The sequence below is a fragment of the Equus asinus genome, chromosome 10 (assembly GCF_041296235.1).
Source record: "Equus asinus isolate D_3611 breed Donkey chromosome 10, EquAss-T2T_v2, whole genome shotgun sequence".
Lineage (NCBI taxonomy): Eukaryota > Metazoa > Chordata > Mammalia > Perissodactyla > Equidae > Equus > Equus asinus.
This window is the reverse complement of record NC_091799.1, coordinates 24,740,425-24,872,268: the sequence shown is the minus strand read 5'-3', so window position 1 is coordinate 24,872,268 and position 131,844 is coordinate 24,740,425. Positions and strand designations below refer to the sequence as shown.

The following is a 131,844-nucleotide window of genomic DNA, read 5'->3' as shown; positions in this document are numbered from 1 at the left end:
AAGCTGGGGTGTCAGGATTCCAGCCCTGGTTCTGCCCCTGACTCTGTGTGATCGCTGGCAGATCACTCCTCCTCTCTGGGCCTCAGTTTCCACATGTGTGAGATAAGAGGGTTGGATTGGTTGGATGTCTCAGGACCTCACAGCTCTGGAGCTGATTTCTTTGTGTTTATTTCAAAGCTACTCACGCACAACCAACTCTATTCTGGTGAAGGAGACAGTTATAAATTCATGACGTCCCAGATGAAGGAACTCACTTTCATTCCGGCAGATGACAGCTCTTCAGAAAGGAAACTGGGAGGAGGACTTGCACATTTTGAGCATCTCTTATGTGCCACTTGTGCCAGGCATGTGGCATGCACCGCCACGTTTACCCCTCACAACAGCTCTCCCCAGTAGGTGCTACTGTTGTCCCCATTTTACTTCCAGATGAGGAGACTGGGGCTGAAAGAGGTGAAAATAACGTACTCAAGGTCTCACTGTTGGTAAGTGGCAGAGCTGGGATTTGAGCCCAGGTCCCTCCGAAAGCCTACACCCTAGTTGTTTCAGGCAGCCTGTCTTCTCTATTTGTTCTTCTCCACTTGAGAATTTAGGATTAAGAGGTGAGGTCTACATCCAGACAACAGTGTTTCAGGGATGTGTCCACCAGACTCTACTCCTTGGGCAACTGCTACACGGTGGCCGTAAGGTGAATGGCGGTGTGGACAGTATGATTGCAGGGCTGGAAGTCTGGGCACCTGGATTCTGACTCTGGAAAGTCCTCCAACTTATCCTGTGGCCTGAGGTCCCTTCCCCTCGCTCTTCCTTGGTTTTCCCATGTGTAAAATGGGACAGACAATGCTGAGCTCACGCAGCTGCATCATCTAGATACTTTGGGAACTGTAAAGAAGAGCGAGCCTACAGGGAATTCTCCTTGTGATAAATCCGTTGCCTTATTCCATATATGATCATGTTCCAGGATTGTGTGCTAAACCCTTTCATGAGCCTGGAAACTTTAAATAGCACAAATTGCACAAAGGATAGGCTACTTGGGAAGTTGTTTTTCCTGTTTGCATGGTCAGGGACGAAGCCCTTTGCCCCGTCTCTGTCTCGCCATGGCCTTTCTTTCTGCCAAGCCTGGAGGTGACGTCACTACCACCAGCTGTTTGGGCTATCTGGCGCCATCTCCTTGACAACAGCCACCCAACCACAAAGCTGGCATTATTATTTCTCCGGCAAGGTCATATCAAATGGCTGGGGGGAAGTAGCTAGCAGCCAGATGTTTCTCATTAGGGTAGAACCCTCCCGAAGTTTTAGCAGCTCAGGACACATGAGCTGCCATTATTAACAGCAAGACTAACTTATAGCATCAATACATACACATCGCTGCTTTGCACTGTTCCGTTGTATCTTCAATACACCGTGAAGTAGATTAGGATGATTGTCCTGCTCTACAGTTGAGGAAATGAAGGCTCAGAGAGGGAAAGACGTTTGCCAAAGGCCACGCTTCTTCCTTTCTTTCTTAGCTTTCCATTTAGAAATAATTTCTGACTTAGAAAAAAGTTACAAAAATAATGTAAATAATTCCCCATGCAGCCTTCACTCAGCTTGCTAAAATATTAACATCTTGCATAACTATAGCACAATTGTCAAAAATAAGAAATTATATTGATGCAATACTATTCACTACAAATCTTATTCAAATCTAACCGGTTTTTCAGTGAATGCCCTTTCTCTGACCAGGATCCCATGCAGGATTCCACATTGCATTTAGCTGTTTATGTTTTCTTACTCCCCTCCAATCTGTGATGGCTCCTCTGTCTGTGTCTTTCATGACACTGACACTTTCTAAAAGTTCTTGCCAGTTATTTGATAGAATGTTCCTCAATTTGGGTTCACGTGGTGTTTCCTCATGAATAAATTGAGGTTATGCACTTGGGCAAGAATCCCACAAAAGTGATGCTGTGCCTTTCTCAGGGTATCAGGAGGCAGAAGATGTTAATACGTCTCATTAATTGGTGAATTTAACTCTGATCTCTTGGCTGACTCTTGGTATCTGCCAAGATTCTCCATGGTACAATTACTGTTTTTTATAATTAATAAGGATCTTGGGGGGGTGATATTTGAGGCTATGTAAATATCCTGGTTTTCATCAAAGTTTCACCCACTAAGTTTAGCATCCGTTGATCATTCTTACCCAAAACAATTATTACAGTGGTATTTGCCAATTGGTGATTTCCTATTCTCATCATTTCATCTATATTTATTAATTGGAATTCTACTGTAAGGAAGAGCTTTCTCTTCTTCCCTATTTATTCGGTTGTTTATTTAAATCAATATGGATTTGTGGATGTGTGCTTTGTTTTATGAGCTGTAATGTGTTACTATCATGATTTATTTTGCTATGCAAATTATCCTGGATTTGGCTAGTCGCCCTTCCGATACATAGGTGTGCCAAGACTCAAACCCAGGTCTGTCTGATCCCAAGGTCAGCAGTGTTTCTAGCACATCCTTTGTGCTAGAATCCCTTTCTCTACCCTGGCCCCTTGCTCTCAAGAATTCTTCCTAGCCAACCCTCACTATCAGCAGTCCTTAACCGGTTCCCAATTACCACCCACTGTCTGCTCCATGGTATGTTGGGTTCCCAAGCCACTGATGCCTTCTAAGCCCAACATCTAGATCTAGGCTGAGCACATGGTAGGTGCACAAGGGCAGTCTGTCAAATTCACTCCAAGTTCTGACTTTTTCTCGAGATGGGAAGAGGAATGAGAAATACTCCACCTCAAGGGAACAGCATGTAGATTATTGCGCTCGAGAGGGCAACACACATCAGCGTGAGATGACCTTGGACCAAATCAACTTTCCAGGCTTACTTTCTTATCTGTCAACTTGATGTGTTAGACTACACATAGACAGAGGCCCCCTTCAGCTCTGACGTTCCACAAATAACTGATATTATCTACCATGTATTGTGCTCGTTCTATGTGCCAGGCACTGTGTTAAAACCTTTACATTCAATCCTCACAATAACTGGATGAAACAGGGACTGATGACGAAACTGAGGCTCGAGGAGGAGATGGATTTGCCTGGCCACACAGAAGCTAAGTGGTGGGGCTGGGAGTTGAGCCCAGAGTTCAATCTAAAGTCCACGCTCTTCATCGCTAAGCTATAGAGCCTTTCACTGAATGACTGGTATCCCTGCCTTCAAGAAGCTGGTTAAAATTTATAAATAATTATAAATCAAAGTAAACATCTTAAATATTTTTTTGGTATAAGAAAAATAACAGTAAGATTCTAGGAGCATGAAGAGAAGAGATTAAGTGATTCTGGTTGAGGGACTGGGGAAAGATGTTTTCCAAGCAAGATCTATGCCCTGCCAAAAAGCAGGATAGAAACCTGCACGTCCCATATGTGTACTAGCTCCTCACTTTTTAGGGCCAGCAGAAGTAAAAGTATTGGATGCAACACCATTTGCAGAGCTCATGTCACATTCTTCATGCCCCAGTGCTCTCTCACAATTCAGAGACGAGTTTGCTGTCCTTTATGGAGGAGGAAATTGAGGCTCAAGAGACGTGAACTGATTTTCCCAAGGTTGTCCAGCCTTCTAGTGACAGAGAAAGGGGTCTGGACCTCAATTTCCTAACTCCTGAGAGCTATGCTCTTGAACTCTTTGAACTTGCAGAAGGCCCAGAGGCATCCCAAATCAAGATCTCCCTGCCTGAATTGATCATCCTCAGGACCACGGCCAGATCCCCATGCGGCTAAATCCAGACGATGGATGTAGGAGAGTCAAAGGCTATTGGGAATACTACCCTAAAGTGCCGGGGAGAGCTTTGGAGCCCGCTTCCCAGCTGCACATTTGAATACGTAAAACAGCAATAGCTGTAGGCAAAGAAGGATGACTGAATTAATCAATTGTCTGGACAATTTGTGGGGGGGGGGGGGGCGGGGACAATAAACTTTCCCTCTTCCCTAAGTGCAGTGAATTCCTATTGAGAGGGTAGGTCAGGACCAGGGAAGGAGAACCACGAGTAGATGGCTGCAGCACCTACTTCCCCAAAGGGATGGATGGAAGTCCCTTTGTCTTTGCGTATGCCTTCCCCTCTGTCTGGCAAGCCACCAGGTACACCACACATGTTGTGCCCTGCCCTGCATGAGGACACCCAGCCACGAGATGGGTGGAGGCTGAAATCCAGCCCATGGTCTGCTTGCCAAGCTGTGGGCTCTGCTTCCCAAGCTAAGTCCACTCCAAGGAAGGAACTCTTTGTTCTGGTGGTTCTCACAGTCTAGAATGCCTTTCCTTCCCCTTCTCTGCATAATTCCCACAGTTTCCCTCACCGAGGTTTAAGAGAAAGTTCTGGGACCCAGTCTGGATAGCTGCCCCACCTCTGAACTTCCAGAACACCCTGGGCTCGTCTCATTTATGGCACGTACACAGCTCCATAATTGTCTGCTAACTGGGCTGTCTCCTCTATTCCACTGTGAGCTTCCTGAGATCAGGACTTTATTTTAAACCAGCTTTATTGAGATGTGATTTGCTTACAGTAAAATGCACTCCCTTTAACTTTACATTCTGATGCATTTGGGCAAGCTTATACACCCATGTAACCATCACCACAGTCAAGGTATAGAATAGTGCTCTCCAAAAGAACTTTCTAGGATGATGGAAATGTTCTAAATCTGCCCTTTCCAATAGAGTAGCCACTAGCCATATGTTCAACCTAGTGGCCATATATTGAAACCTGGAAGTGTGGTTATGTGAATGAGAAACTGAATTTTTAAAAATTTTATCTTAATTAGGGGCTGGCCCCGTGGCCGAGTGGTTAAGTTCGCGGGCTCCGCTGCAGGCGGCCCAGTGTTTCGTCAGTTCGAATCCTGGGCGCGGACATGGCACTGCTCATCAGACCACGCTGAGGCAGCGTCCCACATGCCACAACTAGAAGAACCCACAATGAAGAATACACACAACTATGTACCAGGGGGCTTTGGGGAGAAAAAGGGGAAAAAATAAAATCTTTAAAAAAAAAAATTTTATCTTAATTAAATGTAAATAGCCACATGAGGCTAGTGGCTGTTGTATTGGCATAGATATAAAATATTTCTATCACCCTAAAAAGTTCCCTTGTAAATGCAAATCAAAACTACACTAAGATATCACCTTACACCCATTAGAATGGCAAAAATAACCAAAACAAAAAGTAACAAATGTTGGAGAGGTTGTGGAGAAAAAGGAACCCTCATACACCGCTGGTGGGAATGCAAACTGGTGCAGCCACTATGGAAAACAGTATGGCGATTTCTCAAAAAATTAAAAATAGAAATACCATATGACCCAGCCATCCCACTACTGGTTGTCTATCCAAAGAACTTGAAATCAGCAATTCCAAAAGTCCCATGAACCACTATGTTCATTGCAGCATTATTTACAATGGCCAAGACGTGGATGCAAGCTAAGTGCCCATCAACTGATGATTGGATAAAGAAGATGTGGTATATATATACAATGGAATACTACTCAGCCATAAAAAAGGATAAAATCGTCCCATTCACAACAACATGGATGGACCTTGAGGGTATTATGTTAAGTGAAATAAGCCAGATAGAGAAAGACAATTTCTGTATGACTCTGTGTCATATGTGGAAGTTAAACATGTAATCAAAGAGAACAGATTAGTGGCTACCAGGAGAAAGGGGGGTGGAGGGTGGGCACAAAGGGTGAAGTGGTGCACCTACAACACGACTGACAGACAGTAATGTACACTGAAATTTCACAAGGTTTTAAACTATCACAATCTCAATAAAAAGTTAAAAAAAAAAAAAAGTTCCCTTGTGATCCAGTCCCAATCAATCTCCCTTCCCCCTCAGGAAACCACTGATCTACTTTCTATCATAAAAGATGTGTCTTTTCCAGAGTTTCATATTCCTGGAATCATGTGATATGTACTCTTTTGTGTCTGGCTTCTTTTGAGAGCAGGGATTTTAAATTCTGTATCCTAGGGTCTACTATAGTACCTGGCAGATAATAGGTTTTTCATAAATGTGAGAAAGAACGAATTAATAAATCTTAATCAGAATTAATGATCTTATCTCAAACAGTCTTTTCTCCCCACCTAATAGAACACAAGAGCGAATAAGGCCCTCACGGAGAACACTTAACTGAATCTCTTGGATGTATTGATGGAAAATTGAGACCCAGATGGGTTCAGTGGTCTGTCCCAGTTCACTCTGTAAATTTAAAACAGAGCATGGATTACAACCTAAATTGTGCAGACTCCCAGGCAGGTACTCTCTCCACTTCACAATCCCACTTCCCCCCCATTTCTCCTGGGCAAACATGGCAACTCTTGTGAATCCCTGTGGGACCACAGAGATGCCCACAAGATACCATGCTGCCTGCTTCAGCCTCCCATGGATGACATCCTGGCCCCAGACCACCTACTGAAAACACAGAAACAGCAGGAATTCAACGTAGAAAAGGATCTCATTTCATTTCAAATATACCTAAAACCCAGGAGCAGCCTTACTCCAATACTGGACAGTGGATTGGTTTTCTACTCAGAAAACAAGCCACCTGGTACCTGATCTGATGCTCCACTCAATGGAGAAAGAATAACAGTGCATTTTCTGGTAAAGCTGTTATTGAAGACTTCTTCTATAAAAGGGAGAGAGGAAAGGACCTATCGTTCATTGTAGACATGGCATGTGCTGGAGCGCTTCACACGTAAGATTTCATTTAACCTCCATGCAACTCTAAAAGGTCAGCATCATTATTCTTTTCATAGGTAAGGACCAAGAGCCATCTATTAACTTGCCAAGGTTCTACGGTTGTGAAGCCTGCCCTGGCATCCGTATCTCTCTGCTTTCAAAGTTGATGCTCTTTGTCCTGCAAATCACTGTCTTTTAGAACTCAGTTAAAGAGATTTTCTGTTGATGCTCCAGTGTGCATCCTTTAATGAGATAGTAACAGCTAAGTAATCTATGCTGGTTGCTGGCAGACTCAGCTAAGTTGGGTGTCAGTTGCTAACGTAGCTTTTAGCCCAGGTTTGCTGGTATATTTCTACCTCCCCTTTGGTATACTTAACTGATGGTTTAACCCTTAATTTAACAGTTTAATGATCTCTGTCTTTTGATACAGAAAGGTGAGGTACAGATTATAAGTAAACGAAGTTAATTCTTTACCCAGGACTAATACCTGTTAACATTGCTACCTTTTCATTTTAACCGCAGAAAATTCAAAATATAACTGTTGCCAAACTCCGATCCTTGCTCCAGAATATAAAGGCCTCTCCATCTCAGACAATTCCTTTGGGGATTAATGGCCCATTGGAGTCTATACAATTTGCTTAATTACCCCCAAATTATCATCTCAACTAAAACAGAATCTTAATAGACAACGATTAATGTCTTTATCCTTGTCTGGAAGAACCTCATCTCTTGCAAAAATACCTTCTTCAAATAAAGCTGGATAATCCCTTAGCCACGGTGATTAAAGATAACAACGGCTCCTTTAGAAAACGTCCTGGGGAAATGAAAAGGCTGAGGTAGAGCTCGTTGGTTCTGCAAGCTGCTGAAAATAAAGGCAGGAAGGGGAGGGCACGAAAAGCATCCATATATCGGACTAAGTTTGCTTCCTACCCAGTCAGCACATGCCACGATGTCTGAGGATATGCAATCCAGTCCGCGGGCGAGCTGGCTCTCCGCACTGAAGGAATGGGCTTCATCAGCACCATTCCACTGAAGGAAAGTTTGTGCTGTTAGTTCCGAGGGTCACTCAAAAACAGTCCTACTTACAAGTGACTTGGTTGCTGCCCAAAATAACAGTCTACTTGGTTCTGAGTTTAGGCTCGGCCTACAAACTGCATTGTACGTACATGTCTTTTCCATACAGTATTTCCTAGTGTGAGACCCACAATGTAGCTGATTCACTCACTCATTCATTCACTAACATCTATTGAGCTCTTTTTGGTACCAAGGCCTGTACTTGGCAATGGGATTAAAAGATGAGGATGGTCCCAGCCCTCAAATTGAACAGATAGTAGAGAGTATCATCATTATCTTTATGATCAATGAATTTTGGATTTTGTCAAATGCTTTTTCCGCATCTTTTGGGTTAATCACCGTGATTTTTTTTTTCTCCCCAAAGCCCTAGTACATGGCTGTATATCCTAGTTGTAAGTCCTTCTAGTTCTTCTATGTGGGACGCCACCACAGCATGGCTTGATGAGCAGTGTGCATGTCCATGCCCAGGATCCGAACCAGTGAACTCCAGGCTGCCAAAGTGGAACGCGCAAACTTAACCACTACGCCACTGGGCTGGCTCCCATGATTTTTGTATGTGTGAATCATGTTAATTGATTTTCAAACATTAAACCAACCTTGCATTCACAGGATAAACCCCAGTTGGTCATGAACCACTATCTTTTTAATATGCTGTTGTATTTAATTTGCTTAAATTTTCTTTTTTTTAACTTTTTTTCCTGTGACAAGAACTTTTATTCCTTTTTTTTTTTCCTTTTTCTCCCCAAAGTCCCCCAGTACATAGTTGTGTATTTTCAGTTGTGGGTCCCTCCAGTTGCAGCATGTGGGAAGCCGCCTCGGCATGGCTTGATGAGCAGTGCCATGTCTGCACCCAGGATTCGAACCAGGGAAACACTGGGCCACCGAAGCGGAGCGTGAGAACTTAACCATTCGGCCACAGGGCTAGCCCTCAAATTTTCTTAGAAATATTTATGTCTGTGTTCATGAGGGATATCAGTCTGTAGTTTTCTTTTCTTGTGATGTCTTTGTCTGGTTTCCATGTGAGGGTAATGCTAGTCTCATAGAATGGGTTGGGAAATATTGTCTCCTTTCTAATTTTTCTGGAAGAGTTTGTGTAGAATTGGTATTATTTCTTCTTTAAATGTTTCATCGAATTCACCAGTGGAGTTATCTGGATGTGGAGTTTTCTTTATGGGAGATTGTTAAATACAAATTCAATTTCTTTAATACATATAGGGCTATTTAGGTTATCTATTTCTTTTTTAGTGTCTTTCAAGGAACCTGTACATTTCACTTAAGTCATCAAATTTATTGGGATAAACTTCTCTTATTATCCTTTTTGTATCTGTAGTATCTATAGTGATTTCCCTTCTCTCATCCCTGATGTCGGTTTTTGTGTCTTCTGTCTTTTTTAAATTTTCCTGATCATTCTGGCTGGAAGTTTATTAATTTTATTCAGTTTCTCAAAGAACCAACTTTTAATTCCATTGATTTTCTCTCGTTTTCTTTTGTATTTATTTTTGCCCCTATCTTTATTATTTCTTATTTTTTGCTTATTTTGGGTCCATTTTGCTCTTCCTTTTCTAGTTTTTTAAGATAGAAGCCACTAAATCATTGATTTGACATCATTCCTCTTTTCTTTTTTTCCAGTTAGTTTATTAAAATCATAAAGGTTTATACCATTGTATAATTTTGGGTGTACATTATTATTTATCAGTTTCTGTATAGACTGCATCGTGCTCACCACCAGTAGTCTAATTTTTATCTGTCACGATACATATGTGCCCCTTTTCCCTTTCGCCCACCCCCCAGTTCCCTTCCCCTCTGGTAACCACTAATCTGTTCTCTTTATCTATGTGTTTGTTTATCTTCCACATATGAGTGAAATCACACAGTATTTGTCTTTCTCTGCCTGGCTTATTTCACTTAACATCATACCCTCAAGGTCCATCCATGTTGTTGTAAATGGGATGATTTTGTCTTTCTTTATGGCTGAGTAGTATCCATTGTATATATATGAAGAAGATGTGGTATATATATATCTTCTTTATCCAATCATCCATTGCAGGGCACTTGGGTTGCTTCCATGTCTTGGAATAATGCTGCAATGAACAAAGGGGTGCGTAAATCTCTTTGGATTGCTGATTTCAAGATGTTTGGATAAATACCCAGTAGTGGGATAGCTGGATCGTATGGTATTTCTATTTTTAATTTTTTGATAAATCTCCATACCATTTTAATTTTTGTGTATGGAGAAAGATAATGGTCTACTTTAATTTTAGGTATGTGGCTCTCTAGTTTTCCCAACACCATTTATTGAAGAGACTTTCCTTTCTCTGTTGTATGTTCTTAGCTCCTTTGTTGATTAGCTCTCCATAGGTGTGTGGTTTTATTTCTGGGCTTTCAATTCTGTCCCACCGATCTGTGTGTCTGTTTTTCTGCCAGTATCATGCTGCTTTGATTACTATAGCTTTGTAGTACATTTTGAAGTCAGGGATTGTGATGCCTCCAGCTTTGTTCTCTTTTCTCAGGATTGCTTTGGCTATTCGGGGTCTTTTGTTGTTCCACATAAATTTTAGGATTCTTTGTTCTATTTTCATGAAGAATGTCGTAGGGATTCTGATTTGGATTGCACTGAATCTGTGGATTGCTTTAGATAATATGGACATTTTAACTCTGTTTATTCTTCCAGTCTACGAACATGGAATGTCTTTCCATTTCTTTATATCTTCTTCAATTTCTTTCAATAATGCCTTATAGTTTTCAGTGCATAGGTCTTTCCTCTCTTTGGTTATATTTATTCTCAGATATTTTATTCTTTTTGTTGTGACTGTAAATGGGATTGTAGTCTTGATTTCTCTTTCTGCTGGTTCGTTGTTAGTCAATAGAAATGCAACTGATTTTTGTAAGGTGATTTTGTACCTGGCAACTTTGTTGTAGTTGATCATTATTTCTAATAGTTTTCTGTTGGATTCTTTAGGGTTTTCTATATATAGAATCATGTCATCTGCAAACAGCAAGAGTTTCATTTCTTCCTTCCCAATTTGGATACCTTTCATTTCTATTTCTTGCCTGATTGCTCTTACCAAAACCTCCAGTACTATAGTGAATAAGAGTGGCAAGAGTGGGCACCCTTATCTTTTTCCTCTTCTCAGTGGGATGGCTTTTAGCTTTTCCCCATTAAGTATGATGTTGGCTGTGAGTTTGTCATAGATGGCCTTTATTATGTTGAGGTACTTTCCTTCTATACCCATTTTATTGAGTTTTCATCATAAGTGGATGTTGGATCTTGTCAATGCTTTCTCTGCATCTATTGAGACAATCATGTGGTTTTTATTCATTTTGTTCATGTGGTGTATCACATTGATTGATTTGCAGATGTTGAACCATCCCTGTGTCCCTGGAATAAATCCCACTTGATCATAGTATATGATCCTTTTAATGTATTGCTGTATTCGGTTTGCCAACATTTTGTTGGGGATTTTTGCATCAATGTTCATCAGTGATATTGGCCTGTAATTTTCCTTCTTTGTGCTGTCCTTGCCTGGTTTTGGTATCAGGGTAATGTTGGCCCCATAGAATGAGTTAGGAAGTGTTCCATCGTTTTCAATTTTTTGGAATAGTTTGAGAAGGATAGGTAGTAAATCTTCTTTGAATGTTTGGTGGAATTCTCCAGAGAAGCCACCTGGTCCTGGACTTTAGTTTTTGGGGAGGATTTTGATTATTGTTTCAATCTCTTTACTTGTGATTGGTCTATTCAGAGTCTCTATTTCTTCTAGATTCAGTTTTGGGAGGTTGTATGAGTCTAAGAATTTATCCATTTCTTCTAAATTTATCCAACTTATGGGCATATAATTTTTCATAGTATTCTCTTATAATCTTATGTATTTCTGTGGTACCTGTTGTAATTTCTCCTCTTTCATTTCTAATTTTATTTATTTGAGGCTTCTCTCTTTTTTTCTTAGTGAGTCTGGCTAAGGGTTTGTCAGTTTTGTTTATCTTCTCAAAGAACCAGCTCTTAGTTTCATCGATCCTTTCTACTGTTTTTTTCAGTCTCTATTTCATTTATTTCTGCTCTCATTTTTAGTATTTCCCTCCTTCTGCTGATTTTGGACTTCATTTGTTCTTCTTTTTCTACTTCTGTTAGGTGTAATTTAAGATTACTTATTTGATATTTTTCTTGTTTGTTGAGGCAGGCCTGTATAGTTGTGAATTTCCCTCTTATAACCAATTTTGCTATGTTCCACAAGAGTTGATATGTTGTATTTTCATTTTCCTTTGTCTCCAGGTGTTTTTTAATTTCTCCTTTGATTTCTTCATTGATCCAATGGTTGTTCAGTAGCATGTTGTTTACTCTCCACATATTTGTGACTTTCCCAGCTTTTTTCTTGTAGCTGACTTCTAGTTTCATAGCATTAGGGTCAGAAAAGGTGCTTGATAAGATTTCAATCTTTTTAAATTTATTGAGGCTTGCCTTGTTTCCCAACATAGGGTCTATCCTTGAGAATATCCCATGTGCACTTGAGAAGAAGGTGTATACTGCTGGTTTTGGATGGAGTGTTCTATATATGTCTGTTAAGTCCAACTGTTCTAGCTTTTCATTTAATTCCACTGTTTCCTTATTGATTTTCTGTCTGAATGGTCTATCCATTGATGTGAGTGGAGTGTTGAGGTCCCCTACTATTATTGTGTTATTATTAATGTCTACTTTTAGGCTTGTTAATAGTTGCTTTATGAACTTTGGTGCTCCTGTGTTGGGTGAATAGACATTTATAAGTGTTATATCTTCTTGGTGGAGTGTCCCTTGAATCATTATATACTGCCCTCTTTGTCTCTCTTTACCTGTCTTATCTTGAAGTCTACCTTGTCTGATATACACATTGCAATGCCTGCTTTCTTTTCTTTGCCGTGAGCTTGGAGTATCATCTTCCATCCCTTCACTCTGAGCCTGTGTTTGTCATTGGAGCTGAGATGTGCTTCCTGGAGGCAGCGTATTGTTGGGTCTTGTTCTTTAATCCACCTCACCACTCTGTGTCTTTTTATTGGAAAATTCAATCCGTTTACATTTACAGTGGTTGTCAATAGATGAGAGCTTAATGCTGCCATTTTATCACTCATTTTAGAGTTCTCCTGCATTTCTTTTGTTTCTCGTCCTGTATATTTAGGTCTACCAATCGAGTTATGTAGTTTTTTATGTTGTGTTTCTTTGTTTTCTCCTTATTTGTTATTTGTGTCTCTGTTCTGCTTTTTTGTTTAGTGGTTACCATGAGGTTTGTATTCAAAATCTCATGGATGAGATAGTCTCTTTTCTGATGGTCTCTAATTTCCTTAAACTAAACCAATTCAGTCCCTTTCCTCTTCTCCTCTTAAGTTGTTTTTCACACATTTCATTCCATCTTGTGTTATGAGTTTGTGGTTAAAATGACAAGAATATCTTTGTTTTTGGTGTTTTCCTTCCCTTTGTCTTTAATGCTATACTTGAGTATTTGCTATCCTGCTCTAATTCTGTCTACCTGTTTATCTCCTTACTCTGTGCTTTGCAACCCCTTTCTCCCTTTTTTCTTTCAGGTATGAGGGCCTTCTTAAGGATTTCTTGTCGGGGGAGGGGGGGTCATGTGACTATGAACTCCCTTAGCTTATGTTTGTCTTGGAAAGTTTTTATTTCTCCATTGTATCTGAAGGATATTTTCCCTGGATAGAGTATTCTTGGCTGAAAGTTTTGTCCTTCAATGATTTGAATATGTCTTTCCAGTCTCTTCTAGCCGGTAAGGTTTCTGCAGAGAAATCCACTGAAAACCTGATGGGGGTTCCTTTATAGGTTATTTCCTTCTGCCTTGCTGCCCTGAGTATTCTTTCTTTGTCATTCAGTTTTGCCAGTTTCACTACTGTATGCCTTGCAGTAGGTCTTTTCACATTGACATATTTATGAGATCTGGCAGGCTCTTCCACATGGACTTCCTTCCCTAGGTTTGGGAAGTTCTCTGCTATTATTTCTCTGAACAAGCTTTCTACTCTGTTCTTTTTCCCTTCTCCTTCTTGAATACCTATAATTCTTATGTTGCGTTTCCCAACTGAGTTCGACATTTCTTGAAGACTTTCTTCATTACTTTTTAGTCTTAGTTCTCTCCCCTCCTCTATCTAGCACATTTCAACATGACTATCTTCGATTACGCTTATACACTCCTCTATGGTGTCGGCTCGAGCATTCAGGGAATCCATCTTTTGTTCTATTTCTTCCATTGTGTCTTTCATCTCTAATATTTCTGATTGATTCTTCTTTATAGTTTCAATCTCTTTTGTGAAGTAGCTCCTGAACTCGTTGAATTATTTCTCTACATTCTCTTTTACCTTGTTAAGTTTTTTGATGACAGTTGTTTCAAATTGTCATTTAGATTACATATTTTTGCACACCCAGAAGTGGGTTTCTTGAATGAAGGTGGTGCCAATTTGTGTTCAGTGGGAGAGTTTTTATTGCTTAAAGATACAAAGTAGGGGCCTGCCTGGTGGCGCAGTGGTTAAGTGCACAAGTTCTGCTTTGGCGGCCTGGGGTTCGCCAGTTTGGATCCCGGGTGCAGACATGGCACTGCTTGGCAAGCCATGCTGTGGTAAGCATCCCACATATAAAGTGGAGGAAGATGGGCATGGATGTTAGCTCAGGGCCAGTCTTCCTCAGCAAAAAGAGAAGGACTGGCAGCAGATGTTAGCTCAGCGCTAATCTTCCTCAAAAAAAAAAAAGATGCAAAGTAACCCCCGTCCAAGTAGCTGTCAATCCTTTTGGGATAGCAGATCCTTTGGAGACTATGATTAAGCGTATGGACGTTTTCTCCAGAAAACACACACACACAAATTGTCTGTATTCACAAATAGAGCAGCATTCGATTTCAAGAGCTTCTCAGACCCTCTGAAGCCCATAGGCTGACACCTCTATTAAATAATAAATATTGTCCTACCCACTGAATATACGATTTCTTATAACACTTCACCAAATAAGTTCACATCTCAACTCTTGTATCTGTCAAGTAGTTTTTGTTTTCAACCACCCATTTACTGAGCACCCACAACATGCTGGCACTAAGCCAGACACTAGGGATACAAGAATGAATGTTCCTGGCTTCAAGGAATACAGAGTCTACTGGGAAAGACATAAAATAACAAGTATTTACAATAAAATATGTGCAATAAGAGAGGTATTCATTAGGCAAAATGGAGACAAATTACGGATTGATCAACTTTGTTTTATCAAGGCGTTGCGAAGAATGAATAAACATTCTCAAGGATGTTAGAGAGAAAAGAAACAGTACCAGCAAAGGGAGAAGGACATCATATAACCCGGCATATGTAGAAAATTATACATGAGTTTCATATGGTTGGGTCAGAATGGTAGTGAACACGAGGGAGGGCTAAGACTCTTCCTTATTTGGGGCAGAGGTTAAGAAAAACAATAGTGACATTTAAGACTTTAGCAGGTGGTCTGACAACACAGAGGAAACCACACAAGAAGATTTCCTCCCAAACACTTCCTCTATTACCCAAACCTACTCCTATTACATACAAAGAAAATAGTTTGCCTGTTTTTTCTGCAACTGTCTAAAGTTCAGTGTTCAATATGCAAGGTTTAAAACCTCCTTATTAATAAAAACAGGCAACACATTTCACTTATTTTTTTATTTTTTATTTTATTTTTTAAGGATTGGCACCTGAGCTAACAACTGTTGCCAATCTTTTTTTTTTGCTTCTTCTTCTCCCCCAAAGGCCCCGGTACATAGTTGTATATTTTTAGTTGTGCATCCTTCTAGTTGTGGCATATGGGACGCCGCCTCAGCATGGCCTGATGAGTGGTGTCATGCCCGCGCCCAGGATCCGAACCAACGAAACCCTGGGCTGCTGAATTGGAGCACGTGAACTGAACCACTCGGCCATGGGGCCGGCCCCCAGGCAACACATTTTAAATTTAACGTTGACTGACGGCTTCCATTTTGTAAGCGGCAGTATTAGGAAGACTGTACAATACTTACAGCAATAATTTCTTCATAGAATTGCCTTGAAAAATTTACTTTTAAATAATACTATGATTTTTTTAACATTCACACAGAATGTTGCTTTCAGCCTGTCAGCTAACACTCCTAATACTGTCATCTCATGAAAAACATTCTGCTGTTTTGACTTTAACTTAATTAATTATTTCTTGAGGAAGATTAGCCCTGAGCTGACTACTGCCAGTCCTTCTCTTTTTGCTGAGGAAGACTGGCCCTGGGCTAATATCCATGCCCATCTTCCTCCACTTTTTTTTTTTAATGCGTGGGATGCCTACCACAGCATGGCTTTTGCCAAGCGGTGTCATGTCCACACCCGGGATCTGAACCGGGGAACCCCAGGCCGCCGAGAAGCAGAATGTGCGCACTTAACCACTGCACCACTGGGCCGGCCCCTAGCTTAACTTTTTTAACGTAACTAAGCACAATTGTGACTTTGAAGTTATTGAGATTTAATTACAATGGAGCATGTGGAATTTTTAAAACATATGCATCTTATACTCCTATGGAAAAGGAATACAACTAATTTTGATAATGCAATTTAGTAAATTACTTGATAAACTTTCATCGAAAGTATGACTACTATAAAAGTAATGTTTTTGACAAGTTTCTTTTGCCGTGATAAGTTTGTATATATACTTACTTTCTCTTGAATTTTAATTTGTTTAGATTTCTGTCACTCTCATTGTTTCCTTAAAATAATACTCAATTCATATACATCATAGAACGACATGTATAGAACCATATATATAAGTAAGGTGGGATTATAAATAATAAAACTTTCCTCGTGTCACTAGAAAATAAAGGAAAAACAGGGTTTGAAAGTTTAAATATCAACCACTGAAGTTGAATAAACCAATGAAGCACAAAAAAAAGAGGCCTGACATTTCTTCTTCTTTTTCCAAGTCCTCCTTGGATCTCTGGATGGCAATCCCATGAAAGACCACAGAGCTTTGTCAAAAAAGTGGATCTTTAAGGGCACCTCAAAATGATCAAGGAGGAGCTCTCATTACAGGTTATCTAATAAACGCGTAGAACACAGCCCCCTCAGATCTATACTAGAGAAAGGAAACGTTTCTATATGTATGAAAAAGAAATCCGAAAGGAGCAAGTTTTTTCTATAACATTTTCCTGGACATCTCAGTGGATTTCCAATGGGGACAAGCAAAAGCACAGACGAGAATATATGTTAATATATGCTTTCTTCTCAGGGTGTTTTATTTTGTTTTGTTCTAATAGGGGGAATCTTCTTCATGCGGCATTTGTTTTTCCTAAGTGGAAAACTTTCTTTAAAGGAACTTCTTAAAGTGAAAAGCACAGTCAATAAATGAAGGGGTCAAAGATTTTGATGAAGTGGTTTGAAAATAAATGATCTGTGACATATATTAAAAGGCTTCCAACAACTCTGACCACATAAAAAAGTAAAACAACAAATCTACAATAGGTACAAATTATATACATTTATTTTTAATAATTTTAAATAACACTCTTGTATAAATTCTTTCATATATTCAAATCATACACAAATTTAGAAATGCATCAGGAAGCCTAGTACAGCATATGTATGAGACACGGTTTTAAAATTTGTGTTAGAATTTTAGTGACATAAATATAAGTCTAATGTTTCAGAAACATTTCCTAATTGCTTGGGCTGAAATTTAACGTATTACAGAGTGCTTGTGCCTAGTATTAAAACTTAACTTTAAATCATTTAGCTTTTGGACTGAGATCTGAAGCCCTGGCTGACATTCCAGGGCTGCTGTCACAGTTACCATGTACGCATAAGGAACAAGTAAGAAAGATTCCCACCTGCCTTTGAAAAAGCATCATTCAACCACTGACATTTTAATGATCCATAACCTTTAGTCCATTTGCTATTGACTTCTTTAGATGAATCAGTGTATCCTTCCTGCTCTTCCCCTTGGCATAGTCACTGGCTCAGGGTTAAAGAGAAAACTTGCATTAACTTTCCATTTCTCCCCTGCACACACCAAACTCATTTTAGCTCCCAAACTCCTTACTGTCAAGAAGATCATAACAGACCAAAAGGTTCATCATGGATGAGGCCAGAAATGCTTTCCCTGCTCTAACAGCTTACGTTGGGTTGCTTTTTACTTCTCTAAACTTTCGTCAGAGAGCTTTCCTTGAGATGTGTAAATTCAACTGCTATCCACATACCTCAAACATAAGAACCAGGGAATGTTCATGATAAGTGGTGTGATGTTCACCACGTGTCCTACAAAAAACAGAGGACCAGAGGGAAAGGTCTAACGCTCCAGGCCCAGCAGAGGCTGTCAGGAGGAAGGACGGATGCTGTAGCTCTCTGCCTCCAAAGCAGCAGAGGAGGGCCAAAGACCCTGAAGGCGCTCAGCTGACCAAAACGAACTAGCAGGTCAGTGAGCATTGCTTTAAAGGCCAATTTTCCCAGGCATATTGGAGCTAGAGAGTAGCCACGTAATTCGACTCTTCTACAAATCCTCTCCCAAAAATCTCTCGTCCCATCCCACGTCAGCTCTGTTCTCCTCTCTTAAAATTCAGGTATCCTTAAGAGTGACACACTAAGTCCACAGGATCTTAGTATAAATGATGGCTAGTTTTCATTGTCATTTTTCTCTATAACTGGAGAAATTCCACTAATAGGAGACTGCTGGGAGCTGGAAGGTGGAAGGAGGAAGGGAGGGGAAGCAAGGGAGGACAGACAGACTTAACACAACCTAGAGCATGTGCATGTCAGAAGTGTATAAGGGCTTATTAATGAAGACAAGCGTATCACTTAATAGCAGTGTCTGTCATTTATCCATAAGATTCACACTCATCCTATCTTACTGGAAAATAAACAAACTTATAATCCTTAGACAAAAACTCTTCCAATATCAGTCTTTCTGAAGGACTGATGGGCTCCTGGGGCAGAACGCCGTGGCATGGGGATGAGGCCTTAGAGGAATGAGTGGCGTGTAATGTACCCCACACTAGTCTCCTGGTCTGATTTAGGTGGTACATCACTTCATGATTGATTTATCTTTTAAAGCAAAATTACTTTCACCAACAGAAAGGAGGGGATGCTAAAGAACATTATTTAAAACAAATATTAAGACTTTGATTTTTTTTCCATTGGGAAAAATTAAAAACATAAGCAAGGAACTGTTCATAAGTATTGAAAGGTAAACGTTCTTTGTGATTCAATTTTTGCAATACCTTTTAAGGTCTGCTTCAAGGAATCACTACATGGCCAGAATCCGGACCATTTGGCTTTGGCTCTCAGACGCCAACAAACACGCCTTCTTTCTCTATTGAGTTCACTTCTGTTTAACAAATGTTTATTTCTCACCCTCTCAACCCCTGGCTTTGAGGAGCTGGTAGTCTGGGAGAAAGGCAGGTATGCCACTTTGCAGAATTCCTTGGAATTATGCAGTGCAAAGTCTGTACACACATACGTGGCAGCTGCTGGGGACGAGGTTTGCCCTCCCTGCTTGGAAGGATTAGTTCACTTTAATGAAGCACAAACTGGTATTTTATTTGCTTATCACCAGTCGTGGCTTCAGAGAGTACTCCTCCTGTGTTCTTTCCACAAAGCCCTTCACAGGCATGTGGCCCCAGACTGCACCTTGCACTTAGAAAAGTCAGAAACACCCACAGACAGGACTGGCCCTCGCAGGCTTCTTGAGTCCACGGCTATTGGCCTGTAGTTGGCAGGACATTAGGAATCCTGATTCCAAGCCCAATGATGACATATTGCATAGCCTTGAACAAGGCATTTAACCTCATCTATAAAATGGGGACAACAATTACTTCCTCAGGCGGCTATGGTGAGGAACAAAGGACACACATATGGGAAGATGCTTTGCAAACTGTAAAAGGTTATAGAAATATTAATTAATTCTAATATAATGAATGTAAATACCAACTCTCATGAGCAATGGCCAAATATTCAGAGCACTTCAGGTTACCACAAGTAGATTATCTGCCTGCACATCCTCCAGAGCATCATCTCCAAACCCTGAGAGCAACTTAGTGGTCTCCTACACAGGGATGACCAAATTCCAGGTTTTTCTCTGGGGAAGTTAGGAAGAGTTGTGAACTTGGATTTCCTAGGTCTAATTGAATAGGTCTTTGCCTTTTTTCTAACCACTTGAAAGTTTGCTGTTCCTCCTAATCAAGATGTATATGTGACTTCTAGCTGCTTTTCCTGGCTTGCTTAGTCCACAATCTGTCAATATCCTAACAGATGAGAACAACAGTAAATGGCCCCTAGGAAAAAACTGTGTCTCTAAGCAAGGACTACCTCTCCTTACTCAACCACAGAGCACCCTCCAGCCAGACGAGCAGAAACAGGAGAACTGTAGCACTGCACAGAGATGGTACACACCTCGCGGCGCATGAGTGAGGGGCGATGTCACAGGTAGGAAGCATTTCTTAGGAGGGAGAGGGAGGATATAAATATTTCACAGGCATGAAAGGGGATCCCAAGTGATATGATGGGTTTTCTTTTGGAACTAAAATATTTCTAATTCCTTTGGAAGACTATCTTTTACATTTAAAAAAACCACTTTTTAATGAGGATATGTTCTACATTAATCTATGTAAAATGTATAGAGTGGCTAATGTCTAATTAGGTGAGTAGTTTGGAAAGCACAGCCTGTGTCCCAGCTTAACGATCGTTGACTTCAAAATCTATTGCTTGAATCTATAGTAAGTCAAAGAACATATCACTCTACTTTTACATTGAGAAACGGAAAGAAAGATTAGAAACATTCAACCCCTTATAAATTTCAACAACGTCCAAAGAGGGACTAAAAATGACGGATGCTCACCAGAGTCCCAGCTCTAGCAATATTGTCATCTATTTTACAGGATTTTAACCAATCCCCATATTCTCTTTTTACAATGCCATTAACTGCTGTACAAATAATTCTAGATGATAAAATATGACATGATTTTTTTTTACAAATAGATACAAATACAATGTTGACCAGATATGCTACATTAACTATATACACCTTATTTCTCTAGAGGCAGGAAAATTTCCTGTTTTTAGACAATTTATCATTTACACTGAGACCCTAAGGAGGACCACCAGCTTCCTGCTTCCAAATGTTGCCCTCTTCTCTTTACCATTAGAAGCTTATCCTGTGCTTTAATCCCATATTGAGTAAGAATTCTGGAAGGAAAAATCAAATCCTTCTAAAGATCTTCTTAGAACCTTTCTGTCCTTATTCTAGAAACACTAAAGATTATTTATTGTGATACAGCCCAGACATCAGCTTCTCCTCAATGATGTCTTTTAGTAGAGTAAAATGAATATCATGCCTGACCCTTTAAAAAAATGTGTTTCAGGAATGGAGATGAAGTCTTCTGGCAGTCCTTTCCCCCTCCACATCCATCATCCTGTTTCCACTGGTTTGGTGAACACTTCCCCAGGAGTCTAACCCGAGGTCAAGTGGATTTGGGCTGCACTATGGGGTTGAGCCTTTCTATACTCCCATGTGGTTTGGTACAAAAATATACTTTACTTCAAGTCCTTATTGACAGTGACTACTTCAGATCTTCATGGGAAAACTAAGAGTAATAGGCTAAGTGCATTACACATTTGTACCTGAAATTTCAGATGCACTATACGCCTTTGCTTTCTCAGCAAATGCTACCCAGGCTTTTTTTGGCCCAGGGGCTGTTGCTGTCTTAGTAAGCGCTGTGGTCTAACAATCCAGGAGAAGAGTTCTAGCTCCTTAGGCTTTGTAGTTATGCATGGGTGTCGTCAGGGTCAGTTGCCCATTGGGAGCCACTTCGTTGCCATCATCTTCCAACAATCCTGACACATCTGCATTGGGAATGCTGTCATGGTAGCTGCTGAAACTGATATTGTCTTCCTTCAGCTCGATGGTCCAAAAGGGAGCATTGAGTTTCCGGTTTTGGTACTCCCGGTACATATATACAGCTCCCACAAATCCCATCAGCAGCACCACCACAATGATGATGACTGTCAAAATGATGATGTTAAATTGGGTCCATGATACATCAGCTAAAGCTGACGTGCTGTTTTCAGCAGAGCTTACTGAAAAGATAGTCTGCAGGGTTGTAGGGGTAAATGTACTATTTATAACAGGGGTGGGCACTGATGTGGTCAAAGAGGCATTGGAAACCAAAATGGTAGAACCTTCAGGTGTTGGAACAATAACTTCTGAAAATAAAAACAGAGAATGAAATGTAAAAGACAAAATTATCTAGTTTTAAGAAACAATAAAAGAAATACACATGGGAGTGGAAGTTGATATGGGATGTTGACATGATAGTCTGCTTTACGGTAATGCAAGTTAAAAATAATTTTTAAAGAAATATAGTGAAAAGAATCAGGGTCTAGAAAGCTAGATTATTACATCCATGGCTGTTCTCCAAAATATATACAGCTATACTAAAATCTTTGGGAGAATTCTAATGTTGGAGTTTTCCATCCTTTTTTACTCCTGGATAGATTCATACAAATTCCTGCAAAGGCAGTAAATATGTCACTACTGAATTCTAAATCACTCGGTTAAAAGTGACAGGGATAGATGACAATCATTTGAACTAAAATAAGTTCAGTATGTCTGATGACATTTCATAAAATTCTCTTCAAAGGAGGCAAAAACAAAATAGGAAAAATCGCATTCATAGTTACTTCTGAAAAACACAATTTAAACGTTGAAAGTTGATTCAGCCAAGAGGGAAAACAGCTTCCTTTAATTGCATGTGTAGTAATTCTTGTTTTGTGTACTAGTTATTTTATAACTAAGATACTATACTTTGTATCTCTAATGTAGCATAGCTCAGTGGAAATACCAAAGGCTTGGAATCTAGTAGAACTGTGTAGCTATAGAAAAGTAAGTCAATCTTTTTCAAACTGAGGTTCCTCATCTGTAAAATGGGAATAATAATGTCTAGTTTGCAGAGTTCTTGGGAAGGATTAAATGAGATAATGTATGATACAACATTATCATATTTAATGTTTACAGTGCTTGACACATGGTAGGCACTCAATAAAATGATTACTATTATCATTATAATTCATCACCACAGTCAGCCACATCAATCTATCCTAAAAAGAGGAATGTCTTACATTACCTAATAACTAATCAGAAAAATCATCACAGTCCTGTCAGCTAAGGATGGACAAGGTATGCCTGCAAACGGGAAAGAGAAGTGAGTGACAGGCTCTCCAGGCTAGTGAGAGGGTTCAGTCTGAGTCTTCTAGCCTTGATCACAACAGAACAAGGATATTAAGAAAACGGCAGAAGGATGACACTTGCCACAGACTCAGCGTCCATCAGCCCAGTACTCAGCATCTGTCAGAATATCGGAGTGGTTTGCAGAAGAGCATGGTCTAATCTGCCCGTGATCTAATAAGGCCCGAATATCCCTAACTCATGCTGAATTTCTAATCACTAACTTTTATCTAAACCCTTACTCAACATCCCTTTAAGAAACACTTTGCCATAGGAATAACTTTTTCTTTTAAAAATCAAAGGAAGATTATTACTATTTCCTCCATCACACATGGGAAAACCTAGCCCCAAAGTTAGGACAGATGCTAGAATGAACTCTTGTTTCTCATTTGGGACTTCTAACCAGATTATGGGTCCCTACTTAAAAAGACCTGTGATGATCACTGGAAGTGATGAGAATACAGGAAGCAAAGGATAAAAGAAATGATAGGACTTTTAAATTATTAACATAAAAATAAAAATAAATCAAGAGAAAACATGAGAACACTGCAATGACTTTGTCTCGGTCCTCAAATTTCTGGAGTTGACTGGAGTATCAGGAGAGCAGCAGGAACGGAGGGAAATTTCTTTAGGCAAACATCTATCAGAATCTATTTCCAGAAAACTCCTCTGGTGGGATTGGAAGGTTTTATAGAGCTAAAGGTAGGTGTCCTGAAATTTTCACTGCTAGGCTTAGACACTAATTTACAACCTTAGGTGAAGTTTTACCTTTCTTGATGCAATTTCCCTCGCGGTCTCGAACATAACCTTCTAGGCAGTTCTCACACCAAAACCCAGTGGTGTTATGGAGGCAGTTGATGCACTCACCACTCTCGGGTTTGCAAATCTTTGGAGTTTTAATTGGGTCCACATGGCCATGACACTGGCACTTTGTACAGATGCTGTCAGAATTGTAATAGCCGTTTTCACATTTATTGCAGTTCTGGCCTGTGTAACCATCTTTGCATTGGACACATGTAGGTTCCAATTCACCCGAGTCTAAAAGAGAGAGAACGCCAATATAATTCAGTACAGTCTGAAGCTGCAATGAAAAATGCAAAACAACTGCTAGTCCTCAAAAAGATTTACAAACCCTCCCTAGTATCTCCTCCCAAACTTAGGAGACATATGGAATCAAAGTAATAATCTATACCTCAGTCATTAACTGTCCCATTTATTGTGAGAATGAGGGGGGCCATCTGAGAACCAATTCAGGGAGAGAACAAAAGAAATATGCCCACATAAGGAATCTGAATAATTGTGACGGAGAGACACTCAAAAATTTTTTATTCCTTCCTCTGTAGTCATGAGAGAGGGAACAAAATAGGACTTGAACAAAATCTTCCTCATCCCTCTCTCAAGTCTCATTTCGCATACACATTTGGATTTGATTGCAAATTCCTAGAAAGAAAAACCTTTGCTGCTTTTATAAGTTCCTTTCACCTACAGCATCTAGAATTTTATTTATCAACACACCTTATACCCATTGATAACTGATTCACTGATTTTTCCTCTAAAAATGAAGATTTAGAGAGAGGCCTTACTTATGATACAACTGCCCGTAGATGTCACTGCTGAACAAGGGCAGCGAAGACAGCCTTTAGTGACATCAGGACTCTGATAAAATCCTTCTTTGCATTCTTCACAGTGATCCCCTTTGCTATTTTCCTGGCAGTTTAAACAAGCACCTAAAAGAAGCAAATTATTTTAAGAAGTTAAAGATTTACTCTGAAAGCACAGTAACTTTAAATAAATCATACCTGCAACCGAAAGATCTTACGAGGTAACCAGAAAGAGTTATCCAATAGGGATTGGACAGAATTCAGTTTCTACCCTGTCATATTTCTACACTGGCCAGGGGGCACACGAGTAGAGTTGCAATAAGCCCTGTTGATTGACTGACTGCATACTGAAAGCACTTTGCAAAGAAAAAATAAAAACAATCTAAAGATCTATTAAAAGAATAGAAAAACTGTGCTATTTTCATAGTTAGGATACTATAGTTAAATAAGTGAATTAGACCTGTATAAACACATACAAATCTTAAAAGCAACATTGGTTGAAAAAGTAAATTGTAGAATGATACACATAGAGAGAGTGCTTACTTTGCAAAATTTAAAAAACCGCACTACACAATACTAAGAAAATAGATACATAATATACTATGCAGATGGATACATACATATGTAGCAAAAATTAAATGTGGACTGAGAGGGTATAGGTGCATTTTATGCTCTGCTTGTCTCTGTGGAGGGAGGGAGAAATATGAAACTAGGGAAGAAAAAAGAGAGAACTCCAACTTTATTTGAAATTTTCTACTTCAAATATATAACTATATACACATATGTACAAATATTAAGCAAAATATCAAAATGTTAATATTTATTCATTCTAGCTGTGGGTACATGGGTATTTCTTATATTATTCTTCATATATTTTACATTTAAAAGTTCAAAGTAAAAATGAAAACAATTAATTAATAAAGAAAATGAAAAGAAAGGAGGCAAGCAAAGTTACGTATTTTGTGGTAATACTCCTTTGGTACCCTATTAGTAAGGATATTCTGCAGGCACTGAAGCAGCATAACGTCTGAAAACAGGAAAGGAAAAGTGCAGTGTACTTTATATTCCTTCTTTGGGGGGCACAGAGATTGAAAGGGACACTCAGAACTATTACCACAAAAATAAGGGAGTAAACTCCATATAGAAATCTAGGAAGACAATGAAATTTTACATGATAAACTAAATACAGTTCAGTGCTGAAACTATTAGTAAACAGTTTCATTTGATTTCTTTTCCTTACTAGTAAAATATTTTCAAAAAGGGGGAGAGAGAATGAGGCTGTAAAATAAAATGTTCCGACAACTGGAGCAAGATTTGAAAAGCCGAAGAATGGAAATTATGTTAACATACATGTCAAATCTCAATTCTTCAGTGATTACAGCAGAATTCCCCAAAACTTCATGACCTTATTGGGAAAGACATCTTCAAAAGTACATCTGAACACTTCGAATTCAATCAAACTTGCATGTAAATATCATCACTTCTAATCATATAATTTGGTAAGGCCTGATAGTGTTCATGATATCTTTCACATATATATCACAAAGTAGGATATGATCATACAGTGATGAACACTTTAGGTACTGATTTCTTTCCAGGTCTTCTTATATCTTCATCCCTCTTTAGCTATGTATCTTTGTGACAATAAAAGCAGATAAAAAATACATGCTAAGAAACTGTAGATTTTGGCTCTAAAAATAAAATAATCTTAAATGTTAAAGTGTTCTGCAGGTTGGAAAGGTCAAAACCTACATTGTGTATAATATCTATCTGCTCTCCCCCTATTAAAAATGTCCAATGGAAATAATTTTTAAGAAAAAAGTTCTCATAAAGTTCTAAACTTTAATACAAAAATACCTCAAAAAAGTTACTAGTTCTGTAACAGAATATGGTTGTTTAGGGCAAGAGGCATGCCAATAACACACCATTTGCAATGTGGCAAGAAAAGGTCATGTTGCTACTCTTATTAAAAAATGGGGTGTTGGGGCCAGCCCCATGGCCAAGTGGTTAGGTTCACGCACTCCACTTCGGTGGCCCAGGGTTTCACTGGTTCGGATCCTGGCCGCTCATCAAGCCATGCTGAGGCGGTGTCCCTCATGCCACAAATAGAAGGACCCACAACTAAAAATATACAACTATGTACCTGGGGGGCTTTGGGGAGAAAAAGGAAAAATAAAATCTTTAAAAAAGGAAATGGGGTGTGCATGTGTGTGTGTGTATATATATTATACATTTTTAATACTTTGCCCCTACCATGCTACTAGGCCTACATGCTGATTATTTTGGGGCTTTTCATTATTCTAGATAAGACCTTAAGCCTTTGCTTTGTGCTTATCACAAGACAATTTTACTCTCTTAAACCATTTATATTAGAATATTTAACATTTTTTTTGAGAAGGATTTATTACTTCTGTTTGTTTTATGCCATACTCTGCAATGAGGAGTCAATGAGAAAAAATAACCCTACGTGGTAAATATGTCATCTCAAAAGTAAAGATAAGTATGACAATAAAACTCATCAGTTCTTAAAAACTCATCACTCTACATTGCTTTAAAAATAGCACTCACCTGGAACACAGCTATGGAGAAAGAAAATGAATAAATTAAAGACAGAGCAGACAAACACACCAGAACGCTGGCAATAGTTGTGAGGGGCTACAGTCCTTTCAGTGTTTTTCATCCCTCTAATTTTCAAATTGTCTCTCGTATGGTGTGCATGTATCACTTTTATTTTTATTATCGTGATTTTTTTCTGATTGAAAAATGGATACATTATAAAATATATCACCATGCACGCTTTAAAATATTTCAAGAACTCAAGCAATTTTAAAACATTTCATGTAGAAACCTGAAGACTGATTTTTATAATAAAAATAAGGATCATAACCTTTAAAATCTATATACTATAGGAACTAATAATGTGAATTTACTTTTCTAACAGCTTATAGCTCCTCTCTGGGAGGCAACACAGCATAAGGAAAATGTAGGGTATTTAAGGCCAGATCTGAGTTCCATTCCCCAGTGAACCTCTTACCAGCTATGCGACCTTCAGGAAATAGTTTCTCTGAGTTTCACTTTTCTAATCTGTAAAATGGGATAACCATGCCTTGGCTAATAATTTAAGGTAATGTAAACATTTCAAAGGGTGAAAGACTATTCCATAGAATATAACATTTTCTCTTTATGCTTTAGTTTCCTCATCTATAAATTAAGAAAGCTGAACTAGATGAGACCTAGGTTCCCTTTAAAATCTAAAATTTCAGGATCTTTCTTTTATGAGAAATTATATACATAAATTAGCTGGAGTCTGACTTGGTTCATTATGCTCTGCCTGGAACCACCCAAATATAACAATACTGCCTTAAAATTCACATTCTCTTTGCTGAAAGGTAGCCAAAGGAGTGGATCCAACAAAAAGGAATGAGTGTTTCCTGAAGATGATCTCATGCTTCTTGGCTAAGCATCAAAAAAATCTGGTAGGGGTAACCAAGAAAATAACTGGTCAAAGAAAAGAATGTAGGGCTCCTTTCCAACCAAATTCAGTGACAAAGCTTTGAAACATAAATTGCCACCTGTAAAAAGCCTTTTCCTTGTTTATTTTGCCATTTCACAGTTTATATATAAACCTGTCAGAAATACAGCAAGATACTTTGTTGTAGGAAGAAATGCCTGGTCCTCTCTACAGGGCAGAAGGCAAACTTTAACCTGTCAAACAGAAAGAGAGCCAGCCTAAGTGAACAAGGGAGACAATAACAGGAAATAAGGTCAGAGAGAAAGGCAAGGGGCAAAAATGTAAAGTCATGTAGGCCATAGAAAGAGGTCTGAATTTTATTCCAAGAGGAACGGGAAGCCATTGGAGGGTTTAAGCATAGGAATGACACGATCAGGTTTTTAAAAACATCCCTCTGTTTATTATGTGGAGATTGGACTGTGGTGGGGTGGGGGTTGGAGGATGAGAGCACGAGAGAACAGGCAGAGAGACCAGATGAGAGAGTGTATAAGTGGCTCAGAGAGATGACAGTGGCTTAGACAAGGAGGACAGCAAGAAGATCATGAAGAGTGGTCAGATTTAGGGTGTATGTTGAATGTCAGGCTGACAGAACTTGCTGATGGATTAGATACTTGCAGTAAGGAAAAGAAAGGAATCAAATATGACTCCTAAGCTACTGGGTTAGGCAACTGGGTGAATGGCGCCAGTTACTGAAATGAACACTAGGAGTAAAGCAGTCTTGGCTTATAGGGTAAAATAAAGAGCTGTTTTGGATGTGTGACATCATCAAAAGAAGATGTCAAGGGCGCTGTTGGATCTTTGAGTGTGAAGATCAAGGGAGAAATGTAAATCTGGTAATCAGCACATGTATAGCTGGCATTTAAATTAAATTCAGGGAACAGAGTGAGATCACTTAGAGAGAGTATAAATGGAGAAGACAAACATGTCAAGGACTGAGCTCTGAGGCACTCCAGTGCTTACAGTTGAACAGAGGAAGATCTAGCAGAGCTGACTGAGGAAAAAAAAGGAAAAAAACCAAACCAACCAGGAAAGTATGTGACATCCTAAAGTGAAGAAAGTCATCGAGGAGTGAAAGAGTGGTCAACTCAGTCAAGCAGCTGAGGTTGTTACTCACCATGCGACATTACTCACCTGATGAATACAAGAAGGTGCCTAGAATTCTTAGAAAGAAGTACACTATATGAACATAAAGTTCTAGTTTAAAAAATAACAGTCCCCCTTACCTCCACTTTAAGGGAAATACGTGTTCAATAAAGAAAATCTAGAAAAATACAGGAGTAGAAAGAAAGAAAAAAAATCACCCTAAGAAATCTGTCACTGAGATTTTGAATACTTTTCCTCGAAATCTTTCCTTATATGTAGAGGTTTGGGTTTTGCTTTTCAAATAGTCTAAACATATGGCACATGTCATTTTATATCCTGCTTCTTTCACTTTCTCATGTTGGGATATATTATTCTTTAAAATATTTTAACGACAACATAATAATAGTTGCCAATTATTGATTGCTTATAACGAGCCAGGCACTGCATTAAGCACTTTATAAATATATTGCATTAAATCTTCACAACCCATCAGGCAGTTACTATTATTATCCCAAATTTCTAGGAGAAAAGCAAGATAAGTAACTTGCACAAGGTAAAGTCAAAATTTCACTTTCTGTCTCTTAAACATGTATTGCCTAGAGAACATAATTTGCTTCATTCTCTGGTGTTAGAAATAGTGTTGTCTAATTTTTTAGAATTATAACCACCACCTTGGTGAGCATCCTTGAAAATAAAGCTTTTTATGAATTTAGAATTATTTCCTCAGAATAGATTCCTGGAAACAGAATTATTGGATCAAGGAAGTATTTTTAAGACTTCCGATACACAGCATCAAATTGCTTTCCAAAGTGTTTTTTCCTAACATATTTTATCACAAAAAGGTTACTTTAAAAATCTACTTCAATCTAAAACACAGGTAAAGACTAGAGGTGAGAAAAAAATGACTGCGAAAACATTGTTAAGTGGCCACCAGAGGGCACCGTATCACAGCACTGTTGAAAAAATCTCATTTGAGACAGAAGGAAAGATTGATTTTACGTGAAGCCTGCAGTTTTAAATCAAGTATTTGCAATCCGTCACGTTGGATTCCACTTTCATTATGTTTCCAGAAAGAGAAACTGTGTATTTCTCTTATTACTGGCTGCTTTTAGAAGTTGTAATCGTGAAAAGGGTTTCTTTTGCCTTAAATTATCCCCAGAGCAGGACAGGTTGGGATTTACTTCACGTTAATGAGAGCTCCCTTACCGCTGCAAGGAAAATCAGAAGTGAGAACCAGCACTGTAGACTGCTGTCTGGTACCATAAAAGATCTAGAGAGCAATTTAAATCAACTCAGTATGATGAAGCATTCCTGTCATTACCCAAGATTGAAATTCACCTTCCTTCTGTATGTTTTTCCATTCATTTGTTCATTTACTCAACAAACATTTAATGAGTACTTACTACGTTGCCAAGCTCCATGCTAGAGAGTGTGTACCATGGTGAAGAAAACTGATATTGCTCCTGTCCTCATGGAACTTACAATGTGGTGAGTAAGCCATATGACTCAATCACAAGTAAATCTATAATTACAAGCTGCGATGAGTGCTATGAAAAAAATACACGTGTATAGGAGAGTGTATAACTGGGAATCATCATTTAGCCTGGAGCATCAGGAACTGTGTTCTAATGAAGTAACCTTTAATTGAAGGCCTGCAGGAAGAATACGATCTAATAAAGGAAAGGGGCCAGGCATAGGGGTAGAGGTGTACTAGAAAACATTCTAGGCAGAGGAAAGACCATGTATGAGAACCTTGATACAAGGGAACATAGCTTGTTTGGAGGAATAGAAGCCAGTACGACCGGATCATAGACAGCTAAAAAAAAAAAAAAAAAAAAAACCAAGAGAATAACACAAGACAGAACTGGTAGGTAGGCAGGTAACAGATCACATAATAGAAAAAAAATTCTTCTAAATCAGTTTGTTTCACCATAGAGCAGAGGAGTAGAACGAAGAATAAGTTTTCAATAAAGATTTTTCCAGGGTACTTTAAATTTCAAATTGCTACCCTGTCCTCATAAAAACACTTATACTTGTCAGATTAATGTGTCCTGATTTTTTTGTTGGGAAAAAAAATTTCCAAGAAAGTACCTGTAATCCTTACATTTAGGAAAACTGAAGAACAGAAAAGTTAATTGTCTTTCGTTTTCAGTAGTTTGCCTAGATGTGTCTTCCTTTGTTTTTATAATGCCCAGGGTTTGCCGAACTTTCTAAATCTGTGGGTTGATGTCTTTCATCAATTTGGAAAATTCTTGGCCATTATCTCTTCAGATATTGCTTCTGCCTCCACATCTCTCTCCTTTCTTTCTGAGTTTCCAATTACATTTATGTTAGACCTTTTGGCTGTGTCCCATATGCGTTTCCTGCTCTGTTCTTCCCATTGCATTTTTTTCTCTGTGCCTCAGTTTGGATATTTTTAACTGAGCTGTATTCAAGTCTACTAACTTTGTCTTCAGTATGTACAATCTGCTGTTAAACCCATGCAATGAGTTATTAATTTCAGATGTTGTATTTTTCAGTTCCAGATTATCCTTTTGATTTTTTTATAGATTCCAATTCTCTTGAAATTTTGCCTCTTTTCACGTATTGTCTAGTTTTTCTCTATTTTCTTAAAATATTAATATTAGTTATTTTAAAGGCATTGTTTGCTAACTCTAACATCTGGATTATCTCTGGGTCTGCTTCTATTGTTTACTTTTCCTCTTTATTAATGGTCACATTTTCCTACCTCAGCATTGTCTAGTATTTTTGATTGTATGCCAGACACAATGTATAAAAGAACCACAGAGGACTTCCCTTTCTCCTGCTAGGCAGCTATGATGAGAGGATCATTAAATGCAGTTAGAAATTGAGATGGGTTGAGGACGGACTGCAGTTTTAGTACAGTCAGCTCACCTATGGCTCGTCTCTGTCTCTTGGTTGTGGCGCTCTAGGCTTTTGACTGAGAGCCTAGCAGGCCCGCATCTCCTCAGCCCTGAAAGACTGCAACAGATTCAGTACTGCCCTTTGGTGGCTTGAGCCTAGGTGCCACTCCGCGTACCTTCAGAACCTGGCAATGTCTCCAGAGAGAGATGGTCATATGTTGTAGCAGCCCTTCTCTAAAGAGATTTTGTCTTCCCAGCACCACAAGACTGAGAGATTTCTTCATAGCTTTTGGGCTAGCCTCCCACCTCCTGCACAGTCAGCTAATGTTCTATGGGAAAACTGGTCTTGTGTTTAGGGCTCCCCCAGTTTCCAGTCCTTCATGCAAGCCCCAAACGACTGACAAAATCTCTTTCTGTGTCTCTTTCCTCAAGAAGAATTCCTTTGCTTGGGCCAAGCCTGCTCCTAACCTGTGCCCAGAATCTGGAAAGAAAATAGCTGGTGATCATCAGCTTACTTAGGAAGAGCTCTATTCTTTCTGGAATTTTAGTTCATTTAGTTCAACATGATTTTTGAACTTTACGTATTTTTTCTCAAGTTGTTGTAGCAGGAGTTTGGCTTGCTATATAACCTATTATGCCCTACTTAGAAGAGAAAGACCCCTACAAACTATTTGGGAAGAATCAACCTCAAGATGAAGGACTTCAAAATGAAAAGAACAATGGACTAATTACATAACAAAGTTAAGGAAAGTGTGTACCTGTGAGGGCATCACAACTGGCAGACCGATTATTGCACTGGCAGGGCAAGCAGCCATTCTTACTAAAGTCATAATATCCATCTTGGCATCGATCACAGGTAGAGCCGGTGACACCCAATTTACACTGGCATTTCCCAGAACTGCAAATAAAAGCAAAGACAATGAACAAAAGTAAATCAGCTTAAAATTTTGTTGCCTAACATTCCATCATACATGATCTTAATGTAGAAACAGTTTTACCTAGATTCTGGTAACTAGAATTATTGAAGGATCTTTGTTTTTAATTGGAAGTTGAACAACTTTACAACTACATAAATTCAATTAACATGGTACTAACATTAATCATTTGTGGCAATTTAATCCTCTGCACTTGGGTAGTTTAAAATAAACGATAAAGGAGCCTTGGAGAATGTAAGTTCCCAGTGCTTACAAATCTTTGTTTACTAAGCACTGGGGCACGGAACTGGTACCACTTCTACATCTCATTCCTGGATCATTCCACAGTTCCATCAGCAGCCACCCTGCCCAATCTGGGGAAGAGAAGAAGCACCACCTAGCCTTCATCCAACCTAGCTTCCGGCTGAAGAATATGAATACTAAGATCTTAATGAATGTGAAAGCTAATATCCATTTAGATGCTGCAAACTTGATACAATTTTCTACTTTAGGTCCAGGCTCTTTTGAAATAATATTTCTGGTAATTAAACTAGAATTTACAATTAAGTAAATATGACTATAGTGGAGACCTCTGTTGCTTTCTGGATTAAATTCATATAAAAATTCTAGATTGTCGACTCAAAAAGACTAAAAATCTAAAGTAAGAAAAATATTTTGTTTAGTAACCCAACTCTTCCTGTTAATCTATTTTCTTTTCTTAGATGTCCATTACATCAACAATACCCTCTCTCTCCAATCAGTAAACGTAAACCTTTGCTGTGATTTTCAACTCCTCTACCTCTACTCCATGCTCTTACAGTCACTGATTCATATCCAATATATCACCAATTTCTGTCAATTTTCCTTTCAAAATATCTCTTAGTGTTATTATTCCTTCTACAATCCTCCCTCTTAGAATGGCCTTCCTCCTCTTCACCTGTCAAAAATTCTCCTGCTTTCAGGCTCATCTTTTTCCATCAAACTTTTCCCTGACTGGTCTGAAGAGATCTCTTAGCTTCTTGACTTCACATCTATACCATACATTTTAATCTTAATTATGATCTGTTCTGTATTCTTCCATATATGCAAGCCTTGCTTCTCTAACTAGACTGTTAAAGATCTGAGGAAGGCCAAATGTTGTGGGTTTTTTTTATTGTCCTCAAGACCTAGCACAAGCTTAGGGATAATGTACTATAACTATTTTCATTTCATACATCTTACTTGGTGAGTTTCCTGAATCCAGGGACCACATCTTAGCCATCTTGGTATCCTCAGACTCTAGCATAGTACCAGTTTGTTGTAAGCACTTAATATATGCTTGATAAATAAATGCTCAATAAATACATAAACTGAATTTTAGAGTTAAGCACTGGGAGGGAAAAAGAAAAATGAAAGGCTACACTAATCACTAGGGTTCTCAGAACACCTAAAGTACTTTCCCTTTTTTCAAACAATGTGACTCTTCTTTAGTTGCTCATACTGAACCTCAAATTTTTAGACTTCATCTGAGTAGCTTTTGGCACAGTCATATTGGATGTGAGACAATATAAGATAGAACTTCTCTTCAATTATTATTATTATTTTTTAGAGATTCAGCTCCCAATAATGAGCCCCTATGGGGTTGTTGATTTTAGTTCAGGAGCCCAAGCTAAAATTGTTAATACTTACACAGCTCTTACACATATCAGTTAAAGTAATTCCTTACTACTTCCCATATTCCTATTTCTGTAATAAAAATAGAAGCTCTAAATTTGAGAGTTATTGGAACTCTGGGTTGAACTTTGCAGAATGGAAGTAAAGGAACTTTCAACCATGTGTATTCTACTTGTGGTATACAAACCTAAGGATTATTTGAGATGTGCTTCTCTGTTCACCAGCATCCCCTGGGCTAAATAATGAGGCTTTTGCCCTCTACTCCTAAAAACTATTTTGAGTAACTAGAGTTAAAGTTTACTTCTCTCTGCCACTTAAGATTCTCTGCACTATCCAAGGGTATGCCAGAAAGGAGTAGAAAATTAGAAAAACAGTTCCACATGGGATATTTTTAGGGCTTTACTCAAACAAAGCCAGTCTAGAGGGGAAAAAAAGCCAGGCTTATGTAAATAATCTATACTGTACATATCTCAAAGCCTTGTATCCTGAGAAGTCACCTATCAAACTCTGTATTCCTATCTTAAAGCTGTCTAGTGTATTAGTTTAAGCAATTTCTTGACTAACAAACAATTACACAGAAAATGTAAATTGGAGGTATCTGAAAGCAGAAGTGATGATGACGATGATAAAAACAATGAGCCATCATTTATTGAGGGCCTATGTCAATAAATATATATTCTCTCTAATCCTTAAAATAAGCCTGTTAGGTGGAAGTCATAATCCTCATTTTACTATTGTGGGAATTCAGAGATGTTAAAGGTATTGCCCACACCTAGCAAGTCAGGTTTCTTTATACAAAGCCACACTACAACCTCTGTACCATGCTACGTACCTCTCCCTAAGTTTGACTCTAAATTTGTACAAGAAATTTGCCTGCCAAATAATTTGAGATCTACTTGGGTATCTAGCTTCATTCTACAGAGTCGATAGATTCTTCATTCTATAGATCCAGCTTCATTTTAAAGACACCACAATTCACCATTTATTTAGGTTCTGACCCCACTGAACTGTTTCTGCCTTGCCCAGAATAAGCTCCGGTCTCTTTTTTCACTGTTAGTAAATTTCAGGGCTTCCTTGACAAAAGCTGAGAGTTCTTAACTGCTCGAATAGAAAATGCAGCCTAGCAAAGTCTAAGGTTCTCAGAGACTCAAGCCCAAATATTTTGATGCTTAGTTAAAGCTTAATTAAAATTTGTACTGATCATAGTATAGAAGATGAGCATTGATTTTAAATATGCAACAGAAATTTACATTACCAAGCATATCTCTTAAGTAACTTTGCAAAAAAGAAAACAAAAGAACCTCCCGCCCCACCACACACACACAAATATACACAGTCTTACACAAGAATACCTCAAGGTATGTAAAGATCTAGCAAAGTAAATCTGTATTCATTAAATATGAAGTTCAAGAATATCTTATGGCCACAATAAACAACGAGTCCATTTAAGTCTCGCTATACTGTCAGAAAATTATCAAGGATATAATGTATCTTTCAAAGAATGTCTAACAACGTTCATTCACCAATTTCCAAGGCTTTTAAAGTGTTAATAAAAATATGCTTTGTCCTCATTTCTCTATAGACATTAGATTATTTGGTAGAGAGAAGAATAAATAGTTACTTTTAATGACAGAGTTTGCCCAACCCACCAGCTACAAGAAAATAGTATTATCTCGGAATGCCTAATCACTTAATAACATCTCACAACCACAATATAACCAGTGCTCTCAAAGTAGTTGCTATTCCTGTAAGTAGACTTTCCCTCCATAATTCTGCTCTGAGCACTAAAAGACTGATTTAAGCAGGGATCTTTCTCCCTGGAGAATATGATCCTTAGTTGCTAATTAAAAAAATAAAATCCTTGAGTGGCTTTTTGAATCTTGATAAACTGGCTGACTAGCCTAGATACCAGGCTTCACTTTTCCTGGGTAGATTTTAAAACAACAGGAAAGGAGGTGCTTTTTTTCTCTTTTTAAAAATCTACAGAAGGGAGTAGGAAAGTTTGGTTGCGAGGCTGCACTAGCAGAGCTTTTCCATCCCATGACTCATGGCCCATGGCCAAGTTCTGCATGTATAAGAATTAAAGCACTCAGCAAATATAAAGCTTTCCCTGTGTGACTTCCTTCATAGAATAGCCTTTACAACACCCCCTTTCATGGTCTCCCTCTGTTAAAGACTGCTGAATGCTTTTTGAAGCAAAGGTCAATGATATAAATGCAATGAAATTTTAAAAAAAGGAACCAAAAGGCCTGTTAACAGACCACTTATGCTTATCCATAGGTTTGAATGAAAAGAATCAAAGACTCGCAGGTTCATATCTGGAGAAAAGGACGCAGAACTGGATTTTGAATAGAAGGCAGAAATCTATACTACTGGGATCAACCAACAAAGAATTTAAGATAGAATTTTCTCATCTGGTGTTACTTTTTACAGACATGAGTTAGTTGTAGCATGGAGAATTATATCAGAAAGAAGAATATAAAATTATTTATAAAGGAAGCACCAGCATTGTGGAACTAAGCTGTACTAAGTATAACTAAGCATATACTACACATTTCTTAAATTATCCCAAACAGAATTCTCAGATTTTCATATGGTGTTGGTGCTCAGTTATAGAATTTATCACACTTATAGGTGTGAACAATTATTACAAGGTTTTAGCACTTAAAAATTATCTCTTAAAATGTAAACAAATATATATTTGACATGAAGTTATTATTTTTTCAAAAGGAAATTCAGTGGTGTATCATCTCAAGATATGGTACATATTTATGTCACACAACTACTAACCAAAATGTCTTTTTAAAGATTTTGTTTCAGTTAAGATGAGTGAGTGTAGAATCTTCAGAATTTCCCTTTTTATACTCACATTGACTAGGGTGGGAAGGGTAGAACACAGGAAGGGAGGTATCAGGGTCTATGGAAAATTCATAGCTTGAGGAGACACAGAGAGCTTGGTTCAAATTCCAGTTCTGCTTAGTAACTAGCTGGGACCAAGTACTTATTCTATCTTAGACTCAGTATTCTCATTTGTAAAATGAAGACAGTTATACCAAACTTTGCAGTAGTTATTGTGAAAATTAAAGACTGCATATGCAGGGTACTTTGCACAGTGTCCAGCACATAATCAGCATCAAAAACGAAAGAACTACGAAGATGATGATAATGGTCCTAGATCTTGAATTTTTTATGAGAATTGTAAGAAGACTGGGTTAGAATCTTTACTAGGCAAAGACAGACAAGACTAAATTATTTCCTTTTAAAATTCTGTTAACAAACCTACAAAAATGGCAAAAATTTATGGGGTAATTACTAGTTTGGAGCAAAAATTGTGGCTAGGAAAAGAGAGCAGGTTATGGACCTATGGTAGAAACAGTTTTTGGAAAGAAAACTTCAAAACTGAGAAGGGAAAGGATCAGCAAAATCCTCCATTAGGTGAGACCAAAGCCAGCGAGACCCGATGTGCTTTTGTCCCAGCTAGTTAATTGATTTAATTTTCTAAATTGTCAAATGTCTTGGCATGTTTTGTTATCAAAAACATTGACTGTCAAATGTCTTGGCATGTTTTGTTATCAAAAACATTGACTGTCGAATGTCTTGGCATGTTTTGTTATCAAAAACATTGTCTATTTTATTCCTAAGAGTTACAAGATATAACTTATGTGTGAATGGCATACATTTCGATATCATGTTATCAATTTTAACTCAAGGAGTCACAGAATAGCTAAAAAGATAGAGTTCTAATAAAGGGAAATTAATTTATTCAGAAGTCTTGCTTTTCTTCCTGCCTTCTTCCTAAAACAGTTTACATGTTGGCACTCTGACATGGAAAGAACAAGAAACAGAAAAAAATAGATAACTAAACGTATCGACTTTCTTCTCCCTCTTTTTTAATAACTAAAAACAATTTAGTTTATGAAGAGATTGAAACTACTAGTTAAAATAGGGTCTGACATTACCAGAAAATTACTGATTATAAACTCTCTCAATATATTAAAAATAATATTAAAAGGCAGCTAGAAAAACTTTTTCCAACCAGAAAAAGCTTTTACATGGGAAATAAACAAAATGAAAAGTTTTTAAAAATTCTTCATTTCATGTTTGGGTCATGGTTTTGTAAAGGTAATGAGAAAAACAGCTTCTCCTTTTTTGTTATGAAAGAAACTCAATAATTGGACATTTTGGCAAAAGACCATCTGCACTTAGTGTTCCTCTGTCTTTCTACAATTGTGGAAAAGACCATTATGCAATGAGCAAAGCTCCTTTTCTGGAGGAAAAAAAGATAGCTTTATTGTTGAAAACATTGGGCTATTATGCTAAACATTCCTTGTATTTTTGAGGGCAAATAGTCTAAAATATTTTTAGAGGAAATCCATATTCAGACAGAAATTCTTAATACTCAAAAAAGGTATTGCCTAAGTGCAAAAATATTTTCTGATAGCTGATCTTACCAAAATCAAATTTAAAAGTTTATTTGAAAAGTCAGAAGTAACACTTAACGGCAAAAAAATAAAAAGTGTCATATTTCCAGAGCCACAACTTGGGAATGCTAACTTAATACAACTAGGAAAGTTATTTCTTACTTTCTTCACTTTTTTTTAATGGAAGAAATACAGCCATAAGAATTCTCAAACCCACACAATTACTCCACTATTTGATAGAGATTTTCGCATTTCAAAAGTCATTTTGAAAAGAGAAAAAGCATAAGCTTCCAGTATCATCTTGACAAGAAGATGCTTCTCAAATATGCTAACATTTTGTATTCTTCTATAACCACTCTAAAAGGTTTGCTTAGTGAAAGGGTAATTATTAATATGTGATTTGTGTACGTGCTGTGTTCCAAAAATTAACTTGTACTTCCTAGAATCCAGAACTCCTTTTCTCAGAGAAATGACAGCATAAGTGGTGGCTTAGTTTCCAGGTGAGCAAACAAAAACCCGTTTAACTGAGAATGTTGATATTGACAGTGCTGAGGACCAAGCCATTTAAATCCAAGTACGAAGCCTTTGCCTTCTGAACCCTGCAGGGAGTAGAGTGGTCAGGAGGCAATATTTACATTTACTGAGTTCCTACCATGGGGTTACAAAGAAGGTGCATAGAGCAATGTTTATATTACTGAATTTAGTCCTTACAATAATTCTATGACATTCACTAGTGTCAGCTTTACCACTTTGTAGCTATTTGATTATTGGGCGAGTTGTTTTCATATCTGAAAAATAATAATAATCCTTATTTCAAAAGATTGTGAAAATTAGCTGAAATTACATATTCAAGTTTCTTCTAAATATTAGTAGCTCCATATATGGTAAAATATTAATACTTCCAAATCCCCAATTGGTAGAGCTTCAGCAATTGTGAACTGACTCAATTTTCAAGCTCACACAGCCAGAGGATAATCAGAATTAGAACCTAGGTCTAATTCTGGCATAGGGGTATCTGCAAATAGCTAGATACAGGTAGGAAACTAGAGCTCCCACATCTTAGAATTGTATTGAAACAGATCAGAAGCAATATCTCATTTCTTTTGTAATTATTTTGGCAAGTACGTAGAGGTAATCTATAATTATATAACTTAATAAAAGCAGCCAGAAGGATTTAATGTGCTCATCTTAACAGACTTGCAGCACTCCTAGAAGAAGCTTTTCATGTTAATCTTCTCCTGACTCAACTGCCAGTCATTTAAATATCTCCTCTGATGAATGGGATTTTAAAATAATTGCCAAAGAAATGAGATATTGCTTCTGATCTGTTTCAATACAATTCTAAGATGTGGGAGCTCTAGTTTTCTACCTGTATCTAGCTATTTGCAAATGCCCCTATTCCAGCCAGTTTCCTTGCAAAGCTTCTCCCACCCCCCGACAGCTTTATTGATGTAACTTTGCAAAGCTTTTTTAATCTTCATTTTTAAATTGTGAAATACATCGTTCATTCAGAAGTAGATAAATTAAAGGCAATATAATTTAAAGAATAATAAACTCAACACTTTGATACCCACTAGCAAGACATCTGAAGCTCCTTGTACGGCCTTCCTCTGGGGCAACTGCATCTCCTTCTCTTGCCCCAGAAGCAACTAAGTTTTAATCATTCTTTAGTTCTTTAAGAGTTTTATCATCTCTGTATGCATTACTAAATAATATATCATACAGTTTTGCCTGCTCTTAGCTTTATATTTAAAAACATCATTATGTATTCTTCAATGTACTTTTTTTTTTTTTGCCAAGAGTATTGTTTTTGAGATTCATCAATGTAAATTTGTATAGCTGTAGTCATTCATGTTTTACTGCCATATTATATTACACCACATGACTATAACCCTATTTATTCATTCTGCTGTACATTTGGTTTGTTTCCATTTGGCATTGTGGATAACGCTTTCGTGAAGCGTTTCTTACACATGTTTTCTGGCACACATGAGCATGCTTTTCTCTAGGGTATATAGCAAGGAATGGAACTGCTGCGTAATAGAGTCTGTGCATGATCAACTTCACTAGGCAATGCCCGCCTTTTTCAAAGTGGTGGTAACAATTTACACTCCTATTTCCAATGGAATAATGGTCTTATTGCTCTATATCCTCACCAACACTTGACATCATCAGCTTTTTAAGTTTTTGCCAATCTGGCAGCTTGAAGCGGTCTCACATTGCGGTTTTAAATGCACTCTCCTTGATTATTAACGTGATGGAACATGTTTTCATGCTTATTGGCTATTTCAGTTTCCCCTTCTATAGAGTCTGCCCAAGTATTTTCGATATTGATTTGTAGACGTTCTTTATATATTCCTGGAAAAGCAATCCTTTGTCAGTTTAACGCGCTACAATTACCTTCTCTCAGTTTGTGGCTGGTTTTTCCACTCTTTTTAAAGTTTTATAGTTTCACAAAGTGTTAAGATAGGAACTCTGGAGCTCAACTACCTGGATTCAAATCCTGGCTTCATCACTTACTAGCCATATGACCTTAAGTAAGTTACTTAAATTCTTTATGCCTTGGTTTCTTCACTTGTAAAATGGAGAAAATAATAGTATCTCTCTTGTAGGTTTGTTGTGAAGATTAACTCAGTTAATATGTATCAAGCATGTAGATCAGTGCCTGACATACGGTAAAAAACTATACAAGTATTGCTAGTAGAGTAATGTTATTGTTGAAGAATTCTTTCTCCACCTCAAGGTCATTAAGATGCTTTCCTAAAAGCTTTATGTTTTGCCTTTCGCATTTACATCTTTAATCCACTAGAACTTTATATTTGCATCTACGTAAGTTGGAGGCCCAATCTTGCTTTCTTCCTTATAGATAACCAAGGCTCCAGCACAATTCATTGGAAAGTCCTTACTTCTATCCCTCAGCTGTGGTACCTCGTCTGCCCATGTCAAATGTCTTTATGCACGTGGGTTGCTCTAGGCTTTCTTTTTGGTTCTATTTATCTATTTGTCTATCTCTGAACCAATATAACACTGTCTTAATTACTATAGTTTTATTTTTCCTAAAGTTTTCAAATAAAAATTTTCAAAAACATAGCTATGTTGAAAGAGCAGTACTCTGAATATTAATTATGTATTTTGCTTTACCTAGCACCCCCTGACCCCTAACCCCTACTTCCTTCATCATTTTAGCCACACTCATTTTGCTTTTGCTCCAATATGCCAGGCATGTTTCTGCATCAGGGACCCTGGCTTGCTGTTCCCTCTATTAGCAATACCCTTCCCCCAGGGAATCCATATGGCATGCTCCCTTACTTCTTTTTGTTATTTATTCAAATGTTACATTCTTAACAAGGCCTCGGCTAGCCACACTATCTAAAATTATAATATCCGTTACTATGTAACATACAGAATGTCTGATTCAACAGGCATGGGGTTGGGCTCAAGAATTTGTATTTCTAACTAATACCCAGGTTACGCTGATATTAGTTTGGGGACCATCCTTGGAGAACTATTGCATTAAATTAACTGAGAAAATATCACTGCACTTATTTCACTCTCTACTTTTTATACTTCTAGCTCTGACTGGTAAAGCTGCTTAATTTCCACTTCTGGGCTTAGCACTGAACACTTAATCTGACATCATTTCTGACCTCAGAAGAGAATATTTAAGGCAATCAACCTCAGTGATCTGTCTGTCATTAAGTCCCATTTGCTACTGGTTCTTTTGACCTTAGTCCCCTATATTCTCAATGGCTGCATTACAAGTATTGTCCCTAGTTTCTTGATCCCTGGCTCCTGGTCCCAGTTGCCCTGCTTCTCCACTTCCCACCCCAATGGTTAGGTCCATGACACTTGCTTTCAGATCCCCCACATGTCGAATGCCTGCCATTTAAGCCCCAGCCAGTCAGGTAGACTCAGTTTTGATATTCATAATGCCCTAATTCTTGTCTTTCAAATGATTCTTTGTAGATACTCCCATTACTTCATGTTGCCTTCTTCCATGAAATATTTCTTTTCATTGCAGCCCAGATCTGATTTCTGGATTTACGTCTTCATGGGCCAGTCCTAGGAGGATGAACCATGCTCACTCACACCCAGACCTGCACTTACATTGAGACTCCCGCTGCCACATCCAATCTTGCCCATTCTATTTCAGGGTACAGTGGGGAGAGCTTTGGAGTCAGATAGACTTGAGTTCTAAGTTCTGCCATTTATTAATTAGTTATTAGCCATTTATTAGTTATCAATTATTTATTAGTTAATATGTATTGCTAAGTAACTCAGCCTCTAAGAGCAAGACAACTAAGTTTTTCTGAGAAGTCAGTGAGGTTACATGTGTAAAATATTAAGCATAGAAGTTTAACAGAGTTCATTAAATGTTAATTTCCTTCTGTTCCTCTTGCCGCCTCTCCTGGATTATACAGCTTCCTTAGATGAACAGTTTAGTCAAGAAAGTTAATACATTTCCCTGAAAAAACTTTTATTTCAAATATCTATAGTATCTATTTTACTAGACATTCTATTCAACTGTAAAACACTTTAAAATATCAACTCAAGACCAGCAAAAGTAAAGCAACTAAAGAAATGGTCATAGTGTATGTGTTAGGAATTGGCAGAAAAGATGGAAGAGATTCTGTTATTGATGATATGAGCCATATTTTCATTACTGCTTTTGGCAATGTGAGAAGAGTATCTATGTCCTTCCTGTATGGTATGTAGAATAAAACTTCTTAAACTTGATGGTATCTCAGATCTCTTTGAGAATCTGTTGAATGTTATAGACCTTCTCCACAGAAAAGTGTACACATTCACCATTACATTTCATGTGCTTCCCTCCTCATAGGTTAAGAACTCCTGATCTCAAGCATAGGAGCACATATTAACTGAGAACTGAATGCCATGGGAGTTTAATGTAACGGAAAGAACATGGGATATGGTATCAGAAAAGCTTGAATTAACTCTTCTTGCTCTGGTATTTTATAAATATCCAAGCATGGGCTTATCATGTAAACTTTTCATTATTACTTCTCATCTGTAATTTGGTGGATAATCATCCTTACCTATCTCTCAGGGTTGTTGTTAGAATCAAATGAGAAAATGTACAGGAGAAAAGAATACTATTAATTGTAAATGACTTAACAAATATTAGTTTTTAAGAGTCCATAGAAAACTACCAATTTATAAACGCAGAAGCAAGCTTGAAAAACCTGAATTGTTGAAACACATGGAATATATAATACCAGAGAATTCATTTAATATATAAAGAACCATAGTAATGAAATTAATAATTCTTAAACTAGTTCTATACACTTTGAATGTCAAGATAATCAGGGCTGAAGCACTTATGTCCATTTTTATAGGAAATCCGGAGAAACTTCAAGTCCAAATCTCTCTCTGGGATTGACAAATTTAGATATTTTGAGTGGAAATCAAACCCAAGGAGAAAAAAAGATGAACGGTCCCATATTTCTCTCTACCCTCTAGGAAACATATTTCTTGCTATGAAAAAAGCCATCTGAAATGGAAAAAGTCATGCTGATTTAATTTTCTTTCAAGGGACACAGGGGCAGACAAAGCCTTCTCTGTGGGAACAAGTGTCCTTCTATTTCAGGCCAAGTCTACTAACGTAACTTTTAGGAGCTATTCTTTTAAAACTTTAGAGAAAAGATATTTAAAACATTAAAATAGGCCATGAATTCGATTGCATATTCCAACCACAATGTCCTACATCTAAAATGGCAGGTCTTCATGGCAGCAAAGTAAGTTTATTTCCTTATCCTGATTCCTCTTCAGGATCAAGGCTAAGAATTACCATTAGGACCAACTTTGTCCTCATAACAAGACAGTAAGACAATCCATATTCAATGATTGACTGTTATTTGGTCAGACTGACTGACTTTTTATTTTGTAACAATATTAGATTTAAAGAAAAGTTGTAAAGATAGTACAGAGAGTTCTTAACATACCATTCACCCAACTTCTCCTAATGTTAACTTCTCATGTAACCATGGTATATTCATCAAGACTGAAAATTAACATTGCTATAATACTATTAACTGAACTATGGACTTTATCAGAGCTCCCTAAATTTTCCACCAAGGTCGTTTTTCTGTTCCAGGATCCAAGTCAGGATATCACCTTATATTTATTCGTCACGTCTCCTGAGCCTCCTCCAATCTGACATTTTCTTGGTCTTTCCTTGTCTTTTCTGACTTAAAGCTTTTGAAGAGAACTGGTCAGGCATTTTGTAAAATGTTCCTCAATTTAGGTTTGTCGATGTCTTGTCATGATTAGACCAAGGTAACAAATTTTGAGGAAGAATATCACAGAAGTAACGTGCCTTCCTCATGTCATCATATTAGGGAGTATATGATACTCACCTGACTTATTACTGATGATGTTATCTTGATCACTCAAAGGAAAATTTTTCATGCTAATAATCTGTATGGTAGCAAAACTTGGGATGGTTATACACTTAGCTGGAAAATAAGCAGACGTTCAGTCTCTCAATTAACAAACCCTGGGGCCTACTGAAGGCAGTATAGTCAGAGAGGTGTTGATTTGAGTGTTTTTGCCACTTACTATTTGTTTGTTTTGGGCCAAATTATTCAAGTCCATTTCTTTATCTATAAAATGAGAATAATATCACTTCAATCAGTTAAACTGATAAATCATTTAAACTGAATGAGCTGATTGTTAAGATCTGTAACTTTGGAGCCCCAATTTCGAGTGTCCTTGAAAGAATTTGGCAGTAAGGGACGGGGTTCATCCCCCCAAGAACAATTGCTGTCAATAATCCTGGACGAGTAAGAGCATCATGACGTTAGTGAGCAAGTATCATCTGTCTGGTGGTTCAGGGCCAGGCCTCAACCCAGTAATCCCATGTAAGAATGAGAAACAAGAACATCAGCAAACTGATCGGAAGCACGTTCCCTTGACGTTTAGCATCAGAGGAGGATTGACTCCCAGAGTTATGGGGAAATTAGTAATTAATTGTCGGAGAATGGGTTGCCTAAAAAGGAGGGCACTGGATTTGTGCTACTGAGGCATATGAGTATCAGAGTGACTAACTGGAAAAATAAAAGAGGTATACCTATATTTGAAGTCTGTTTGTGGAAAACTTTGTCAGTCATATAAACTTTCAACTTTCCCATATCTATTATATTTGCCAGTCCCACAGGCCTCTCTATAAAGATGAATAATTTTCAAAACTCAAAAGGTAAAGAGCCTTTGGATTGGATTTATTTTTAGCAACATAGAAAGAACATGGGGATGGGGACACCACTTGCTGCTCAGCAGCAACGCCTATGAGGGAATAAAAGTCCCATGGGATACAGTGGATGGTAGCAACTGCTGAAGCATAGGAAAGCAGATTCAATTCCCACAGCCCACAGCAAAGGAAGAACGGGAAGCACACTGAGAGGGATGGGCCTGAGAAGGAACCCTGGGACTGAGCAATTCTCGAAATTCAACTTAGAAATACAAACTACCTTTAGATTTGTGTGCATATATCAATGCAAAAATCACAAACTTTCTCGGGAATGATGCACAGAAACACTGCTACCATGGGGCATAGCACCATTCTCACTCTTCGCTATTCTCTCAATATTCTCTCCCTTCTCACTATTAGTACTCCAATTTTGGCCCTCACTAGGCCCTCTCCCCTGCTTATACCCTCCCATTCTGCTCCTGCTAGAACACAGTGTTAATCTTTCTTCTGCTTAAAAATTGCTTCACGGGGACCAGCCCCGGAGCCGAGTGGTTAAGTTCACGCGCTCCGCTTTCACGGCCCAGGGTTTCGCTGGGTTGGATCCTGGATGTGGATGTGGCACTGCTCGTCAGGCTATGCTGAGGTGGCATCCCACATAGCACAGCCAGAAGGACCTACAACTGGAAGATGCAACTATGTACTGGGGGGCTTTGGGGGGAAAAAGAAGAAGAAGAAGAAAAAGATTGGCAACAGATGTTAGCTCAGGCACCAACCTTCAAAAAATAATTGCTTCATGAATAAAATCCAAACCATGTCTGGCCCTTAAGGCCCTCTGTACTTGATCCCAGCAGGATTTGCCAGATTTATCTGCTCTGTCCCCATTCCTTTTCCACCTTACATCCTGTGTAAGCACATCTCTGAGACGTTAATCTTGCTGTTTCCTGTTTTGTAATGTCCTTTCCCACCTTTTCCGCTTCTGTATATCTAAATCCTTTCCTTTTTTTCAAAACTGAGGTCAAAAGCTATCTCCTCAATGAAACCATCTCTGATTTTTCCAGCTATAAATATCTCCCAGTTTCTCAACCTCCTTAACATTTTATCTTTATATTTTAGGATGTGGGTCAATTTTTACTTTGCATTATAATTATTTATATGTATTTCTTAGTGATCTTACTAGACCAGAAGCTCCTTTGGTCTTCCTACTGTCTTACTTATTTTCCACAAGGTATATTAAAGTATCCTGCACATAATTTGTTGAACAAATAAATATCTTGGTACCAAATACTACATTTATCTGAACTCAATTATTTGTACTATTAGCATATATAGAATTACAGATTTGGAGGAGCCTTTCAGAAGAAGCAAAATAAATGATCTTTTAATATTATCGATAACAAAACTTTAACTTTAAAATATTTGTTTTAAAAATTCAAAACTGGACTAACGTGGCTTAATAAAATGGAACAAGTAGAGGAGTCTACAATATGGTTTAGGCAAAGTAACATGTTTGATCAACAGCAACTATGTCAATTCACTGTGACATGTTATGTTAATGTTCACAAAGGTCACCAACAGCTGGGGGGAGAAAAGCGTTTTGTTTTTTTTTCATTCATTTGACTACAGCTGATGTCTACTTAATAATTAGAGGACCAAGAGGGCAGAAAATATTGAGTGGAGTATTTAAGATAGAAATGCACTGAAAAACACACGGAGCTTACCAAACTGTAATAGACATGCATTATTTATACTTAAACCACAATGCACTCAGTGCCTTTTTCTGAATAAGCCCCTGTTTGGTCATTTATTAACATTCAAATTTTAGCCTAATTTATTTTACCATGAACTTAAACGTGCTTAAAATATCTTCTAAGACATAAATGATTTGGCACTGTACAAATATTTCTTGAAACAAATGAACCACGACAGGATAAAGGCTGAGATCAGTTACCTGCTTTGGACTAAGATGGCTACCTTGTAAAATTCTACCTTCAAGGAAAAAAAATGTTGAAGTATACAAAAAAAAGGTAGCAAACTGGAGATTATTATAATTGCAAGAACAATAATTGGGATATAAAATAAAGTTATTTGTAAATAAAATTAAAGCTATGAGGCTTTGTTCTGTTTTCCTCTAAACTAGCATAAAAATATAGCATAAAAATATGCTAGTTTAGAAGACATCTTAAGTTTGGCACACAATATATATGCAACTGTCTACCAGACATCTCTATCTGAATGTCCCAGTCACTTCAAAATGAACATGCTTGAAATCTAACATCAACATCATCTCCCTCCAACTTGCTTATCTACCTGTACTCTTTATCTAGTTAATGGAATCTCTCTTCACTCATGTGCTCGAGCCGGAAAGAAACATGGGAGTCGTCTCCCTCTCTCCTCACTCTATACACACAATCAACCATCTAGTCCTGTAGATTTTATCTTCGAAATATCTCTTACTTTGGTTCCCTCCTCTCCCATTGCCAATGCCAATGTTGATGCCTTAGATCAGGCCTTTAACTTCTCCTGCTTGGATTGTTACAATAGCCTTCCCACTAGACTCCTTACCTGAGCTCACTCTCTCTATCCACCAGACTTCTGATAGAGTAATTTTTCTAAAAAGCAAATTCGATGTCACTTCTTACTCGATATTCTCCAATGAATCAACTAATTTGTATGGCATATCAGGCCCTTCATGGTCTGGCCCTGTTTATTCTTCATTCATTCATTTTGCTCATTAATCAAGTATTTACTGAGTTACTTTGTGCCAGGCACTGTGCTGGGTGTTAGAGATAGAGCAGTAAACAGACAAAAGTTTCATCTCTTTAACCCTTCCTCACCACCACTACCAAGTGTTCTTTGCCTTCAAGAAATAGTGAGCCATCTGCAATCTACTAAAAATGCCTTGTCTGTCATACAAACTTCTACTGACCCTTCAAATCTCAATCTAAAGGCAACTTCCTCTTTCAAGACTTCCTTGAATCTCCTGTGTACTTCATGAATACTCATGTTTTGTCTGCATTTACATCTTTCCACTGAACAGTAAGTTCCTTGAGCACAGGTATAATGTCGTTTGACATATAGTTAGCAAATGCAATATCTTTATTAAACGAAACGAGTGAATAAAATGACAAAGCTTTCCACAATTGTTAATTGTTTCTAGTGATCAAATAACTTTTTCTTGATCTCTCAGAATTATAGGCAAAGTAATAAATGAGTTTACAAAACAGCTGTTACTTCCAATTATTACACAAGAGCTAATTTTCAGAGCCTCATGAATGTGAGCCATGGAGATTTTGTCATCTTTCTGTTTGACATTTATTTCAGCGTAAGTTTACTTCATGAGTAAAATTTTTCCCTCTGTCCTGGGGCACAGTCCCATAATTAAAAATGCAAAGTAGTAAATATTTCAAAATACACTGTATAGTAGCAACCATAGGTTTTACAGAAAAGGATATTACACCACTACAGAACTTCTTTGTTCTCTTACAGAGACAGTTTAAAATGATGCGCCTTGTACGCTAACCTACTATGAATACATTAAAAGATCTCAAATCAGTATATAATTGCTTACATATAAAGTTAGCCCAGGTAGTATTTTAAGGGCTGTGTTAAAAGATTCAGGCTCTCACTAGGCATACTCCTTTTTTTAAAGACTGGCCCTGAGCTAACATCTGTTGCCAATCTTTTTTTTTCTTCCTTCTTCTCCCCAAAGCCTCCCAGTACACAGTTGTATATTCTAGTTGTAGGTCCTTTTAGTTGTGCTATGTGGGACGCCGCCTCAGCATGGCCAAGTGGTGCCAAGTCTGCACCCAGGATCTGAACCAGTGAAACCCTGGGCCGCCAAAGAGGAGTGCATGAACTCAACCACTCAGCCACGGGGCTGGCCTGGCATACTCCTTTTTGAGATAAAATGTTACTGATTTCTCCATTCATTTATTGAGCATATGTCCAAATGTGAATCAGGAAAATATTAGGAATGCATTCCAAAAGGAAAAATGAAAAGTTAAGATATCACAGACCAACTCCTTCCCAATTAAACAGGTTGAAACACCAATGGCGATGTGAGGGGGTGGCCATCTGTCAGTACATAAAGGACTTTGTGTTTGCACACAAAGACATTGCCCAACCCACATCTGGCTCCTGCAGCCAAATTCTACCCTCGCTGGGGCAACTCCCACTGAAATACATGGGCATAAAGAAAAGGGAATGAATTTTTTAAAAGCCAGCTGTTTGTTCCATGGACAGTAGATGTATGAGAGAATCAGGACAGAATTGAGTCCACTTTTCTACTTTTATTTATTTTAAAAAAGAGGACATGGAGGTCAAGGCAGAAGAGAATCTGAGTAGGTGTTAGGAGATCAGATTTCTCATCTCATTGTAAAGTCTTAGGAAATTCCCTTGAATTCTCCTGTTTTTTTCCACCTGATAAGGTCGTCTTATCTCTCTGCCTTGTCAAATCATAACCTGTAAGGCATATCTCAGTTCCCACCTCCTCTGGAAAGGCTTTCTTTATTACTTCAGCTTATTCCTGTTCTTTTCCCACTCTAAACTACTCTACTTAGAAATGTAGCATGTATTTATAAACTGTTTTGTATCGGCTTCTAGTAGATTGTGTCTTTTAGTCTTGCATAGATTATATGTTTCCTGACAAGAGCAAAAGCAATATTGTTTTCACTGCAAAGTTTTTACTTCTCTTTTGTGAGTTATCGATTATATTCCTCACTTTAAACAAAAAACAAAACAGATTCAACACAAAGAGATGGCAGTATAATAGATACAATAAATAATAATTATGCATTGAAGGGCTGAACCTCTAATGTTCTCAATTTCTACTAAGCTAAAATTGGGATTAGTCCTTCCCGAAAGAGTTATTTATATGGCATGAGCTACATCACACCAGGGTCAGGGTCCAATTACCAGAGGACAATCAGAAGAAATTCCTACAAAACATCAAGTGGTCTGCACCACAGCATCAGAGTTTCTTACAATACTCACTCACTTTACTCAATATCTGAGATTTTGAGAAAGGCTGTACCAACATAGTGGATAGGAATATATACTCTAGATCCAGATAGCATATGTTTCAATCCCCACTCTTACTTACTGGCTATTACCTTGTAAGTTAATAACTTGCCATTTTTTTTCCTGTACAAATGAGAATAATAATAGTGCCTACCTGATATGGTTGCTGTAAGGATTAAATGTATTACTACATGCAAAAGGCTTAGGATAGTGCATAGCATGTATTCAATTAACTTTACCTATTATTATTATTCTAAAATACAGAATGTCCAACTTTAAAAGGTATAATAGGTTTATGAAAATGGAAGAAAATAGTTAAACTTTTTTTTCCTGTTATAATGAACAATTTCTTTTTTAGCCTACCAACAGAAACAAATATCCCAACCCCTACTCATACCCAAGTCTAGTTGACTTAATCTTCCTCTTTTCTGAGTTGTCAATTCTATTGCTCACTTCCTTTTTTCAGAAAACAGATTCAACTCCTAGGGAGTTACTGGGCTGAATCTATGTGCCAGTCACAATGTTAACAGGTACACACACACATACAATTTAATTCTCACAAAAATCCTTCGTGTTACATATATTAATCCTATTTTACAGATGAAAACACTGAGTCTCAGAGAGGTTAAATGTCTTAACCAAGGTCATACAGTTAGTAAGTGTCTAACCAAGAACGGGATCAAAGTCTACCAATTTCAGATTCCCCTTCCTTTCTACTACGTATCACACTACTTGCCTAAGATTTCCCTTTTCCCTTAACTCATCCACAGAAATTTACAGCGGAGCAGAACACAGAGGTGTTTCATCATAGTTTACCCATACATTCTTGCCAAAACACAGAGTCCTGCAACTTCCCATTTCTGTTCCTCTATTCTCGTGTCAATTTAACTTCCTTTCTGGCAGTAGGAAATGCAATGCTTACAGGTGGATTTAGAGCTCCCATGACTTCCTTCTAAGGACTTTAAGTACAGGCTTTAAATGACTTTTGTGATGTATTGCTTGTTCTGACAAATTGCCTGGCATTCTGAAATAATATCGTTAAAAATGTTTTAATTAAAGATTACTCTGCAGTAACCCACAGAAAAGAATTATGGATTTATCTCAAAAATTTAATATGCCTATCCTTGGGACCAAAGACAATTAAGAAATAAGGCAAGTAAAAAAAACAAAGATTAGAAGAAGCATGAAAGAAAACTTATGAGAAGAGAGGTCAAGACAGTGAAAGGCCAAAGCATTGTTAGGATCATCTCTAGATATTGAAATCATCCAGAATTATGACGGATGTAGCTTCAGAGAGACAACAGTGAGTCAGAAGGGAACCGACTCTGGGAGTGGCAATAAGGAGAAAGGAAGATATCTATTCCAACTCCAGGTCCAGAGGTAAGAGAGAGAAAACATCCCTCACTTGTAAGGGCTGCAAGGGAAGCAAGGTCCCTCCAGATTTCAATTAGAAGATGATGGTAAAGGATGTGAGAAGTCAACATGCTTTGATATTATGCAGATAATATTAAATCATGTGTTACTCATTAAAAAAAAAGACCTACTAAGAATAATAGAACCTATCAGGTACACAGAATATAGTCCTTGTAGACCAGGTAAGAATAATAATAATAATAATATCTTCCACCTCCTGCCTAACATCAATCTTTCATTACTGAAAATCAGATATTCTGCATGAAATGCTAAGAAAGAACCTATTTTCCAATATTTTAAATGAAAAAAAATTACAATGCACTACACGTCAACCCCAAACCACCAACCTAGTCTGTTAAAGTGTAACTAAAACACAGTAAAGCACAAATAAGTAAGAAATAAGTAAGAAACTCCCATGTTAGCATAAAAATGCTTACAAAATCACTTCCTGATCAAAAACACTTCCTATGGCTGTTAACGGCTGCTTCACACACAGTAACACACTGTACACCTTCTTTGTTGACATGTGGTGCATTTACAAATTGTCTGCATGTGATTCTGACATTCTACCAATTATATCTGGAATTTAACACAAGACTGCCCACATATTATTTGTTTAAAATGTTACATATGGCTTTATCGAGTTTCTGGGACATAAATACAAATTTTTCTTACAAATTATCAGCCAAAACACACTGCATTGAGAGATAAGTAAATTCTAGGATATTTGGGTGTTAAATACCAAGGGGCTTTCTACTAGGGACTTCACTATTAACTGTGAAGTCATTTTGCTTCACAGAATAAGCATTTGCTTACTACATTTGTTCAACTGGAATGAATGGTAGCTTTAGTGTATAAACATAGGAGAGTTAACTATACCCTCTAGATATCAAAATTCTCACATACAAAGTGGGAAAATAATAGTTCTTTCCTCAAAGGAGTTTTTGTGAAGATTAAAGGAGATAATGCACATAAAGCACAGTGCCCTAGGGGGTTGGGCCCGTGGCCAAGTGGTCAAGTTCGCGCACTCCGCTTCGGCGGCCCAGGGTTTCACGGGTTTGGATCCTGGCCGCGGACATGGCACCTCTCACCAGGCCACGCTGAGGCGGCGTCCCACATGCCACAACTAGAAGGACCCACAACTAAAAAATATGCAACTATGTACTGGGGGGACTTGGGGAGAAAAAGCAGAGGAAAAAAAAAAAAGAAGAAGACTGGCAACAGTTGTTAGCTAAGGTGCCAATCTTTAAAAAAAAAAAAATAGCACAGTGCCCTAGCATATAGTATATACTCAATAAGTGGTTCCTATTACTATTTTTATTGTCTGTCTAACAAGTACAGATTGTAAAAATTTACAAAGGTGTTATCTTCCTTGATCCTTAAGACAGCTCTTTACAAGAGAGAGATAGGGCATGGACTGCTACCTTCACGTCACAAATGAAAAGACAAACGCTTAAAAGAAGTAAAGTGACTTACCCAAAGCTACATGGTTACCTGACTATACCGACCATGACTGGAACCCTGTACCAGGGGTTGAGGAACTTACCCTTAAAGAGCCAGATAGTAAATATTTTAGGCTGGAGGCCATATGGTCTCTGTCAGAACTTGTCAATTCAGCCACTGCAGCACCAAAACAGCCATAGATAACAAGTAAACAAATGGGGGTATATGTGTTCCAATGACACTTTATTTACAAAAACAGGCAGTGGGCTGGATTTGGTTCAGAGCTTTGGTTTATAGACCTCTACCCTAGATCTTTGAATTACTAGTCTAATGTCCTTTTCCACTACTTTATAGTTACTACCTATTTTCAGCATGGTGTTTCAGCCCATGTCACTTAACGACATTAACCGTCAGGGAAAAGATAAATCAGAAATAGTTTGTGAAAGCCCTATAAAAAACAGTAAGATATTACATAAATATTAGTATTACTTTTTTTCCCCCACTCTTCTCCAGCTTCTAAAACCCTCTCTCAATCCTCTCCTTATTTCTTTCCTCTCTAATAAGGTAGTTTGGCCCAGAAGTAAAAACTTTTCTCTCTCTCCAAAAGTACTCAAAGCAAATATGTTTGCAGAATCTTCTAAAAGAAGGAGTGGATATACCATTAGATACCAGAATGAACAAACTTATCCAAATCTCATCTTTTAAAATGGTAAGAAATGTGAACTTTCTACAGACGACTTGTGTGGGCATGTTTTTAAGGGAGTAAAAAGAGCAATGGTAAGTAATTTCTATACTCTCAATCTCAAATAACAGATAATCAGTTTTCTCATTATGGAAGCCATTTGGCATGGTGATAAGGATACTGGATCTGGAATTAGAAGACTTAATTTGGAATTCCTTCTCTGCCACTTACTATCTTTGTGATTTAATAACCTACATAAAAGGAGTTGTTGTGAGGATTAAGACAAATAATTATTTTAAAACACCAAGCATCACAAACATTGATTATTGTTGCATTTGAAATTATAAGCTTCTTAATCAAGTTCACTTCTATATTTTTAAATAGAAGTACAATATGATACGATAGTACAATGTGATTTGTAAAACATCCAAAATAGCTACCGCTAAGTATAAAGAATCTTTTCTGACAAGGAGCTAAAAGTTCTTTAAAATATTCCCTCATTAAGCCAACAATATTCCTTTGAAATTACAACAAAAGAGAATTTATCGACTGACGTTTGTGAGGCATTTTACATACATTCTACTCATTTAACCTTCACAACCTCGAGAAGAAACTGACGCTCAGAGAAATGAAATAACTTGTTGAAAACACAAAGCTCCTAAAAAGCAGCAAATCTTGCATCCATACCCAGGTTACATTGACTCTAAAGCTTGTGTTGTTTTCCTTACACAACACTGTCTCTTCAGCTTTTTGACTTGGGGTCCACAAAAAGCTAAGTGCCTCATACCAGGTCAAAGTTTAGTGGAAGCAAATCCTTAGATTATGGGGCACTATTCTACTATATTAAGTTACCTCCAAACAACTTGCCATTTTAAAGGTACTTCCAGACAATTCCTTTTTTTTTTGCTGAGAAATTTTAGCCCTGAGCTAACATCTGTACCAATCTTCCTCTATTTTATATGTAGGTTGCCACCATGGGACAGCTGACAAGTGGTGTAGGTCGGCGCCTGGGATCTGAACCTGTGAACCAGGGCCGCTGAAGTGGAGCATGCCAAACTCAACCACTAGGCCACAGGGCCAGGCCCCAGACAGTTCTTGCTTAATCTAGTTTTGGTCCCCGAACACATGCTGGTATACAGAGTGAAATCAGTCTTTTCCCCACTAGCTAAAGAAATTTAGATATTACCAAGTTTAAGCCTTAGATGTGCAAAGACACCGTTTTAGAATTTTGATAAGAAAAAAAATAAACCAAAGAATAAGTTTCCTGAAACTCCAATGGTATGTTAATAAACATAACAAGAACATTCCCACTGGAAATGCTTGGAAATTATTGCTTCCAGAAAGCAGACTGCTTTCTCAGTAATTTTTTTCCATGAAATTTAGAGAAACTATCACAAAGCAAAATTGGTGACCCAGGTGCTTTTGAAGAACTAAGTCAGTAAATTAGAAGCTTTTTAATCTTGACATTAAATATAATATACAAAATGAGGGGATAAAAGTATATGAACTGTTTTGTAAATCGATGGCCCCTCCCCCCTATTTAAACAAGCCTGGTCCTTGAGAGCAGGAGCTTTGTTCCTTGACAAAATAAAATTAAGTTCACCTCCACCCTCTGCTGCTTACCTGTTGCAGGACATGCTGAGGGATCCATGTGGACTACAGTCACATGGCAGACAGAGCCCAGAAGTACGATTCAGGTAAAAGCTCTCCTTGCAGGTTTCACAGCGAAGACCCTGATAATCTGGGTGACACTCACACTGCCCTGTGGTCTGGTTGCAGCGATTCACATCCAGGCTTCCAACCACAGAGCAGTTACATATGTATTCTGCAAACGAAAGAAGAAAAGGTACATTATTAATTAAGATTTAACACTTTCCTAGGAAAATGAACTCTTTTATTTTTCTTAATAAATGTTCATGACAACTTTGAAAGGATGGAAGAAATTAATTCTAGTTCAAATTCACTTTCTATCCTATTTAGTTTATTTATGTTGGGAAAGATACATAGTAAAGTACATAAAACTATGTACTGTTCATAATTACAAAACTAACATTCTCAATTTCCTTTCAGTACTCTTCATCTTCAGCCCTCTTACCCTACACTTTAATGTGTGTGTGGGTCTGTACCTTATTAGTTTTTCTGGATTGGAAATCTCCAAAGGCAGGGCCTGTGCTTATTTACATGACACTGATAGCACATGTGGGAAATGACAACACGTTAAATAATAAATAATCCCATTGCATAGCAGCAAAAGCCTAAGGTTCAGATGATTAACTGTGATAACTAATTCAGTTCAGACAAGATCATGCTAAAGCTGGAATCATAAACAAATATGTTCTTCCCAGAAAGAAATTAATGGAGAATTGAAATTTTAAGGTGAGGAAATGATGAACAATAAAGTCCAGATGAAAGTTCACAGGGTCAGCCTGATCAGTGGGTTAAAACCAATCATAATTTGAATCTCTTTCCCAAATCAAAAGATTTAGAAAATAAACATTTTCTTTAGATACATTTCAAACAGTTCTTTGGAGGAAAATATTTAGAAGTCCTTGGTTTTAGCCTTTTAATACAAATACATTTAAAGATCACTTAGGATTTGGTTTTGCTATTGTTTATACTCATTTTAACAAGAAGAAAGTATTTTCAACAAAGTTTGACACAGTAACAACATGGGACTTTGTAAGCATGTGCAAAAATATGAAGTTAAAATCAACGGCAGATAAAACAAAATCTTGTACATATTTTAGAAATAGCCCCCATTTCAAAATAGCTATGAACCTAGGTTTAAAAAGCCCAGCAAAATCTATGGTAACAAAGTATATTTCTGAATAGGTAAGACACTATATAAAACGGCATTATACTAATAAAAATTTTGCTTGGAAAAAATAATCTTTAACGTCATTTTTGATGATTTTTAAAAAGTTACTGGATAACTGCAAATCCAGAGTCTTAAATAGAAAGTTATAGAGGAATTTGCTTCTCTACTCTAGAAAAGGAAATTAACTTTCAAAATTCTTTAGGTCATCACAAGCAATTTATCCAGAAAAATCAAAACAAAGGATACCAAAGAAATATTCCCACTTGGCCAACTCTATACCTCCCACACTTCTTCAGGTCCTAATTTTTAGTGTCAGCTCATCTCCCTGCTCTTTCCACCTCTTTTAATTTGTAAACAAACCAAATGAATGAATATACATTGGTGAGTGACTTGTTTATTTTATCTATATTTCAAGCTTGGGTAGTGAATTAGTTACGAAACTCAGAAAAGAGTTCAGATTCTTCAGCCCCAAATTTAGGAAAGGAATCAGCTCCCCATCTCAATCGAGATTCTTATTTTCACTGGGCTATGTAACCATGACATTTCTTTGACAGAGCTGCATGTTTTCACGTTATTTCTAGTTTCTGTGTGTGTGTGTGTGTGTGTATGTGTGTGGTTTCTGTAAATGAGGAAGCCGTGTTTAGTGGTCTGTAAATCTGCCAATGACAACTTCATGGCAAGACCTTCACTCCACCGAAAATGAACAGAACGCTTAAAATAACATTTTTCTTCCAAAATCTGGCAGAATTTCAACATACATCCAATTCCTCCTGCTGGACCAATTTCATCACAAGTTAAACTAACCAAATTAGGCTGGTGTGGGCAGAACTAGCTCAAGAAAAACGAACAGACTAAAAAATTCTATTATATAATAAAGACTGAGAATTTTACGTTATCATTTCCTTACTAATGTACTTCCATCTGAGACCTGAATCAGTGTTCCCAATGAGTAAGATTAGTAGAATTTTTTAAGAAGAAAATTAATCTACGAACTTTGAGACAAAAACTACGTTTTTTTTTTTTCAGTAAAGTCTAATGGGTAAACCTTCAGTATTAACCAAGTTCATCGGTTACTTATTATTTCTATAGAGCCAATTCAATCTTTTGTTATTCCCTAAACATACTCTTTTTTTTTTTTTTTGAGGAAGATTAGCCCTGAGCTAACTGCTCCCAATCCTCCTCCTTTTTCTGAGGAAGACTGGCCCTGAGCTAACATCCATGCCCATCTTCCTCTACTTTGTATGTGGGACACCTACCACAACATGGCTTGCGAAGCGGTGCCATGTCCACACCCAGGGTCCGAACCAGCGAACCCCAGGCTGCCGAAGTAGAATGTGTGCACTTAACTGCTGTGCCATCGGGCCGGCCCCTAAACATACTCTTTTTAGTCCCATCTTTGAACCTTTGCTCATTCATGCTCCTTGGCATGCTCTCCCCCTCCCCATATTCAAACCTATCCCTTATTTCAAGAATCAGCTGAAACTTACTCCTCCATAAACTCTAATATTATTGCCCCTAGCGTGAATCCGTAACATCTACTACCTACTAACTTTCATATGACAACAATTTGAAGATGCGGCAAAGTGCAGCATTATTAGCACAGACTGTAGAGGTAGACAGCTACAGGTTTAAATCCAGCTCTATCACTAACTTTATGACCTTAGGCAAGGTAGTTAACATCCTGTGCCTTTCTTTTCTCATCTGTAAACACGGCATAATATAGTACCTACAAAACTCAGCCTCAGCACATAAGCTGGAAGTGACTTGGACTGTAATCATACAGGAGCTAGAAGAAAGAGACACCAGATAAAATAACACAAACACAATTCACATGTCAGATTCATAGGCCACAGCTTTGTTACACCCTAAGGACAAGATCTAAAAACCTGGGATTTGGTTTCTTACCATAGCAGTTTTGGATAACGTCGGGGAAGCAGAATTAGTGTCCTGGCATTCAGAAATCCAAGTTATGGGTCATCTAGATAGAGAATAAGAGGGTGTCCTACATTTGCTAGGCTCCATACATTACCAATATGGGTGCCTACAAATACAATGATGAAAACAAAGATTTAGAATGTGGTTTCAGAGAGGATGAAAAAGAGCGTTTGTTGTTTATACACCCTTGGTACTAATCATCCTAACAGTAGTGGGGTGAATGGCAAATATTTCAGCAAAGAGACCACTCTAGTACCAGGATGAAGTCCATCACCAGGAAGATGCTGTATCAAGACAAAAATACAATATCATGTTAACATCCCTCTCCAAATTAACCAAAGGAAAGGAAGCTGAACCAAAGCATACCAAGTACCAGGGAACATGCACATCTTTTCTGCTTGCAGCTCAGAATCCAAGGCCCTATTCCAGTGACTGATTTCAATTGAAATGACCCAAGTTAAATGAGTAGTATAAGCAACAGTAATAAATGTAAAGCACTATGAACAACCATTAAATTGTGTCAGGATAACTTGTTAGCTTGTAAGTAGAGTAAAATCTCAGAGGCTTCACAGTTTTTGACATTCATATGGAACCAGATAAGAGTTAGTGCAGAAACAGTGCAATTTACTAGGAGGCTGGCAATATGAAAAAAGAAAAGAAATTTCAATTGATAGAAGCAGTGGGAAGAACCCACAGCCAAGACAAGGGATGAAGCGCTGACTTTTTAATGAGGTAGAATCTTGGACACCACAGCAGCACAAAGGAGTCTGTGACATGACTAATGGTAAGTCACTAGTGTGGATGTCAACGAGAATGAAACAATATGAAGAGGACACAAAAAGCTAATCACAGACAAGTCTCAATGAAATGCCAAAAAGCTCATTTGGTTGCCTAAGAGTAAATAGGGAATAAACTCTCTGGCATTTGAGTAGCAGGTTTCCTTTCAATGCCCTATAATTCTCAGAAAACTCTACAGAGAAATAATCAGAGAAGAGTAACGTCAATGTTAGCAGAGAGACTGCAATCCTCAGCAATGTTTTTTCCTTTTGTTTGGCTCTGAAGAGCAATGAAACGCAGTGATTTGAACTCTGAAGAAGAATAAGGAACTAAAATCTGGTGCCAAACTATTTGAAAATAGAAATATAAAGCCCCAGAGAAAAGACAATACATTGGCATTTTTCTCTGAGAACTTAGAGGGTGATCTTGATGTAAAAGTATCCAAAGCAATCACTGCATTTAAATCAAACACTGCACTTTTTAAAAAATCCCTTACCAAAGCCCAAGAAATGAAAATTTTCAGCACTCAAAAAAAAAAAGGATCATTTTGTTTAAAAGTCTGATAAGTCCTCCTTTTGTGCACAAACCCCTGTCCTGGTAAGAGATGATCTTCTTGGAAATACCCATACTAACTGGGTCTTTCATACAGCAGGTTGGCGTCGCACTGTTTGCAACTTTTAACCACCTCATGTTCCTGCTCAGTAAAAAGTCCTTTATATCTCCTACAGAATTTTAATTGTGTTAGTATTATACAGCTACTTTGATGGGGTTTTTAGAAAAATATTAGCTGTGATAGTACATCCTAATTAATGTGTCCTCTGTTTCTGTATGCCTCTTTTTGAAGTCCTTTCTAAGTGCTGTAATTATGGCAGTTTGGTACAACAGTGTGTTAGCCTTTTGAAGATAAAAAAGAACTATAAAAGCAGTAAATGAAAGATTTGAACAAGAAAATGAAAAAACTGTGTCCTCAGTCAATTCATGATGCAAATCTCATAAACAAAGAAATATTAATTGATAACAGCACTGTTGCTGATCTAAAATGATTACAAAACAAGTACTGCATTTCAACCTGGACACTAGGAAAAAGACTTGTGAATGTGACTAACACAGAGCACTCCCAGGAATCTGGCTCAGGAATAGCCCGAAAGTCTACCTAGAGCCTCTTGGAAAACTGTGGAAATATCTTTACAAAATCCAATTTCTGTCTGCTTTTCATTCCTTCAACAATGATTTCACTCTTCCTTTTCACTATCTTCAGAAATTGAAAGAATACAAAAAAATTACCTATTAATAATACCAAAAAAAACTGCTCTAGGCTACCAAAACTTTTCATTGTTCCCCATATTCAGAAGACATACAAAATGTACTATAATTTTGATGGCATCTTCTGTTCAATCTTAAAGTAAGAAAACCTAGAATATATGCATTTAAAACACGTTAAGATTCAGTACTTAATCTTATAACTAAAATTTAAAATACTAACAAATTCAATTAGTCAGTTTAAACTTTGAAAAACATTTTTAAAAATTATCAATATGAACTATAAGCAAAATATTCTAAAGTGTACTTTTTGTTCTTATTTAATATGTATAAAAAGTGTTTTTTAAAAGTACCACCAGTTTTCAAATTTGTCCGAATAGTCCTTAAAATAGGGGAAGGACTTACCTCCAGGACTTCAAAATGTCTAGAAACTTCACGTGTCTATTTGGATAGGCATACTACACTTTAGTATCTTCATCAGGAAAACAAAACTACTTTGTGAGGCAATATCTGGGGGTCATCTTTAATTATGGAGAAATTGAGTTTCTTGGGCTTTTTATTAAAAGGGAATAACCTGATTGTAGGATATAAAATACTTGGGGGAGATTTATAAACTGAGATCATACGACAGGGATCATGTCAGCACCCATCATACTGGAACAATTGTTACTATTTCCTGCATTGTACCCTAAAGCCAAAGAAAAAACACACCTTCTCCACTTCCCAGGGAATAATCTCCTATTCCTCCACCTTCTCCCTTTCCTTCTTCTTTTTCTCTCTCTATTAACTCTGGTGTAATGTTTAAAAATTAAGTAAGACAGAATACAGTGCAAAGTAGGTATGCAATAGAACAATAAATATTTTCAATATTTGGACACACATTAACTTTAGTATCTTTATCAGAGGAGCATGATCACTTGATGAGCATATTATCTAGAGCTCCGATGAATATTACTTATTTATTCAAATTCTAAGTGCAAAATGGATATCACAGTTATTAGTTAGAACCACAGTCTAATTTGCAAAAGGAGGTAGAAGCAGTTCTGTTCTCTATACATACATTGTAGCCATTAAAACAACGAGCACTGAATGGAAGTCAAAGAGCAAACTGCACACTAAGAGGCAATGAGTACCTGTCTATTAGAATGGCTAAAGTTAAATAACCAAAAACCTGACAATATCAATTGCTGGCAAGGACGGAGAACAATTGAAACTTTCAAAAATTACTGGTGTGAATGCAAAATAGTGTAGACACTTCAGAAAACAGTTTGACAGTTTCTTATAAGGTTAAATATATCTTTACCACATGACTCAGCAATTCCACTCCTGGGTATTTATCCAAAAAAAAATGCAAACCTATGTTCACACAAAAACTTGTATATAAATGTTTATAGCAGCTATATTCATAATCACCCAAATCTAGAAACAACCCAAATATCCTTCAACTAGTGAACTGGAAAGACTGTGGTACATCCTTACAATGGAATACTACTAGCAATAAAAAAATGAGCCATTGACATGCAAAAACATGGATGGATCTCAAATGCATTATGTTAAATGAAAGAAGCCAGAATAAAAAGCTATGTATTATATGTTTCCATTTACATGATATTCTGGAAAAGGCAAAACTATAAGAGCAGAGAACAAATCAGGAGTTTTCCAGGAGTTGAGGGGAAGGGGGAAGGTTAAATAACTACAAAGGAGAAGAACAAGGGAATTTTGAGGGGGTAATAAAACCGTTTTGTATCTTGATTGTACATTTGTCAAAACTAATAGAACAGAAGACCAAATGAGTAAATTTCATTGGATATAAATTTTAAAATAAACAAAAACTTTGGGAAAAAAGCAATGAGGTTTTACTAGACTAGATTCTTAAATTTTGCTAGAGGGAAGCCTTGGTGCAGACTGTGGTGCTAAAGTCAGCGTGGGACCCAACTAATAACTCAGTCTTTTTTCAAAGCTAAAGTTACAATTAAGATAGCAAAAAGGGATTAATGCTTCAGCTGACTATTGCATAAGGAATTGAGGAATATTTTGGGATTTAAATGCTATTTAACTAAAGAAGTAGAATCTTTTCTTTTCCCTTTGGCTCCAACTTAAGTCTTGGGTTATAATTGCTCTGTGTAGAATGAGGGAGAAGAGGAAACAATGAAAAATAAAGATGTATAGGATTTCCACCCCCCTTTTCACATATAATTGCTTATTTCCCTTTGAGATTCATCATTAAAAACCCTACTGTATTTAAACAAAGACCAGGAAAATGCATGTAAGTATAACAACTTGAATCTACCCAGCCTATCCAACATAGGGCTTCACTCTTTTGCACCTAGGATAGCATCTACAAAATAACATCTCTCCTGATTTTCAAATTGAAAAAAAGGGAAAAATAATTGTCAGAATCCAGCGTAGGAACACTTAATTCAAACCTCTGCCTGTACATCAAAAGAATAGAAAACAACGAAAGAGCAAATTATATTCTCTTGTTTATAGGTCTGATTTCCTAAGTGTGTGGTGTATTTACTTCAAAATGTACTTTTTATTAGGCCCATATTTCATCTTTGTAGGTTTAGAGTAAAGGAATCTCAGAAAGGGCTCATTCCAGGGAAAAGGAATTATCAACAGAGAATTTTTATTTTCATAAAAGGTCTTACTCTAGCATAACATTGATACTCAAATTACATTTCACATTTATGTTATGCCAGGGTAGGGTCACAAATCTTTGCAAAGCTGGGAAACTTAATATTAAAGCTGATGAGTTTCCTGAGTTAAACCAGACTTTGTAGAAATGTGGAAAGTTTTAAAGCCACCACTTTTAAAGAAAAGCTTTAAGCTTTCCCTTTTAAAATAAAAATACATCCATTGAAATTCCCAATCACAATTCACTATTGCAAAACATTTCTTCTGCTTTATGGTAAACATATAAAAAAAGAAGGTAACATGACAGAGGTTTTATAGAAAATTTTCTGTCTCACACTTAAGCACCTATTGTTAGTGCTTGTCCTTGCATTGCCAGTTTCACTCATTTAATTAGTGAGAACAGATGACAAGTTCTGGGAAAGGTAGTAACAACTAGCTTTTACTATGAATAGTAACAGAGACAATCTTACCAGTTATTGAGGATGCACTACACGTATACCAAACCACAGGAGAAACTTTACACATACGGCCTCCTTTAATCTTCGCCACAATCCTGAGAGGTAGGTACTTTGAATGAGGAAACTGAGTCCTAGAGAGATTAAACGAATGATACAGCTAACCAGTACTGGAGAACAGATTGGGAACCCAAGGTGAAGAACTCTAAAGTCCATGCCTTTTTACTATGAGAAGCTCTGCCAATGAAAAATCACTAGACAGACCCAGGACACCTTAAAACCAGAATCTGCTGCTAATTTACCAGCGCTGTTACCTTCAACAAGTCTAACCGCTGTGAGTTTCAGTGTCTCAGTCTACAAAACATGAATAATTCTTGCCATCTATCTCTAAGAAATACTTAGGAATAAAGCTAACATAATATGTGCATGATCTTTATGCTAAAAACTACAAAACACTGATGAAAGAAACCAAAAAAGAAACTAAATAAATGGAGAGAGATAATATAGCAACTAGATCTATAGAGTCAATGAACCCCAATCAAAATCTCAGCAGGATTTTTTGGTAGATATTCACAAGCGGACTCTAAATATGAAAAAGCAAAGAAATCTGAATAGCCAAAGAAGAACAAAGTTGGAGGACACTCAATAACTAAGTTCAAGACTTAACTATAAAGCTACAGTAATCAAGACAATGTGTTATTGGTGAAAGAATAGACACAAAGGTCAATGGAACAAAACAGAGAGCCCAGGAACAGACCCTCACAAATATCATCAACTAATTTTTGACAAGGTGCAAAGGCAACTCAATGGAGAAAGGATAGTTTTTTCAGTAAATGGTGTTGGAATAGTTGGACATCCATATGCAAAAAATGGAACCTCAATCTAAACGCACATCTGGTACAAAAATTAACTCGAAATAGACCACAGCCCCAAATGTAAAATGTAAAACTATAACACCTCTAGAAGAAATCATAGGAGAAAATCTGACTGAACTTGGGTTCAGCAAAGAAATTTTAGATACAACACTAAAAGCAAAATCCATAAAAATTTATAAATTGGACTTTATTAAAATTTAGAACGTTCGCTCTTTAAAAGACTACTAGAGAATGAAAATACAGCCACCAACTGGGAGAATATTTGCAAATCACATTTCTGTCAAAGGATTTGTATCAAGAATATACAAAGAACTCTCAAAACTCAACAATAAGAAAACACCACAGCTTAAAAATGGGGAAAAGGTCTGAATAGACACTTCACCAAAGAACACTTATCTATGGCAAATAAGCACTTGAAAAGATGTTCAACATCTTTCATTAGGAAAATGCATATTGAAACCAGAATGACATACTACTACACACCTAATGGGATGGCTAAATTTAAAAATACTGGCATGGGGCCGGCCCCGTGGCCGAGTGGTTAAGTTCTCGTGCTCCGCTGCAGTGGCCCAGGGTTCGGATCCTGGGCACGAACATGGCACTGCTCGTCAGGTCACGTTGAGGCGGCGTCCCACGTGCCACAACTAGAAGGACCCACAACTAAGATATACAACTATGTACGGGGTGGGGGCGGGGGGGGGGAGTTGGGGAGATAAAGCAGAAAAAAAAAAAAAAAAGATTGGCAACAGTTGTTAGCTCAGGTGCCAATCTTTAAAAATACTGGCAATACCAAGTGTTGACAAGGATACTGAGCAACTAGAACTCTTATATATTGCTGACAGGAATGGTTGGAAAACAATCTGGCAGTTTCTTATAGAGTTAAATTTACACCTACCATATGACCCAGCAATTCCACTCCTAGCTATTGACCCAAGAGAAATGAAAACTTATGTTCACATATCAGTGTAAGTGAATGTTTATAGCAGTTTTATTCACAATCACCAAAAGCTGGAAATAACCTAAATGTCCTTCAGCTGGTGAAATTAAACTGTGATCCTTTTTATATCATATATTAACATATTTTTCACATTGAAATCTGTTTCTGATTTATAAAATTGATCTGTCTAGTCTTATACCAGTACAGTGAAAAAAAGTTTTAATATCTACAGCTTTATAATGTGTTTCACTGATGAATTCCTCTTCTTAAAATTTTCTTTTATTTGTTCATAGTTATTTATGTTTTTATTTGAACTCTGTTGCTAAATTTCCTTCAAAAAAGATCCTACTGTAATTTTCCCAGTAATTCCATTTATTCTAAAAGTTAATGTATCAAGAACTGGTAGCTTTACAATATTCAATTTTCCCATCTACGAACACTGATATGTCTCTCCATTTATGCAGCCTTCTTTTATATCTCTCAGTGAAATTTCATAATTAAAAAAGACATGTATATGAGTTTCATACATAGTGAGATTATTCCTAAATTTTTTATTATTAGTGGTAGCGGCAGCAGTAGAGGTTAGACCTGTAATCTCTTTTTGCATTATCTCTTCTAATTAGTATTTTTAGTAATAATGATTAACTTAGTTTTTGGGGATATTAAAATAGCCATTTTGATGAACTCTCTTATTATTTCTAGTGGTTTCTCCTTTGACTCTTTTGAGTAAGGTTTCTATTTTTAAGTTACAGGAAGTTAGGTCTTCTATTGAAGGTCATATTTTACCTAACAATAGACACAATTCAGAGTTTCTTCAACCACAACGGTTTGTTGGTAAAATAGAGCAAACCATTTCACACAATTGCTTATCTTAATCCCTAGGTCAACCTTATTATTAATTATAATAAAAGCAATTACCATTTACTATTGCCTACAATGCCTCAGCCTTTATCAGATATTTTACTTGCATGAACATTTAGCTTCACAACAACCTTGCGAGGGTTGTTTATAAATATGAAAACTAGAAGCTAAAGAAGCTAAGGACTTGCCTAAGACCTGAGTTACAGTAAGTGGTTGAGACAGCACTCAAACTCAGGTTTATCTTACTCTACTACCTTTCTTCATTCTACTTCACCACAGAGTTTTCTTCCTTTAAAAAGAAGGGAAGAAGGGGTGGGCCCAGTGGCATAGCAGTTAAGTTAGGCATGCTCCACTTCAGCGGCCCTCATTCATGGGTTCGGATCCCAGGTATGGACCTACACCAGTCATCAAGCCATGATGTGGTGGCATCCCACATACAAAATAGAGGATGATGAGCACAGATGTTAGCTCAGGGCCACTCTTCCTCAAGCAAAAAGAGGAAGATTGGCAAAGGTGTTAGCTTAAGGGCAATCTTCCTCACCAAAAAAAAAAAAAAGAAGAAGAAGGGAAGGAGAGAAGGAGCAAAAAAGAAAGAAAGAAAGAAATTCCACCTAGTACTGTTAAATGTAGTTGGTTTTTTTCTTTTTCCAATCTGTTTTGTTTGCAAGAAAGTGACATCAAGTCAAATGATTACCAAGCAGTAGAATAAGGGGAAACAGTTGCTCAAGCTACAAAAATAATTCTCAACTAGAGACTTAGAACACCTTGCATTTGCTTTTGCCTGGTGAGTCTTAATATATTATTCAGAGCCAAGGACACATACTCATGATTTAATATTTGGGATCTGTTTGTTTTATGTAAATGTATTCTCATAGCTAAAATAATACTGCTGATTGGTATTTCCAGTCTCTCTCTAAATTCTGGATGTTGACTATGTTAAACTGCCAGATTGCTACCTGAACCTAGGCAAAAAATATTTCTTTTTGTGCCACCATTTTCCCATTTGCTTGCATTCTTCAAGGTTTTGAAAAAAGACAACCTAATTTTGTCATTTAATAAGAGTCAACTGCTTACTTTTTGAAAGGGCACTTTACTCGGACAGGCCACTATCAAATTTAGGATACATTGAAAGAAGTGACCAAATACTGCCTAAATGGCCTGAAAGAATAACTATTCTACCAAACTTTGAATTTATATAAGCTGTTTTATTTACTGAATTTTTATAGTGACCTTGAGTTTAAGAGGAGGTAGGGAGGTGGGAGGAAAGCAAATACAGAAATTAATTGGGCCAGAACAACTTAAAATCTGGCTCCAGGCCACATGAGAAAGAGATCACTCTATGAGATCAAAGGACCTGGGTTCAAAACCTGAAATCACTGTTTATATGCCCCATAATCTTAAGTTTCATGCCCTCTTTGTAAAGACTTTTCATAAAATTGGGATAACGATACCTAACTTATGAGGGTGTTCTAAGAATTAGAGGAGACAAGGCAAAGAAACCTAGGACAGGGCCTTCCTTTCCCCACCCTACACTTCTATCATAAGCAATGTTTTTAGCAAAGCAGCACCCTTCGATGGTACTACAGATTGCAAGAGTTGAGAACTAAAAGGGATCATCAGAGATCTCTAAATGTACTCAAATTACCCTAAATAATCTCACTAATACCTTAATTTTGTAGCAATAGAACAGAAAAGGTAAGAAAAAGAAGAGAACTTCAATTTCCAATACTGCCGATTGCTTCTGAGGTTGGCACTAGATTTGCCTTAGTGTCTCTGTTTACAGAGCACAGCTGAGCAGTTTAAAGGCTAGAACTATTTGCTCATTGTAATAGCTGGAAAATTAGTTCAGAGAAAAAGAGTGCCAAGAGAGCAAGAGGAAAGGTCAGTTTAAAAATACTATCCTAAAGTTCCCAGTGAAGTAATCTAGGAACTGTTTCCTAATTTTCAAAAAAGGGAAGGTTGGTCCCACATATTATAACATTCATCCTCAGCTAGTTTTTAAACATATTATTAAACATATTATTAAATATTATTAAATGGATGGTTTGTGGATTACTAGGAATAAACATGTATTTGATCACAAAATTATGTGATACCAACCTGGGAAAATACATGGAGTATATAGGGAAAAGTGAGTATAGAGAAAGTCTACTTACCATGTTTGCAACAAAGACTGACAGGGAGGAACATAAGGAGGAAATACATATTCAAAAGGTATCTGGGGCCCTGGATTCCAGTATAAGGAGTTTGCAGCTCATCCTACATGGCCTGATTCTCCAAATAAGTACCACCTGCTTCAAAACCACCTGTGGAGCACAGCAAAACACTGGGTCCCAGCCTACACTTATTGAATAGAAACCTCTGGTTGGGGGACTCAGAAATACGCATTTTTTACAAGCTTCGAAAGTGATTCTGATGTACCCAAAAAGTTTGCTATAAGCAAAAGGGAAATGTGGGAAACTCTTGAGTAGAGTAATGATGTGGCCAGAGTTGGGCTTCAGAAGTAAAAACAACAACAACAAAAATAGTAACTATAATAATGACAACAGTAACTATCCCTACTATTATTTATTATTTGTTTATTTATTACATGCCAGGCACTGTTTTAGGTACTTCACACACACGAACATTTAAAACTTGCAAGTAATATAAGGTAGGTACATGGTGATACAAGGGATAAAATAGGGAAACGGAAGCACAGAGAAATGAATTTCCCCAAGGTCAGATGGCCCTCAGGCATCCAGCTGGGATCAGATTACCCTTCGCAGCAGTGTAAAGGAGGAACTAGAGGGAGGAGACTAGAGGCAACAGATTCATTGATAAACCATTGTAGCAGTTTAACAGGAAAATCTGAGTTTGGGCAGTGTCCTTACTAAAGATTGCTTCCACAAACATACAGATACCTGTCAGTATATTACACAGCTTAATGAATGAACACTGCAAGGTGGAAAATATACCTGTTTGCAGCGCCAAAAGTTTAACAGATTTGGAGTTATTCCAAAGGAGGCTTAAAAGATGCACTTTTTTTTTTTCACAACTGGAAGCGGACTATTTTACTGTGTTCCCTATCTAATCCTCTTACTCCTCAAAACATGTAGATGAATTCTTCCCACTCTCCTGCCACTCTTCACCATTATCAAACACTTGTACAGTGTAAACATTGTTCTACATTGCAAGCTGTGAAGTTCTTTGCTTTATCATCATGACTAAGCATTTGGGTAACACTTCAAATTCAAAAATAAGGGCATGAGAGAGAGAAAAACCCTCTTCCAACTCCACTGCTCACTCCTGCTCTTGTACACACCATTAGAGGAACCTAATTACCCCTCCTTACACACACACACACAGGATCCTCAAAAGAAAACTGACATGGTTAGAAGTCACAATTCTAAAACACAGATTGGGAGCCTTCATTGTTTTTTTAATGAGTTTTTTGGGAGCACCAAGATGTTAAAGACTTTGCTCAAGTTTGCAAACAATACAAAACACAACCTTCAAACTTCCCCTAATCACTGCTAAGGCACTACTGGAAGTTAACAATCTGAGAAATTCTCAGGGAGCAGTGGTCAATAATAAATCAAAAAAGAAATAATGTGGCTCCCTCCTCCACTCCTAAAGTAATCGTCTTGGAGAAGCAAGCAATGTCAGCTAAAGTATCTAAGGGAAACAGACTCTGCCTAAGTACAATGTATCTCCACACAGTGGAACTTACTGTTCTTCCCACTTCACTTCTGATTTCATGTATCCCATCCACAACTATCTGTACCATTAAAAGTTACCACCACACTGTCGGTGGGATTGTAATAGGACAACCGCTATGGAACACAGCATAGAGGTTCCTCAAAAAATTAAGAATAGAACTACCATATGATCCAACGAGCCCACCTCTGGGTATATATCCAAAAGAACTGAAAGCAGGGTCTTAAAGAGATATGCGTACACCTCTGTTCATAGCAGCATTATTCATAATAAGCAAGATGTGGAAGCAACTCAAATGTCCATCGACAGTGAACGGATAAACAAAATGCGGGATATACATATGATAGAATATTATTCAGCCTTAAAAAGCAGGGAAATCTTGTCATATGCTACAACATGGATAAGCCTTGAAGTCACTATGTTAAATGAAATCCACCAGTCACAAAAAGACAAATACTACATGAATCCAGTCATATGAGGTGTCTAAAGTAGTCAAATTCAGAGAAAGAGTAGAATGGTGGTTACCAGGGACTGGGAGGGAGAGGAGAAAAGGAGGAGTTTTGTTTAATGGGTATAGAGTTTCAAATTTACAAAATGAAAAAGTTCTGAAGATCTGTTTCACAACAATGTAAATATATTTAACGCTACTGAACTGGTCACTTAAAGGTGGTTACAAAGATAAATTTTATGTGTGTTTTTAAATCATAATAAAAAAATAGGTGGGGTGGAAGCTATTATCATACAGTATGTGTATATGTATTTCTTAATTTACCAAAGAAGGTAAGGAAATCTTAAGTGCGGGGACTTAAGGATCTGATTATCTGGTCTACTCCCTTTTTGTAGGTAACTGAAGCTAAGAGTAGAAAATTAATTTCCCATTTAAACCGTGAAGCCAGACACACTAGGCTACAAACACGGCTCTAACTCTCAGCTGTGAGCCTGCACAAACGTGGGGTTTAAATGAAACAGTGTAACACAGTGCCTGACAGGCAGTTCTTCCCTTCCAGCAATCTGGGAGCCTTCGAGTGACAGCCAGAGCCCTGTCTGGGTTGACAATGGTAAATGGAGCGACTATTTGAAAAGAAACAGGTAAATTTTTTATAAAATACTTTTATTAAAATCTATATATCTAATGTAGATCAATTCCTAAGAAATGTTGAAATTATCCACTGAAATAATTTTGCTTTTTTACTGTTTTCCCTCCCAAAAAATCTAATTTTAAGAAGATAATGGTTACAGATTAAACCGAAATAGTCATCGAAAAGAGGCTACTCCTGGAACAATCAAATCTCTCATACACTCCTGATGGAAATATAAACTTGTACATCTTCAGAGAACAATGTGGCCATATCTGGAACGATAATGATGTGCTACAACCTAGTAGTGCCTTGCAACTCAAAGTGTGGTCCATAGATCTGCATCACCTGGGAACCTGTGAGAAATTCAGATTCTCAGGCCCACTTCAGACTAACTGATCAGAGTCTACAGTTTAACGAGATACCCAGGTGATTCCTACACATCAAGTGAGAAGCACTGCCCTAGAGAAACTCTCCCATATGTGGAGAAAGAGACATGCACAAGGTTGTTCATTGCAGCACTATCTGAAATAGGAAAGAAAAGCATTATTTGAAATGACTATCAATAAGAAAATGGATATCACACTGTGGCATATTTATATAGTGGGAAACTATACAGCAACTTAGACAATCTAGAGTTATATGAACCAACAAAGATAAATCTCAAAAAAATGTTGGGTGAAAAAAGCATGATACAATGCCATTATGCAAAGTTTAAAACATTAACACTATATTTAGTGTGTGTGTGTATAAACATTTTTAAATGCATAGGACCAAATTCAGAAGAGTGGTTACATCTGAGTAGGGAAGGAAGAAAATGGGATAAAAGAGGAACACTTGAGGCTTTAATCATTTCTAGCATTTTACTTCAGAATGAAAAGAGAGACCCAAAGCAAATGGAAGACAGTTCGGACATTACAAAGCTGACATTCGTATACAGGGGCTGCTCACTGTAGTACTTCCTACACTTTTCTAGAAGCTTGATATATTTCATAATTTTTTATGAGACATAAGTTTCTCCCCATTGATCAACATTTCTTATTAGTAAATATTATCCTAATCGACCTCATACTATAGTTATTTATCTTCTTGAGCTATCTGGGTCCCAGAAGAACAGGTTTTACATCTGACTTATCTCTGAAGTCATCCTCCCCTCTCCCCAGTACACACACCCACGGCTCTTTGGTCTTCAGATACCAGGTTAAGCGATGCAGAGGTCAGATGTAAGTGGAGTGATGGTTACCTGGGGCAATACAATGCATAGATAGAATCTGTTCCTGGAGTAGCACAGACTACGGCCTCAAAATAGGACTAACTGTAAAGTCCAAAAAGTGAAAGACAGAAAAGAAAACAAATAGCACCATACTAGAAGCAGGACTGAATCAGGTGCATTGAAAGGGTCAAAAAGAAAAAAGATGCACATCTAACGCCATGAATTTATTCATTCACTCGGCAAATATATATTGACTTACTATGTAACGGACATTGTACTAAGAGCAGGGGATGTAGCAGTAAGTAAAACAGACCAAAATTCATGCCCTCATGGACTTTACATCTTAGTAGGGGAGAGACATACAATAAGTAACTTAATTTAAATATCTAGTATGTTAGAAGGTAAATGGTAAAGAGAAAAAGCAACACAGGGAAGGGAAACCCAGGCGGCAGGAAGAGGAGGGACTGGACATGTGCGTCTTGGGGACTGCAGTTTTAGATAGGGTGGACAAAGGAAGCACACAGTAAGTACATGCAGGTGTTTTCCTTTTGAATGTTCTTTACACATGCTTCTGAACAAGGCATAGGGGTTTAAAAGGTTCAAAGCAATGTTCTGCTGAATAATTGAATGAATAAATAAATGAATGAATGAATATGACCAGAAAATTGGAAGAAAAATATCAACACATGAAATATCAAGAAAATGAAATATCAAGAACATGAAAACAGAGAATCTTAATTCTTCTCTAAGGTTGTCAGAGAAAAGGCTCTTAGCAAAGCACATGATTATTAATTCAATCATTCAACAAACTAGTATTGTACCAGAAATGGGGAGTATGATTTCTAGATGCTGAAGATACAATGGTGTGGAAGAAAGGCATGGTCTCTGCCCTTGTACAGTCTTAGAGCAGAGAGAAAAACAAGGAAGCAATATAGTGTGATAAGTACTAAAATGGAACTACGCACGCAACGTTATGGGAAAACATAGTATGTGTGTTTGTGTAGTGAGAAACACCTAATTAAGACTTTCCAGAGGAAGAAGTCTAAACTGAGACACAAAGAATTAGGAGGGTTAGCTAAACTAAGAATACAGGGGAAGTATATCCCAAACACAAGCAGGTAGCGTGCGTAATGACCTGGAGGTAAGATGAAGCATAGTACCATGGAGAAGAGAGACAAGTTCACTGTGGCTCCAGCACAGAACAGGAGGCAGGAGTAGTGACAAGTCAAGGGCTTTCTTAAGGTCAGTTGGGTAGCCACAGAAGAATTTTACACAAGAGAGGATGACATATTCAGATCTATATTTTAGAAACATAACTCTGACTGTAGTGTAAAGAATCGACTGGGATTGTTTATTCCTAGATATTTTATTCTTTTTGTTGCAATTGTAAATGGGATTGTATTCTTAACTTCTCTTTCTGCAAAGAGGTGAAAGGTTTGCACATTGAAAACTATAAAACATTGTTGAAAGAAATTGAAGAAGACACAAAGAAATGGAAAGATATTCCATGCTCTTGGATTAGAAGAATTAACATAGTTAAAATGTCCATACTTCCTAAAGCAATCTACAGATTCAATGCAATCCCGATCAAAGTTCCAACAACAATTTTCACAGAAACAGAACAAAGAATCCTAAAATTTACACAGAATGACAAAAGACCCTGAATAGCCAAAGGAATCCTGAGAAAAAAGAACAAAAGAGGTATCACACTCTCTGATTTAAAAATATACTATAAAGCTATAGTAACCAAAACAGCATGGTACTGGCACAAAAACAGACACACAGATCCATGGAACAGGATCGAGAGCCCAGAAATAAACCCACACATCTATGGACAGCTAATTTTCGACAAGTGAGCCAAGAACATACAATAGAGAAAGGAAAGTCTCTTCAATAAATAGTGTTGGGAAAACTGGACAGCCACATGCAAAAGAATGAAGCTAGACTACTATCTTACTTCATACGCAAAAATTAACTCAAAATGGATTAAAGACTTGAATGTAAGACCTGGAACGATTAAACTTCTAGAAGAAAACATAGGCAGTACACTCTTTGACATCAGTCTTAGCAGCATATTTTCAAGTACCATGTCTGATTGGGCAAGGGAAACAATAGAAAAAATAAACAAATGGGACTACATCAAACTGAAAAGCTTCTGCACAGCAAAGGAAACCATCAGCAAAACCAAAAGACAACCTAACAACTGGGAGAAGATATTTGCAAACCACATATCTGATAAAGGGTTAATATACACAATATATAAAGAACTCATACATCTCAACAACAAAAACACTAACAACCCAATTAAACAATAGGCAAAAGATCTGAACAGCCATTTCTTCAAAAAAGATATCAGATGGCCAACAGGCACATGAAAAGATGCTCAACATCATTAATTATCAGGGAAATGCAAATCAAAACTACAATGAACTATCACCTCACTCCCGTCAGAATGGCTATAATTAACAAAACAAGAAACAAGTGTTGGAGAGGATGTGGAAAGAAGGGAACCCTCATACACTGCTGGTGGGAGTACAAATTGGTGCAGCCATTATGGAAAACAGTACGGAAATTTCTCAAAAAAGTAAAAATAGATCTACCATATGATCCAGCTATTCCACTGTGGGATATTTATCCAAAGAACATGAAAATACAAATGCATAAAGATATATGCACCCCTATGTTCCTCACAGCATTATTCACAGTCGCCTAGACTTGGAAGCAACCTGGGTGCCCATCAAGGGACAAATGGATAAAGAAGATGTGGTGTATATACACAATGGAATAGTACTCAGCCATAAGAAACAATGAAATTCAGCCGTTTATGACAACATGGATGGACCTTAAGAGTATTATGCTAAGTGAAATAAGTCAGAGGGAGAAAGTCAAATACCATATGATCTCACTCATAAGTAGAAGATAAAAACAACAACAAACACATAGAGACAGAGATTGGACTGGTGCTTACCAGAGGGGATGTGGGGAGGGAGGAAGGCAAAAGGGATGGTGAGGCATATGTGTGTGGTGATGGATTGTAATTAGTCTTTGGGTGGTGAACATGTTGTAATCTACACAGAAATTGAAACATATAAAAATGTACACCTGAAATTTATATAATGTATAAACCACTGTTACCACCATAAAAAAAGAACAACAAAAAAAAAGAATCAATGGGAAAGAATGAAGGCAAAAAGATCTTTCAGTAGCCTGCTAAAATAGTCCACTTGAGAGAGAGGCAGAAAAATAAATGTCCAGAGCGTGTGTGTGTTATTAGGACCACAGGAAATTTATCATTACCTGGGCCAGATGGTATGCTCATGTCCTAAAAACCTAGTTTTCTATTGTAGCAAAAACAAATCATATGTGCCAATGAATAATCAATGTCTCTTACCCGGAAGGCAGGGAAATTGCATAAAATCAAAGACCCTAATAAAACAGGCACACAAAAATGTTATCAGAGTTGTGCTTTATAACCACCTGAAGTTATTATGGTTTTCCCTAAAAAAGCACCTTCATTGCACACTATGTCAATATCTGATAATTTTCATCCTTTCCCTTCCCAAAACAATTTTTCTACCCATTTTAACAGCTTCTGAGACCTTGACATTCATGCCCGGCTGTGTAAGACACAAGTACGGCTTTTCAGCTGAATAAACAAAGACAGACAATGAGGGCAATGTGGCAAATGAGTCTGCCCACTCAGATATTTTCCAAAGTAGGAGTTCATGCCCAGCTCCCTCAGTTGGAAAGCCCTGGGGAATAAACATTCCAGACATAGAACTGAACCAATATAAAGACATATTTCATCAGCGCTATCATTTCTGCTAATTGTTGAATGGCCAGTACACAAAACTTTGGTAAAATTATTAGGTCTAAGGGTTTAAAAATTAAAGAATGGGAATAGAGAAGGTAAGTCATTGGGGTATCATGTTGACAGCAGCAGACCCGACACATTAAAACAACTTTACTCACCCACAGAGAAGAGGAAAGCAATGAGCTTTCATCAGTGTTCTCTAGAAGTCAGCCTGTGAGTGCATATTAAAAGATATGTGGCTATAGTCAAAAACGGCTCTGCTCAAAATGAAAATTATTTGTATGGTAGGGTATATTCTAAAAGACTAATGATTTGTATAACTATATATCAGATGTGGGATGTCTTGGGTGATACAATGTTTGAAGCAGCTTCTCTGTCCATTTTTCTCAGTCAAAATGAGCAGTACATTCCTAACCAGGTCTGCTCAGACACCCAGGGTGCTAGTGAATGGGAGTACAGACTCTTAGTGACCAAGCAACCAATATCCTGGAATTTGAAAAGAACTTTTCATAATGAAAAGTTCCACTATCAATAGACCATTTGCTTGAGTTGTTTTCCTAGTTGCAACTGACCCTCTGCTGGAGACCAAAATTTCCCCTGTATTAGCCCTCAAGTCATTCCAACTAAAAATTAGGATAGGACAGAGGAGGGGGAAAGTACTTTACAATTCTAAGACATCAAAAGATAGAAGAAATTAGGTAATCAAAGAGAAGAATGTCCTTGTTATAAAAACAATGTGGGCTATAGACATTTAAAAAGAAACATAAATACTAAATTTCTTGAACTCAATAAATATTATGGAATAAGCATAGTTCAAAGGACAAATTCAGCACACGTCATTTGCAGTTTATATGACTATTGCCAAGTCATTTCTTTGAGTCAGTTTACTCACATGTAAAAATTAGATAATACTCTGTACTCAATTCTACCCAAACAATTCAAGGAGTCCTTATATTGCTAGTTTTCATCCTCATTTGGGCTATATGAAGTATTTAGCAATGTCAGAAACAACAATTTTCATTACTTCTCACAAAAAGTTATCAATAAAATCTTTAGATTTAGCTAAAATTAAAAAAAAATTTCCTCACTAATCATAAAGAAAGCATTTTGCTTACTCTATATTTGATGATATTAAGAAATTGTTCAATTTTTGTCTGTTTATTTAGGTATGATAGTATTGTGGCTACTCAAGAAAAATAGGAGAAGCCTTGTATTTTAGAAATACATTCTGAAATATTCATAGATGAAACGATATGATATCTGGGATTTATTTCAAAATAATACAGGAGAAAGGTAGATGGATGGAGGTATGGATAAGGCAGGATTGATCCAGATGGCGGTCCAGGTGGGTGATGGTATGAACGAGGTCATCACACTATTCTGTTAACTTTTGTATATTTTCAAAATTTTCCATAATAAAAAAAGTTTTTAAGTGTCTTTATGCTACTTTCACAGGCATATTTTCTTGGGTTTTTGTTTGTGATAGCAAAGTCATTTACTGATCTCCTGAATAAGAGGTCAGATTTCAAATACACATGGTAGGCAAAAGCTCTTCACTAAGATTAATTTGAATAAGGTAGGTTGGTTTAAATGCATTTTAACAAAATTTCCTGAATGTTTGGAAAATAGATGAGTTGCTATTCCAAAAACAATTTTAATAACTAACATTTATTGAATTCTTTCCCTGCGCTTTCCCTGTTTTAAGTGCTTTAGCAACACTATCTCATGACAGTGCTCGTGACTCTACGAAGTAGGCTGACAGGCTCAGAGAGGTAAGTGATGGAGCTGGGATTTGAATCCAGACAATATGACTTGAGAGCCTGCACTTTTTTTTTTTTTTTTGAGGAAGATTAGCCCTGAGCTAACTACTGCCAATCCTCCTCTTTTTGCTGAGGAAGACTGGCCCTGAGCTAACATCCATGCCCATCTTCCTCTACTTTATGCGTGGGACGCCTACCACAGCACGGCTTTTGCCAAGCGGAGCCATGTCCACACCCTGGATCCGAACTGGCAAACCCCGGACCACGGAGAAGCGGAACGTGTGCACTTAACTGCTGGGCCACCAGGCCAGCCCCAGAGCCTGCACTTTTAATCACCAATGATTGGATCCTTCGAGGCCTAACAATACTGGTTTGGGTAGTGTTGGAAAGAATTAAGAAAAGAGGAGAAGAAAACTACTTCAAGCGTGAAAATACATATGAATTGCCTTGTCAGGGGAAGCAGTATATATGGTGAGGGAAAAAAAAATGGAAAAAAATCAGGAGTTAGGTAGATTAACTATTGAATTGTAGCTATTTACCATTCATTATTACATGGCCTTGACTAAATAAGTGATATTTACCTCTTTTAGTAGAGCTTTAATATTCTCACCATAACAACAACAACAAAATGGTGATTATGTGAGGCAAAAGATTTAACTAACCTTACTGTGATAAACACTTTGCAATATATATGTGTATCAAATCATCACATTGTACTATCTTAAACTTACATAATGTTATATGTAAATTATATCTCGATAAAGCTAGGGAAAAAAATAACTGTCTCATCCTCAGTTTTCTCATCCATACTTTGAAGATTTAAGGTAAGGATGGAAAGTGAAAATGTATGTAAAGGAATCTAACACACAAGAATCCTAAAGCATTTGCATAAAGTCTGTCCCTCGGTCAGATGGTAAATGTCCCTGTCACTCACCACTCTACCGTCAGCTCCCAGCAGGGTGCCTGGCACACAGGAGGCACCTGGGTTTGTTCAGTCTAACACCAGATCCATTAAGAGGTCCAGCACCAATTGCTGGCTTCATTTGTCAAGTCTCTAATTTTAGTTGTCTAAGTCTGTGTGTTATACCAACAAACAAAATAGGTTTCAAATATTTGCTTAATAAGAGAAGATATAAAACTAATTCATGATCCCCTCCTACTATTACATTGTCTTACCATGTAAACCTTTTAATCCAAAATTAATGCTGAAAAAGATTTAGAGAGACAGTCAGTGGCCTCTAATTTCTTTTGCTGGGGATCATCTACTCTTTTAGGAGTACACTGCAGTTTCCAGACTAATCCTAAAACACAAACTTTACTATGTCACTTCCGGGCTTAGACTTCTTTGTTGCTTTTAGAATAAATTTCTGAGCACAACATACAAAGCACTTCCTAACTGAACAACTGCCAGTCATTCTAGCCTCAAATCTCACCCCCTGTTCCACACTCACATATTCTCGCCTCCCTACTTGAGCCACTAGGAGTTCAGTTCCCTAACAGGCCATGAATGTGCTTTCTTACCTCCACACATGCTGCTCTCTTCTCCTAGGGTGTTCTCCACCCCCCACCTCAAGATTCAGCTTAGAGAAAACTTCCTCCAGGAAGCCTTCTCTGACATCATCCTTCAGATCCCCCAGAAGTCTGGGGGGGAAGCCCCTCTTTGCTTTTGTAGTATGTGCATACCAGTACGACGGAACTTAGTCTGTAGTCTGATTTTCTGTTTCTTCCACTGTGTTCTCAAGGACAGAAACCATGTCTCTCCAGCATTTATTTAGCCCAGCACTAGGTACACAGCAGGTAATTAACAAAGATCTGATAAATGAATAAAAGAATGTTATTTTGTTAACATGGAAAGTCCAATGTAAACTTACTGACAAAAGCATACCCTTTTCCCCTACATAAAAATGAATGTAAAGTCTTAAGCTGAACTATCTTAGTGAAACACAGTTGAAGGCCAGTTTGAGCATGGGGAGACAAAAAAAATCAGGTGGAAAGAGGATCTGAAATCTTATCTGGTTAAAAAAAAATGAAGAAAAGGAAAGAAAGAAAATAAGAGGAAAATACCATTGCAGATTGGTTAAGCAATAAGGAAATAGAAAGTAATAGCTTCCTGACACTTGTTGCTTTAGTCCTGAAGACTACTTAATCACTGATTTTAAGTGCATTTCTAAATGAATGATCTATTATATGAGATTATCAACTAAAAGAAATACAGCAAAGAGAAATCCTTATTTTTTGGTAAATTTTTAAAAGGTCTGTTGTTAACAAGAAAAATCATATGCTAAGAGAAATAATTCTTTAAAACAGTAAGTTTAACATTTTTTTTTTTGCAACAAGTGTCTGGAGTCATTTGGAATTTTTCAACAGAAGTTTTATGCATAAGTTAAACAATGATTAATACACACAAAAGTACTTTATTATGTTGTGAGATTTTTGTAGCAACCCAATATATATATATTTTGTTGTTGTTGTTGAGGAAGATTGGCCCTGAGCTAATATCTGTGCCAATCTTCCTCGATTTTGTATGTGGGTCACCACCACGGCATGGCTTGATGAGTGGTGTGTAGGTTCATGCCCAAGATCCAAACCCGTGAACCCTGGGCTGCCAAAGTGGAGCATGCGAACTTGACCACTGCGCCACTGGGCCAGCCTCCCAATATCATCTTTGATATTGTCTCCACTTCTGACAACTTGTGTTTCATCTTTTACACTGGGTGAAATGGGCCTTAGTTTTTGGATATTTGCTATTTGCACTTAAATGCCATCCTAGCTAATGTATAAAATTACTTATCTGATCATAACAGATATCTAAGCCTTCTCTTCTGGAAACCAATCCACTGTACAGATCAATTAAGCTAATAAAAAAATGAAAATGAAATTAAAATGGACAGGCATAGTAGTATGTGAAGATATGCTTTGGTCTTTCAGATAAAGTGCATACTTCCTTCCACAAATCCAAAGAATCAAGAGGAAAACCAACAGATAGAAAAACAGTGACTACAAATCAGAAAAGTAAGTGAAGGCGGTAGGGGAAAAAAGATGCATTAAAACTAACAATGGTGGTTAGAAGGATATAACAAAGCACGGTAAACTCAATCTACGCTTAGCATGTAATTTTGCCATGATAGAAAGAGCATCAAAAATAAGAAGAGTTGGGTTTGAATGCCAACCAACTAGTACTTCCTAGCTATGTAACTATTGGGCAAACCACTTAACCTGATCTCAGACTCAGGTTCCCCGTAAAACACGGTAACACTACTAGTTCAGAACTGAAAGGATTAGGGGTAGTGAAGAATTAAGAGGATTCGAAGTAGTAAAAGTAAACAGGTATCCAAAATACAATAATAAAAAGGACAGCTAACATTCAGAAGGCCTACTTATGCTAGGCATTCTAGGTACTTCACATATGTTGTCATTTAATCCTTATAATAATCCTGTGAGGTAGATGCTATTATTACGCCCATTTTACAGATGAGGAGATTGAGGCACAGCCCAAGGTCACACAGCCAGTAAGTGGTAGAGAAAATGATTCACATCTAGGCAGTTTGGCTCCAGACATGAAGCCATCACTAATAATAATAATTCCTTAGTTAGCTTGAACAAAAGTTCTCTTTCAGCTGAACATAATTGTGCTTGTGTTCCCTCCAAAAAGCTAACCTCTAAAAGCTACAGAACTCTGAGCTACAGTACATGTCTGCTAGTCCACTGCCTTTCTACAAATCATTTCACAATTATGGGCCTTCATGCCCTCATTTCTTCAAAGTGAAATACTGCTGCCCTAGGTTATTACACTTTTTAAAACAGTGACAAAACAGCCTTTTCTTCCCAGAATAGATGCAATCTCAAGATATAGGTAGTTATACAAAAGGGGACCAAAAAAAGGTCTCATGTCAAGCAGGTATGATACTTTAGGGCATTTTTGTGGCTAGCAACCATGGTGGCAAGTCTGGGAAAGAATTCCAAATTGCCCTTTTCTGGTTATGCTTCTGGATAGGGAGAAGAGGTAACCGGAGATGAACAAGGCAGTTTCTGGCCTCATATTGTACGTGTTCTAGTTGGAAAGTATGATAGAGAGCTTTGAATCTGCTGTTCAAAACCAAAGGTCTTCCTGACCGTGTCATTCTCAGAGACAAATAATTTACTATTTAGAAGTATTCATTTATTCAATAAATATTTACTGAGATCCTATCACATGCTAGGAATTAATCTAGGAGCTAGGGATACAGTGGTTAAAAAAGGAGCAAGAGACAAAACCAAAAACAGCTGCCCTTGTGGAACTCATATTCTAGCGGTGGTAGGCAGGGAGAGTTTATGCCTCAATTCAGTTCAACTATTTATTGAATGCTTACTACATACTGAATACAATCCTAGGTAGAGGTTAGAGAGTATAAATATCAATGAGACATAACCTATAAGCTACGTAAGAACTCCTCGAGGGGATTCAGTTACTTAAACAAGTAATACTTAAAACAAGAATCCTTAAAAAGCAAGTAATCAAAAAATATGTACAGTAATATTAGAAAGTATAAAGTACAATAGTTTTGGATGCTGCATGGATGATATTTTTCAAGGCAAATAAGTCTGTCAGGTGAAAGGAAGGGATGCAGTAGACGTCTGTCATTCTTTTTGGCTGCCTAGTCTCAGTATAATTTTGTACTATTTCAGAATTCCTTCCTATTTGGGGAAATTCCCCATCTTTTAAGCCTTGCTATCCCACCACAAAAGTTCATAACGCCAGCACGGGCAAGTGATTTAGGCTCCAAGAGTCACATACACGCTCACCTGGCTTGAAATTAGAAACTAATGATTCAAGGGACTGAGCATGAGGCTCTTTCTCTGGGAGCAGAGAGGGCGATGGCCACAGTATGACAAGTGGCAGCAGTACTTGCATGGCATCCAGTACTCAGTGTTAGCAGTGTTGGTGGTGCAAACTATAGCATCTAATGCTTAGTGGTGGTGTCAGTGGCATATTCAGAGGACCTCTCTGTGACACGACTGGGCATTATCTCTAGCTCCATGTCCTGAATTTGGTTCCCCTGGGGATTCTGCAAACTCTTCAATATCCTTTTAATAGATTCCATTTCTGATTAAATCAACAAGCATTGGTTTCTGTTGCTTACAATTAAGACCTTTTTTAAAACTGAAGAGAAGGGTGTTCCAGGCAGAGGGAACAGCACAAACAAAGTAACCAGAGGCCAGTTAGCTTAGTGATTAAGAGAGGGGGCTCTGAGGCTAGACAGATCTGAATTTGAATCAAGGTTCTACATTTTACTAGCTATATGACCTTATTCAGTGTATTTAAAATCTCAAAGCCTCAATTCCTGCTTAGTAAAGTGGGGATAATAATACATATTTCTTCTTAGGTTCTTCTGAAAATTAAACAAGGTCATGATAATTCATTGAAAATTCTCAGTATCTGACACAGAATAAGACCTCCACAGATGACTGCTTTATTAATAATAATGATAATAATAAGCATGGTGTTTGGGGGGAGGGGAATATAAGGAAGTTGATTCTGCTCGAGATTAAAGCACAAGGAGACAGAGCCTAAAAAATGATTACAGAGACAGATTATGAGGCGTTTTAAGTCATATTAAGAAACTTGAGCATTATGGGCTGGAATCACGATGATTAAATAGGAGAATTATATTGAAGTATAAATATATTAAATTATTAACTAGGAGAATGAATTGACCAGGTTGTGCATTGCATGTGTATTCTCCTCAGCCATAGTTGTATAGTTTGAACTAACCACAGTACTTGTACACTTGCAGGATGTAATAATATATATTGTTGAGTCCTGATGTCATACAAACCGGAGCTAATTCTTTCTAATATATACAAATCCTCCAAAATTGTGCATATTATTGGTCAATATGGTTTACAACTGGATCAGAAGGGGCTGGGTTTATACTTGAAATAATAGTTTCCCCTTTGTTTGATCTGAGAGACAAGTAACCTTTGAGGGAGGACGGACGTTTATAAAGCGGGGATGGGGAATGCATCCTCAGGTGACGGGGAGAACTATGAATCACATTTGCAAGTCGGAGATTCTTCTATGACTTTTATATAATCAAACATCACCTGCTACTTTTTACAACATATTGTTTTGTCTCAGCATCTTGATCTAGAGTCCATATTAAGTGAAAGATGAAAGGTTTTATTGTGAAGTCAAGAACAATCAATACTACCATTTTGCAGTGGATGGCATTTCTTGCCAAATACTAATAAGCATCGCATTGTCTCTGTTAGCACCAATCCTCTGGCTGAGTAGACAATCTCATAGTTACTGTTCAGTTCTGCTTTGCATTTATCATGATTGTCTACCTGTTTACTGTCCTCTAATTTCCACCATTACCTCCTTTGCCCACCTCCAATCCACGACCATATCTACCTCTGAGAAATACTCTTTGATCTAATTTTGATTTTCACAGTAACTATTGAAATCAAACCTGAGTCACTGTGTAATTCAGAATGAGTTCTGAGAAGGACAATGTATGAGCTTGCTGGGGGAAGCTGGGGAAGGCAACAAAAACAGAACCCAAAATGTGCTCTGTAACCACTGAATGCTTTATTTCATTTTCTGCTATTCCCATCCACTTTGGCAATGCAGCACAGTTTAGTTAAAAGAAAAAAAACAGCACAGACTTTTTAAGTCCGGCAGAGCTAGATTTGAATTCTAGGTCAACACTCAAGAACCCTATTAGGTTGGTACTATTATACTCATGTTACAGACGATGGTAAAGCAGCCCAGGGAGATTATGTGACTTGAACTGTGCATGTGCATGTTATATTTGGCATGCTTTTAAAAATATCAATGTGCAACCAATATAAAAAGGAGTGGTCATGTCTTTCTATAGGCCCAGTCTTATTTTCATTTTACATGGTCATTTATGGCTAGGGTTTGATAGCTATAAAAGATCCCAGAGGAGTATACATCTGCCAGAACTAGACAACGGCTGTTTCACGGATCCCCTAGAGTCTTATCTTTGCATTTGCTTTTTGAAAACAGCTTCCATTTAGTCCAGTTCTGAGCAGTACCATTACTCTTGCATCTGGCAACATGGCATAGGATAATTCTGGCTTGAACTGAGCCACTGTGATGGGATAGGAGGTAGCCTTTTGCATCAAGCATATTGGTCCTACCCCATACCTTAGAACTACCTGCTAGAAAAGGTTGAATGTGACAATGTGCAAGTCTTCCTGATTACCAATGCATTACCATTCTACAGACTGTGCCAAGGAAGCTGTTAAATTTATTAATCTGAAATTGACAAAGTTCTCTCTGCTCTTTTTCAAACATTGAGAATAGGTAATAAAAACTATTAATAATAATGATGTTAATTTTGAGTGTTTACTATGTGCTGATTATAAGCACTTCTGAATTAAGTGTCTTACATGTATTAATTAATTTAACCCTCTCTCAATAACACTATGGTTCATTATTGCTTTGATTTAAAAGTTACAGCCTTTTCGTCACAAAATTCAGAGAATAGAGATCACTGTGTAAGATAGACATCAGTTTCCTGAAGGCCAGAGCCACTCTTTGGCATATTCTTTAGCACAGCACCTAGGCCTTTTTTGGCAATGTATGAGCTGGGCAGATGGGCACCTTGACTTCTTTCGTCACCGAATTGAAAATACTAAATGCCTGGCTTGGTTCCAGACTGCCCCGGGCTTTCAGGGGCCATTTGAACCCAAGAAAAATCACTCTTGTACTGGAACCCACAAGCAGAATAGTCAGCTGGTTTGCTTCTGCCAAGGAGCAGCAAGTCTCAAGTAAAGCATCGTACAGAGTCTGAGATCTCTCTTCAAAATCGATTTATGTTCTTTTTTGGTGATATGACACATAATTTAAATGTGGTGAATTTTTTCCCATCTTGTTCTGTCATACACTTGATTTCAGAAGAGTGCTAAATCCAACTCACACCTCTGTTTTCATAACAAATAAGTGATCTCATCTATTGCTATGGGAAATGGAGCAATATATGCAGTAATAAAATATTAAACTCAGTCATAAAAAGCTTTACGGTATAGTCTTTTCTGTAACTATTAGGAGGTAATTAATACAGTAACTTGAACATAGTCAGCACTCAGAGTTTGATCATTTAAATTACATACAGTAATAGAGCCAATAGTACTACTTTCAACTGCATTTGAAAAGTGTCCAATTTCACAATGTTAAAATATTTGAAATATATTACATTAAAGGGCAGTTGCAAAGCAATACATCCATACAGAATTATCTCAATGGTAGGGAGGGGGATAAAATAAATACTGATGTAAAAAAATTCAGTAGTTACCATTAAAATATTAACTTCATTATCTCTGGGTTCATTTTTTGGCTTTACACTTCTTTATATTTTCTAAAATGAACAAACATTATTTTTATAAAGATTATAAAGATTTTATAAAGATTAAGTAGAATCTCTTCTAAACAGATCAATCAAAAATAATATTAAAGATCCTTTGATTAAACATCGAAAGCATAACTTATTATGAGTTTAATATAAGATAAAGATTATTTTATTTTCTCAAGGTAGTATAGGAAGAAAAATAACACTGAAGGATCCCAAAACTTTGGAAAATACTATAATTGTCTATAAATTATACAGATGTTAACTACAAAATAGCATAAAAATATATTTTGCATAAAGAAGTCACATGTAAATGCATGTGTTTATGTCTTTCCTGTGTTTAATCAAAAGCTATCTTGTTCACATTACATTGTAAGCTAATATAAACCATGTAATTAGGAAAGAATATCAAAAAAGAGTTGGAATTCTATAAAGCCTTTGTGTTTGAGAAAAGCCCACCATAATTTATGTGTGTTACTTCTTAAAAACCTTGGGAGACTGGAAGCAACAAGCTTCATTTTATAGTTAGAGAAACTAAGTCACAGAGCCATTAAAAAAAAAGTGCTCAAGAACTCAAAAAGTGAATAGAAAGACTAGAATTTAGTTCTTCTGACTGCTACTCCACTGATCTGATTAGCTGGACCATTCAGCTCTGCCTTTGTGGACAAGTTGAAGCAACAAACTAACTTAAAAACTAAAACCAGTTGAACAGGATAGGTTTGCAGGCTACGTACCAACAATTCAGTATAATAATACCCAACAGCTAGATTGCTTTGTGTTTTTGGTACACTTTATAACTATTCATTAACCCACACAACATCAATGGATGGTGGGGCTATATTGTTAATGCAGTTCATATAGAAAGGATAAATCAAAACACACTGTAGGATTATAAAGAATATGAAGGCAAATGAGAAGTCTATGGCAGAAAAAGCCCAATGCCTTACTCTAATCAAGCCTCAATAAATAAATAAAACAGAATAAATATATTGGAATACCAAGCATCTCCTCTTATCCCCTATTATTTCCGTTAACCCTTCCCAAACTACCATTACATCCCTATAAATGATAGACAGGACTGAAGAGAAACTAAAAGCTACTCAGTTCATCCAATTTCCTTCTGAGACGGCAACATCTAAACTTTCTCTAGAATATTTAAGGAATTTCACCTTTAAAGACCATTTCCAAAATTCAAAGGACCTAGAGAATATGATGTTCTCTGTACAGTTAACAATGCTAACCTCTTCCTTTTCCTCATATATATTAAGTAAAAGCACTAGATATTTAAAAATAAATAAAGATCTAATAAGATCCCTGTAATAAGCCAGTTTCTAGGAAGCATGCAAGACTGAAACAAAAGTTCCTGAAATCAGTTATCTAAAGAGTCTAAAATTTACTAAATAAAGGTTAACATTCTCCAGCCAGGTTGAAAACATTCCTACTCCTTATCATTTTCCCTGGGACTAGTGAGAATACATTCCCTTTTCCAATTGAATAAATTTCCCTTTCCCTCAGCTCTTAGCTGTCTCCCTGGCAAGGACAGCAGATAGAACAGCTGTTATATTACCCGTATAAAAGCAATCACATCTGCCTAATTGCTAAACATATGGACAGACTGAAACCAAACTTTTGGGAGTCCTATGTCTTTAAAGAAAGAAAGAATCAAAGATCTTCTATCAGTAAAGGCTGTGACTGATGCCATGAATTCAAATTTTGCACAATTTAAATAAGATATACTTCAATAAGCTACTTTAATTAATTTTTAAGTGCATGCTTTAAATTCCCTAGACAGACTGAAATGGATAAAGAACCAGCTCTGTTTTCAGTCTCTTCTAAGATTTCAGTTAAACCTTCCCTAAAGGTACCAAATCTTAGACATGTCATCCTTACCCTATGTTTAAGATTTGTCAGGCCTCAGGAACAGTTTCCTTTCTTGGGTATTGTCTTCAGCAATCTCCTTCCTTCAGAACCACAACTCACTGAGACTAAGCAAATATCTTTGATGCCGATCAAAATGGCTGAGTCAGAGCAGAAATTATAGTTAAGTGGCCCTAGGTAATATCACCTGATTTGATCTCATACAAGTAAAGGCTTACCAAGCTTATCACAACTTTTTATTCATTTTCTCATTTTATTCACTTATTTTTATGACTGTAAAATTAAAATTGGATATATTCATTGGAAAATTCAGAAAAACACAGAGAAGGTAACTAAAATGACCCATAATCCCATTACTTAGCTTTAGTCATTTAACATTTTGGTAGATTTCTCTCCTCCTCTGTATATTGCTACTAAATGCAATATAAGCATTTTAATGGCTGCATAATAGAGATTACCATAATTTCTTTATCACAGAATTTTAGAGTAGAAGAATTCCCATTTCAAAAATCTTTACTTAAAGAACAAACCCGGTATATAAACCAGATGAGAGTGGAGCTGAGTAAAGTGTGGGTGGTGATATGGGGATGAGGGTTGGGGGTGGAGGGCCCAGAAGTAGACCGACTTGACCTCCAACGACCCCATTCTGGGCCCTAAACACATCTGAGGGACCCTAGATCCCCAAATAATACAGTTTGAAAACCCACAAATCTGGTCTAACTCTCTGATTTTACAGATAAAATCATTTGCCTAAGATTACAGAACTGGTAAAAGAGCTGAGAAAGAACTTAGGGTCCTATGTCTCACAGACAAGTGCTCAGCTTTTCCAACTTAGTACTCTTTCTACAAAAGTCATCAGATGTTCATTTGTCTATTGCTGTTCTTCCTTTAAGAAAAATAGAACGGATAAAGTTAGGCAACAAAACAAAAGAATAATTAATGTAATTTGCTGGATCTCAAAGAACACCACTTACCCTAAGTAGGTTCTCATGCTATTCCTATGAGTAAAGGGGGAAAGAAGGTAAGAGTTCATTGTTAAACTAAGGAAAAAGGTCACGAGATTAGATTAGTTTCTTGAGAATACATCGCATGTCTAGTGTAGCTATGAACCATCCCTTCTTCCTCACTCATTCAATCATCAAACATTTACTGAGACTCTACTTGGGGCTGGAACTGGGGATACAATTGTGAACAAACAAACAGAAGTCTCTGCCCCCATGGACTATATAAAAACCTGACAGGTTTGGGGCTGGCCCCATGGCTGAGTAGTTAAGTTCGCGCACTCCACTTTGGCAGCCCAGGGTTTCTCTGGTTTGGATCCTGGGGGCGGACATGGCACTGCTCGTCAGGCCATGCTGAGGCGGCATCCCACATGCCACAACTAGAAGGACCCATAACTAAATAATATACAACTATGTACTGGCGGGATTTGGGGAGAAAAAGCAGGGGAAAAAACCCCTGATAGGTAAGAGCAAGCTACTTTACATTTCTGAATCTCAGTATTTGCCGTCCATAAAGCAAGGATAATAATATTTAACTACTACATTGTTTAAGAATTAAATAACATGATTTTGCGTGTAAAAAAAAATCCTGGTAAGAAAGTAGACATATTATATGTACTCAATTAACATTAATTACTTTTCCTGCCAAAGTGTTAAATATCAGATTGGAAATGAGAGGTGGGAGAGTACCACATCTCTTTGCTACTAACACACTGATTTGAGGCAATACAACTGACATGGTAGGTTTAGATAATTCCAGATTCTTACACTAGGAAAGAAGTACTTAATATTTCAATCTGAAGAAATGAAATCTACATGAACCCTCCCAATCAAGTTCTGTAGTTCATCTTGTTATCTCCATCACCATTTACTTTCAATTACTACTGGGCTCTTTCAATAACATTCAGCCCCATTTGGCACCTAGAAAAAAACATAAAGTAAGCAACCCTCTTCTCCAAATACTATTTTCCAGCCTGTAAAGATGGGCAGCCAAGCCAGTCAAAGGTTTACATTCAATAAAATAAACTTAGAAGACAACAGTTTGAAATATAAAATATCAAATGTGAACCTACTGAAAACCTGTAAAGATTTTGTCAAAATTCACCTATAAAAGTTTCAGCAGAGGACAGAAGCTAAATAAGCCTTTATTCACTCATCTAATATGCAGAAATCAACACAATATGGACGTGAAAGTCTTGGAGATTCTAAGAGCACCTTGAAACCATAACGCACGGCACACTTGTTAATTATTAGAAGCACTCTGTTCACTATTAACTTTAATTAAATTTCTACAAGGGAAATTGTCATTCAAAAGATCTGACATTTGTTTCTCGACCAAATTAAACATTTTATATTGGTATGCAGCCCAAATCCACCTACCTAAAAAAACAGCTCATATTATTCATAAATAGAAAAAGAAGTTTGCTACTTATTCAAAGTACTTGATTTTTTAGGAGGCAGATAACTTCCGTTGTGACAGTTTTTTCTGTATTGTTCCTTAGGAGAAGAAAAAAAGGAAAAAGCTGGGCAATAAAGAAGACGCCAGAGCAAAAAGAAAATCTCTCTCATTTTTTTCAAAAAGAAAGAATTAATAACATGCCCTGAATATTGTATAAATTCTGACATTTTCTTATCAAGTGGGCTTACCGGTCTAAATTAAATAGACTAAGAACAAATTCATAGGAAAAAAGTCAAAGTTGCAGAGAAAGACAGGTTTTGTTCTGAGTGCAAAGTGTTCAACCCTGTGCGCCCTGTTACCAGGACATCTTCAAGGACCTTTTGTTCCTCCAGAAAGACTTCTTGGAAGAATTGGGCTTTGAGGAGGCACTGAAGGAGGACAAAGTGGTAAATTGTTAAATAGAGAGGATAATTTGGTGCCTTAAAGAACATGAAAGAATGGATGGGGCTAAGAATAAGAGACACGAGCGAGGAACATATAGAGGAGTTGAAAGTGAAAAAATGAGCAAGAAGGACAGAGGAAAGATTTTTCTTTAATGGAGAAAGATTTCTTCTGACAGTAATAATTATCTGTGCAAGAGCAGCATTACCAGAGGAATTTTTTTGACACAAATTTATCACATGTACTTAGATACATCTAAAAAGATAATTATTTTGAGTAAACCTTTACATATGTGATCCAAACACATATGTATCCAGACATAATCTTTATCTTTTTCACCACAATTTTTAAAAATCTCCCTTCAAAGTTGCCAGTGCAGTTAGGGTAGTTGTTCCTAGTGAAAAACAGATAAACCAAAATGCATACTTGAAAAAGACTAAGCGACCACAGAAGAGGTACCTGTAACATAACCTCAACATTAGTACACTTTTATATCACATGTAAAGAAAACAAACAAAAATCAAGATCAAGGCAAAAAAGCATGAATTAAAGCATTTCTAACTAAAAATATCATCTAATGCTGTCTTTCAGCTAAACAAGATTTTTATTTCTATTCTCTTCTGATCTATTAAGTGCCCCAAAGCAGTAATCTCTCTACCCATAATTTACCCGTCAGGAAAAACAGCACTGTGATACTTTTCTTCCATTCTTTTTATAAGGTGCCAGGACGTCTGGAAGTTAATATATACATGCTTAGAAATGCTGAGATAAAAAGTAATGCACATTTTAATTTTATGGGTCTTTAAAAAAAATCAAGATAAAAAGACCTAGTCAGATTATTTCAATGTGTAAATTTTCAACCAGCCACAAGGCTTCCTAGGACATAATTCAGCAGACTTTAACGTTCTGGAGTTTAACTATGCTGTTCCATAAACTAATCAGACTAAGCAATTTCTACTGAAAGCTAGGCACTTAGGGCAGGAATAAGATACAATGAATATGAGAAGTCCCTGGGCCAGGCCGTAAAAAGAGTGGATAAATTTCTCTATCACAGACTATATGAGAACCTAATCAAAGGAGGAATTAGAGCTATAATTTAAAATCACAGTTGCAAAACAGAGCATTTGAGGAGGTGAAAGAACAGTGCACAACGGACTGAAGGGAGTAAATGTCAAAGGACAGCAGAAATTTTTTCAGATCAGTATCCAAGGACCAACATTTTTAGCAAAATGGTTTCCTTTTCTTCTCTTCTCCATAACTATTTCTTTAAAAGCCAATAATAAAATTCTGAAATGAGAACGACTAGGTTTGAATCCAGGCTCTGCCATAGCTAGGCTTCTCTGAGCTTCAGTTTCCTTATCTATAAAATGAGGATAATAATAGCACCTAACTTGATTACACCTGTGTGAGGATGAAATTAATATATGTAAGGCACTTAGAACAGTGCTTGGAACATAGTGAGTACTATATGTGTTTGCAATTACTATTACAGTGGTCCACAGTCCTTCAGTCTTGATGCTAAATACCAGAAGATGCAAAAACCAAAATTTTTTCTCTAACTCATTTGGCGGCAAAACCTGACCTGAACAAATGCAAGGCTATTTATAGTCTTTATCTTACTCAGTGTGAATATATGTACGTGCTTTTTTTTTTTTTGGAGGAAGATTAGCCCTGTGCTAACATCTGCTGCCAATCCTCCTCTTTTTGCTGAGGACGACTGGCCCTGAGCTAACATCCGTGCCCATCTTCCTCTATTTTATATGTGGGATGCCTGCCACAGCATGGCTTGACAAGCAGTGTGTAGGTCCACACCCAGGATCCGAACCTGCAAACCTCGGGCCGCCAAAGTGGAATGTGTGAACTTAACCACAGCACCACAGGAGCAGGCCCCTGTACATGCATTTTGATGCAGATATTTGCATGTGTTTGATTACAGGATGCTGGCCCAGACTTCACTGGAGTGTATTTATTAACCTCCTAAAATCTGAAAAATTCTAAATTCTGAAATACATCCAGCCCCATAGGTTTTGCATAAAAGATTGTGAACCTACGTTACCTTCGGAGCCTGAACAACCTCTATTTCCTGAAAATGCATGGTATCTTCTTAAATAACTACAAACAAATAAGACTCTGAACCCAGCAGTAGAGAATTTCAGGATGAAGAACATATTTCCCAGTACCATTAGGAGGGTCCTGCATTCCCAGAATGTTCCTTTCAAATCAAATTCATTCATAATATTTTATTTATAAGTCATAGTAGTCAGAGTTTTCAAACTCTAAATCCTAGGGCTTGCTTAAACAAAGCCTATTCTCTTAACTTAGATCACAAATAAACGATTAAAGGTCTTTGGGGGGCATTAATGCGCCCTGAATCATGCACACCAGATCATCATCATCATTGTCGAACTTTAGAGCTGGAAGAGACCCTTGAGAACTAATCTAAACTCTTATTCCTTCCCTTCCAAACTGTTTCAACATCCATAAATTTACTCTCCCCATGAGGTAAGACCAACCTGTCCTAACTTGTCTTTCGACTCTGTCTATAGGAACACCCTGAAGGTGAATGTGAATAAACTGGGTGGGGTACACTGACAGACTTGGGATCTCAAAGGACAACTTGAATCTAGCAGAATAAATATTACAGGTTTAGCAAATGTCTCAGCTTATACTTCAGAATATAACAAGAATTTCCAAGTCCAGAATGAAGGAAGACTCATCTAGCATATTTTGGGGCGGGGGGGAAGACTTGGTTATCTTAATGGACGCAATGAGTCAACAACATAATGTGGCTGCCAAAAGAGCTCTGTGATTAGGAACTAACTGGCATCCAGAAAGAATGAGGTAACTGCCCTCCCTACTACGAGCTAGTTAAAGCTCATCTAGTGTGTCACATGCAGCTCTGTGCTCCACACTTTGGGAGAGACATGGAAAGACTGAACAAGTCCAGAAGAGTCGTGACCAGGATAGTGAGGGAATCTGAAACCATGTCACATAAAGAACAGTTGAGGGAGCTGGAGAGGGAATATGATCACTGTCTCCAAATCCCTAAAGAACTGTCACGGCACAGAGAGAGCAGACGTGTTCTGCAGGGCCACAAAGGGCAGAACCAGAAATGGTGTTAACCACAGGGAGAAATACTTCAGCTAAGTCTGTGGAAGCATTTCTTAAAACGTAGAGCCATGTTACCTATCTAGCCTTAAAGGTCCACAATTTTAAAAATTGAACATTTGTCATCACCTCAGTCTCTTACTGCTGATACCTATTATCCTCTAGCATCACAGCCTCTCCCTTCACCCTTCTTAAAATGTCCTACCCAGCCAACCAATCAGCCAAATGTTTGCCAGGTCTGTGGGAGGAAAGCGCCTGCTTGCTGGGCAATTAGTTTCAGTTTGCAGATCAGTGTCCCTGTAAACAAAAGAGGGTCCTAATTGAGGGGCAGGCAAGGGCTCTCAGCTAGACCTCCATGAAAGAAATTTTTATTAATTCAAAGAGCAGCTAGAAGACCTGTCCAATCACATAATATATTATCAATGGCACTCAGTCCTTACAGGAACATTACAATAAAACATCCTGTACAACCATCTTCCCCAATGCCAGGGAATCCAACTTGCAAGCCAAATTAGGTCTCTCCAATTCGGTTGGAATTCTTCCTTTCGTCAAAGAGATGTGTTTACTTTTCGAAGCAGACTAGAACCCATGCTCAGATAAAAAGGCTGTACTTGATTATATCATATAAAGCTAAAATTGCCTCTCAATAGGCCCACAAAGTCAGTTCGGCTGCTGAGAACTAGACATGGGCAATCTATAGTGAATTCACAGAAAAGTCCAAATTATAGAAAATTTAAAACACAGGAGAGTTACCGAAGTTGGACATCCTTCTAAATCTTCTGTCACCCAGAGATCATCATAGACATAGGTGTATGTTAGTCCATGGAAGTCACTTAAAGCCTCGAACAGTTCAAATGGCAAATATTAATCAATCCAGCTTTACTTCACTCAAAATTTGGATTCTGCGACACTCCAGCCAAAGTATTAGAGAATATAATCTATACATGATGGACTGAACAAGAACCCATTCTTCTGTGTGCTTTTTAAACTGAAGCCCGGAAGCAATCTAACTGTCCATAAATAGGGACCGGTTAAATAAATTATGAAATATTCTTCCAATGGAAAATGCAACTGTTAAAGAATACGGTAGACCTTTGGTACTGACATGAAAAAAAAAGTCCATGAGACATAGTTAAGTGAATACAGCAAGTTGTAAAACAATATGTATAGAACGATTTCATTGAGTTTTCAAAAACGATTTCTTTCAACCTTGTGTGTATGTGCATATATGCCCAGAAAAACGTCTGAAAAAAGATCAGACTGTTAACAGCAGTAACCTCTAGGGACTGGCTGGAACTAGCGGGCAGTAAAAGAGTGACTTTCACTTTTTCCTTTGTAGACTTCTGGTTGTTTGTATTTTTTTTTTTTTACAAGTAAAGGTTACCTTAGTGATTTAAAAATAACAACACAAAAATAACAAAAGTAACATAACATCAATTACCCAGACATTTATCATATACTAACCATTCAAAATAAGTGATCTTGCTACTTAAATGCTACCACGTGCTTCAAACTCGGAAAATCTAATTCATCCTTCTTCTATTATAGTTTCCTAAAAAAAACAGAAATCAGCACAAGGCTAGGCTTCTCAGATGCTTTCTATCCCACACAAAAAGCCTAGTCATAAGGATAACTAACACATACATGGTGCTTACTCTGCACCAGGAACTGTTCTAAACACTATACATGTATTAGCTTATTTAATCTTCATAGCAACCCTATGAGGCAAGTACTATTATCATCTTCATTTCACAGTTGAAGAGAGGTTAAGTGACCTGCCCAAGATTGCACAGTTAATAAGGGGCAGAGCTAGGATTCAAACCTAAGAAGGGACTCCTGAGTCTACACTCTCAACCAATAGGCTTCCTGTCTCTCAATAAGAAGTCAATCTCTCTATACAAAGGTCAAAAAAGTTTACAGTCAAAATTCAGCTCGTTAATACACTCCTTGAAGCTGGAAGAGATACAAACTTAGCTCTTTATGGGTGAATAATCTGCATTCCTACTTATGTCAACGCCAGGCTCCAACCCAAGATTCAAGACTGTATTAAGACTCATCATCACGTGGGATAACACTCTACAAATTCAATTATACTCCAAAGTCCATACCTGCCTCCATAGGAAATCACTGAACCTAAGAATTAGGTCAGAGATCCGTTAACGTAAGTACAGCCAGATAAATGGTTTGAACAAATCTCCACCCCCACTCAAAGCAAAGGAATTCAGAAACTCTTGTCTACCGTCTTGATGAGGTAGGTTTTATTTGTTTAGCTCAGGCCCACTCTAGATGGAAACGGGGAAAGAACAGGAGTTGCCTCTAACTTGGCTTGAAGACGTCAATCAGCAGGAAAGACCAGCCTTGTTTTCTATGTGGACTCAAACAGAAACTGGCATTTATCAGTATTAGAAAAATTGAGCGTTCTAGCTTAAGGGAGAAAAAAAAAACAGACATCCCTGCTTAAATTGTGTATTTGTCCAAACACATTGACCTTGTAATTGAGGAAGGAAAAAAAAATGGTCCAAGGAGGGGATTTAACCTAATTTATAAACGTGCTCAACCTAGATACACACCTGTCCCAAATGACCTACTGAATCCACTGATTTGCAGGCAAAACATGGATTACAACGTCTTGCCTTTTCTTTTTTGCCTTAAATGATCTGTACTACTGCCTGTACACAAAATCCTCTCAATCTCTCTTCCACCTGTCACACGCACATCTGATATTTATATATACAAGGAGAAATGAACAAGGAAATTGGAGCTTTGGGAGGAATCCCTTGTACTCAGCTTTGGACCCATCGGAGGAGGTATTGTGCTGGCTCTCAAACTTCCCCAAATAACCCAGACGGAGAGGCAGGGCGAGCGAACCGAACCCAAAAGTTTGCGCCCATTCCGGGGCTCCGACAAAGGCCAGAAAGCGCTGTCTGGCAGGGAGGGGAGATGCCTTCGGCACGGCAGCCGCCCCCTCCCGAGGAAGCCCAGCCCAGGGGGGGACAAAGGACTTCCCAGATGCGTGGGGGGCGCGAGGGCAGCCTAGCCGGAGCTTGGACCTCCCCTCGGGAGTCGAAATCTGGGTAGCCTTTGGGGCAAGAAATGATCCCTTCCAGCCAGGTGCCCGACCCTAGGGCCGGGGGCCGGGGAAAGGATGCGCAGCCGCTGGGGAGGGTCCTGCGGGCGAGGCGGCGCCGGGACTTACCTGGGGGAGGCGAGGAGGGGGCCTCGGTGACAGGTGGGGCGGGCGGGACGCTGGCGCGGCGGCCGGGGGGAAGGCGGGTCGGGGTCAGCGGAGGGCTGGGCGCCAGATCGGTGGTCGCTACCGGGGTGGTCGGCGCCGGGCCAGTGGTCGTTGAGAGGGTGGTCGGCGCGGGTCTGGTCGGCGCCCGAGGGGTAGTCGGAAGGCGTTCCACCGCCGGAGGAGTGGTCGGCGCCGGGCCAGCGGTCGTCCAGAGGGTGGTCGGCGCGGGTCCGGCCGTGGCCCGAGGAGGGGTGGTCTCCGGGGACGGGGCTGAAGAGGACGCAGCCAGGGGTCGATGGACGGTGGCGCGCGGGGGTCCGGTCCTCGGGGCCGGCGTCGTGGGAGCCGTCGCCTTAGAGAAAGGGTGACTGGGCTCGCCCCCCAGCCCCGGGCCCGGCGACGCGTCCACCTGCCCCGCGGCCCCGCCGCCACCGGTGACATTCCCCGCCGAGGCTGCTGAGGCGGCGGCGGCGGCGGCGGCGCAGCACAACAGGGCGAGGCCGCCCAGGCTCGGCAGGCTCCTCATGGCGCGCTCGGCTCCGCCATTCATTCATTCAGGCAGTCGGTCGGTCAGTCATCTTCTCCTCCCTGCCCTCGGACCAGGGAAGCCGCCACAGCCGCCGCCACCACCGGGCGCACCATCCCCACCTCCCTCTGACAGGCGGCCGGCCCCGCGGGCGGGCCCCAGCGCGGAGTGAGCGACCGGGCCGTGCGCGGCAGCCCGCCCTCCCCGATTGGCAGCCTCGGCCGGCCAATAGGAGGCCACGCTAGCCCACGTGACCCACCCACTTCCCGGCCTCTTTGTAGCCCCAAGGACCAATCAGAGGGCGCCGAGGGGAGGAGGCGGTGCTAAGGCTGGAGGAGGGTGGTGCTATCTCCTCTCCTGCCGGTCCGGCTCGCAGAAGTCCCGGCTTTGTCTGCCGGAGGATCGGGGCGCGGGCCTCGGGCATCGGGCGCCACGGAGCAGACAAAGGACGCACCCCGCGCGGCAGAGGCCGGGCCAAGTCCTCTGCTCCATTGGGCGGCGAGCGCGACCCGGGGCGGGGAGTCCTCTCTTTGGAGTTTCCCCGCCCTCTTGAACAATGGGGCGCCGGCGCCGCACCCCGGCTCGGGTGGGGACCGGGCTGGAAGCCCCGCGATGGGCGAGGGCTGCAGCAGCGTGGATGGAGAGCTCAGCATTGTCTCTGCTGCCCGAAGGTGCCTGGCCTGGGCCCTGTGAGGTCTGTGCTGCCGTTCCCATTTCAGAGATGGGGAAACTGAGGCCCTCGCTGAACCGAGAGCTACGCCCTCCCCAGGCACCTGCTGTGGGCCAGGCGCTGTGTCAGGCAGGACAGGGGGCCTAGAGACCCGTCAGGAGCGGAAGATACCACCTTCCTCCGTTGGGGAGACAGGCTAACAGGCACACTTCACCCGAAACCCCGGTGAAAATAGGATCAGACGAGTGGAACCTCAGCTTCATGTCTCCTGCCAGTGGTTTTGTGGTCTAAGCACAATTCTCACCTCTAAAATGGGGATGCTACACACCTAACCCACCCCCATCCCCCTCTCACAGAGCTGTTGTGAGAATTATGTGCTGAGAGGACTTAACCCAGTGCCTGGCCCTTAGTAAACCCTCATTAATGCTAACTACTCTCAGTGTACAGTGTTAGGACAAGCCCCACGCCACAGCCCTACTGTGATCCCAGAGCCGCCTGCCTGTTGCAGGGATTGGGGTGGGTCTGACAGCAGTGCTTGACCCTGGGTGACACTAAACCCTTGTGAAGCTGGAATTCCAGCGCGCAGCCTCGCACCATCCACCCAGGATCCAGAGCTTGCTCAGGCGCAGCAGCCTCGCCTCAGCGGTTTCCAGGGGGAGCCAGGCGGGGCGGGTTCATCATCTGACAGGGCTTAATCCCATACCAATGCCAACCCATTCCTGGCCCTCCCTACGTGATGCTTGCCTTTGTGCATGGCTTCCCTTTAGTCACTGGCCTCCGAAAAGAACAGCAGGATGAGATTTGCGTGTGAACCTGCATAAATGTTAATGAAAAAATGCATTTATTTACCTGCACAAGTAGTGGGTGGGGAGAGGATGTGTATGTACTTGTGAATGAAAGCATAAACATCTTTGTGAGTCTGTGTGTAGAAGCATTATAGGTATTTGTGTGAGCTTATGAGTATGGGAGCAATATCAATTTTTTTTTGAGGAAGATTAGCCCTGAGCTAACATCTGTACCCAGCTTCATCTATTTTATATGTGGGATGCCTGCCACAGCATAGCTTGATAAGTGGTGCATAGGTCCGCCACCGGGATCTGAACCAGCAAACCCTGGGCTGCGAAGCAGAGCATGCAAACTTAACTGTTCCAGCACCAGGCTGGCCCCAGCAATAGCGATTTTTGTAGATTATGTGTTTTAAGTATCTGCATGTGTGCTGGTGTGTTTTATGTATATTTTCTGTCTGTTTTTGCATTCGTGAATATCTATGGGTATGTCTTGGTAGGTCTGTCTGTGTATGTAAGGTGAGGGACAAAAGGAGAGGGGTGTGTGTGTGGGGGGGGTGTTCTGGTTTCAGACCAGTATTTAGCAAGCGCAAATCAAGATTCTGTTTTTACTTCTCTTGGGGAAGTGGGTGGACAGGCCATGCCCTTTCCCCATATTCTCTTGCTGATTCTTCCTAGCCCTCAAACCCCAACCAAAATACCATATCCTCTGAGACGTTGCTGGACCTCTGAGTGGGAATGAATCCCTCCCTCCCCGTTTTCCCACTGCCCTTTGTTTATTCATTGATTACAACCCTGATCTATCAGTCTAGCTCTCCCCTGCCTCTTCCTAAAAGGATTAAGGATGGCTTTCAGAAATATATACAACAGGATAAATGGAATGGCCCACATGGCTTTAATGCTTCTCACAGACGTGCATCAGCGGTAATACTAGAACTTGCAACTTGTGTGTCTGCCTCTCCCATCAGGCTGTTCTCTCTGTTCTCAGTGCCTAGCAGGGATGACATGTGAGTGCTAGTCCTTGCTGGTTAAGTTGAATTAAACTGAAAAAGAGATCCTGTGGTGCCATGGGAAGAGCTTGTATCTTTAGAGTCAGACAGATCTGAGTCTTGACTTTGCCAGCTCTGTGACCTTGGAAGAAACCTTTCACCTCTCTGAGCCTCAGTTTCCTCATCTATGAAATGGGACCAATAGATTCTGTCTCCCTTAGTTGGGCTAAGCATTGAAGAGAATGTTTTTACAGAGCCTGGCACACAGAAGTTGCTGGATCTATATAGATTCGTATTTGATTTATACCAGTGCTGACCTTGAGCCTTGTTGGCTGAAGGACCGCAGCAGAAACCTCTGTCCCATAATTTCCCCATCAGATGACACAGCTTGACAGTTGCCCTACCAGATATCCCCAAGTGACAGCTGAAAAATGCTGGGTTGGCCCTAAGCTGTGCTATATCAGAGATTCTCTGGCAGTAGGGGAGAAAGGCTGATGCGGCTTCTTTGCCTGAGAATCACAGAGAGAGACTAGAAGACCTTGCTGAAGTGATCCAAGCCAGCTCCCTGCCTCAGACAGGGATCACCCATGCCCGGGCTTCCAGGATAGGTTAACTACCCTGTAATAGATGTAGAAAATGTTGGATTTCTTTGAAAGGTAATTTAAGTATATTCATGTTGATTTAATCAACCTGTAAGTCTTAAATTTCTTGCTCTGCCGTCATCTCTAAACCACAGATGACTTTTTAAAAAATTTCTTAGGAATAATATTTTACTTTGTGTTTAAAAATCAGAAACACCTTAAGTATCCAACATCAGAGAAAGGTATATCTGTTCCATTTAATTATATAAAATTAGTGTAAGGATGGCTATGAAGACGATATGGCAAATATTAATAATAAATCATTGAATTCTTACTGTGTGCTAGACATTATACTAAGAGCTACACATGAAATATTTTGTTTAATCCTAAGAAGAACCCCAGGAAGTAGGTGCTATAATTATCCCTATTTTACTGATAAGGAAACTAGGGCACAGAGAGGTTAAGCAACTTGCCCAAGGTCACTTACTAAGTGTTAGAGCCAGAAATCAAAGTGAGGCTGGCTGGCTCTAGCTGTCACCCTCACCAACTGTGCTATAAAGGGAAAATGCTTATGATATAATGTTAAAGAAGAAAAGAGAAAATAAAACTGATAGCTGTGACTCTCTGTGTCATAGAATGTTGACTGACACTTCTCCTGTTGCTCCAGCACTGCAGCTAAGGCCCAGGGCACTAAAGAGAGCTGGCAACCCACCCATGACACCTGGGGCCACAGGACTTCATGAGGGGCCACAGATCAGCAGGGGTCAAAGAGGGCCTTGTCAGAGTGGGTAAGCAGCCTGAACTTCCTCCTGTAGGCAATGGAGACACTGTCAAGGGCCCTGTCTGAGTGCTGTTTGTATACTCAGCACCTAGCACAGTGTCAGATACACTCAAGAATTGTTCGTTGAGCTAAGAGGAGTCTTATGATATGGCAGACACTGTTCCAGGAGTTTTGCATTCATAACACATTTATGCCCCAAAGGTAGGGCTATCACCCTTACTTGAAAGAAAAGGAAACTGAGCCTCTGAGAGGTTAAGGACTTGCCCAAGATCTGCCCACCTCCAAAGCTGATCTCTAGACCACCGTCTGTTAATGTGGCCACTGTGCCTTGCACGTAGCAGGAGGTCAGTGAACACGTACTGAGAGAAAGGACACATGCACGCCAAATTGAGCCCTCCTACTAGAGCAGACTTTAAGGAAAGAGAAGCCTTGGGAGTAAGCAAAGAAAAAAAGGCATAATCATATATTCGATGTGGCTCAGCAAAATAACCTCATCGCCCAGATTCCAATAAAACACGGAAACTTTCCCCTTTCTGGTTTCATTGAAACAGCAATGCTGACATGGACAATCTCTAATCCTGCCGGAGCCTGGCCTCCTATTGGCTGTGGCTAGATTGTTTGGCAGCTTCTGAGGACAATTTTTGGATTATTGGGGCTACTATTAACAAAGTCTGCCCAGCAAAGGACACTCACAGACAACTCACAGAAAGAGAAATACAGATGGCTAGGAAACGTGAAATACTGTCCATTCAACTTGAGTAATCAAAGGTTTGCAAAGTGAGACAATGCATTACCATTTTTTTAACCCATTGAATTGGCAAGAATTTTAAAAAACTGGTAATACTTGTTGCTGCCGAGGGAGTGCCTCACACTGTTGAGAGGAACAAAGTGTTAGAACCCTTGCAGTAAGTTTGTACTCTTTGACTCATCATTTCCACTTTTAAGTATCCATTTTTATATCCAAGGGAAATAAATAATCAGATGTAAATTAAGATTTATATACAACAATGTTCATCAGAATGGTATTGATAATGGTGAAAATTAGAAAAATCTACACAAATAACAATAAGGAATAGGTTAAGTACTTTGTGCTCTATGACCTGCCTATGTTGGAACAATATACATCTATGAAAAATGATATTCATGAAGGAAATTCTTACAATATAAAATTGTTAACACTACACGCCTCTTAGAAGGGCCAAAATCTGGACACTGACAACACAGATGCTGGTGAGGACGTGGAGCAACAGGAACTCTCCTTCATTGCTGGTGGGAGTATGAAAATGCTACAGTCACTTTGGAAGACAATTTAGTGGTTTCTTATAAAACTAAATATACTCTTACCGTATGATCCAGCAATTGTGCTCCTTGGTATTTACCCAAAGGAGCTGCAAACTTATGTCCACACAAAAACCTACACACAGATGTTGATAGTGGCTTTATTTGTAATTGAATTCATAATTCAAAACTTGGAAGCAGCCAAGATGTCCTTCAGCAGGTGAATGGATAAATAAACTGTGATACGTCCAGACAACAGAATATTATTCAGCGCTAAAAAGAAATGAACTATGAGGCCATGAAAAGAGATGGAAGAAACTTAAATGCATATCACTAAGTGAAAGAAGTCAATCTGAACAGGCTACATACTGTATGATTCCAGCTAGATGGCATTCTGGAAAAAGCAAAACTATGGAGACGGTAGAAAGATGAGTGGTTGCCAGAGTTTGGGGAGAGGGGAGGAAGGATGAATAGGTGGAGCGCAGAGGATTTTAGGGCAGTGAAAATGCTCTAAGTGTCATTATAATGATGGCTACATGTCAGCATACATTTGTCCCAACTCATAGAACGTACACCACCAGGGGTGAACCATAATGTAAAACTATCAGCTTTGCGTGAATAAGATATGTCAATGTAGGTTTGTTAATTGTAACAAATGTACCACTCTGGTGAGGGATGTTGATAACGGGGAAGGCTGTGCATGTGTCGGGGCAAGGGGTAGGTATATGGTAAATCTCTGTACCTTCCTCTCAATTTTGTGAACCTAAAACTGCTCTAAAAAACTAAAGTCTTATTTAAAAGTATAGGTTACATGACGGTTTATACTATGATCCCAATTATGTAAAGCAACATATGAATATATGTATAAAATAAAAGACCAAAAGAAAATATGCCAAAGTGTTAACAATCTCCATCTCTGAATGATTGCATTATGGATATTTAAAATCTTTCTCCTTTACACTTTTTTGCATTTGACAATGTTTTTTTTTACAGTAAGCGCATATTACTCCAATGATCAGGAATAACCAACAATAGAACTCATTTGGATCTTGGGATGTGTCTGACAACCACATCCTTGATCTGCCTCCGTAGCATCTCTTCTTAAGATGATGAGGGGGAGAAAGTCCTAAGTTGGAAACTCACATGATTGCAAAGCACCTTCCCCAAACAATGAAGTTAAATGTTGAAATCCTGCTTCCAAGTCCTTCTGATGCTAAAAATAGGCTCTGAAAAGCATTTGCTGCAGTTCTTGGAGATCTACTGAAGGACATCATTCACAGTGGGCACCAAGTCAAACTCTCGCTCGTCATCAGTGTTGGCCATAGAGCAAAGAATTTGAACCACCGAGGGGAGGAATGGGGCTGGAGATAGTCACAAATCTCTCTTTCCCTCAGGTTGCTATGATTGTAATAAAGGGGATTACTGACAGGTACAGAACACTCAGAGCTTTCCCACTCATCTCACTTGAGCTTTGCATCGACCCTTGTGGGAAGATGATCACAGTAGCAGCAGCGCTATCAGTAACAGGGACTAACGTTTACTGAGTACTTATGAGATGCCAGGCATCAATGGTAAACATGCAATGTACATTATCCCTTTTAATCTCACACTGTGAAGTAAAAGGAGTGTTTATCTCCACTTTGTAGGTCAGTATACTGTCACTAAAAGAAGTCAAATGACTTCCCCAAGGTCACCAAGCTAATAAATGGAACAAGTAGGATTCATAGCCATTTGTTTAGTCCTCAAGTCCAGAGTGATTTCCCCAACTGCTTACTGAACTTCTTAAACTGTGATTATTTCTTATTGCTATTGTTATTAGAAACGACATGAGTTTAGCAGTAAAGACTGCTGGGTTCAATCCTGGTCTTTCTAGCTGTATAATCTTAAACAAGTCACTTTAGCTCTGTGTCTCAACTTCCTCCTCTGTAGAATGAGAATCATAAAATCTATCTCACAGGGCTCAAGGCCAAAGAAAACAATGTATATGAAGTGTTGAGCCAAAGCCTGCCCCTTGATAAACACTCAAAAGACATTGGAACATATTTGATTTTCCTAAACCTTGTCTTCTCACATAGTGGATCAAGGCCAGAAGAGTACAATGACTTTGGGGTTCAATGCCCAGAATTTCTAGACTCTCAGAGGAGTCAAACTCCCCAACCTGTTTCTATGACCCCAGCCCTCTTGAAGGGCCTCCTTTACCGGAGTGGGTACCTGTCATTGGAATGTGTACCTAGCATCTAGGGCTGAGAGAGTGGCAGGAGTGGGCACTTGACTCCTCGGGTGCCCCCTGAGAAATCCAGGCCTTTACGACTACGATGCGCTTTGTTGAACTCTTTTGAGGGTAGCCTTGTCCATTTCATGCTGGCTTCTGAGGGCTGGATGATAGGAAACCCAGTCCTAGAGAAGCAAATGTTCCCCTGCAAAACCCACAGAAAAAGCAAATATCAGAGCTGGAAGGGGACCAAGGGATCAGCCCCTCCAAGCCTGACCTTGTACACATGATAAACCAAGACCCAGAGAAGGGAAGGACCTTGTCAAGGTCCCTCACTGCACGTTAGTGACAGAACCAGGGTCAGATCCATACCTGCTGACTCTCAGGCCACCATCAGACCCACATCATTCCTTACAGAGGAGGCAGCCGAGGGCCAGCAAGAGAGCTACAGTCTGCTGGTTGGAAACCCAAGGGCCTTCCCATCCACAGCACTGCCCTTCCGACGTCTGGTCCAAGGCTTTCTTTATGTCACCAGGCTCCCTCGCCAGAAACTTTCCTCCTGGAATCACAGAAACGGTGCCCGGCTGCCAGCTTTTCATCAATGGCCAAGGCAGTATTTGAAATGATGACAATAATCAGGATCTGCTCTCAGGCAGCAGTCGGGACCTCAGGAATGGCCAAATCTTCCAAATTAGGCCACAGGAGTGTCAGAGAACCAGAAACAATGTCTTTCCCATTCCATCAGGCCTGGATTAGAACTGCTATGAAGGGGGCCCTAGGAGATCAGGCGTGCTCTCAGGCCTGGGGGTCTGATTTCCTCTCTCCAACAATTGCTGCACTTTTCTTATAATCCTTGGGCGTTTATTGAGTGTGTGCAACGCCTCAGAGGCAGCCTGGAATTTGGCGTTGGATGTAATCCTTAACCACATACTGGCAGCACTACTTCAGAGACAGGAACCTTGGAATCTCTGCCATACAGTCCCATGTTGGAGAATTAGTCTATGAATCAGCCAAGCTGGGTTCCCAGCCCAGAGCATCTCCCTTCAAGGTGAAATGGTCTGGTGGAAAAGTCCAGGATCTCGTAGGCCTGGCTGCACTGCTTCCAGCCTATGTTACCTAGCGCAAAAATCAACCTCTCTAAGCTTCAGTTGTAACATCTGTGAAGTGAGCATATGTGCCTGGTCCACTTGTTCTGTTGCTAGGAGAATTCATTCATTCATTCATTCAGCATAAATATATTAAACACTGATCTAGAGATACCCTAGTGAAGAAGACCAAAAATAAAAAAAAGGATACCCTTGCACTCATCATGCTTACAATATAGTAAGATCATCAATTAACAAATAAATGGGTAAATAAGCAAGATACTTACAAATTATGATAAATGCTTTGTTCTTAGTGCCCTCGAGTGGATTCTGACTCCTAGATACCCTGTGTACAGCAGAGCAGAACCCTGCCTGGTCTTTTTGCACCATCCTCTCATCTCCCAGTGCTATATCAATGCTCTGCTGCTGTTCATAAGGTTTTCATGGCCAATTTTTTTCAGAAGTGGGTTGCCAGGTCTGTCTTCCTAGTCTACCTTAGTCTGGAAGCTCCGCTGAAACCTGTCCACTATGGGTGACCCTGCTGATATTTGAAATCCCAGTGGCATAGCCTTCAGCATCACAACACGCACCCACTACAGGATGATAACTGACAATGGGTGGTGTGGTTCCCTAACCTGGAAACAAACTCAGGCTGCGGTGGGGAGAACGCCAGATCTTAACCACTAGACAAGGTGGCCATGACAAATGCCACAAAGGAGATTAAAAGGGCTCTGTGACACAGAATAACTGGGAGACATTCCCTTGTGGGAGTCAGAGAAAGCCTCTTTGCGGATGTAACATTAAACTTGAAATCAAAAGAAGGAGCTGGTTCTGCAAAAACCAGGAGGAACAGCAAGTGCAAGTTCCTTTCCCAGGAGGTGGGGAAGGAACTGAAAGGAGCCCAGGACAGACGAAGAGAAGGAGAACGTGGTGGGAGATAAGGTAGGAGCCAGCCAGGCAGAGCTCTGTAGCCATGTAAGTAGATTGGATTTTCTTCTAAAAGCAAAGAGAAGTCGAGGGAGAGCTTAAGGAGGGGTGAAGTGGATCGCAGGTGAGGAAGGGCAGGAGCATGGCAAGCAGGGAGAAGGCTGAGTTGTCCAGGCGTGAGAAGATGGCGGCCTGGACTGGCCGAGAGGCAGATTCAGGATCTATTTGAGAGACGGAACTGTCCAGACTTGCTACTGGATTGAGTGTAAGGTGAGGGAAACAAAGAAATCAAGAATGATTCATAGGTTGGGGAATCAATGAGATCTCTCATTCATTCAACAAACATCAATTAAGCACCTGACCCCATTCTTGGTATTGTGGATAAAGATGGGGATGAAGATTACAGCTTAGTCAGGGAGATAGTCCAGAAAATAGGCAAATTAATGCCTTTAAATAAGTGCAGTAAATTATACAGAACATCTAACACTGCTGAGGGAAAAGGATCAAAGAAGTCTTAGGGGAGGGGAATTTGAGCTGAGTCTTAAGGGAGGAACAGGAATAAAGAGGACAAGAGGTTTGGAGTCAGAACAGAGTTCTGAAATAACAACAACAACGGCAGTAATAATAGTAGCGGTAGCAGCTGATATGTGTTAAGCCCTAACAATGTTCTTGGCACTGTTATAAACACAAATTAACTCATTCAATCCTCATGTAAGAATGCTATGAGGTAGATACTATTATTATCATCTCCCCTTTATGCATGAGGAAACTGAGGCACAGTTAGCCTCTGTGATATAACTCATTCACGGCCACACATCTCATAGCAAGCTCCAATCTCATGCAGTTGGGCCCCAGAGGCCATGCTCTGCCCACCACACAAACTGCCTCTCTGTGGGAGAGCCCTGCCCTTGAAGGCTGACAAGTGCAGAAAGTGTGGGGTGTGGGAAGGTAGATGTTGGTGGGAGGTGAGATAAATGGCATGAAAGTGTTTTGCAAACTGTGAAGTCCTGTCCCCAGGCAGATTGTCATCGCCATGATTCAATAAATGCCTTCCCTCTGTGAGAAACAAAGGGTTCTCAGCAGCATCTCTGGGTTATTGGCCTAGGAGGACGGAGGTGCTCGAGGGACCTGCCCAAACAGAGGGCATCTCAGGAGAGGATGAGTGGAAGGGAACCTGACCCTGAGTTGGGAAGCCGCGGTGTGCGTTCCGGCCCTAGTTCTGCCCCTAACTTATTACACGGTTGTGGGTGAGCCACGTCTCCAGCCGGTCTTCCTTATCTCTAAGATGGGAGGGGAGGCGTGGGGATTCGAAGGGCTTACCTGGCCTTCACATTCTGAACAATTGCTGATGCTATGGGTGCTCTGATTCTCGACTGGACAGACAAAGAATGTCTGCTTGGGACCCTTTAGAAAAGCAAAATGCCACCTTGGATGAGAATGGTACCATCCAGAAAGCAAGATCCAGGCAGGATAGGAAGGCTATGGCTTATGTCTCTTGAGTCCATGGTCTCCAGGTTAAACGCCTCTCATTCCTCCTGTCCCCGCCAGGACACTGGTCTCCATGCCCCTTAAATCAGGCTCATTCCTGTCCCTCGGAATCCTCCCGAAAGGGTCTGAGCAGCACAGCATGGTAGACCCTGTACTTCCGAGGGTGCAGCCAGAAGATGCCAATGCTGTTTACATGCTAGGGGGTCCTCTTTAGTTTCCTGTGACCCAAAACCCTCAGGGCTTTGTCACATGTGCTGCTGCAAGCTCCACCTTGTGCCGCTGGTTTTGGGGCCGCTGCCCTAGAATAAAGAATGTCCCTTTGCAATGCAGCACTGGATCTTTCTCCGCACGTCTTGGGATGTCCACAGAAAAAAACAGCCTCATAGGCCTGCGAGAGAACCTTTTCCATCCGAGTAATGCAATCCAAACTCTTCTTGCTGACACAGAGCTTTATAAACTGTAAAGCACTTTCATACATTATTAATTCACATATTATTCCTTTTGCACCTCATAAAATCCCCCAGCTAGTTTGGACAGGGGTAGGGTTGCCAGATAAAATACAAGATGCCAGTTATATTTAAAGTTTAGATAAACATGGAATAATTTTTTTAGTGTAAGTATGTCCCAAATATTGCACAGGACATACTTATACTAAAATATTATTCCTTATTTATCTGAAATTCAAATTTTACTAGATATCTTGTGTTTTTATTGCCTAAATCTAGCAACTCTAGACAGGGAACATTAACCCCACTTTGCAGAACTGTGGCTCCGAGGAGTGAAAGGATTTATTGAAACTCCCTGAGAGCAGGGACAATGTCTGATACATTTAAAAAATTTTAGTATTTATTTATTTTTTAAACATGAGTATATTCCCTTAAAGCCAGGGTATCCCTCCCTTTAGGGGTGATCTGAAGGATTTTTGCTACACGAAAAGCCTATTCTTCTGAGAATCTGTACCCTGTGTTTGTGTAGGTGTGTATATTGCACAGAGCATTAAATGTTAATGATTCATTTTTAATCCCCAGTTCCCAACCTGGAGTTAGTGCTGAAAAGACGCTTAGGAAGTGTTTCCTCAACTGTTGGGCTTTCTGAGTCTCTCATTCCTAGGGGACCCCTAGAGGGGGAAAGAGAGAGCTGGCTTAGGACAGAGAACAGCCCCAGGAACTGTGTTAGGCCGGTGTTCTTCCTATGTACTTGTGCCTAATGAGTTTCAGGAAAGCCGAGAGAAACTATAGAACGTTGTGCAATGATCACAGAGTGTCACAAAAAGGTTCCTTTTCATGACACTCGCCTCTCGCTCCACGTTCAGGACCGCAGGGAGGCCTGCCCAGGGCTGCCACATCCCGGGAGGTCTTGGCACATGTGATCCCCAAGGAGTCCCTATACTGTCAAAGACAGAAGCCCAAAGTCCCTTCTCTGTCCTCTGGATGAGCAGACCAGTCAGGGACGCTGGTGGGACAGCCTCCACGGTGACTCTGGGCTAGATTCAACTCCTCTCTCTCATGATAGCCGTCTTGGGCTCTGCCCAGTGACAGATCACAGACTGATGTCATCTGCCTAGCCAGAGCTGTGAATAAACACAGACACTCTGAGAAGACTTGAGTTGCTGATGACAGAGGTCAGGGGTCTTGTTTCCTTGCCAGGCTGTCAACTAAGAAAGATGACCTGCTGAAAAATTGGAGCCTGGGCACGAGCGCTAAGTTTTTCACTGTCTGAGGTTCAATGGTAGAATCCTAGAATGTTCAAATTAGAAGAGAGGGCCTTAAAAAGCATCTGGGTCTGTTCCAAACATTCTCATTTTTTCCAGAAAGAAACACCAAGGCTCAGAGAAGGAAAGGACCTAGTCAAGCTCACACAGTCACCGGGCAGCAGAACCAGGTCTGGAACTCATATTCCTTCTAGGTCTTGCATTCCTGATTCACATGATCGACTTTCAGTGCAAAGCAAACAACAGGTGGGGGCAGATGTGGTCACTAACCCGTGTACTGGGCTGTGGGTCACCAAGCTTTACCCCTGGCACACCCTTAGCATCTTAACACAGCCTGTCACCCTCTCCTCCCTGGAGGCCCAGCCGTCCACAGGCCGTGAATTAGAAATAAACTGCTCATGGCCAAGGCCTTGATATTGGAGATGATATGGCCCACAAAGATCATCTCATCTAGTTCCCTTCACAATGCAGAGTCCCCGGCCTCTGTCCTGGAAAATAGTTCCAAGAACCAGTGAGCTCAATGAGCTGACAGAATGGTGGGGAGGCCCCACGGAGGCAGCGTGTGGTGAGTGGGCCAGGGATGGACAGGGTGGGCTGGACAGAGTGTGGAGCCAGCCCAGGTGGGCAGCAGCAGCACCCTTTGCCTCCTGTCGGCTCTGTTCAGAAGTTCACAGTTCTTTGTATATCGAACTAAAGTCTGTCTCTGTGAACTTCCATCCACTGGGTCCGGTCTGCTCCCTCTGCAGACTTGCATGGGAGGTGGCTCAGGTCACGCCACAGGTCAAACAGCCAAGGTAGGTGGGAAGCCCCGTCTGCATGCAGCCCAGCCAGGGCTCTCTCCCCTGCCAAGTCCATATGCCCATCCCAATTAGGAGAAAAATGATAAAACCGAGAGAAGAAGAGCACAGGCAGCTCTGCCTGGGATTTTTGGATGGAGTCCCCCGCACGCGCTGGCTCCGAGCAGAGAACAGAACAGCCTTTGATGCCTCTGTCATGGAGCTGATGTTCTGGTTAGGGAATAGGACAATTGATGGGTAAATAAATAAGATAATTTTAGGAAACGACAGTGCTAAGAAGAAAACACAGGCTGATAACGGGATAGAAAATGACTGAAGAACAGCATGACCCATCGGAAAAGGTGCCCATGTTGCTGAGGCCTGAATGAAGACAAGGAGGTGAGTGTGGGAAGATCCAAGGAGAGGGAACAGCACATGCAAAGTCTCTTGCCCAGGAAGAAGCTTGGTGTGTTTGAGGAAGAGAAAAGCCAGAATGGGTAGAACACACGGTGAGTGAGGGGAGGAGGGGAAGGAGATAAGATCTGAGAGGAGGTTGTGGTCTAAGCCACAACCTACCACACTGCACTTCGCTAAAGATTCAATCATGGTGACGATTCCACTTGCAGAGGAGCAGAGCCGCAGGGAAGCAGGCGTCCCAGCATCATTGGGAGGATAGCTGTGAAGGCCAGATGCTCACACACATGTGACTGGATTGGGGCCACTGGGGCAGCTCTGCTGGGACCTGCTGCTCTGGTCTCAGATCCAACAGGAGACATCCCTCCTGGGGTTCTGTCTAGGCCAGACAACCTCGGGAGGGCTTGTCTGCCGCTCCCCCGGGCACACCGCACTCCTGAGGGAGCCCCATGGGTCAGAAGCAACTAGAGAAGGAAACGTAGGTGTTACGAGTTTCTGTGAAAGCCTCTGAGCCTCATCTCCTTCCTGGGGCTCCTTCTCTCGCTCAGAGTCTTCACAGGGGCTCTTCACCTCCTTCCTCCATCAGGCCTGTTCTCAGAGTCAGCTCGGATCCCATAGTTCACCCTGCGGTGCTGGCAACGTGCCCTCTCCCAGGTGTCCTGCATTTTATCAAGAGTCAAAGTCCTGAGCCAAAGGAATGCATCTAGAATTGTGTCACTTCAGTGATCTGCCATCCCGGTGGGGGTGGGAGGGAGCGCCTCTGAGTCAGCCCCTGGATGGCAGGGCCCTGCCTGGAGCTGGGTCTTCTAACTCCAGGGTTGGCACAGAGCTCTCTCTGCCATGCTGCCTTGCTCAGGTAAAACATTTATTTCCGCCACAGGCATTTGACCCTTGGGAGTTCATGAGCGATTCTAGACAGCGCCCAGCTCTATACGAACTGCTGATGTACGATTCCTGCACAGGCAGTTGAGATGAGGGTGGGGTGGCCCTGAATAAGCTGACAGAGGACTGGGCTATCACTTGAGGATGTTCTCACGGAAAAGTCTATCCTCTTCCAGAAAATTCTGCCTGGCCCAGCAAATTGTCTTGTCATCTCATTGGCACTGCTTCTGTATTTCTGTCCCATTTCAGACCAGGAGAGAACACATGGGCAATCTCTGTGAGTTGTTTTCATCTTTCTTTAGGATGATCTAACCTTCAGTAACAAGGCCAAGAAAACCCATTCCTATCCTTTGGTCCCTCAGTCTGCTTCTAGGAATCAGCCCTAAAGAAATACTTCTAAAATTGTTTTAAAAGCTTGTTTTAATAAAGGTTGATAGTTTTACATATGATAGCAGAAACCTGGAACTTTCAGGTGCCAAATGACAGGTAGATGAACAACGTTTGGCCCATTCATTTGAAGGAATACTATGACACGCTTAAAAATGACAGATATAAATCTCATGGAGACACGGAAAATATATACGAAAGAATGTCCAGTGAAAAGATTACAATCCAAAATTGCACAAGTCTTTCAGTTTCTTCCCTGGAGGCCTGTGGGTGAAAACTGGAAGAGCTCAAGAAGGATTTAAATAAAGCTCATCTCTTTTTTTGTGGGTATTTGCATGCGTAAACAATGGAAATAAAGTAATCCTTGTGAAAATACTTTCTAACTTTTAAATATTGTTCAATATAAATGATTATTCACTTTCTTTTAAAAATAGCATATAATTTTAATAACTGCTAATTGTTCCGTCCTATACTAGGTAGTAGGGACAAAGAAATGATTGTTTGCTACTTGGGATTCAAAAGAGTGGGGATGGGGCTGGCCCCGTGGCCGAGTGGTTAAGTTCTCACGCTTTGCTGCGGCAGCCCAGGGTTTCACCGGTTCGGATCCTAGGTGCAGACATGGTGCCAGTCATCGAGCCACGCTGAGGCGGCGTCCCACATGCCACAACTAGAGGGACCCACAACTAAGAATGTGCAACTGTGTACTGGAGGGCTTTGGGAAGAAAAAGGAAAAAAATTAAATCTTTAAAAAGAAAGAAAAAAAAGAAGAAGACTGGGGACAGAATCTTGACCAGGTCTCTCCCTTCTCAGGTTACTCCAGGAGTTGGGGTCCAGAGCAGGAGCAGCACATGCTCACACCCAAAAGATGGCAGATCGCTTTCTCCATCAGCACGTGTCCTGGACCGGGGGAAACCACCTCTCGGGTCCAAGTGGCCTGTCCTTCTAGAAAACACTCTGCTCCCCCAACAAATCACATTCACCATATCAGTCAGGATTTTTAGCTGCAAACAACAAAAATCTACAACGGATAGTTTGATACTAAGTTATTATTACTGTTACCATCATCATTAGTGTTATTGTTGTATGCGAGCACTGTGCTTGGTGGTAAGGGTTTTATATACGTTATCTTTTTTTGTACATAATTTTGAAAAGGAAGGAATTACTCTCTGCTAAAAGTGAAGTAATTGAGGTTTAGAGAGGTTGAGAAACTTGCCAAGGCCACAGATTTACTAAGTGATGGAGATGGTTTTCCAGGCTAGAGGTGACTGCAGAGCTGGAGGTCTCAACCAGCAGGTCCTGCTGTCTCTACGGTGGAGCTCTTTCAGGTCTTCAGCAAGAATCCGACAAGCTGGTGATGGGGCCTCCATCCTCCGTGGGCCTCTACTGGCCTTAACGTTGCAGAGAAATTTCCAGGTTGCTGGCTAGAGTTGGTTGTTGACATTCACACCAGCAGAGCCATGAGGCTGGCTTTCCCCGCCGCTCACATGAACTGGCAAGAGGCAGAAATGCCCTCATGGCCTCAGGAAACATCTGTAAGTCCTCAAGGAGGCAAGAGCTGCCCCTTTATCGCCTTCCAGGAGAGATAGTGGGCCTGTCCCTGCACAGGGAGAGGACAAACATACTGCTTTTCCTTTCCAGGCTGGGTCCCTGCAAATGGAACAAGTCACTCACTCCCATTACACTTTTAGGATCAGACACTTGGGAGCAAACCCCTTACTGGGCAGTGGGGTCACAGTCCCGAAATCAGAGCCACCAACTGCCTTGTAGGGCTCGCAGGCCATGGCGAAGACAGTGACAAGAAGTATTTGCAATTCAAGGTGATTGGTGCCAGAGAAGGGATGTGGCGTAAGAGGAAAAGTATGAACTTTGGAGTCAGAAAGACCAGTTTCTTCACATCCTGGTTATGCGACTTTGGGCAAATTTCCTAACCTTGCTAGGTTGTTTCTTCATCTGAAAGAAATGTAAATAATTATACTTTTATTGCATAATTCCCACAAGAATTAAAAGGAACAAGTACGTCAATACTTAAAATTACCTAGCACATAGTCGGGGCTCACTAAATGGTAACTCTTAGTATTATTATAAAGATGCTAGTAGAGGCATCTATAAATGGTGTTGTTAAGGAGAAAACAACAGAAAGGACATATGAGCTGGGTTTTGACAGGTAAGTAGGAGTTCGTTGAGTGGCTGGTGGGCAGGAAGAGTTTTCTAGTTAGAAACAACAGCAAGGGCAGCTTTGTGAAGGAGCAGGGAATGTTCAGGATGCATGAGCAGACTAGTTAGGAAATACTGAAATATTCCCAAGTGATAAGGAACTAGCCTGGGGCAAGGTGACTCTCTGAAATCCCCTTTCTGCTGTCCTCATATAAAGGACCCTAAACGACCTCTCAGTGTAAATTCATAAACCAGCATTTTTGTAAGCTATGTTCCCTGAAGCGAAGCAGCCTCCACACCCCTGGCCAGCCTGTCCACAGGGAACAGATGAAGCTGAGGACCAGCCTCGAGGCACCCAAGCCTCTGACTCACCTTCTCTGGAGTAGCACAGGCTAGGGGTGGTTCATGGTGGAGCCACTTTCCTTGCTGTATAATGTCGGCAAGCCACTTCTCTCTCTTAACTCGCAGTCTTGTTATCTGAAACAATGAGAAGAATTATACATTACATAGAAGTCATCACATGCTACCTCAGTGCCCAGCACACAGCCTCTGCTGTGCAGGGAAAGGGGCTGCTCGCGTGCCAGAACTTACTGCAGAGGGAGGGCAGGACCACCATATGTCCGGTGAAGCTGCGCCATCTCCACGACTAAAGATGGAAAAAAAGACTTTGACCAAAATGACATATTTGAGATATTGCTCTGCACTTTGCTTTTCTCAATAAATAATAGATCACGTCAATATAGATGTTTCTCATTCTTTTTAAAAAATTATTTTATAGAGGTCATATTGGCTTATAACACTGTACGTTTCAGGTGTATATCACAATATTTCAGTTTCTGTATAGACTGCATCGTGTTCACCACCAATAGTCTAGTTTTCATCTGTCACCACACTTATGTGCCCCTTTACCCCTTTTTTTACTGAGATATAATTCACATACCATCAAGTTCAGTCTTTTAAAGTGTACAATTCAATGATTTTTAGTATATTCACAAGCGTGTGCAACCATCACTACCATCTAATTCCAGAACAATTTCATCATGCCCAAAGGAAACCTTGTCCCCATCAGCAATCATTCCCTACTCCCCTCTCCCACCAACCCTCGGTTACTACTTATTTTCTGTCTCTATGCATTTGCATATTCTAGACATTTCATATTATATGCAGCCTTCTGTGCCCAACTTCTTTCACTTAGCATATTGTTTTCAAGGTTCATCCATGTTGTAGCATGTGCCAGAACTTCATTCCTTTTTATGGTTGAATAATATTCAATTGTATGGATATTATGCCACATTTTGTTTATCCATTCATTAGTTGATGGACCTTTGAATTGTTTCTACTTTTTGACTATTATGAATAATCCTCATTCTTTTTAATGGTGGCAGAGTATTCCACTGATGGAGTGTAGTTTATTTAAGCACTTCCTCCTGAAGGATAGTTCTGGTCTTCCTCATTTTTTGCTAATGCAAAATGCTAACGCAAAAAAAAATGTTGCCACAGCATCTTCCATAAGAGGTAGTCAAAACTTACCCAGTTTCCTGAGGAAATTAACCAACCGAAGCAAAAAGTTATATTGACAAAGATATTAATTGCAGCACCTTTTACAGTAACAGAAAATTGGAACAGCTTAAGAGTCCACAATCAGGAGCAATTTCGATAAATTTTATTATTTGATGAGATAATGCACAGTCAGTAAAAATGACAATTATGAAGGCAAGGTGGCAACAAGTGAATTGCTAATGATGATCTTAAATGAAAAAAATACAACAAAATGCAAAATGGCATCACCTGCCCATGCTGGTTCTCACAATAGTAAGAAACGGGGCTGGGAAGCTCACCATGCCCTCAGGCCCTGAGTGGCCCATCACTGCCCCATCACCTTGACGTATAGAAGCTGGGCTTCCTCTCTAAAGAGCAGGCTGGGGATCACTGCTGCCCCGCGTTACTGAGGGTGCCGTGAGAGGACCCACTCAGAGGAGGGGGGAGGGCTCTCCCCCCAAGTGACAAGGGGGAGCAGATGTCACATTGCAACTCCTTAGGTCGTCAGAGGGTGGGTCATGGCTGGGCTGTGTAACCACGATGAGAATCATGGACCAAGGTCATCTTGGGGCTGTGGAACCAGGCATTCGTGAAGATTTCAGTGACTTGTTGTGATGGGTCCCCTCCGAACATCCTGCATGCTGTGCGGAGTCTCTTGCCAGCACTGAGCATCTGGGACAAACGCTGACTTCTTCGGGTGCTGCCTGATACTGTACTTTCCAGAGGAGTGACTGCAAGTGCATTCAACCGCAGCAACTGTGAATGCGTCCAATGGAACCTGTGATGGGAACCTCTTTTTTTTTAAATGTATGCTTTCTATCGTCATATTCATATATACCACAATCACTGATAATTAAGAACACACAATGTAGCAAAACCAATGATGACCATGCACCCTTCACAATATTAATGGGAAAAATTTAACCCCAACGGAGGATGTTGGATGGCAGGTTATTTCCTGTTGCTTGTAGTTATGATTTTTGTATTGGCTTTTATCAATACACTTAGCTTATATTGATTATTTATTGTAACTTAAGCTATGAGTTACAATAATAACTTAGACTATATATATTTTTTCTAAACATTCTAAACTTAAAATATACTAAATGTATAATTTTTGTTAAATCAAAGTTTATATGAAGAAATCTAAAGGGCCAATATCTTAGGGTATTCTATAAATAGTGGTTTCCACGTGCTCTTGCTACCAGCCTCTAATCAGCTCCATGAACTGTGAAGTGGTCTCCAAAATGTCCCCAATCTTAGGGAGAAGTTTGATGTTGTATTTGTTAGGGTCACAACTAAGCTGCTGTAACAAAGAGACTCTACAATATAGTGGCCCAAACATCAGCATCGATTAATTTCTCTCTTAAAAAACAGAACAGCCAGGCTAGGTTGGTGAGGTGGCTCTGCTGTGAGCAGGTATAGGGTTCCCTGTTGCTCTGCCACCCCCTAGGGTGTAATCATTTGCTTAATTAAAGCTGGGTTGCTACTCCTGGGAAAGAGGAAAGAGCTAACATCTAAGACAGAGAGCTTAAGTTAGAGATGACCCAGAAAGTGTGCATATCATTTCCTTTTATATGCTATTAGTCCAAACTTAACCACACGGCCACACCCAACTGCAAAGGAAACTGGGAAATGTAGTTTCCACTCTGCCTAGGAAGCTGGAGAACAGGGATTTGGGACAAATAGCCATTTGCTACAGAGACTTTTTTTTTTTTATTTAAAAAAATGTATAGCAATAGAATTATACCACAATCCCTTCATACAACCACTGACATTTCTCTATGGTTCCTCCCTCACTTGATTTGTACATGTATTTCTACAAAGTTGTCAAAAGATTGTCTATGCAATTTTACATTCTACTAGAATAAAATAATGTGATAAAAATAACATTAGATTAAAAGAATGATATACTAGTTTTCATCTGTGACATTGGCAAGGATTTTTTTAAACCACAGTAGCCAACGACCCAGAGATAGTGGGGACATGGCCACTTTCAAATGTTCCTAATGAGGGTGCAAATTTGTGCAACTTTAATGGAAGGCAATTTGCTGATACATCTCAAAAGCTTTACAAATTTAACCTCAGGGGGAAAATTCAGAGATGCAGGTACAGATTTGTATAAATGGCTAGCCATAAAAGCCATATTTGTAATAAAGCCTTATTTGTAATGCTAAAAAACAGAACCAACCTGTTTATCCAACAACAGGGAATTGTTTAAATGAATTATAACCCCTCCATCCACAGGATAGACTACTACACAGCCATTCAAATCGTGCTTTTGAAGAAAATTAATGATATGAAAATTCTGATATTATATTAAGTGAGAAAAGTGTATTGTAAAACAGCATAAGTGTTCTGATTCCAATATTTTGCTTAAAATTATTCAGAGATATAAAAATGACTTGAATATTCACCAAAATGTCAACAGTGGTTCTTCTGGGTGCTTGGTATTAGCAGTCATTTTACATCTGTGCCAATCTTCCTCCACTTTTTATATGTGGGTTGCCGTCACAGCAGGGCCGACGAGTGGTATGGGTCCGTGCCCAGGAACCCAACCCTCGAATTGGGCCGCCAACACAGGGTATGCCAAATATAACCACTATGCCACGGGGCCAGCCCCCTTAGCAGTGATTTTTACTTCCTTATTTATTCTTTTTTCACATTTTTTGCAATGGACATATATTACTTTTATAATAAAGGGCTTAGTTAAAACATTGAATTAGACATAGAGAATCCTAACACATTAGAGCAGGATGGATCCTTGGCAACAACTCCCTCATGCTCCACGTGGGGAAAGTGAGGCTCAAAGAGGGTAAGTGACTTGCCCAGAGTCACACTACTAGTCAGAACTGGGATTTGAACCAAGGTCTTACGTCTTCAAAGCCAGTAGCCTTTCCACCACGCCACCCTAGAAAGAACATTTCTAAAAACAACTCGATCCCTAGCAGATTAGTCAGTGTTGAGGTGTACACAAAACAAAATGTGTCTGGAAGCCCTTAGAGGACTTAAAATAACTTAAAACACCCCCCCCCCAAACTTCTGCTATGATCAGTAAATGTATACCAGGAAAACAAACATTCACATTGATAGAAGAGATAGGGTATGAGAACTTCACTCATTCATTAAAAAAACATTTGTCAAGCAGCAGCTACACACCACTTTCCACACACTGGAGCCTGGTATTCAATGATGAACAGATATGATTCTTGCTCTTCTGGTGCTTACAGTATTTAAATTCTGCTCACGGCTGCTGAACACCTGTTACGCACTGCGCACTTCCACAGACCTTTGTTGCATCACGCCAGTGGTACTAATCCCCACTTACTGAGTTAGGGCCTAACAGCTACGCACTGTAACTAGGCACTCTTTCCAAGCTCACAGCAACCCTACGAGACAGCTGTTATTAAGCCTGTTTTACAGTTGAGAGAACTGAAGATCAAAGAGATTAAAGTGAATTTCCCAACGTTCCATAGATCGTCAGTGGCAGAGCTGTCTTCTAATGCACGTCTCTCTGTCCTTAAACCCACGGCCCTGTTCCCTACGTGGCAGCTTCACCCACCAACACCCACTCATCACAAAACCTAAATAAAAGTCCAAGACTCAATGAATTTGGACCTATCAAGATTGACTGAACTTACTGGGATGGGGCCCAGGAATCTTCTGTTGTTTTTTTTTGAATCAGTTGTCAGATTTATTTTGAAAATGGTTGTCAGAATCTTCTGTTCTTACTACAATCTCTGTATTCTTTGTCCCTATGTTAAAGTTTAGGAACCACTGCCCTGATCTGTAACCTGGAATCCTACATACAGTTCAATCTTTCAAGAAAGAAACTATCCCCAAGCCCAGGCTAGAAGTATCAATTTTCAAATTTCGCTAGGGGGCAGTATAGACCAATGTGCCTAGAGCAGCAGTACTGGTGAATGCATACTTTTGTGTATGGTCCAGGCATCGGGCTGGGCAATGGTGGGTGATCCCTAGAACCCTTCTGCTGTTTACAAACTAGGAAAGCTGCTTTGGACAATGTGGTTGATGGCAAAGCAGAGTCATAACATTTTGCAGCCTCTCCCATCAAGAGGTGGAGTCTATTTACCCACCCCTTGATCCTGGGCTGGCCTCCCAACTTGCTTAGACCAAGAGAACATGGAGGAAGTGACTTGTGGAGCTCAGGAACCTAGACCTCAAGGCCTCGCAGCATCTACCTTTGCCCTCTTGGAAGGCTTCTGCATCCAGAACCAAAGCCCAGGTTGAAAGACCATGCGGAGAGGCCCAACTGCCCCAGCGGAGGCCCCAGACACGTGGGCGAGGCGGTCTTAGACCACAACTCACCAGACTGGTTACCAGCTGACTGCAGCTGCCCGGGTGGGCCCAGCAGGCCCAATCAACCCACTGAATTGTGAGGAAAAATAGATCGTTGTTGTTTTAAGCCACCAAGTTTCAGAATAGAATATTACACAGCAATCAATAACTGATAGAACAGCATTGCAAGGAGATTATTCATTTATTTAACAATTATATGGAGGCCTCCCCTGTACCAAGTATTATATTACCCCAGGTGTTGGGGATCTGTACCTTGTTGAACAAGACAGGAGAAGCTCCCAGCCTCGTATGGGTGAAGACAGACAATAAATAAGTAAACTGGTAGACATAGAATTTCATATGGAGAGAAGTGCTGAGAAGAAAAACAAAGCAATAAGGCGTTCAAAAGTGACTGGGGTTGGACATGAGGGTTTGGGGAATAGAGTGGTCATGGAACCATCTAGAAAGGTGAAATTTGAGGATAGTTCTAAGTCCTGAGAAGGAGAAAGACCTGTGGAGATCTGCGAGAATTGTGTTCCAGGAAAATGGAACAGTCAGTTCAAAGACCCCAAAGCAGGAAAAATCTTAGTATATTCAGAACACAGCCCGGAGGCCAGTGGGATTTGTTAAATGCAACACATACTAGTCTAAGAAGCCATTTTAACTTATTTAGAATTCTTCATAGCTCGGTTTTCCCAGCACTCAGAACATGTAATGTCGGTCACTCACATTCATGAAATGCTAACTTAAAAGGATATAATTCTAAAGTATTTGTCAAAATATGTCTAAAAATTATTTCTCGTTCTGGCTTTTGAATCAGCAAACTGTTTCCCACTTTTCTGTAGTTCTTATTGTCTTTAGTTCTCTGCTTATGTTCAGAATCTGATTTTCAGATCTAGAATACCTCTTCAAAGAACATCAAGTGGTTTTAAACCAGACCAAATACATTATGGGGTCCCTATTAAGATGGGAAACTAACACTGGGTTTTCTCTCTCTCCCTCAAAATCCATTCTGGAGGAATTATTTAAGCAAAATGGAAGGATGGAGTTGAGAAACTTGGAAAACAATATACAAGGAGAGGCCTCTGGGGAGAAAGAAATCTGTCTGGAACTCACGTGTGCACCTAGGAGCTAGGAGGGGCTACCTGCAGCCTGGGGGAAAGGCCAATGGAGGCAGCAGAGCAAGGAGAGGCTGGAGGAAAGGCATTTAAGGTCGGCGATTGCCTCATCCAGGCGTTGTCTTGAGATAACCACTGCCCGCCCCTTCCCATTAGAAACCAGCAGCACAGGCAGGCCACGTGGGTCAGCCTATCAGGAAAGCAAAAAGCCCCAGTGAGAATAAAAACACAACGGAGCTGGAGATTTCACCCCAGAGACTGCCTCCTCCTAGGGCTGCCACTTACTATTTAAGGACAAATCCTGACCAGAGAATTAATTCCACCTAGAAAGGTGCTATTAAACCAGAGGGATCAAGGGCCCGGCCTGGTGGTGCAGCAGTTAAGTGTGCACCTTCCACTTCGGTGGCCTTGGGTTCACCGGTTTGGATCCCAGGTGCGGACATGGCAGCACTTGGCAAGCCATGCTGTGGCAGGCGTCCCATATATAAAGTAGAGGAAGATGGGCACGGATGTTAGCTCAGGGCCAGTCTTCCTCAGCAAAAAGAGGAGGATTGGCAGCTGATGTTAGCTCAGGGCTAATCTTCCTCAAAAAAAAAAAAAAAAAAAAAAACCAGAAAAAGCCCCCCAGAGGGATCAAGAGTGAGCCTGTGGGTCCTGGGGTTCTGTGGCCTGGAGCTTATCCCCACCTATCTCCTTACACCCAGCAGGAGAGACACAGACTAGAGCCTGGTCCTCAGACCCTCCCCCAAACACTACCATATGAGGAGCTGATATCCCAGGGGAGACATGAGCTCAGAGACCAAACTAATGAGCCACCTGAGGAGCACAACCACGGCGAAAGAAGGACAAACATCTACCAGGACAGACATCTGCCATCTGAAGGGAAATGACTGGAATAGACTGGTCAAGAATGTGCACGGTAAATACACTTAGGAAAATAAGGCATTTTAAAATATAAAGAACGGGAAATCATTTTTTACAACTCTAATGATGTATAATTAACATACTATAAGCTGTGCATATTGAAAGTGTTCGATTTGATGAGTTTTGACGTAACTATACATCTGTGCAACCATTGCTATAATCAAATAATGTAGCTCTCCATAGCCCTCAGAGATTCTTCTTGTCCCTTGTAATCCATCCTTAACTCCACCTCTGTCCCTAGACCACCACTGATCTGCTCTCTTTCTCTAGAGATGAGCTTTATAGAGAGAATTTTGTATAAATAGAATCACATAGTTTGCATTCTTTTGTGTATGGTTTATCCTATAATTTGGAATTCATCCATGTTTTTGTATATGTTGATAGTTTTTCCCTTTTTATTGCTGAGTAGCATTCCATTGTACAGATATACCTCAATTTGTTTACCCATTTACCAACAGTAAAATATATTGGTTAGGATAGTCCTCAAACTTTTGCACATTCAGTGTCCAGTTCTTGTAAATCACTTTTCAAGTTGAGATAGTTAACGTCTGTGATTTTCCACATAATCTCTTTCTCTATGCTATCAAGAGCACTGGTTATGCAGCATTTCTTTACAAAATTTTTATAAAAGAATTAAATGCCTTTACTGCCAGATTTGCAATTATATGTGATGCCAGCTTACTTTTTTGTACTATTTTTTTTATTGTGGTAAAGTATATATAAAGTAAAATTTGCCATCTATAGTGAAAATTCAGTAGCATTAATCACATTTACAACGTTATACAACCATCACCATTATCAATTTCCAAAATTTTCATCACTCCAGAAACTCTGTATCCATTAAGCAATAACTCCCCATTCTCTCCTCCTAAGCCCCTGGTAACCTCTAATCTACTTTCTGTCTCTGTGAATTTTTCTATTCTAGATATTTCATTTAAGGGAATCATACAATAACTGACCTTTTGTGTCTGGCTTATCTTACCTAGTGTGTTTTTAAGGTTCATACATGTTGCACCGTGTATCAGAACTTCATTCATTTTTATGGCTGAATAATATTCCATTGTATGCATACCCCACATTTGTTATAGACTTTCCATTTATTTAGGTCTCTTTAATTTCTTTCAGCAATGTTTCATAGTTATCAGTGTACAAGTCTTGTGCCTCTTTGGTTCTGTTTATTCCTCAGTATTTTATTCTTTTTGATGCTATTGTAAATGGAGTTGTTTTCTTAACTTCCTTTTCAGATTGCCCATTGCTAATGTATAGAAATAGAACTGATTTTTGTGTGTTGATTTTGTATCTTGCAACTTTGCTAAATTCATTTATTAGCTTTAACAGGGTTTTTTTTTGGGTGAATTCCTTAAGGTTTTCTAGATATATTCTTCAATTCCAGTTTGGATGGCTTTTATTTCTTTTTCTTGCCTAACTGCTCTGGCTAAAACATCCAGCACTACGTTGAACAGAAGTGTCACAGCATCTTTGTCTTGTTCCTGATCTTAGGGAAAAAACTTTTAGTCTTTCACCACTGAGTATGATGTTAGCTGTGGGTTTTTCATAAATGCCCTTTATCATGTTGCAAAAAATCCCTTCTGTTCCTAGTTTATTGAGTGTTTTTTTAAAATCATGGAAGGCGTTTAATTTTGTCAAATGCTTTGTCTGTATAGAGATGGTCATGTGCCTTTTTTCCTTCATTTTATTTACATGATATGTTGCATTTATTGAGTTTTGTATGTGGAGCCACACAAAAAGATAGGTTAAAACCTAGATTGTTGGAAATTAATAAATTACTAAGTAACACTTGTTAAAAAGGAAATTAAGAAATACTGAGAACTGAATGATAATGAAAACATAACAGATTAAAACTGGACACAGCTAAAGCAATACTTAGGCCAACAGAATAAACTCAAAGAAACAAGAAGGACCGAAACGCTAAGAAGAAATAGAGAGCAACAACTTACGATAGAGAATATGAACCAAATCCAAAGCTGGCTTGTTGAAAAGATCACTATTAAGATAGATAGACCATTACCAAAACTGACAAGAAAAAAAAGACTAAAACTAAAAAAAGAACAAAAAAGGAGAAATCACGATAGACAAAACAGAGATTTAGAAGATAAAAGAATTGGAAGAGGAATATGCTGTTAAATTCGAAAACAGATGAAATTGACGGAAAAATACAAAAGGTCAAAATTGACATAGAGCAAACATCTGATAAAGTACTGCACATGTTGATGATGATAAAAGCTCTTTGCAAACTAGGAAGAGAAGGGACATTGCTCAACTTAGTAAGTCCAGTGGACACACAGGGCTGGGGGAGGCAGCCCCACTTCTTAAAGAAGGGAGTATCGAAGAGTTTGTCAACATATTTTAAAACCATCACAGATAATTTCCTGGAAACAGGCAATTTACAGAAGAGGAGACCTCAAAGCCCAATGGAAGGTAATATATAAAGGATATTCAGTGTCATTGACTATTAGGAAAATATAACAACAAGCCTGTTAAACAGGCAAAAAAAAAAAAATCAAAATAAACTGAACAATTAGTGTTGAGAGGATTGTGGGAATATAGAAACCCTCCTTCTTTGCTGGTGGGAGAGTAGACTGGTGCAGCCATTCTGGTGTCATCTGGCAGTATTTCGTCATATTAGGCATCCTCCACCCTCCTCCTCCTCCACTGCCAGGCAAATGGCCAGTAGAGCCGCCTAGAGAAGCTGGAAGGATCCTGGTGAGGCGGCTCAAGAGACCCAGCCCCCGGGGAAGAAGGGACTTGGGCCGGAGATGTCGCCACGATCCGCAACAATGCTCCACCCAGGTGCATCCTGTTCCCAAGGGGCACCTTCACCTCTCCTCCAAAGCGCACCACCACCTGATCTCATCCGGGTGCTGGAGGAGAACGTCGCGGCGCACAAATGCCCAGGAAAGCTTGAGTGAATCTCCGCGATGGGAAGACGGCGTGATGGATGGGAAAACCTCTGCCTTTAGGCTCCACAGACCTGTGTTTTCTAGCAGCCACTCAGCCTTGGACAAGTTTACCTCTCTCAGCCTCAGCTCTCCAAGTGTTAATGGGGCAACACATCAAAGGATGTATATAGAGAGCGCCTGGCACACACTAGGAGCTCAATATTAACGCTGCTCTTCCACGTTTTTGACAAGCCACTGCTGAATGTCTCTGGGGACACAGGGGCTCCTTTTCTTGCCACCCTGTGGGGGAGCTCAGCAGTCTTCCCCACGCTAAATCAACATCTACCTTCCTGGAACAAAAAAAAAAGTATTTAAATATTGCAAAATGTTAATTAATTAATTTGTTATCATTTGTATTTCACGGGAATTTAAACTTTGTAGTTTAAGAAATTAATAGCCCCATTTGACTCACTATATTTCTTTTTAATGGTTTCTAACTTTGGCACTTGCCAGAATCAGGGATCATTTTACTTTCTCTGGGCTAGACCTACTTTTTAATTCTTTTAAAATAAGCAATGGGGTGGAAATATCAGGACCCCAAGAGATCAGTTAAGGGATTTTCTTTTGCCTTTTAGTTTCTACCCAAAACAGTGTTTTACAAAAGTCAAGTATTACCTCATTGGTTTCAGCCAATGAAACTCAGGACAGGGTTTGTTTTTGGCTTTGCCCACCCTGGAGCACATCTAGACCTTTCACCGACTTGGAGGGGAAAGACAGTTTTGTCTGCAATCTGCTTCAAAGTGGGGCGGAGGGGTCCCGGCTCTTTTTATAACATCTGAGGCGTTGACAAACTTCCTGGCATTATTCTTTTATTTCATTTCAGGCAGGTTAAATTTCTTACACGGAAACTTTGCAAACACTGTGTGGTTCATTTGTTGCAATAATGTAAAATTTATCATTCTGAGAAAGGTACATGTATACTTTGCTTTGACTTGAGAACCATTGCAATTTATGCCGATCTTTTTCCCGAGAGACAGGAAAACTTTGTTAAATATATGCTGGGTGGCAGGAAGCTTTAGGCGTGTAAAGGAACATTTGACTGAGGGATTCTTAGAAATATTACTTAATTTATGGCAGGCAATAAATAGTTTTCCTTTAAAATAAATTCATATAAAAAATAGTTGTTTCAAAGAAAAATATTAGTATGCAGAAATGATAAAAATTGGTGATATTTGAATAATGAAAGGTTTTGAAAACATTGTTCTAGTTCATTCATTTATTCTACAAATATTTCTTGAGCAGCTTCTATCTTCCAGGCAATCTTCTAGGCACAGAACTTTTTGGTGTGCAAAAAGTTGTTTGAAAGCTCCCAATGATAGAGCTCATAGAATGGTACATCTGGACAGGCCGTTAATAGTCACCTATTCCAATCCCCCTCTTCTGACTGACGGAGAAACTGAGGCTGAGAGAGCAGACATGGATTGCCCAGGTCATACATTTTGTTTGTGAAGGAAAAATGAAGGAAGCCTGCCAGTTCCCCATCCAGGGCATCACTGTGTCTTCATTCCTCTGAACTCTGGTTGTCTGGTCTGTTCCCAGGACTGGCATCTCCAAGACTTGTGTCGTGAAGGTTCTGCTCTGGCATCACCCATCCTGGAGACAGCCCAGGATACCCCTGGGGGAATCAGCATCAGGAGAAGGAGAACAGCTGCTTTCTGTTCTTATCTCAGATTTCTACTCCCACGGTAAACATTAATCAGTGCCGGCTGCCAGAAGTGGCTGTCTTTGCTTCATTTTGAAGAGGCTACATCAGTATTTGTCGGAGGGAGAATGAGTTTTTAACCCCATTTATGGTGATGTCTTCTATTGTCTTCTTTCTGTCTTGGGTATGATCTGTGTCCATGAAGTCAGGATGCCCCTGATGTTGTTTGGTACAGATTTTGCTTGGAGTCGCGTATTTCACTTTGATCTCGTACATCATGTAGTTCCATATGATGAACCCAAAAGAGAATCACAGAAAATCAAAATATGGGCCCCAGAAGGGAGATTGCTGGAAGTACAAGTACACCCCTTGGAGATCAAAGGCCTTCTGTGATAGCCTCTGTTTAGATCATCGATCTCTGCCAAATCTCCTCCATGTTATTGCAGTTCACCACGGAGAAGTTCGAGAGCTGTGCTGCTAGCGGTGCTGACTGCTCGCTGGTAACATCCATCCTAAGAGTAGAAATCATGCTCCACACTAATAGGAATGGATTCCTTTCCTACACAGCTGCTGTGTCGTGGAAGTTTCCTCAGGGAAACTGTTGGCCCAGGGATGTGTCAATGTTCCAGTGCAAGATGAGAGCCAAATACCAAGGCTTCAAATCAGAAACCAAGTTCCCATGGATCCTTCTTGAGAATTCACTGTGTGCATTTCACCTCTTTTTTTAGGAATTACAAGAATATTCTACAATTCATACAAGGCACAGAACTGTGGAAACTTTTGGGTGTTCAGACCTGAAGATTTACAAAACTAGCTGCAGCAAATTTCTGGAAAGATTCTTGCAGTATATATCCCTGGAGGGGCAGTAGAGGTAATTCATAGCCCATCACTACCTGCTTGGTCTCGTCTCCTTCCTGGCAGAAAGGTGACATTGCTCACTACAGCCAGGGGCCAGCCTTCAGTGAGCGCATCTGTAGAAAGGTGAGCAGGAGGCGGTGTGTGCTGCTGGCTGACCTCGATGAGACGGTGCTGCAGGTCAGGCGCTGGCACTGGAAGGCGCGGCAGGGGAGCTCAGGCATTTACATCCCATGGTGGGCTTTCCCTGTTTAAAAACCTTGTCTTCTTCAATATTATTCATACATAAACCCCACGTTTTTCAGGTCTTATGGAAGCTTCTCCCTGGGGTGAATGTGCTGCAGCCTACATATAAGGAGCAAGACCAGATCAAGTCATTGAAATCCAAGAATATGTTGGTTGAGCCAAAGGAATTTGTTCAAGTTTCAGTGCACTGTTCTGGAGAGATTTGTTCCCTCCTTAGATGTGCTTCCAGATCCAGATGTTGCTTTCCTTTACCACTGCAGAAAGCCCCTCCTGAGGGACAAAGCAATAAGGCAGTAGTGTAAAGCCTTAATTTAAAATGCAGATCTTGTGCTGAATAAATTCTATGCGATGAAAGGGTTTCTAGAATTCCTCTTACAAGGAGAGAAAACACTGAATTAACTTTTGACAAGAGGCCCAAAGTCAGGTCCAGATGTTTCAAAGGCCAACTGGCTCCAAGTCATCTAAGAGAACTAAACCAAACTCTGGTGGAACTTTTCAAATACAGCCACCATCGAGTGGAAAACTCCCAAGAAGACTGAGAAAGTCAGCAATTGGAGCAGCTATCTATCAGAAACATACACTGGCTTTAGAATGTATGAGAAAGACATGATCCTGGGCTTAACAGGTTGCAGGACATACGTATTTGTCTATAAATATTTTAAGGACATTCTTTTCCAAGAAGATTTAAAGTATTTCATATTTTTCTTTCTTTTTGTCTTTAGTACAATCTTATTGCAAACAGAAAAGAAAAACCTTATATTTGAGACTAAGATCATTAAATACTTCTCTAGAAAAGATTTGCTGTGATCAAAGGTCTTCTCGAAACTACTATCAAAATTCTTTGGTGCTTCAGACGGTAGACGTGTGTAAGCAAATGAGCGATACCTACTTGAACACTCACTGGATTTTTGAAAGGATATTTGTTCTTTTCTAAGGGTTTCCTGACATTTCTCGAGAAAGGCCCTATTGGCATTCTGGGTGGGGGGATTGTTTGTGGGGCTGGAATACCTCATGCATTTCAGGCAGTTTAGCATCACTACCCCAGAGGCACAGAATAGTCTAAGAACCTAGGTCCAAGGAGAACCACCCCCAGATCCTGCCACTGGACAAAGTCAACAGTTTTGAGCGCCTCTGACCCAGGCACTGTGTCAGGCACTTGGGACACAGAAGTGACAGAAAGGCATAGTCCCTTCCCTCGAGGAATTTACAGTCTAGGAGGGAAGGCAGACATTAAACAGTCTCCAGAAGGCGCTCTGGCACAGTGTGGCCAAATGAGTTCATCTAGTCTAGAAGTTGGGAAGGGCATTTTGTGAAGGACTCTGTAGGTGACACTGAAGGATGGGTAGGCAGTGGCTACACAAGGCATGGGGAGAAAAGAATGTTCCACATGAAAGGTTCTACTTTCTCCCAAAGATATAAAAGGAAAAAAAGTGGCGTCTATTTCTTATCTCTAAAAAAAAGATTTTTAAAAATCTCAAATGCTTTATCTTAAAAATGCCATGATAGGGGCTGGCCCCGTGGCCGAGTGGTTAAGTTCACGCGCTCCGCTGCAGGCGGCCCAGTGTTTCGTTGGTTCGAATCCTGGGTGCGGACATGGCACTGCTCATCAAACCACGCTGAGGCAGTGTCCCACATGCCACAACCAGAAGGACCCACAACGAAGAATAGACAACTATGTACTGGGGGGCTTTGGGGAGAAAAAGGAAAAAATAAAATCTTTAAAAAATAAATAAATAAATTTTAAAAAAAATGCCATGATATATTATTTTGCAATATCATTTCGAGCTGATATTTTGGCAGGAGACTGGATGCTGGACAGATGTTCACGCAGAGGGCAGGGCTTTAGCTGGAGTGCATGATCCAGTCTGGGCTCAGCTTTGCAGGTTTAGAAACTTTATCAGGTAGCTCAGCGTTGATTGGATTCTAAGATAGATGATGATAAATCTAGATTTTCCCCTAAATCCGTATTCCCTACCAGAGGTTTGGCTGGTGAGCAGAGAATTTGAGAGAAAGAAATTTCGGGTGATTTTATCCAGGCAGAAGGCTGAGCTTCTGGTCATCCAGACACAGTACCTCTATCTCTTAGTGCTGGAGCAATGGGCAAATGTTTCCTGCCTGGATCCCTTTTTTGGGGCTCCATCCAGACCCTTGGGGTACCACGTCCCCTTTTTAGACAGATCCCATGGTAGACCAGGTAAACTTTGGACAGTCTAGTTGGCCTCAAGATTTCCAAGTCTCCCTGGGCTGATGAGTAGATCCTTCTGGAGATTTCTTGCTCTCATCTCTTCAGTTACAAGAACTGGCA

The 131,844-nt window shown here is 39.4% G+C and overlaps 1 protein-coding gene across 1 annotated transcript; it reads right to left on the bottom strand.

The window, feature by feature from the left end:
* Positions 1-17,212: 17,212 nt before the first annotated feature.
* On the bottom strand, positions 17,213-99,042 carry MEGF9 (multiple EGF like domains 9). Its single transcript, XM_044778938.2, has 6 exons — positions 98,272-99,042; positions 56,398-56,599; positions 32,781-32,920; positions 24,547-24,690; positions 23,732-24,001; positions 17,213-21,942 (listed from the first exon to the last, which is right to left on the bottom strand). The coding sequence occupies exons 1-6, from the start codon at positions 98,858-98,860 to the stop codon at positions 21,491-21,493; spliced, it is 1,797 nt and encodes a 598-aa protein (XP_044634873.1). The 5' UTR covers positions 98,861-99,042; the 3' UTR covers positions 17,213-21,490.
* Between the last annotated feature and the right edge of the window lie 32,802 nt (positions 99,043-131,844).

What these genes read in the sequence shown, in the direction of transcription:
- MEGF9 (XM_044778938.2), bottom strand. Translation starts at nt 98,860, where the DNA reads ATGAATGGCGGAGCCGAGCGCGCCATGAGGAGCCTGCCGAGCCTGGGC. An exon ending in CCCCTCCTCGCCTCCCCCAG is followed by an intron (nt 56,600 to 98,271) that starts GTAAGTCCCGGC and finishes TTTCGTTTGCAG; the next exon opens with AATACATATGTAACTGCTCT. An exon ending in TACGGGCAGTTGTATCATAA is followed by an intron (nt 24,002 to 24,546) that starts GTAAGGCCTCTC and finishes TCTCTCTTTTAG; the next exon opens with ACTCGGGTGAATTGGAACCT.